Below are 120,534 nucleotides of genomic sequence, written 5' to 3' on the forward strand. Positions count from 1 at the left end.
AGGTTTTGTTGTTGTTGTTTTGTTTTGTTTTGTTTTTTCCCCCCACAAACCAATAAAACTGCATTTTACCCTGGAGGTATGTAATCAAGTTTGATTATTATTTTTTATATCATGTAGATAGGTATTAGTGATAAACAGAAGTAGAACTGAACAAAGAAAAAGATTCATTTTGGTACTCAGTGTACTTGATCTTAATCTAGCAGATTCAAACCCTGCAATCAAACTTTTGTCTTTGGTTAGATTTACATTTCATCCAAATTGTTGATGCTCTCTTTATGATAGGATGCTATTAGAGACAGAAGCTCTGTCTGTGATACTGCCCTACTTCTGCAGAGTGGCTATTTAAAATGCTCTCACAATGTGATTTTTTGGAAGGAAAAAAAAAAAAAAAAAAAAAAAAGTAAAGCTTATCAATTGAGAATTTGATTTATTTAAAGAAGACTTTGTTGTTGAATGTAAATATTGTATATATACTTGTTATAACTACTATAAATACTATTACTAGAGTAGTAGTACACTGTAGTAACTACTATAAATGCATTTCAGTTTGTGTACAACAATACATTTGTTGACCTTAATGCGCTGAAAAGGTGATCTAATTCAAAAGCTTTTTCTGTTTATGAAAGTCATATTTCCCTCTTCCATGTGTTTTAAAATCCAGCCTTAGCAGCACACAAAGGTTCAATATTGTGATTTTCCTATTCTTAGCTCTTTCAACAGAACTGCTACATGTGAGAACACTTACTGTAAAACAGAGGTTACTGTGTTGAGCATCATCATATTCAAGAATTAGACATAGCTATATAAGAAATGGCTTTTAGTGATCATTACTCTTGCAATGGAGGAAATTACTATATTCCTTACTCAAAACATTCCTACAAAGTCAAGCATGACTACCAACCATACATTTATTCATACAAAAGAAGTCTACAGAATGTAGGTGTTCCCCTTACATCAGCTTATATCCTGTTGACAACTCAAATGACACTAGGTCCATTTATTAGTTTCTGGTGGTTTAACTGACAACTTTTGGCCTCATAAAATGTACTATAAATACTATCTGTAGTACAGCTTTGCTGTTCAGTGGTATACCAAGTGTTCAGATGGCTGAAAATGCTGTTTTCCAATGGGAAATGTGGCATTTGGCAATCGTTTGTTCCAGTTTCCTTTGAGGACATGAAGGAAAGGTTTTACCAAAGTAATCCCTGAGTAAAAACAGGCAACATGATGATTAATACCAAAGCATTGGATTATCGAATGAATGCTAAAGTGCAAACTTTATTATACCTGAAAAGAAGATAGGGTGATTGCATACTTTTACCTCTACAGGGAAATACATGTTTGTTCTTTCCACACACCAGGATGCTGGGAAAATTACATGGGATTGATTTCATGAGTTTGGAAATGGGCCCTAATGTTGAGAATGACTTCACAGCCCGAACTCTGGACATATTTGGCAGTGTGGATTTAAGAACCTCTTGCTCCCAGAGAAGTCAGTTCTGCCAGTGGTTTCAACACAGAGGGGGTTTGGCTCAGAAAGGACAAGTTATGATATAATGAAGTCCCACCGTGGGGTGAAAAAAAGTGGATTTGTTTTCCTCTGGAACAGGATAGTTTGTAGGGAGAGAAGAAAAAACACCCTGTCCAATTATTCCTCTTGATTCCTCTACAGAGCTATTCAGAAAGCTTATAAAATGCAAGGGTTATAGAAAATACTCTCTTCAGCCCAAAAAAGAGGAGACAGAGGGGAGGCCTCATGGTGGCCTGCAGCTCCCTCAGGAGGGGAGCAGAGGGGCAGGCGCTGAGCTCTGCTCTCTGGGGACAGTGACAGGACCCAAGGGAACAGCAAGGAGCTGGGACAGGGGAGGGTCAGGCTGGGGGTTAGGGAAAGGTTCTGCACCCAGAGGGTGGTCAGGCACTGGGACAGGCAGTGGTCACAGCACCGAACCTGATGGAGTTCAGTAAGTGTTTGGACAATGCTCTCAGATGTTTGGTTTAATTTTGGTGTGTTCCTGTGTGGACCCAAGAGTTGGGTTGGATGAACCTTGTGGATCCCTTCCAACTCAGGATATTCCATGTTTCTAGGAGCCTATGATTCTAAGTTTAGCCAATGTAAGATTTTGCTGCACTTTAATATCACTTTTCCAATACCTACATTCACCATCTTCTCCTCATCTGTAGAGATTTTATAATTGGTCTTTTGTTCTTTTCACCCTTCTCAAGGACAGGAGGATTCTGGAGCTGTGCTCTTATAGGACCTTAGGCAGCATGTAGACCACTTGGTGACTATCAGCTAAACTTGACGTGATGTAGGAATCGCTATTATATTGAGTTCCTCCAGACCTTTCTAGAGAGTTCATGCCTGCATAGAGAAAAGTGCTCCAGATTAGAGACTGAACCAAAAGAGGAGAGAAGGAGGCCATCACCTAGCCTTGCAGCAGTGGGCAGATGACCACCTGGCATTGGTAGGCCACAGACACCAGTCGCCCAGAGGCAGCCACCACACATACCACCTCCCCTCAGAGTTTCTTTTTTACGTGACCTTTCCCTCCCTGCACATATTAACTAGGCCTGTGACAAAGTGGAGGTAGGTAGCAGCTTGGGTGGGCTGTACATTTTCCTTGGGAAGACTTTAACCATCATTTGAAAAAATAAGTCTAAACTCTCATGTGTAGATGCAATGAAGTGAAACAGTTAAATGCTGATCTCAGAATAAGACATGAGACCACAAAACTTTTTTTTTTTTAAGCGGCAGAGTAATAGCCTCACTGCTGAAGCAAACAGAAAATGTGTTGCCTGTGCAGATAAGAGAACCTCAGAGTACCTTTGAAACTGTGACTCAGCACACTGAAGTTACTACTGATTTACAAGAAGTTGCTGACTCATTTACTAATTGTATGTCAATGGCAATCGAAAAGTGTCACTGTTTTTCTCCAGACAGACTTAGACATTGCTATTGGTGGTGATCACTAGCAAAGAAAGGTCAGAAAAGTTTTTTAGGAAGGCAAATGATTCTGCACTCTCCAACACTGATTGGCCATGTTGGAAATTACAGCCAGCTTTCAGTAACAAAAGTAATCATTAACAAGATGGGTGCTGGAGAATATTTGTTTGATTCTGGATGCTTGGTTTCTTGCAGGGTGGTAAGGAAAGTCTTTAATTTGAGATTGATCAACTCTTGGATGTCATCCTGAGGCACCATTAGAGACAACGAAAGAAAAGAGTCAGAGACAGATTTGAGTTATTCCTGATACTTCATTTTTTTTGTTGTTGTTTTTTAAGGTACACTGATTCTTTAGATCAACAATCAGATTTTTTTCTTTTTCACAGCAGCAAGAAAGATAATGTATGTCCCTGAAGGGATCTACTGAATTCAGTAAATATCTATTCCGATGCATTTTTTAATTTTTTTATGTGAGGTTAATGCTTTTCCATCAAAAGTAACTTGCTAAATATGTGTTATTTTGTTCAGATTTACTAACAGTGCATGCACCAAAAAGCAGGGAAATGCAAATTAAGCAGCCATTAGTATCCAAACAGTCAGTCCCAGCTGATGTAATATTCAGCAATGTGCTCTGATTCTATTCAGGACAAGTGATGCTGCACTTCCAGACACCCATAGTACAAACCTCCAGTTACTTCCACACACCCAAACTAACTCCAGCTTCAGTAACATGAGATGGCATATGGCTGATGCTGTGTGAACACAGTGTTCCTGGAAGTTTTGAGTTCAGCATTCAAATTGGAAGGCAATTCTAGGGAATCCTCTGTCACCTATGCCCTGCTTCCTAATTTCACATTTCCTCACATATTAAATACCTGTTCAGTAATTTTGGAGTCTTTGTGTGTCATTGTCTTTAAGTAGAGAAGTTAGTAAAATGGATGCCAGAGAAGCGTTGCATAGAGATGGTAGCTAAACATTTTGGGCTTTGTAGGGCTGGTAAGGGCACTTAAGATCAACATTGTGTCTACATGAGACATCTGCTATTCACTTCATGTACAAGAATGTCACCTAACCAGCTCTAAAAATGCCTTGAAGAGAGAGAAGCTTGTTTCAGCCAAAGGGTTACCTCTAAAAGCACTCCAGGAATCTGGAGTGCAAAGACACAGGTTGAACCAGTATTGATACAACCTTCTCAGATCTCTCAAGAAGGGAACAGATGGTGCAGTTGTCTCAATGCTCCCTCACCAAGAGTCTCTAAAAGATATTTACATCAAAATCACTTCTATTTCTCATCAATTAAACCAAGGCAGGGCAGGTATGGAAACCATGAGCAATGAGCAATTTGCAAACATTGCATTCCTCTGGGCCAATGTATGTGCCTCACACACAGGGAAACTGTCTCCTCAGCAGTACTTGCTTTGCACCTCATGGAGTAGGGCCCAACCCTGAGTTTCCCATATCCTAGCTGACCATTTTATTTAATATGTGTAAAAGGATCTTACTACCTTATTTTTTTTCTTTTGTTTAGGCCTCGCTGTCCTAAGGGCTGTTGACTGAGAAGTGAAATAAATCCTTCCATGACTTGGCAGGAGTGAAGTGCTCAGCTGCTCAGAGGAACCAGGACCCTAGCAGTTGTATGGTATGCCTGGAGGACTGTTTTTTTTCTGGAAGAATCAGAAGTACCCATAGGCTTAGGCGGCTGCTGCGTGGATTGGATGCCACTGGCACCTAAATACAGGATTCACACACATCTCTTGTGAGTGTAGTCCAGAGCTTTTCCACATTGCCCTGCCAAAATGCCTCAAGTCTAACCAACTGAGAGATGAGAAGCTAGGTCACTTTTTACAATTTTTTCTTACTGTTCCCTGAAGGGTTAATTAGTATATAGCAATAATAACTGCTTGGTCTGTTTACAGTACTTTTTGACAATAGAGCCCAACATTAGTTTTACAAATAGGGAAACTAAGGAAAAAGGCAGATATTTGCCCAAATTCACACATTTAGTGAGGCTTAACACTAAAGGCAGCTCTGCTTTGCCTATTGAGTTTTCTTTCCACATGCACCCAAAGTCGTCCTTTGGAACCCAACAATTAAAATAAAATTGCCTGTACTGCACATTCCCAAAGACTTGTACTAGCTAAAAATGAGGAACATCACTGGAAGAAAAGAAAATCAAACAAACAAACAAAAAAAAAAAAAACATTTTCCATTGAAAGTTCCAGAAGGAACTTGGACAGCAAATGCATTGGAGCATCAATTTTATCCAAAATTAATGTAATTATTAAATAAAATAAATAAATTTATTTATCAGTTTAATCCAAAATAAAATAAATAAAAATGCACTTTCCCATGAGAACTATATAACTATATATGTGCTATATAACTATACTTGTATAACTGCACGGAATTACACAGCCACACAATACAAAACATAATCAACTAATCCACTATGAGAGATATATATAGCAGAGGACAGTCTCTCATTGAAAGTCTTTCATGCTCATGTATATGATAAGTCCCAGACGCTGTGATCTTCTCTGCATTTGGTTTTCATGGGATTTTTTAAGAGGCAAGAAAAAAGAGAATCATAGTCCAGCTCCAAGTCCTTAGAAGAGTCACAGATATACTAATAAATTTAGTATTAAAATTAATTCTGTGTTAAATTCATAGCATAACAATGTATTTTATTCTGAGGAGAGGGAAAAAAGAAGATCAGTTTAGGGGTGCACCAATGTCCTCTTTCCAGAAGTTATTCTGAGAAAACTTATTAAGCACTGATTTTTGGATCTGACCTGTAACATATTGCTTGGGTGCCTGGCAATAACAAAGCTTATGCTATCATGCTCCTGGCCGTCTCTTCCTATGGCAAATTTACACTTTTTTTTTTTTTTTAACTTTGTTGCCCATCATGCAGTGTTTCAATATTGTCTCTTTAAATATGTGAGTTCTGCTGTGGCTCTTGCAGTGCTTTTAATTCTGCTAGTTGTCAGGAACTGCTCTACACAGCAGCTAAAGCCTAAAACTTTCATATGTGCTTTGAAAGCAGTTAGTTACAGCCCTGTGGCTTCTGCACATTGTTTTTATCATATGAAGACCTAAAGGCACAGCGTATTTTCTCCTCTAATGGTCTGCTACTCAGCCTTTTCATTCTCTTCCTTTGAACAGCTTCTGCCTCTGCTTCCTCCTCAAGGTGCTTCCTCCCCACGTCCTTTGCCCATATTTTCCCGCTATGTCTTGCAGCATCAGATCCAGTGCAGGAGGCAGTAAAGCTGCTGTGGGAACAGGAGAAGCTGTCACCGGTGCCCCAGTCATGGAGGGGCCCTACGATGAGGGGGATTCTCTGGGGAGAATCCATTAGCACTCGTGGCTCCCTCGGGCTGTGCATGCAGTATCAGGGGCTGCAGATGGTTGAATCATCCAGCTAGACTTTGTCTTGTTGGAGGAATATCTGCTTGAGGAATAATGTGGTGACAATTCAGAGTTTACCTCACTCTACTGAACTTGTTTGGCTAATGCCTTGCTGCTGAATTTTGCTTTCCCTAGTGTTTCACATGGTCTTTATGTGACACTTACGCAGGCAAAAATGAGGTGTAGCTCGCAAAGAGTTTCCAGAGTAAGAGTAACAGGGGGGTGCATGAGGGGAGGTGTTTCCTGGAGATTAGTTTATAGCTGGTATGACTCAACCCTGATAAGATCAGCTTATAACAGGGTAGCTGATCATGATTTCTGAAAAAAAAAAAAAAAAAAAAAAAAAAAAAAAAGGTGCAATTTTATGTCTTGCATTTTTTCTTAGAGAAGCCATAACACTGTTGCAGTCAGCAGTTGGTGATTTTAAAGAATGAGTCTTCAGAATCCACGTATTGCCTTGCTTTTGTCACCCAGGTTACTGAGGTGACATGGTTAACACACTTACATAGCATATCTATGCTTCTGAGAACGTCTGCACCCTCGCTCTGGTCTGCAGGTCACCGGAAAGGCTTTTGCTTTCTACCTCAAGAAAATGACTTATGTTCAGAGACAAGGGTGCAACCTCAGACTGCGTCAGAGAAGGGCAGGGTCCTCTTAAGATCCAGGCTAGGCCTCCTTCTCCCTCAGCATCACTTCCCCTAGCACTGTGCATATGAAGTGTTAAAGCTCTCTGTTTAACACTGACGGAAGGAAGCTCAGACTGGGAAAGGATTTGGTGAAGTTGGTGGTAAAACTAACTTAATTTCAATAAGAGCACGTCTGGACCATGAGAGCAGTCACCACCACAGTTTGCTGGTATTGCTACATTAGTTAAAAGTAAGAAACTAACCACAGCACTGCCACAGATACAAGCCAGGGTGCTGCAGACAGCCACCACTATCCCTCTTCTGGTGACCTGTGTGGCATTTGAGGAAGGTGGTTTAGAATTGCTAGGACTTCGTCAGCAGAGGCCGTTTGTTGTACAGATGAAGTATCTACAAAGTGATCAAAGGAATTTTGGAGAAAGTGGCAGCTAAAAAGAAAAATGTGAATTTCTGTTTCTGAGAGAAACTACCTCTGCAAAATGTCCGTTTCTGGTAAATACCTGGGAGCACGGAGGAGGTGGGACAAAGATGGCTGAAAAAGGAAAAACAGAATATATGAAACCCTCCAAATTTTGCAATCTGTTATTAAAAGCCTTTTGGGTTGTGCATATGTGTGTCTTCTCACTAGTTCCTCAGGAGAAAAACAGTTCCCAATAAAGGTCTGTACTTGTGTGATACTGAGAGAATTAGTATTATGTGATATGTTTAGCAAATGCTGGTTAAGATACTCTCTAAACAACAACTTCAAATTTAGAGCAATGCGTGGCACACATAGGTACCTTTTCCCATTGGAGGCCATAAAACATTGACTTCATAATTAAAGGCCATATGGAGAAGCATAATGGTTACAGCTTAACGGTAGCTCAGCACAGAGGTGAACTCAGAAGTATTTACGGTAAGGCTGCCGGTGCTTCGGAAGGGCAGCTGTGTTCATGAGGCACATCTGAATGTGCTTCCCACCCAGCGGGGAGCAATGTTCTCAGCTCCCACTCACTGCCCACCCTGGCAATGCAAGAACCGCTTGGGTGCTTTGCTATATTTAGCCAAGGCTTGGTTCTCTCCTGCCCAGGTGAGTGGGAGGTGCTGAAACCAAGATGGGGGAGGAAATGAGGCGTGTGGGAGCGAGGTGGTGCATCCTGAAGCTGGGAGGCACTGGGAAGAGGTGGGTCAGCCTCCTGCAAACCTCGTGGTGGGAGTGGAAGGCAAGGAGGTGATGCAAAGAAAAAGCAGCTAGTGCTCGTGTGGAGGTGGAGTAGGGTGTTTGCTTTGGGTGGGAAGCTTGAGCTGTGCAAATGAAGCTGCAGGGGAAAGGTGGGACTGAAAGAGGTGGGTTAGAGGAAATTGTGAATATGTTGCAGCTCCGCTTTGTGAGCTGGCAGAGCACACGCTGGGACCAGCTCCATACGGGCCGTGTGGGAATGATGTAGAAAAGAGTCACAAATTCCACTACCTATACGTGATAGAAAAGTTCCCATGCCTGAAAGCTTTGTTACATGTATAGCTGGGCTAATCTTTCATTTGTAATAAGTGTTGTTATTGTCATCTTAAGAGTTGATCAGACAATATTCCTCAGCTCTAAGAAATTCCCTCCCTTCAAGCTGAAATCTGATAGTGGAGACGGACACAAATTTCAAGTGAATGTTTTTCTTTCTGAACAGGTTTTTTGTTTGGAGTTTTGCTTGTGGTTGGTTGGTTGTGGTTGTTGTTTTTTGTTTTGTTTTGTTTTTAACAAAATAAAAGTTTTAAATTGAAAGTTTTCTACCTGCATTGATGGTTGATTCTTATTTGAACTGGGTATCTCTTAGCTTGAAGGGATGAGTGCTTCACACACATAGGTACAGAGAAAGAATCCCTGCTCTGAAAATCTCACTGCCTTTGAGGATCAGACAAACCATACATCTATTCCACTGTAAAATCAGTGGTGTGTTAATACTTTTTAAATAAGGGGTTTGAATTAAAGATACATTGAACAGTGAAGCTGCAGGGGAAAGCTAGCACAAATTTGAATGGGAACTGCAATTTATTCTCACCGTTGATGAGAAGTTTAATGGCTAATCATGACCACTAAACAAGAATTAAAGCAAATTCTATGTAGCCTGGCATGTGGTATTCAGAAATAAATTCTTTTTCTCAGGTAGATGAGATTCCTTCTGTGGGGAAGGAATGTGTATCATCTTAATTTTACAATGGGAAAATGCTTGTGATCACAGAACAGCTAAGTGAGAAATGACAGGTTTTCTTAGCTGAAAAATGTTTCTTTGCTGATTTCTTTTAGCATTCAAGGAATGTTTGTGAGCTGATATTTCAACCAGGCTCCATGGGGTTGGATAGCACCCACTTTGAACTCAAGGAACCTTAAGTATCTTTAAGATAGAAAACAGGCAAAATGTGGGTATCATTTGTATTTCAGAAGAATATCTGTGTCTTAATTGCATGATTTTTTCTTTCATAACCAATGAATGGAAAAAAAAAAAAAAAAAGAAAGAGTTGGTATACTGGACAAAACATTATGTTTTGGAATTACAAGAGAAAAAGGGAAAAATAGGGTGGAAAAGAGGAACTGTTTTATTAGGTTGCAACTTGCATTCTTTATTTGGCATCTATTTCATTACCTCCTATTTCCTGCCTATAGCGTAATGTCCTCTCTTTTCCTGTTGCCCAAGCATTTTACAGAACATGTCTTGCATGTCTGTTGGCAATCAGGGACAATTTGACATTCTCTGCTATTTACATGACTTGATACCAGGTCTTTTTCAAAATAGCCCACCCTATGAGCAGAACACATCTCCCCCTTTCCTTCAACGCTTTATACATTTAAGAACAGCAGAATTTCTCTGCAACTAATTTTAGGGCCACAGATCCATGTGTGCACTCAGACCAAGCTACCATTCTTGGCCATTTTCCTTTGGGGAGTCAAAAGGTACACGTGACAGCCTGTGCCGTTCCCAGCACCACAAGGATATGACTTTGTGCCAACATCTTCCAAGCATGAGTTTTAATCACCAGATCTTCTACAAGATGTAAGGTCTCCTGCAATTGCTCTTCATATCTCAGTGTTTCAGGGGCAGTTGGAACAGGTTGCTTATATGAGACCAAGGGACGTGTCCTCTAGCTCATGCCTGACACATTTCCAGACGTAAAGATAAACTGTAGTCATTTTTCGACATCCACTTTCAAACCCGTGGGGGTGGCTCTGTCTCTCCTTGTAGACCCAGTGCCCTCTCAGGCACAGCTCTGTGCCCAGCAGACAGCAGGGCACACTTTCTGCCCTGCAGATGATTTGCCATCTCAGCTCTCCTCTCCCACCTGGCACTTGCTTGCTCTTTGCTGGCCCCTACATGAGACACAGACAGACACTGTTGCAAGGTAATACACCCACTCTCATTTTCCACAGCCCTCTGTTTCTTAACCTGGAAAGCGTGCCTGCTCAGTATCTGCCGTCACTACTGGCTTAGCTAGGCATGGCCTCAACTGTGTATCAGAGCACTTTTGTTTCAAACCCATGTATTGATACTGTTTGAGTCTATGCAGCAGGGACTTCTTCATGATCCTTTCTCACAGGCAATCATCTGGCAGACATCACTTCTGAGCTCAACAGTAGGATGACTGAAACTATTGCCCAAATCTATCCTTTCTCTATCTATTTTTCAGGTGTCACCAAGCAGGTGCTCAGTATCTCACCCTCTCATCTCAGCTTGATATCTTCTTTGGCATTACAGAGTAGATACAAGTATCTTATCATGGGTAACAATCAGTGACATCTTTTTGATAATCAAATTTTGGGTCAATGTAGTTCCATAACCAACATAGTATTTGCTGACTGACAGAAGTTTTCTGAGTTCAGTGACACATTTCTTGGCAGCTTTGGCAGTTTATTCTGCAGGAGCTCCAGTTAAGGCCATGAATTGAAAGATATTCTTTGTCATTTCCACTCCTGCCTTATGTTGACATTTTTCCTTCCATTTTTCACCATTTGTTCCACAGTATATACACACGACTATCATCACACACTCTTTAACATCTCTGTGTGGGGAGTGGTGTGAATGGTATCATCCTCAGGCACCTGACATAAGGATCTAGTCTGCTCTTTTTGCTTTGGTTTTCAGGTAAAAATAACAAAACCAAAATCCTGTGACTCAGATGTCTAATTCTGCCCGTGGTCACTGTAGTGGTCAAATGGAGCTACCAGGATTTCCTGCTTTTCAGGCACTAATCCTGGTAGTGCTCACTACAAAACTGCTGTGGTGATTATTTAAGTAACTGCCCATAGGTTCTGAGCTACTGAAGATTACACTTCCTGTAAAAATATTTTAAAGAATTAATATATGGCTATCAGATGCTACTACAGAGAACAAGAAGCTGTGGTACCCATAGCTAGAAAAAATGATATTTTTTTGTAATGTACAGAACATCTTTCAATTATGAAAGATTAATGAATTACTAGGAGGTGGAACTTAAACATCACTTAATATATAGTGGGTTCTACTAAAGCCCCCAAGTTCTCCCTCTTTTAAGCTACTTTCTGGGGAAGGAGAGATGCAGTATACACTCATATGGGTAAGTTCATACTTTTATTTTGCTTACATAGGTGTTAATAGATACTTTCTCACTTACTTTTCTTGTTAAATAAAGTGATTAGATGGGAGAAGTGCTTGTGTGAGGATGTGCAGAGTGACTTATGTTCATGACTGTTTTCCAGGCAAAAAAAAAAACGTTATATTCCATAGATCCATAGATTTTATCACTTTACATATCAGCTAGCTATCAAATGCCACTTTAAAGTGGCTTACCTGAGCAAGCTTTTTTTTTTTTTTTTTTTTTTTAACACCATCTTGGATAAAAATTTTCTAAAGAAACAGTTCTGCCACCTTATGAACATACAATTTTTAAGATTCCTTTCATAATCCTGCCATGCATGAAATGTGCAGAATTTGAATGCATGGACTTTGGCTAAGTGAGCTTTATGCCTAGACAGTAAGGGTGATGGAAATGGCCCTCTAAGCGTATGCCCAGGCCTTGCAGCCAGGCAACTTTCAGGGGTGAATCCTCCTGCCTTTGACCCCTGTTGGTGCTAGAAGGATCAGGTAGGTGCGAGTTCAAAATGACTGGGCCTAAGAACAGAGACTGAAGAACAAGAAATTCCCGTTCATCGTTCACGGGAGGATTCTGTCTCTTTGGCTCCTGTTCAACTGGAACATCAAGTACCTTGGAGGGGGAGAAATACCATGGCAATAAAGGGTGGAGGAGGCCTGTAGCTATATATGCTTTTTTATTTTTATTTATTTATTTTTTATTTTATTTTTTTAATTTTTATTCCATAAAAGTACACCAGCTGAGTGCAATGACAGGAATGCAAGGGTCCTGAATAAAACAACCTCTCTTGTCCCTTTTGAACTGTATAAGCATGGATCTTTGGCTAGAGCACCTATTGTATTGAACAGTGAGCAGCTGCTGCTGATATACAATTGAGAACTGAAAGCTATTTAGAGAAATAATTGCTTTAGTTTCCAAGATGCTCCTGGAAATGAGATATAAATTTCTCATTATAGTCTTACCTGGCAAAATACAGTATGTTCTAAACAATAATTAAAAATTCTTAAATTAAAAATTCTTAAAGAAGGTGAGTTTGTCTTCCAGGTTTGTAATGGAGAAAAAAAAAAAAAAAAAAAAAAAAAGTAGGAACAAACAATCTTCTTGTACAGGGGAGAATAGTAATCGTGTCCTGTTCTCTCACTGGAGTGCGAAATGGAACACCTGTGCTCGTCTTCTCTGGAATAATGCTTGGGAGCATATTCATCACCTGGGGTATTTTTCCTTGAAAAAAGGCAACTGAAAAAGGAAGAGCGAGAATCTGGATACCTTTATTTTTACAGTCCATCCCACAAAATATGATGTAGAGTGTCTTATTGCTTAAACTTCCTGATTAACTAGTGCATTTGAGTAATTCTGTTGTAAGTTTTCTCTTCTCAAATTGCTTTTAAGGGATAGTGCTTTTAAAATTCACCCAAAAGTATGAGTATCGTTCAAAAGTGTAGGCAGCTAGCATATTTCTTGCATCTTGCTATTAAAATCCCTTTTTTATTTCTAATGCTGATGATCTCCAGGTTACTTTTTCAGAATGCCAAAACTGACTTCAAACACTGTAGAGGAACACAGGTAAACACACAAAAAAATCATCATATAAATATTGACTTAAGAGTCACTTCCTAAATACTATCTAATACTGGGAATCAGGACATTGGTTAAGAGGTTACTAATTCTGAGAATTCATCTCCTGCATTTTATAGTTAAGAATTTCTTCCCTTTTTTGTACTTCACAACAAAGATTGTAACACTTGCAATCTCCCTTCTAAGTGTGGTTGCAGGACTAATAATCTTCTCTAAGGTAGTTCAGTTAAAAAACAGACTTTCCTTACATGCAACCACATTCTGAACTAACCTTATACATGCTACCATTTCTATATCAAATAAGCTTTGTAGGACGTCACCTTCTACCTTTTCTTTTTTTTATGTCCCTTTTTCCTACTACTCAAGATACGTAAAAATTGAGAACTGTGGGATTAAACCATGAGAACAAAAGACTTATTTCCAGAATTTTAACTTGCTCACACAGCTGTCCTTTTAAAAGTCCTTATTTTTAAATGAAAATCCCACAGTGACTTCCTAGCAATCCTGTCTTACACTGAGTGTTCACCCATTTTTTTTCCAGAAGTATGGCTCACTGACAGGCCTCATGGTTCTCAGCTGACATGAAAACTTGTAAGTGAAAAACATTGGTTTTGTCCAGTAAAACATTCAGCCTTTATCTCTTAACCTGCAGTCTGAAAGCCATGCAGAGCTGGGAACGTCCTTGTGCTGCATGGAGCACAACCATTGCCCCCGCTGTTTAGCATACAGGAGTTGTAAGAACTGCTGTGTTGTCTTCCTCCATACAGTGAGCCTTTTGCGTGGTAATGGCCAAATACTGGGGCTGGCAGAGGCCTTCAGAGGCTCCTCTAGGGGGAGGACTGGCTGGGGAGGAAGCCTTAATGTGTGCTGTCTGGATTCAGTTCTTTGAGATTCCTTTAAGTGCAAATCCTGCAATATTTTTCAAATGAACCAAACCTAAAGAGGCAGAAAATCTCCATGTAGTCTAGGTAAGGTGAATATATTCTTTAAAAATGTCATCAGAAAAGCCATCTCCCACTGCAATGTATCCTGTTTCTGTGATGCTGTTTTGGAGAAGAGCGGCAACTACTCCTGTTTAGGAGTACAGCATCGATATCAGTAGATCTTAAGAGCTGTTGCTTCCCTGTGTCATATACCAAAACATAAGCAAGTTCCTGGGAAGGGGAAAAAAAAAAAAAAAATAGAGAGACAATAGTAGTACATTTAGTACATTTCTATTGGTCGTTTGAGTTATGAAATCTCTTTTGATAGCTGAAATTAAACTCGTTTCCACCAATTCAGACAAATGAGATGGATGTCTCACTCATAGCTTGTCTCAAAAATTTATGGAGAAGTATTTCCTTTTGTGAGTAGTCAGTCTCCTCAGTGACTCCAAGTCTAGATAGGACAAACAAGGTAGAAAATGTTTTGGAGTCCTGGTAAGTCTCCTTTGCCACAGCTTGATGCAAGCTATGTAATGAAAGAAAGCTAAAAGAAATGTGCAGTTATGGAAGGTTGGTCCTGAACAGGGAAAATTGAAAGGAAACTTGTTCTTAATCTAGTGACAGGAAGTTAACCTAGCAGCTGTCAATCCTGTTCTATAATGCCTTTGTAATTTTTTATTTTTAATCTCTCATAGTGTTGGGACATATTGCAGGGGTGCCTGCAGGGGTGGTGAGTTGCATCAGCTAACAGTGAGAAGTGTGGATGACCAGCACCTAATAGTCTGGGGCTCTTCTACCAAGGCTTTAGTAACTGGAGACAGTGAGCAGGTGGAGGCTGTTTTCACTACAACCTGACTAGGAGTGCGGAGTGTTTTGAGTGATGTTGATAGGGGGCAGAAAGCCATAAATTCACCCCTGTGCCTTGCAACCCTAGTAGCAAAACAGCATCAATTTACTTGGACCTAAAGAAGGCTCAGGAGCAGTTAATGTATTAGCAAGCTGGTCTATAATTACCCTAAGAACTAGTTTGAGGTCATTATTACTGTTACAAAATGTAATAGAAGTATTACATAAGCATAATAACAATAGTACATCTCTGAATGGTTGCAGATTGCTTCTTTTGACAGCTGTGGTAGAAAATGGATCACTGGATGGTCATGAAATGAATATTTTCCCTAATCAGAATGGAGAGCTTTATTACCCTTATAATTACTTGTTTAGCAGTCACTTATTAATTTTTTTTATTTTTTTTTTAGGTTCATGAGTAATAAAATAGGCCTGTTTATTAAATAACATTTTAATTAGGAATCATTTTTAACATGTGCCAAGTTCTTAATGTTTTCTCCCATGCAATTACTTAGATGAATGCTTGTATTTCTGATAACTTCATTGACACCATCAGCCAAACTAAGTCTCCCTGGTAGGGAGTTCATATAAAATAACAGGCTCCATATGCCTTAGCTTCTCCAAAACAAGTAATTTTCAACATACATGATAGAATATTGCTTATTCTATTTAATAGCTTTTGCAGCCTCCCCCTAGGTACTGTGTATTTACAATTTGTTTGAATTCAAATGTACTGGGTTTGCTTAGGTAAATTTCTTATTGACTGCACTGGAGAGCTTGCATTTAAACTTTTTAAAATAGAATTTCACATTTTCATGAAAATGAACATCAGATAAAATGTTGACAGATTGTTTTGCAAATATATACATACTATTTGGCCATGCATAAAACCCGTTAAAACATTATGAATGTTAATGTAACATTGAGTAAATATTTTAAGTGTTGATCTAAGAATGAAATAGTAATGATCATTCTGATTAAAAGAAAATGTCTTTCTTTTGTGTCTTTCATAAGCCTTTTTTTTTTTTCCTCTATATGAACTTTGAATGAGAATCAGCATCTTCAGAGTGCCTGCTCATTCACAATTCAGATATTGGCATGGTTTCTTCTCTTGTCCTGAGACTGAAACTCACATTCAAGTCAAGAACAGACAGCTGTCTTTTCACTAACGTGGAACACGAACAAATGAAATCCTCTATTACATCAGCCACTATGACTAATTTTGGCATAGGAATTAGGCTAGAGAAGTATGAATTCTGGTGATAGCATGGGACCTAGAGATTCCTTGCCCAGTGCCAGCTGCTTTAGTGAGCCTTTGCTAATATATGCTCACCAGTAATTTTGTTCTGTAAATGCATACATCTTCCATGTGCTTATCTACTGCTTCCCTAGCTCTTCTGTACAGGTTAGAGGCTGTAACAAATGGCAACACGAATTGTCTTACGAGAATCTGTTTCAAACATGAGCTTGTATTTTAGTCCATTGTCATTTTTAGGAATTTCAGTTATATGGCCCTGAGATACCTGAAATTGTATCTGTTCAAGAGTCAATGTAATTTCACCAGGACAATTTAGCCACTGAGAGACATCCCTAAATAAGGGATGTCATGTGGTCCCAGCTTTTCCTTAAAACCTCTTGTATGGAATTATTCTAGTGTGTAACAGTTGACATTTCTCAGTAAACAGTGGTGTGCAATTCCTTGTTTATAAGTTTAAACTCAGTTTTGAAAGAAGTTTGAGGTGGGCTAAGTGTTCAAACTTGATTGTAAATGAGAAGTGCATTCTGTTCTGAAGTGAATGTTTTCATTCACACACAAGAATGAAGGAATTGAAGAAAAGAATAAATTGTTCTTCCCTCTGGAAAAATTCTAAAATATTTTTTCACTATATGACAATTTCAGGGATAAGATCTCCAGTTTGTGAAAAACCTACATTTATTTTATTTATTTTTTTTTTATGGATCTTACAGGGCTCAAAAGAGAGTGAACTTAGATCACATGTATACCTCATTCTATACTATGAGAACAGAAACAAACAAACAAAAAGTCCACGGGCACTTATCCAGGTAGTAGAATGTGGATAATTAAGCTTTTCAAAAAACATGGGAACTAGATCAATCTGGCTGGGGACTGGTCAGGCTTGTGGCTGCTAATTGGGTGACTTGTCTATACATCAGAGAAATGAAGCAATTTGCAGAATGGAGACATTTTCTTTGACTTTGTGCTACAGATTTTCCTTTTTCCTTAGGCTTGATTCCTTTCTCCTTTGACCTGGGATGCATTGTAGCTAGTCTTGGGTGGTCAGACTCACCAACCCATATAACTTTGCTCAAGTCTTCTCTGTTTCAATTGTATAACTTACCTGGGAGAATCTCTGGAGTCACAGCATTTTGTCTGGCCACAAATATGGTTTTCCTTTACCTTTTGCTTTGGTGCTTCTTTGACTTCCTAATCAATCTATTTCCTCAACTATGGACCCTGTTTCAAATTTATATGCCTGATTCTAGCCTTAAACCAAGTTATCAGGCCTATTCCTTCTCATCAAATTGGATCCTGCACACATATTTGAGAAGAGTACATCAAAGCATGTAACCTGCTTTGCTAAAGGAAGGAAAAATACTCCCTTGCTCATCAGTAATGACAACAGGAGATCAGGTCAGATGGAGTCAGGGAAGCAACAGTGGAAATAAGCTGATTCTCATTCCATATAAGGACCTGGCCCTCAGCAACACTTAGGACCAAATTCAGATAAGCAAAGCCACATTAGTATATAAAGTCTGCTATAGGAGTTACTCACTGGTATCAAAGCTCTTGTCTGCGTATTGATTCTATGATACTTTATTCTTTAACATCTACATGCACTGATAATGCCTGGGGTTACACTTATTCCATTGATTTACTTTGTTAGCACCTAAGTTTCACGACTTAAAATTTGATTTGCCCCATGGAACTCAATGAAAATTTCATTGCCTTTACAAGAATTAATTTGATGTTGTAATGAATTATTCCATGGTTAAACTAGCTTCCCTCCCTGTAATTAGGCAAATCATACAAACATTTGAATGCCTGTTTGTATTCATAAACTTTGATTGTCTGTGCTGCTTTTTCCCCCCAATTTGGTGAGCAGTGTAGCTCTAGCTTTGCAATTGGACCTGTTCTGAGAGCAGGTGGACTTGATGACTTCCTGAGACCTTCCAGCCTAAGCTGTTCTGTCGTTCGGTGGCTCTCTGTCACAAGTTTTGACCATCAGCAAACAGTTTTGAAGAAAATAGGGAACTTCAGGAGAGTAGTGCTTAGAAAGTAATTTTCAGTGAGAATTTGTTACTATATGGAATAGTGTGAGAATATGAAAGGAGAGGACCTGAGTGTACTTGCAGCTCAAGATGTGAGAGAATTTCCACTACTTGTTAATTTACATACATGTAAAACACATGTGCATTTAAACTTACATGTGCATGAAAGAATGGTTAAAAATAGCTAACAAGAGTTTGTGCTTTAGAGTTTGTGCTGTTTTTTCCTCCTGAGAGTCAACAGACAGGGTGCATTTAGTCTTCCAGTGCAGAAGTGCATGCCTTGCAGCTTCCTGGCAGACAGCAAGTACCTCCCAGCTGTGAGGTGACTGGGATGTGTGCACTTGCAGCATTTCCAGTGAAACTGTTTTTAGGGTGGTCAGCAGCAGAAAGGAACTGCCTCTTTGCCCTTTACTGGTACTCAAGGTTTGGCAGTTGAGATGATAAAAAGATGGAAGGATGGGGAGGTGAGATAACAGAAGGCAGGTAGTTGCTGAGATAATAAAATACAGTGTAATTTAATGATGAAAACTGAGCGTCTTCACTGGCCCAGCCTCTTATTTGACTTGTATCTTTGTAATGTAAACTCTTGGAGAGTGAATCCATTACTGTTTGTGTGCCCAATAGCATTTCTATGTACTAACTCAACTGAAACATGTAGTGGTAATAGAAGAATGTAGTAATAATTACTGGTTTGCAATAATGGCATGACACAGGAGAAATTCAAGGTCTTGTCTTTGCTCTCCATAGTGGAAGTTACAGGACTCGTACGGAATCACAGACTTTCTTTCCAACCCGCCCAATAAAATTACCTTTGGTTCTCACAAAAGGGTAATCCTTTGACTGGCATCACTTACAAGTGAAGATTTGATTATCTTGGTATTTCTGTGTAGTTTCTCCAGCTTATCTCATAGTAAAGGATAGTAGAATTGAGTGTGTGATTTTCATGTAGTCAGAATCTGGATTTGAGATCCACATCTGGTTCCTGGGCTTTCTGTGCCCTCACTGGAAATTCTCTCCTGGACAAAGATATTGCAGCATTGAGTTGAAATGAAAATCTTGGATTTCTTCAGACTGTTGCATGTAGAGAAATTATTGTTGTCCCTGGGCAATGCTTCCTTATTCCCAGGAGTAGGGAAAAGTCCACCATGTTCTGGTATCAACAGGGCTCTTTGAAGGCTGAACAAGGTGGAGAAGGTGGGGAACACAAGCTGGTTCTTGATAGTTGCAGCCCTTGAAATCTCCTTTGATAGTTTACTTTTACATTACGATGTCTGCTTTTTTTTTTTTTTTTTTTTTTTTTTTTTTTTTTTTTTCCTCTGACAAAACACAGCAGAAGTTCCTCCTCTCAGCCTGCTTCCTGCTCTCCCACACAACCTTTTATCTGACAGTCCTTGTTACAGCCAGCTATAGGAGACCTAGGCTCAAATTCCCCATCTGCCTGTAGGACGGAGCCCATACTTGCTATCAAAGGACCTTGCCAGTTGATTGAATGGCAGATATATTGACCATGCAGGGCAATGCTGTCTGTCTTGCCTATTAAAACAGCTTTATGCAAGTGGGAAAGAGGCTTGAAGCTGGATTCTGTAACTGAGTGCTTTTCACAAATTTTTCACAGTAGTGCCAGCAGGGTGCACAAGTAAATTTGAGTTTGCTCAGGCCGAGGAGGGATGTGGATGTGGATACATGGTCTGTGTGTGTGTGTTCTGACTCCTGGCTTCTAGGATAAAAGAAGGGTGCTGGCTTCTCTGGGGGAAGCACAAAATGAGGGGCTGCCACATTTAGGTGGCAGATGAGGTTCGGTTTGAGACTCCACGTTATCCTACTGAGAAACCTAAGCATGTAACTTCATACATGTCAGTTTAAGACCTTTTGTGCATCAGCTTCCTTGACAGTTGGATCTGAGGCTCTGAGGCTTGGACCCTACTTGTATCTGTGCTACTTCTTCCTCTCTGAAAAAACCTTCTGATGTGAAGATTGCCTTATCACGACAACCTCAACTCAACTGTTTGGAAATGTTCTTTAGGCGAGATAAGTTTCCTTTTTACAAGGAAAAAAAAAAAAAGAAAAAAAGAAAAAAGAAAAAGAAAGAAAAAAGAAAAAAGAAAAAAAAAAAAAAAAAGGAACATTGGTGCTCTAAGGATTAATAGAAGATTTTCTACCTAATCAAGTCTAAAGGGCTGCTACCATGTCTAGCCATTCTGGTTTCAAGGACAGAGGCAAACAATGCTTGTCAAACTTGACTCTCTGAAAAGACACTAGCTTTTTCTGTGGTGGTACCCCTCAGTTTCTATTGCACTGGCTTGTCCTATTTTAAATTTGTAATGAAAGAAAAAAAATTCTAAAGCTGGTAATCATGTGCCTTCCTTGTATAAAAACACATCTTGTTTTTATCATCAGTAACCTGTACTACACAAGAGCTCTGACACATACATTTCAGGATAGATTAGGAATTGCCTGCTGCATTTACATAACATTAAAATCACTGTCTAGATACACAAAATAAAATGAATACCTTCCTGATTCTCTAGTATGGGCTTGCATAAAAACGATTTTACCTTTTTTTTTTTTTTTTTTTTTTCATGAATGCAACAGCCCCTCTCTTTATTTAGTAGGTTGGAAGAGAAGGATTTGATAGCTGAATGAGGGGACACCTATGTAATTCATTTTTCTGGCAGACTTGGACAGCATGCTTACTGCATTTAAAAAAAATGGGGGGAAAAAGTGTTATGAAAAAGTGTATGGAGTGTGTGACATCTGGGCTCTATCTGACTCCCCATCATTCCTTGCAGCTGCCGGAAGCCAGCCGCTCGTCTTTCCAAACCACAGGCTCATGTGGGTAATGATATGATTTCCTCTCTCTTGTGTTTTGTGCATGTGCCTCAAGAAGAGTAACCCCCAAAACTCTCCACACCCAGTTAATCAGGACAGTAGTGGCTCCTCTCATCCTCCTGAAGTGATTCTTGCAGTGCTGGGACAAGTGGTTGGAGGCTACACCTTCTGGCCCAAGTAGAATGGTTGTCCTCATTAGCATTTTTCTTGCTTGCTTTGGGTTTTATCCTTCATCTCATTACTAAGTAGTGCCCTTACTAACTGAAAAAAGGAAGTGGAATCCATATAATCTGTTTTCAGGCTAGTATAAGATCTTTGCTATTTGACTTTTGGAGGCAAAGCATTCCCATGCCACAAGAAAAAAATCCCAAATTTAGAGATTTGTTTCATTTATCATCGGTGTTTTCTGCTGAGGACCTCTAAAATGCTACCTGTATGTCTATAAGTGTTGTAAATAATAGATTTTATATCAAGGGAATTAAGGTTACACTAATCACACGAAGTATCCATATACCTATTTCTTATGATCAGAAGTCCCATATAGTTTATTCTTCAGGTAACCGTCTTGTAGTCCACATGAAGCCTTTTCTATGGTAGCTATAAATTCCAGTGCTTTTGTGCCTATTACAAACAGGCTGTTGGTTTTAACTTTAAGAAACAATAATCTGAGTTTCACACAAAGCTGTAGATGAGAACCTGGAAACAGTGAAGGAAAGGGCAGAAAACCCATTGGATTCTTGGGGGCAAGGATTGTACTCCAGCCCTGATTTGGTTTTGCCTGCTTAAGGTATTTCAATGTAAACCTTCCAGTATTTGAAACTAGATGCTCAGGTAATAAGTGTTTGCAAACATGCTGTTATCTGGTTTTATACTGAAGAATGTATTTTGTGAGTATAAGTAGCTATATGAGTGGTAACTTGCTCATACTCATTCTGCCTTGACTCATGAGGTCTGTTTTAAAATGTGGCTCGTTGTTCCTAACCCTCTAATAAACAGCTTTATTAAATACTGTGCCCTAGCATTAAATGAGTTATGTTTGTTATATAAGATTGATATGGAATGTAGCAGAAGATACTGTTTTTAACCAAAGTTAACCAAAGTTTTAACCAAAACATTTTAATATTTAGAAGAACAACTCATCAAAGACATGTCTTTAACAAATATGTTTTTTTCTCATTTAGATTCTATCTGTTATAGACTCTAAGGGCTACCTCAAACTTAAATTTCTTAGAAAAGAAGGCCTTTTTCTCACAGGTTTTGTGATTTAAGTTTGGGCACTTGGGATTTTTGGTTTAGGTTTTTTTTTGAGAGTCCAACAGGTAAGGGAGCACTCAGAAGTGATAAAACAGTAACTGTTTAGTGCAGTATCACTCTCATCCTGCTCACAGCATATAACTATTGTCAAATCACCTGCCAAGGTGAGCACAAATCCCTATTGACAGAGTCACAAGGAACATGGAGGATTTTGAGAGCCATTCTCAGTGAGGAGAGAAGAAAGGTTCATGTTTGAAAAATGCAACTGCAGGCTGGTGAAGGCATAGTGCAAAGGTCCATTGAATGTCAGGGCTTATATTTTGATAGATTGAGAGTTTATAGGCTGAAAAAGAGTCAATAAAAATGCAAGTTTATTTATTTATTTATGATCAATTGATAGATAGAATGAATAGCTAGTGAATGAATCTAGGAAAATATTTAATTTGGTCAAAGGGGTGGGCAAGGATAATGAACTCTAAAGCCATATTCTCAAAGAATATAACAAAACATAGATGTCTTTTCTCATCCTTAGAAGAAAGAATATTACAATAATCAAGAAAAAAGGGAGGGGGTTTTAATTCGGCTGTTTTATATGTTGGAAGTATAGCAAAGGTCTTTTTTAGCAATGTTCTAAAATAGGAGTTTTCAAGGACTGCCAGTAGTCTAAATGTGAAAAACACAAGAGAGTTTTGAGTTGAGGGGGAAGTTTCATGGTGACAGCCTGAGTAAAGAGGTAGGATGCTGGTTTTGTCTACTATGATTCAGAGGAAGGAATTACACCTGTTTTGGCACTGTTGAACTTGGGTTAGAGAAATATCCACAAAAACATGTTAGACGAGGCTGAAATTTCATTTTGGACAGAAAATTACTAGCCTGACATAGTCTCTCAATGATCAACATGGAAATAATTGGTAGCTGAACTTGTAATTGCAAGAACACCTTCCATCTTCACATTTGGGAGGGAATAAAAAAAAAAAAAAAAAAAAAAAAGGCCTAGAACTGAGAAAGAGGGGCTTCCAAAAACTGTGACAAAGCTAGGAGGAGAACCAAGAATCAGCACTGATTCTGAAGTCATCAAGAAAAACTAGTTTATGTAAAAGGATGTGGACAGAACAAGAAGGATAAGTGAGTTCTGGCTCTGAAACTTGGCTGGGAAATGATCATTAGAGATTTTGACCAGAATAGTTGGGGGTGGTGGGAAGAATATCACTGTATCCTTGTCTATGCTGATAGCACTTCATCTGGTTTTGACCACTGTGGAAGACAGAATTTTGGGTTAGAGGATCCTTTGGTCTGACCAAGTTCATCTGTTCTTAATTTCAGTGGGAGTAAAAGGTGCAGAAACTAGATTAGATGTTCTGGGGTGCAAATGGAATACAGGAAATGTTATCGGTGCTTGCAGACAGTACACTCAGCGTGTTCAGATATGAAAGGGAAATGTAGGAGGTAGCTGGACAGGCAAGGGAAGCCAAGGGTGAGAGAGAACTGCAGAACTGGCATGGGAACCATGGGGGAGATGGTTTGTACAGAAAAGTAAAGAAGGGAGTGAAAATGGGGGTGAGGGAGATCAAGAGATGATAAGGTGGATGGAGCTACAGGGGAAACTGGAAGTATTAGAGGAAAATAATTGAAAAAATCCTGTGCCTGTAGGAGTGGTGAAGGGGAGTTGCACAACACAAAGGAAACAAAGTGGTGCTGTTGGGATTGTACAGGAGATGTTGGGCAAGTTGCAATTGTTGCATCTGTGTAAATTGTGAACTAGAAAAGCAGGGCAAAGTGCAATAAATGTCAACTGTTAGTCCTCACCCTTTTTGCTCATATAATAACAATGAAATTATATATGCAATATGAGGAATTTACACTGCGAGCACCTTGTAGTGCTTTGGCCAAACAGCCACACACAGAGGTGGCCAATTGCTTGCAGTCATCCAAATACATAAATAACATGTGATTCCCTCAGTGTTTTGCCCACTCACCCCTGGGGACTGCTGGGGGGGGTTGCCTTATCTTAAATCCTTCCTGCAACAGTAGCAGCAGCAGCAGCCAGCTTTCCCTCCACTCTGTCCCCACCTGCCTGGCCAGTTGGAGACTGGGTGCACAGTTTGCTTAGTCCTGCACAGCCTAAGAGCTCAAAAACCCAGGGTATAAAATGTTAGAGATGTCAAATCAAGAAAATTTTATGTGATCACAGAGAGATCATAGGAAGCAATGTGGTCTAAGGAGTAAGGCATCTGGCAAGGGCTGGAAGGTATGTGTTATATTTAGCTCTTCCATGGAGCAGCTTCACGTTGTTGGTAAAACAAAAACAAACAAAAAAAAATCATGAAATTTGTGAGGACTATTTTCCCCAAAATGACCTAAGGAATTTAGCAATTTTGTGCCACTGTACACTGCTATTGCTTTAGATGGTCTGAAAATTCCTTCCTGGCAAAAAGCTGCAGCTTAGTATTGCACTGGTCCTAACAAGAGTACCTTAATTTGCCACAAAGAAGTCTATCAAAACTATGCAAAATCCATCCAGTTCTGAACTCAGGGAATACAAATTGTGGCATAGCCACATGCATATACCATGTGTACCCGGCAACAGTGGAAGCTGAAAATCCAGCATTCCCCCCAAGAGACAGACTCAGCAGACAGCTTCTCACTTTGGTTGCATTTTGCTGAAATAGGAGTGAAATGAGAACTTTAATTTGGGTTCTTAAGAGGATAAAAATAGCTTTTGATTATTTTACTTAGTTATGCATTTACTTATAAGGTATATTACAAGGTGTGTATGTTCAAGAATCTTTTTAGTCTCCTTCCTTAATATAGTTAATAATCTCATATAACTTTGTCTGTAAAGCACTTCTGCTCTTTAATTTATAGAAATGGCAAAATGTGGCAATGCTTCTAATACATGTTTATCTTCCTGATTCTTCATGGAACAAGAAGAAGAAGCTGGCAGAATAAACATAAGAGGTTTTGTTAGTTAGTTTTTGTGTTAGTTAGATTTTGTATATTTAAACAGTATTCTTGACTCTGTTTCCCTATGTACTTTTCCGTGAAATATTACATTTTTTTCAGACTGAGATCTACTAGGCCAAATTCTCACTCGGGGTAGATCAGACTTGCACTTTTACAATTGGTTAGTTTGCCTCGACTGAACTGTGGATTTTATTTTATGTGATGGAGCTTGTGAGTGATGACTTTGGTGGTGATGGTCTTTACTAACTAGCTGTAGCAGCAACCACAAGAACAACAAAGTGACAGGAAAATATTTTATAGTAAATAAAATATGGAAGGTGTGATTTCTGCATACATTTGGAACGATATAAGACAAAAAATCCTGGGTTCTGAAAATGCTGAGGTTCTGAAATAATGGCCAAATTCAAATGCCTCTTATTTCAAAATCAGGCTATGAGTTACAAGCAAGCAATAGTTAGGATGCAGAGACCAAATGTGTATAATCAAAGAACCATGGGATCTGCTCTATGAATGTTCATGCCTATTATTTTAACATATGCACAAAAGAATACTCCAAGAAGTTAAAAGTAACCAAAAAGCAGAGAGGTGTAAGTGGAACATTGCCTGCTTTGGCTGAATTCAGAGAGCACCGTTGTCCTCTGATTAGAAACTTGGGTCATATTTGTGGATGTTTACTCTATTAGCTCAGCAATTATGAGTGATAGTATTTTCTGAACTTCAAACACAACATTCTACATGTTCAGTCTGATTTTTTTTTTAAACCCTGAGCCCCACAACTGTTGGAGGGAAGCAAGAAAAATGTTCTCATTTACTACATACCTACTTTTATTCAATTATGAGCCAAACTTTTACTCTATGTAACAATAAGTACTTATTGATTTAAGAACAAAAAGACATATCGATCCAAAGGGAAAATACACTGTACATGTTGATCAATACTTAACTTGTAGGACAAAACATCTTGATATTCACTTCAGGGCATCAATATATACATATTACTGCATGTTTCTGTCATTAAGTCAGGTAACTGGGCTAGATTTCCATCTAACGGTCTAAACTCTCTTAATGATTATTTTTCTAGTCAAATATTGGTCTCTAAAGGGAAGAAGGAGTTAGAGGACCAGAAAAAGAATTATTGTTCACCTCCCTTGAGATAAATAATACTTTTCATTAAGCTCAGCTAATGCCTATCAAGAGCCACCAGATTGATTATTTAATATAAACAGTTATAATTCTGCCAAGTAATTACCTTGGTATTTACCTGTACCAAGGTAAAATTTGAATGTAAGCATATCTGTGTGAAGATATTTAGGTGCCTAACTTATAATTAGTTTGATGTCAATATCAGCTTGTATGGAAAGGAACTGTTTCCTTTTAATTTTCAAAGATAAAGCGCATCTAGGTTCCCAGAATACCTTTAGACACTCTGAGCAATCCGGGCATCACTGCTTCATTTCTTTCAGCCTCGTCATAAACCAGGAGTTTCTTCTTGCTGGAATTCATTGGCATAGAACTAACCATAAATTATACAAAGATAAACTAATTATGGAGTAATGGGGCAGTTGCAGTACACATTTTTTTTCTCTGACATTTCTTTTCTGTCCTATAATAGCTCTAACACTGGGTTAATCATTTTTATTTAAATGTTTTCTTTATGGCTAATTTCACCCCGATATCACTCGTCTCCATCTTGAGTCTCCTGAGGCACTTGCTATGAAGGACACACCCAGGGAAGGGGCAGGCTTGGGACAAAGAGAAGCTGTGACAGCTACATAGTTAATATTTATTCTTGACATGATCAACTCCATAATAAAAATGTATAATACATGTTGCTTCAGACCAGAATAAATTACATGGCACTCTCTTTAAACCACCTTTACAGTCTCCTCCTGCAAATAAGTCTGAAAGCTCTGGGTTCTTTCTGCATGACTTTACCCATGTGGAGCCTTTCTTAAGCCTCCACATAGCTGAAATTCATGTGTAAATTCTCATCGTCTTGTGTCTCAGTCACCTCTGCCTCATCTCTTGCCCTTGACAGATCCAAGCCTATCTTGTCCTGCTTGTAACCATTCATAGTGCTGGAATCATCATTGCTTTAGCACATGGTTTGGGGGGTTGTATTTGTTCCTGGCTTTCCCTCCTCTGGTTAATTTAATACATGTATGTTCTTTACTTACCCATACTTTTCCTGGAAGCCCTTGTATCCCTGACTGCTCCCTGCAGCCTGCTTGTTCACTTTTCAAATCAGCACTTTCTCTTTCCTCACTGGTTACCTATGGGAGTGGGAAGGAGGTGTCTGTGTGTCCCACCCTGGCTACTTTATGTTATTCCTTGAACCTGTTCATAGCTGTTATTCCTAGAAAACTTGATAACAACTGCAGTGACATTGCACTTCAAGCCCTGGCCTATTGGTTTGCCTGATAATATCTCACGTTTTCCTCTAGTTCCCTGAGCTGTGCGCAGCTTTTGGTTCTCACTTGCCTGATCTATAGGTTGTGAGTTGTCTGCACACTCTCCCACATGATGAAGTCCTAATCCCTGGGTGATACCTGCCCATTTTCAGGTTGTGAAAAAAAATATAAATAATCCTAAGTATGGCTCTTTAAAAGCCCAAGTTGTAAAAGGTTGCTTGCCTGTCAAACAGACAAGTGTGAACCTAGATGAAGGGAATAGGTATGGCGTGAATCCACTGAGGTAAGGAGCTGCACAGCAGGACTCAGATAGCCACATTGGTGTCCTCAGGCTGGCATTCGTGTGGCTATGGGCTTCCAGCTCACACCTGGCTGGTCAGCAGAGAGCAAAATGTGACAGCAGAGAAGCTCAAGCCTGCCCTGTAAACATGCCTTTATAATGGACTCCTTTACCACGCTTCATGAACTTTTCAAAATGTTTGTGGTGTCCTGTGAACCCCCTTGTGAAATAAGAAAAGTGTTAACGTTGCCATTTTCTCCAGAGAGCTATGGTTCACCCAAAACTGCACAGCAAACACTGTCCAAGCCTCTTGCTTGCAAACCAGAGCCCCAATCTCTACAGCTCTCCTTATCGCTCTTGTTTGTTATAGAAGAAAGCTCCCCCTTGGATCCCTTAACAGAAAATTTTAACTGCTATTAAACAAAAAAAAGGTTTCCAACAAGTGATAGAGATCACAACGGCAGTCTGACCACAACGGCAGTCTGACCACATACCTGTCTTCATTAGCTACACAGATAACCAAGAGAGGAGATATATACTCTCAGCTATGTTGAAATACTTTGGAACAGAAAGGCCCAAAGGTGGGTCTGTTTCCCCAGACCCGGGATGTTTGGCACATCTATGCAGCAAGAATCCAAAGCTGTAATCCCCCACTAACTATATGCAGGGAGCATAATGGATGGTATTCTGAGCAAGCGGGGCCTGTAGAAGATGGCAGACCTCATGGAGACCAGTTTTGTTTTCTAGGGCCAAATGAGCATGCCTGTTGTAAACCTGAATTAAACTTTAGTAATATAAAGGTTTAGTGAAGGAAGATCTCTCACAGAATGAATACTATTTAATACTATAGATTCACTCATAGATATTCTTGACGCTTTCAGGCAGTTCAGAAATGGTGTTACATGATTCACATAATCAAAAAAAGCAACTTAATGTTGAACCACCATGCAGTGCAACTGTTCAGAGATACTCACTGAATAATTACCCATAATAAATTAATTTGAAACAATCAGGATTTGATATTGAGACTTTCTTCAGCAGTAAAGTTGGGTCAATCCTTCAAGTATTAGCAATGCCATTAGTTTACTTTTTCTGGAAATCAAACACAACATGGTTTTGGATCTTTCTAACCTGACTTCATTAGAGCTTTGTGATGTGAAGATATAGTCAAGAAACTCTAAAAGATGGATTTAAAAAATAATAATGAAAACACAAACCTCTATGTCCAATATACTTGTACATTAACACAACTTTCCATTGCTGTCTGCCTGCTCCTTAGTAGACAGCAATAAAATGACAGTAGGCTTGTTTCATTTCACAGTTGTCAGAAAATCCAACAGATATGTACTTTTAAGTTTTTAAATATGTCCATATTAATTTTTAGGTAGTAATCATAAAAGTCATTGAGGAAGAGGATGAACTTTCCATTTGCCAGTCAACCATCATTCTGAATTTCTAATATCTTCCTTATTAAACAATACTAAAGCCATAAAATAATAATAATAATAATAATAATAATAATAATAATAATAATAATAATAATAATAATAATAATAATAATAATAATAATAATAATAATAATAATAATAATAAAAGACTTTTATCTTTTTCCTATTTCCAGCTAATTTCTCGGGTAGGATTAAATTTTGTCAGTAGTCTCTCAAGAGAAACAGCTGCAAACTCTTTTACAACTCTATTACTGAAGAAATGCCTGATGAACAATGTGGATCTTCGAATTTTGAGTGTCTGACTAAGCTCATGCCTGAGTTCCTAACCACTGTGATCTTCCACTCTATATGGTTGTAAACAGACAACCATAACACCTCCATTTTCCATGATAGAATATCCATGGGAAAAAAATAACGAATTAGTTGAACATCAGATGCAGTGAGTAATGCAAAGGCAGTGTGATAATCCCTCTTAGCCCCTTTTGTATATGTTTTACCCCTCTTTTGTAAAAGGACAATGACTTAAGACATTTTAACTGAAGTTCAGCTATAGCTATACTTTAAGAATTCACAAGTTTCGAAGGGACCAGTAACAGCAGAACTAACATGATAAAACATTTATTTTCTTAAATTTATACATAGGCTTAGTGATATCTGGAAAGCAGGTGATTGCCCTTTTGTAACCACAGAATCATTGAAGCTCTTGAGATCATCTAGTCTGACCACCCCTGTTCAGCTAGAGCAGGTTGCCCTAGACCATATACAGCTAGGTTTTGAATATCTCTGCAGATGGAGACTCCACAACCTCTCTGGTAAACCTGTTCCAGTGTTTGACCACCTTAACTGACCACCAGTTAAAAAAATTATTGTCTTGTGTTCAGGCAAAATTTTCTGTGCCCGTTGCTTCTTGTCCTGTCAGTGAGCACCACTGAGTAGAGCCTGGCTCTGTCTCCGTTGCACCCTCCCTTCAGGTATTTGCATACACCAATAAGTTTCCCCCTGAGCTTTCTCTGCTCCAGGCTAAACAGTCCCATTGCTCCCGGCCTCTCATCATGTGAAAGATTCTCCAGTCTTTAATCATCTTTGTTGCTCTGTGCTGGACAGGGCATGTTTTCCTTCATGTAGGGTTAGAGAGTTCTGGAATCTGAGCTGATATGTATTAGTACAGAAATGATTGCAGTCCTGTTCTAAAGTATTTCTGTTCTCACTTTTAACCTTGGAAATCTCACTTTTAACCCTGGCAACTATCAGGTTCAGTAGCTGTCTCCAGGTGAAACTCTAAGTAGAATTGTTTATATATTCTATGTAATATGAACTACAGAAAAGAAGTATAAACTTGATCTATCATTTAAAATAGTTGAAGTGGGAAAACATTTTTTCTTCCATAGGCCATTGGGGGCATTTTAGAACAGAGAGTCAGAATTTTGGTTTCAGTTACGTTAGATTAAACCCTACATGCCATGGTAACATGCAGAGTAACTTTGAAGCTGGAAGAGTGGTTTGGCCAACTCTTCACGTGTATCCTAGCTGAGATTGCTGTTGGTAACAGTACTGCCAACTGCTCCTACTTCTGGAGCCAACACTTTCTTACTGTATAAATAAATCAAGTCCTCCTCTCTTGCCCCAGCACATGGGTGTTACAGCTGCAAGCAAGTCCCTGGTAGGACTGTAATCGATGGTGACTGTAAGTGAGGATGTCCCACTTTGCTAGATAGGCTAGGTAATTCACATTCCCTGAGAAGACAGCAAATTGGAACAGCACGTAGGAAAGTGACACCAGTTAACCAGTGCCTCTGGGTACTACCTGGACATAGCCAGCAGTAATTCCCGAGTGCCTGTGTAAGAAAATGGAGTGGTGGTGTGACTGGCTCCTATAGCCACCATTGACAGGCCCACTAGCCACTTGTTCCAGAGATGGGCTGTTCAACTTGTCAAGGCTGTTCTGTGTGGAAATGCCAGAGTTCAGCCTGTAAAATGAGGAGAAAACAGGATGGATGCTAGTGGGAGCTCGCAGAGAAGTACTGGGTCTGCATTGAGCTGTGGTCCAGATGTGACTACAAGCAGCAAGTTTTAGAGAGGATGCTTTTCAACTAGTTGTGTGATACAATGTGTGGGACTGATGATGTCCTGTGTATGTCCCTCTCAAGTGTTTTTCTTGTGTGTGCATGTGTTTTATAAAGTGTTTAATTCCACTATAGTCATAAATGTATGTAAACTTGAGACTCTGATGAATAGCAAACATCATTCAACTTCATGGTTCCACTTCATTCATTCACTCAGTAGTCATACAACATGTGGCTGTCCTTCATGCCAGAATATGTGTGCAGTCATATTCAGCCTGGTACATTCCCTTGCTGTAACATATTTTTCAACTTTTTTTTTTTTTTAATAGAAAAAACTCATTTATTAGCATATCGTATTCTTAAAATGGAAAGAATTTAACAAGGCCAGTGATGAAAAAGTGTTAATTTTTCTGTCTTTTCACCTTCTAATTCATGCAGATTAAAATCTCACCTATCTGATCAACTGTCATTCATATTTCCCTTGCATTATTACAACAATTATTTATTCTGTGTTTTTGGTAGTGTCCATATGGCACTAAGAGTTCCTCTGTCCTCTAGATGAGAAGCTCGAAGAGAACAAATTGAAAGAGAGGCCCAGGTACAGCAGTAGAGGGGCTTTCTAATTGTATGCAGGTGATTCCCCAAAAAAATGTTATGGTAGAAGTCAGTGGAAAATACAGAGACAGGGACTTGTAGCTGAGTTTGAGGAAGTCTGTGAAGAAAAGGTTTTGTGGAAAAAAGGCCTAGAGGCAATTGCTCAAAATGCCTATATGTACATAATAAAACCAGAATGATGTGAGAGATCAAGAAAAGGACAGGTGGAATCCAATATAAGGTGGCTTAAGAGAGAGGTCAGTAAGCAGTACAGTGAAGAATTGGCACAGCAATGCAAGGAGGAAAATGACAAAATCAAATTGATGCAAAAGGAAGAAAACTTTGGTTCTGACATTTCATATTTACGTGTCAGTAGCAGAGGTGGTATTTCCCATGGTGTGCAAGGAGAGGAAATTGTGGACCTTTGAGATGCTAGTGAGGTAAAAGCATTACAGCTTTGCTAAAAGGTGAAGGAGTACTTTGCTGAATTCAAAAATCTGAGACTGTGGTATAATGGATTAAAAATCTATAAACATAGGAAGATCTATGAAATGTTAGATATTATGCAGAATGGAAACAGTGATACCTATTAACTAGAGTCTCTGGGCACTATGTACGGTAAAGACTGTGGAACAAAGCTGGTCACACTTAGTATTATGGTAGAATTCATTGTTTGGGGGAGATTTATGACTGTAAAAAACATCATCCATTACCCATTTGTGCCTCTGGAAATTTAGCGCGTTTCAGGTGATAAACCTTCACCATGCTCATCTTGACTAGAACTTCTGTTTTCTGAACTTAATAAGAACTACTCACCCAACAAGTTTACAATCCTGCAAGCAAATCCTATGCACACTGTGCCCAGGCCATCCTCTGAAAAATTAGGACTGGAACATAAATCTTGCAGTGGAGCAGCAACAGGAGCAGGAGCACCTGTCTGCTGCATTCCAGTTGTTATAAAGAATGTGAATGATCTGTGCATAAAGCTTCTCTGCTGATTCTCCATTTATAACACTTTTCTGGTTTATTTTTCTGCTTCCTCCTCCTCATCACCAGCCTGACAATGAACTGAAGCAGCATGAATGCAACATGCTGTCCATTTTGAGGACTGTTTGGTAAGACTCCTTTAATAAAGCAATGAATGGAGAATGGTAATACACTTCAATAGAAACATTGTACCTCCTGCAATAACAATTACTATTTGTAATTAGGAAAGAATCTGAAGAAAAGCTTTGACTGTACAACCATGTTAGATATTTTCTACAATAGAACTGATAGCAATGGGAAAATATCTGTAGTAGGTTTGGTCTGAGAATTTTTAGCCGGTAACGCATTAGATGACCGTAAGGCCAGTTGTCCTTTTCCCTATGAATTGATTACCTTATATCCTTTGCAACCCATTTTGGCTCATACAAAATTCCCAGTGATGTCAGTGGAAATACTGCAGGAAAAATGACTGCAGCAAAGATGACTGGCTCCTAAGGCAAGGGTCTGAGTGTATATCTGCACCTATAATTTAGCAGACCTGCTTGAACTGGGACATTGTGGTTCTCCTCAGGCATTCACCACTGCTGTTCCAGCTAGGAGCCTGCCAGCAGCTAGTAACTCCCACGGGCTTCAGCCATAAAGGGATCCTCACAAGGTCTTCCAAGTCCCGAGGGCTCCTGTGAGCCGACAACAAACCTCAGCGCAGTGACATGCAGAAGATGCTAGACATCTCGCAAGATATAACTTCATCAGGCTCAGCTTGCCCATGTCCAGCAGCTTGATTCTGACCTTAAATATCAAATGCTTAACGAGAAATTGTGGCTTGTGTAGTGTGAAATCTGCCTTTAAGAGTGCGTGCCAAATTGGCTTCCCCCCTTCGTCTGGGGCAGGCTCAGAAACACTGACCTGCAGGCCCTGTGGGAACTGGAAGGCAGAAAAGCCTCAAACAGCTTCTGAAAGCACGGCTCTCCTGCGAGATGTCAATCCTTCCACTTCAGAATATCCGGGCAGGACGCATGCATCTGGGTAAAGCTGCTGCGTCCTCAAGTTAACCAGCTTCCACTTTCCAAGAGGGCGGTCAGCCAAGTTCTCCCTGCCCGTGTTCCCCGGTCTCACCAAGGCAGAGCCCCCTGGATTTCCTGGAGAAAGGTACTAACTGCTTAGGGCATGGTGGCACCTTTTCCTGGATTTTTATGTTTCTTTCTTTCTTTCTTCCTTTTAAATGGCTGGGTGTGATTTACAGATCAAAAGCTCTTGTTTCCCTATATACAAACCTGCTGAAACATGTGGTGGTCTTCTGGAATAAATAAGAGGAGAATTTGGCTCTGGGTTTCAACCTGATGAGACCTATAAGGTCTGCTCATGAGCAGTGACAAAAGGAGGGCTCTGCGTTTTTGCCAAGATGCAGTGAGGAAACCACTGCTTAAGAAACTGAGAAGCACCCGAGCATACCTGGCTCTCCTGGAGCTCACACAGGTATCACCTGCTCCATGCACACACAGCAGCGGTGCCTGCAGAGCTTCTCACGGGGAAGGAGTGCTTGCTGTAAACCCCCAGGTGCAGCCCTGCCGCTGCTGTCCTGAAAGTAGCCCGGCTTTGCGTTGGAGAAGTTACTTTGTCATACAGTATAAAATTTTAGTAAGGGAGCTGTTCAGAAAAGCTTACAGTACAGGGTCCTCACCTTTCGGATGCTTACACACTGCCTCACTTTGCGTCTCTGACCTGTCCCTTGCAAGTCACTGAGGTTACTCACACGCGTAAAGTTACCCACACGCCGATGGGTTCTGTACCATGAGAGCGCAGAGGTGGATAGGATATGAGAAAGGAAGTATTATTGTCCTCCTCTCGCAGATGAGGAACTGAGGCACGGCCAAAACGAGGGCCCGATCCTGCACGGCCGCTAGCTGCGCTCAGCCGCCGAGCATGTGAGCCGCTTCCCCCGGGCTCGCCGTGCCCCCCGAGCGCCCTGCAGGGTCTGCATCGCGGCGCCCGGCTCTCGCACCGCTTTTCGGTGAGTTACTTCGGATCCGGCGACGGAATCACTCCCCGCTGCCTCCCGCAGCCCCGACCCGGACCGGGGGAGCGGGGACCCCAAAGGTACCGGGGAGAAGTTGGTGGGAGGGTGAAGGCGGGGGAGTGGAGGCTGGGGGGGCAGCGGAGCCCGGTAGGCAGGTCCGTCCGTCCGTCTGTCTGTCCTCCTTTCCTCCCTCCCTCCGCTTTCCTTCCTTGCCTCCCCCATCCCGGCTTTTTTTTTTTTTTTTTTGGCTTAAAACGCCGTCGGGGAGCGGAGGCGCTGGCTCCGGGAGCACTGCCTTCACGGAGCCGAGCGGAGGTGCCCCTGTTCCCATCATCTCCAATCATCTCCCCATCTCCCATCATCTCCCATCTCAATTTCCCCATCTCCATCTCCCCATTTCCCATCTCCCATCATCTCCCCTCTCCCCGCCTTTCAGCCCCCGTGGCTCTGCTCCGGCAGCCTCATCCCGGGGACCTGCCAAATTAGCGGGGCGTTTCAGGGAAGCGCAGCTGCGGGCGGAGCGGCTGCCTGCCACAAGTTTTGTCCCTTGTCGCCCAGCCAGGGGGCTCCGCCGCGGGGTCCCCCCCCCCCGGCCCGGGCAGCGGCTGCGCTGCTGGAGAAGATGCGCGCAGGCACCCGGTGTGCGAGCCCTGCCCGCCGCGGCACTTGCTTCCGAGGAAACTTTTAATTTTGCGCCTCAAGAACCGGACTGCTTCTTGGATTACTTTCCTGCCGTGGTCCAGAAGGTAGGGTAGCGCTGCCAGACGCTCTGCGCCCACGGTTTTTACAAATTGGGATGGCGAGAGTACTGTGTCGGGAAACATTTGTGCCTTAGGTTCGCAAATGTTCTCAGGAAAGTGATGTTTTGTGGAATGCAACAGTTCCTAGACTAGCATGGCCACTAGCTTCAACTCTGTGAATGACTGTAAAGGACGGTACTGTTTCTTTTTTCTTTTCTTTTCTTTTCTTTTCTTTTCTTTTCTTTTCTTTTCTTTTCTTTTCTTTTCTTTTCTTTTCTTTTCTTTTCTTTTCTTTTCTTTTCTTTTCTTTTCTTTTCTTTTCTTTTCTTTTCTTTTCTTTTCCTTCCTTTTCTTTTCCTTTTCCTTCCTTTTCTTTTCCTTTCTTTTCCTTTCCTTACATTAGATCTGCATACACATAAAAGTGCAAATAGCATTTTCACAGGATTTTGTGCAGGGATTAGAAGTTAGAGGGAGAGACCTTCCTGACCAGGTAGTTTTCTTTCAAATAAGTAGACACCACAGAGGTTGCGTGCGTATGCATTTATTGTCCAGCAGTCTGAAACAAAAAGGTATCTAATCCTGATAATAACTCATGCCTTTACCTTTACAACCCATTTGCTAGACTTTAATAATCCAGTTTTAAAATTAAAGGCTGCAGTGCATTGTAAGGGTCAAATCCTTTAAAAGACGCACTCTGCTAGCTTTCAGTTGACTGCTCACATCAGTAGTTACTCGCATGCACAAGGGAGTACCAAATAGTATGGCTGTCTGTTAAACATTATAAATGATCATTGAAATGTAGTGAAAACTGTTAATATATTGCAGTGAGAATTCTTCCAAATACTTTGAAAGACTTTATCTGAATCAGCTCTACAGGCGGATGTTGTGACCAGCTTACTGCGCTGTTCTCACCTTGCTGGTGAATTGCATAGTTTATGGGGCTGGGAGTTTTACTGAAATGGAGAAATTTGAGGATGGAGTGGCTTGCTTATATGAAAGGGAAGTTGCTCCTGAATTTCACAAACCACAGTTTTACCCTTAACTAACTTTGTTAATTCTTACTATTCTTCTATCCTCTAATGAGGGAAATTTTAAGATAAAAAAAGTGAGAATAGTTTTAAGTTACCACACAAAGGCCCAATATTCCTCTTTGTGGGTTAATATAACAGCAGCATATAGTAGTTTGTGCTATGTGCCTTTTCCAAAAGGTGTCACCTCTCCCATGTAGGAGCTTCTGTTTAATGTTGACATGCTTTCCTTTGATTTTTAACTCATAAATGTTTGTTTTAAAACTGAATGAAACACACAGGACATACTGCCAAGACTGCAATATATCTCCACTTGCTCCTTCCTCCCTACCGCCCCCCCACCCCGAAGGGCACCCCAGTTCTGAACAAAGCTCTTCCAAGCTGCAGTTTGATGGGCTTTTTGCCTTATTGCTGTATTAAAGCCTCTGAAACTGCTGCATGTGGGCATGAGAAACCAAGCATAGACCATGTACAAGTACTCTTAAACTGATAGCTGTCCTTAGCAGAACTGCATGGGGAAGTGTCCAAAATACTGCAGAGCTCTGCACTTTCCTTAGTTCATGTTTCTATTATCCCAGACTCACTTCCAGCCCTAAAGATTTTCTCACAAATGTTGAAATTAGTGACTATCCATATGTTCTTGAAGGGGGGTGGGGTGGGGAGAAGTACGTTAACCTAAACCCAGAACACTCGATATACTGCAAGTCTGGAAAAAAAAAAAAGAAAAAAAAAAAAAAAAAAGGAATAGAGATGATATGCCTTAAGAGGAGGTGAATTTAAAACAAAAAGCCAGGAGAAAGCAGGCTTATCCGCTGAGAATATCCAAGCAATCCATAAAGAGGTCGGTGGCAGCCCAGTGCTGGTCATCCTCAGGAGCCAGGGTTTCAAAGCTAATGCTCTCTGTTTATCTGTGAGAGTCACCCACTTTCTGGGTATGACTTCCAGGGGAAGTAGCAGACAGGCAGAGGCATAATGTGGGATTTTGTTACTGTCCTAACTCAGGTCAGAAGGACCAGTGGACCCCAGTGAGGAACGAGTGATCATGGATCTCTCTGACCCAACACAGCGATGGGAAGACAAGGTGTGGGGCTGGCTTATCTCCTTGCCCTTTGTGTCCACGATAACTTGGAGGAGCTTAGGCATTTCTCCTATACACATCATTTGTCCCGGCCGAGTACATCTCAGGCTGTCCCCCTGAGCATCATGAACTGACGGGTTTTTGTAGGTCACACGCGGGGGTAGCAGCGGAGAGAAGCCGGTCGTATACCTGTGACTTCCCACTTGGGCTCCCAGCTGCCCGTGATCTCCCTGGGAATAGTCTGGTGGCATGTCCCATTATGCAAGCACGAATGATGTCTTTGTCATTTGTGTTACACGCAGCATGCAATAAAAATGCAATAGTCTCCATCCCCGCGTTACCGTAGCAGTTTTTCTTTCCCTTGTGGAGGTTAATACCGAAATCCTGGTTTGCTTGCCACTTCCACTGCATAGCTATGCAGAAATGTAAGTGCAGAATCAATCCACAGAGTTTTACAACAATGCAAAACTTGTTTCTCATTGTTAAAATTAGATAAGTGCAAAACAAAGCCAAAAATATTTCCAGACATTTTATTTGAGCTTAGGTACTTCTCACACTAACAGTGCAATCTTACAGAAAACAAGGAAATGGGTCCAGTTTGTATTTAAGCAACAGAAAATGAGGAAGGGCATAATGAATTGTATGCTAGATCTGGCAGATCATTTTTGGAAACTTTTTTTTTCTTAAAGTCCAGAGGATATCAAAAGTCATGGATCACAGCCTAATTGTGTGGCTTCTCATCAGGAAAAACTTCCACTGAGGACTTGTGGGATTTTATTTATATGTTTTATGTGTAAAAAGAGCTGGGTCCACAGTGAATTTTATTGTTTTACAGTCAAGATTCACATATGTATTTGATTACATTTTGACCAGTCATTATGTTCTACCATTATTAAAAGTAATAGAATTAGACCAAAGAAAACATAATAAAGTAGTAAAATGCAGTGCAGCAACAATGGGGTCTTTAGAAAAAGTTGTCATCTTTACGTGCATAGAGAGGGATATGTTGCCGACATTGTAATGGACTCCCGTGGAATTCCCCTTTCAAATCGACAAACCCCACTTTTCTAGGAAGTATAAGATCACCCAGATGAAAGGTTTGGGAACATTTTCTTCGCAGAATCAAAAAAGAAGGGGGAGTGGATGAGGTTGCACTGCTGGAAAAACATCAGATGGTTAAATGCGTTTTCTAGATACATTCGGTAGAATACCAGGAATCTATTGTATCAGCTGAAAAGTGGGAGGTGAGGACTCTTGTCAGTTTTTCTGGGAATATGATTCTTTGGGATTTATTTTTTTTTTCAGTGCCTGCCACACAACGCAGGAGTCAAAAGAGGAAAAACTTACTCCTCATTGGCATTTTTTCTTTAATCCAAAGATTTATATATATTTTTTAATCTATTTTCCTGTTGGAGAGCTATAGCATTTAGAGAAAAGTTTTAATTCAATTTGAAGCAAGACAGGCAGCCTTGGTCTTCTCGGTTTTATGTCAGTTTTTAAACAGGAGGATACTTTAAGTACCTTCCACTCATCCAAGGAGGCTGCACAAGTTTCACCTCCCTAGTGGCTATCCAGCAAAACTGACTTCAGCTGGGAAACTCCATGCTTCCAAGGTCAGCCGCGGTGCGTTGTCCCTAAGACTGTAATCTATACATAAACATAACATCAGCTCAGAGTCAGCAAGAGTTTTGTTTGCTTCCTGAACTTAAACAGCATTATGTTAGCCCCAGAGGCTTTGCTGTGATGAATCTTTATTAAAAACCCAACAACGTTTGCCTCACCCTTTTCCTTTAAGACTCACCTTCCTCGATGCTTTAAGCTCGTGGACAAGAAGAGGCTGCAGGTTTTTTGCACTGGGCAGGTCACTGCCAAGGCAGTGTGGTGACTGCAAAGGTAGGTCCTAGTTCTGGAGTTCTGGAAAGATATGTGCATGTTCTTAACTTTATTTGTACCACTGAAAATTCATGTGGATGGGACAATGCAGGTTTGGGACCTGCATGGCACACTCATGCTTCTGGTATAAATGTCTCAAAGCTCAAAGGGCCATTCAGCTCGCAGTTATGAAAAGCATTCACACTGGAATTGTCTTTTTTTTTTTTTTTTTTTTTTAATATGGGAAGTGTCTACTACTTCTTTAGCTTATTTTGAAATATATTACATCCGAATGATTTAAATTTCTTCTTCTGATCCCAGTTGCTCTAGCTTTCTCAGTAAAAGAAAAACTTGTTCTCTATGATAGGTTTGATTCCCTGCTGCATTGCTTCATTTTTCCACTTGTGTCAACTCACTGAGAACAGTGGAGTAATTGCAATATGAAGCTGGAATTGTCAGTAGTGGATTGGGTCCAAAATATTTGCAAAAGCAAAATGAGTTAACTGAAAAATGTAGTGTGGAGAAACTTGCTAATTCATTTCAATTATAGTAATTTTAGGAGTTATTTTTAGGTTTATTTGGGAAAAAAAAAATCACACAGATCTTTAATATGCTTATTCAGGCTGATAATGTCCTTTAATAATCCATAACAGCTTGAACAGTTTGGAGAGAAATTAGGAAGCAATTCTGAGATCGTGAAGCAGAGTTATTGAAACCTCCTATAATTTGGACAAATCGACTACTGATAAATTGTTGGGGATACTTGGCAATAACAATTCGAGACATAAAGAGATCCTTTTATTTTTTCTCAGTTGCATATTTAGATATGCATTGCTAAAGACATCCTCTGCATTTAAGCCGTATGTATATACATGGATACAAAAAGTTCAGGTTTGCATCTGCTACTTGTTTTCTCTCGAGTGAGAGCTCTGGAATAATATCCAAGAGCTCCGTTTGGTCACTGGAGAAAGTGCACTCTTCTTAGATTGAGTGCCTCAATTTACACATCTCACCTTTTTAGTCAGTTTATTTGTATGATGGAAATGTGTGCATTTTCCCTGTCATGGCAAATTTATTTCTCTTTTCTTCACTAAAAATCAAGCAAAAAGGTGACAGAGTTTAATGAGTTAATAAAACGTGGCCTTAATTAGGAAAATTACCTTCATATTTTTCTCATATTGTGCAACTAATTTTAATGATTGGTTACAGTTCAAAAACTAGAAGGAAGAGCCTTTTTCATATTTGCAAGGATATCGAGTCCAGCCATTTGCATACAGTCACTGAAAGACCTTTTAAAGATCCCCTCTAACTATAAATTGTACCAAAAATATGGGTCAGTACAGTAGAATGTTAGAAGGAGTACATATGGAAAACACATACATGCATACAAGATACACTCTTTATCATTTGTCAGCGCTTGTACAAAGAATTCCCAAAGAACTGAGAATTATGTAGGATCTCTGAGACAACTTTTTTTACACCCTCACAATTGTTCACTAACATGGAAATTAATTTTACATGTGCCAGACATACAAATGTTTCAAATCTGTACTGTTAGCAGAGTTCTTTTCTTAATCTCATGTGTTGAATTACAGAGCTTCCTTCATTCTGCAGACAGGAGCTCTCCATTGAAATTTGACTGTATGCTTATAATTGTATTGTCAGTTCATGTAGTTAACCAGAATTTACACTAGGCAGGAATAGAGAAGTGATTGAATAAACTAAACATCTCCCTAGACTTCATAGAAAACTCTGAATATAAAATTAATGGAGAGAGAGGAATAAAGGGAGAAAAAATGATCCACTTAGTTTTAACCTTTTTTATTTTTAATGCAATCTTTTAAAAGACCTGGGGGGTGTTTTTAAAACAGCATTGGAAGGACACTGAAATGCTAATTGTGACTCTCTGGTTTTAGTTTTCAGAAAAGGACCACCCCCCATCTTTGTAGTTATTATTTACATTGAGCAGTGTGATGAGGCGGAAATTAAAAATAGAATTAAAATGGTTCTAAAGTAGAGTCATTCACAGAGATTGTGAAGTCTAGCATATTAAATTACAATAATAAAGCTAATTATCAGCTGCTTGCTGAGATATTGAACACTTTTAATTAAAACTAGTTTGTAGGATTCTAGCAATTTTCTTCAAGTATTTCCACTGGTTGTACAATACGTACTACTTTTTACCCACATTTGACAGCCTTCCTGTTTTGTGCTCAGTCATTTGTAGTAGGTAAAAGTCATATGTGAAGGTAAAAGTCTATGGAAAAAAAAAAAGAAAAAAAAAAAGTTATGTCTTTAAAAAAATAATACATATATATTAATAATATATATTTAAAAAAAAAAAAAAAAAAGAAAGAAAGAAAAAAAAAGAAAGGAAGCTCAAGATTAAATACTTCTACAGGCCTGTCTTTATGCATCCTTTCTCTTGGTTATTGCTTTAAACTCATCAACTCCAGTGGATGAAAGGGGCTTGTTTCAAGGCCATCTGATCATGCAGTGAGAAATGCAGCTGTATTACAGGTATTCAGGTAGATGCAACTCTCAGCTTAAAAAGAAAAAGGCTGATGACGCAGTGTATATAGCCCTTATCACCTGTTGTTAATGTGCAAATTCTCCCATGGGGTACACTATCTGCTATAGGTGTTCAGCTGGTGCTGAGTTTTCCAGGCTGCAGCCTGGTTTTGCTTTATTTACTTATTTTTTCAACTTCTTCACCTGCCATAGGAGGTTGAATCTAGGACCCGTCTTGGGTGCTTTGCTTCAGTTTAGGTTGTAAAGTGGGTTGGGGTTTTACGTTTTTGCTTGCTGGTTTGGATTTTTGTTTGCCAAAGCCATGGCCTACATGACTAGGAGCCAATAAGATGCGTCAGAGACCACAAAGAGGAGACGCGCTCTCACACAAGCACTCGGCCAGGGCCAGCCACTCCAGCGACCTGTGCAAGCGGTCCCTTTTCCTGCCGCCAGGCTGCTTGCACAAGTTGGGGTTGCGAAATCGACCATTTCCCCACCAGGGCTGTGGAAGCAAGGCTTGGGTTGGCCAGGTTGCTCTTTTGTTTTATCACAGTTAACCCAGAGCTAGCGCGGCTGGAGAGTGTATGTTCCGCTCACATTCTGTGCTTTCAAAGGACCTGGAGAACACAGGTCCTCAGCACAAAGTTCTCACCCCCCCTCCAAACTTCTCAAAAGCTCCTGTTCTCTGCTCTAAGACTTTGTGGAAAATCGTACGTGCACCTGAAAGTTGTATTCAGGACAGAAGTGTTCCTTCAGGGACCTTTCTGTTTACTCGAAGGCTACACCTACAAGTGGGAAACATGCAGCAGGACATGGTGTGCATTTATGTACTTTTTGCAGCACCAGAAGTAGAGCTATATATAGATGGAAGGACAGCTCTGAGTTTAGGTGTGCTGTTGTAAGTCCAAACAAAGTCCACAAATGACTAAATTTGTGACTTCATGTCCATACCATAATGGCACTGGGCAGAGTGTCAATCACATCTTTTTGCAGAGAAGTCAGTAGCTTCTGCACAGCTGTTAAACAAAGAAGAAAACATAATACTTCATCTTTGGCATTGGATTAGGTCATCTCATTGAATTATTTTGTTGGCCTTAAGAGAGTAGTGTTTGTAGAAGGACTGATATGCTTACATATTTGTTTGAATTGATAATACACTGCATAAATGCTAAGCATTCATTTTCCCAGAAAAGTTTACTTTTGAATTTGCATCATAAAGCAGGAGATGAAATAATAAACTAAGACTTGCAAATTATTAATTTGCTGTATTCTGATAGATTGGAAAATCTTGACCTTGCAATGACTTTATCCTATTTACACACAGAATCCTAAAAAGTCCCAAATTCACTTCCAGCTGTAATTTACATTTGGAGTAAGCAAAGCAGTGCCTCAGTGTTTCATGGGACCTGCTCTGATGTATGCTTAAGACATAGCACAAGTTGTGTTGCAGAGAGTTGCAAGGAGAGAAAACAGTCAAGTATAAATTTTCCTTTGGGCTCAGGATGCTGCACAACCTGGACAAATGCCAGCTAATTTAAATCCAAAACTTTGGATTTAAATTAGCTGGCATTTGTGATCATGGTCAGTAAGGCACTTAATTTTTTGAAACAAAATCAGCACAGCCTTTCAGCTTTAGTGTGTGTTTATTATTAATTAGCTCAATACCTTAGGACTGCAACATTTGATTCTTTTTCCAAAACATTAGAGTAGCTTTATTTGTGATCTGGTATTTAAATTGTGAAGAGGAAAATATGCAGGTTTGAGTTCTGCATCTGAAAAGACTTGAAGAAATGGTTATATATTTTTGGTGGGAATGTGGGAGCCCTTTCAGTAAGGGAGCAAACTTTGAAGCTCCTTGGATTCCTAAACACAAAGATCTGGCATCACCTAGGTGCTGGTCCATTTACTGCTATAAATGAGAGCTACACGTATTCACTGTTTGAGAGTGAGATAGCTTTGGTGAGCTGCCCACCCATCTTTTGATTTCTAATGTAGACTCCTAAGTTATCTGCTAATGTAAGTAGATGAAAGTGCATTGAAGACAGTGAAGTCAAACATGCTTCCTATGCTAGTGATAAATTGGATTCTGTAGACACGACTTGCAATGAAAAGTTGTAAAACAGTTTTTGCTTGACAAAAAAAACAGGGTCCCATGTCATAAACACTTCTTATAAGAAAAAAAAAAGTCTGTAAAGGTCGTTGACAAATTGATATCAAATAGATACTTTGGTATAAATCCTGATATCCATACATAGGGCTCTCTTGTGCTTTCCTGGAACCTGGTGTCAATGTTTCTGCTAGAGCAGAGGAGAAAAGGGAGGCAAACATAGGTCATAGCTTCCTATTCATAGATTTACTATGCCAAAGCCAAAGAGATGAATTCCACTTTTAGCACTTAAAATTTAGCCCAGGCCACGTTATGCCCAAGTGCTGTTTGAAAAAAAAAAAGGTAACGATAACAGAGCCCAAACCAACACACTGTTGCCATTGCAGAATTGGGGGTGGAGGGATGCCCTGACATGTTTATTTTGATGATACGGAGCCTACACTGAAGTTAGCTGTGATTTCATTGGTATTTACCAGATACCATAACGTAATATAGTGTAGGAGTGTAATGTTCCCCTGTGAGTGGTTCAGAACATCTTTAGGATTTTTTTTAAGTTCTTTTTTCCTTGTTGCTGTTTTATCCATTCGCTTAGTGCTTGTGGATCTTCAGCTACATTTAGGAACCACGTTTATTTGTTCTAAGTAATCGTTAGAGGAAAAAAATCTTTCCTTCCTCAATTTTCCACTGTCTCTATTTTTCTTTCGGTGTTTCATCCCCAGGAAATGGAAGAGAATTCATCTCTGATAAGGGAGAGCATCAGTTTTAGGACAGACAGTAGTCTACTCTCACAGAAAGTAAGCCAGATGATAAGCCATTCCACAGATGATAATAAAAATAATAATAATTGTACTCTAGTTTACCTCCCCATTTGATAACTGGGGAGTGTTTTCAAATTAAATTCTGTCTGATGGCAGCCAAAGGCAGGAAGGAGTACAACAGAAGTGTGATGCCAAAATTGCACAAATGCAGAATTCAAAGCTTGTCATGTTAAGTGCAGGTAAATTCAGGAATACTGAAATGGAAGCATGGCTTTTAAATACTCTTGTCTGCAAAAACAAACAAAATAAAAGTGGCAAACACCATCAATTTCCCTAAAGAAGGTATTTTCTCCTTTGTCACTTCCTCTTCCCATTGTCATTCCCAATCCTGACGAAGCCCTAAGCAATTGTGAAAAAGCGGGTGCAGTAGGAATGAAGTACCCTTCATGAATGTGATCCTTTCTTGTGGACATTTTCTTAGGATGCTTTCTGTGGTTGGCTGAGGTTCACTGTGTTCTGTGGAAAAATGTGTAGTAATCAACTGATTAATAGCAGCCAGGTAACCCACGCAGGCAGTAATAAATGCATGGGTATGTCTTTTTTTTTTTTTTTTTTTTTTCTTTTCTTCCTTTGTGTTCAGTCATGCTTGCAGGAGAAATCAGGGACTGAGCAATGTTGCACTATACCACCTGCCATAACTGCACCTCATTTGCAGTCACTGAGCAGGCTACCATTATAGAAAGGTGTTGGGTTTTCCCTCTTGCAAGAGAAGCTGCATTTCCCACTGACTGCTTATTTAAAAATGGACCAATTGAATGCTCTTCAGTCCCATAGGAACAGATGCAAATTGTTGGGTGGTAGGTGACTTTCTGTGTTTTGCATAGCTGTAATCATTTCTGAGAATTACAGATAAAAGTTACACAAATTCTTTTGTCTGGAATTAAAAGTTTAAGACAGAATAATGCAAGACAAAACATTAGTGAACATAAAGTAGTATCATGGTAGGTGTGCAACAGGCAGAACCTTCTGTAAGAATTCAAATCTTATATTTTTTTGCAAGCTGCATAGGCAAAAACCTGTTCCCCAACCAATCTGTCTGCAGTTCTGCAGTCTCCACTCACTTTCTGCAAGTCTTGCACAGACCTGATGATGGAAGCCGGCTTTTGCAAGGTGGGGCAGCAGCGTATTGGATCTCAGATATACTGCTGGCATACAGAAGAAAGGAGGCCATCAAACATGAGATGAATATCTGTGGCCACTGCTATTATACTTCTCCACTGCAGTTTGCTGGGTAGCAGGCTGAAGACTTGGAAAAAAAAAAATTAAAAAAAAAATTATGCAAGTTGGGCTAACAAGGCAAGGCTATCATTGGTACCCTTTCTGTAAGAACCCAGGCCACATCCTCATCCACTTCTAACCCTCGAGAAAATGCATCTTCTTTAATCCCAGGAAGCAGGGTTGATGGGAGAAGTCTCTCAGTTTTAAGGAACAGCAAAGAGCTAGCTCCCTTTCTGGAGGGATGTGAAGTCAGTCACGTCCCACTGGAGACGTGACCTAGTGTGCCATAGCTGAACAGAGAGCTCACAGGCCTTTTCCCCTCCCCACCTGAGGCCACCTCAGCCTCCCACGCCAGACTTTGAGGCCAGAGCAGGTTGTGCTGGGACTACCTGCTCTGGCAACACGCATATCATCTACAGGGCTTACAGGGCTACCAGCTGTCTGCAGCTTGTACATGGGGCCCAAGCCTGCTGGCTCCTGTGCTGGCTGAGAACCTGAGCTTTATTTCTACCTCACTAACCTTCTGCCTGCTTCTCCCTGGTGTTTGTGGTCAGTGGTCGCTTGCTCTTCGGAACATGGTGTGTCGCAAGAGGAGGGCAGGAGCTTCCCAGTATGACTTACCAGGCGGCGGAGCCAGCCATCTGTCAGCAAAACAGGAAGGCCTGGGTTCCCTTTCTCTCCTGGGCTCGTTTCGCTATTTTAGGGAGCTGTACTTCTCCCCGCGTAGCGCGAGGCCGGTGTGGTCTGGAGGAAGGACTCCTGAACGAGTGAGGGGCCAAAGCCTGAGGCTGCTGTTCTGCCCATCTGCTGCTGCTTGAGGTGTATTCATTATTAATGGAGGTAGTGGCGGTGGCTGCTCAGATATGCAGCCCTGCCTGGGTAAATGAGACATTCTTCAGCAAATTGCTTCGTTTTTTGATTGCTGATTGTACGCGTGTCACCAAGCTGACTCAAGGTTCATCGATGCATGCTCAGTAAATTAGAAAGAACATAACTATGGATCAACCAAGAGAATGAATTCTGTGCCTACAATGACCCAGGGCCATTTAATTTTCTGCTTAATTTTGTTGCAGTCAGTTTGCATTTTGGGTTATTATGCAGTAGGAAATTAACAATAAATAACAAATTTGGTCCTCCTGTGCTTGTAATGATATTTTTATAAATCTTTGTAATGCTGTTTTTAAAAGGATCAAGGTCTGTGCCAGTCTGATACTCCAGCAAGTATGCAGGGAGGAAATAAAGAGAAAAATACATTATTCTTCCCAGATAATCTTATAGTTAAATAGCAAAGGGCTTTTATTCTTTCCCCTTCTTTCTCCTTCTATGTGCGTGTGTGTGTGGGGGGGTTCTTTTTCTGTGTGTATATGTGTGTTATTTTGCATTAACTTAAAGCTTTTCCTCTCTTCTCAGATAACTTGAGGAAAATGGAAACAGATGAGGCTCAAGATATGTCCCAGGTTTCAGGTGAGGTCCTTAACAAATACATCTATAAAGAAAATCCTAAATTCCTGCTCATCTTTCGAGCACAGTACAATGTTTTTCTTGTTGTCAATAAAATTGCTTTGGGTCTTTTTTAAAAATCAGAATGGGAATTGAGATATAATTAATGATACCACTTAATATCAAGCTCAACAGTGCATGGATTTTCTAAAAGGAACTGGGTAAATAAAGAAGTCAAGGGAATATAGCAGCATAGAAGTAATTTTGCATTAAACCTGTGGTAGCGTATCCCTGAAGAATGGTCAGGTGCACGTACACACTCTTTCTTTTGGGAGCAAAATTCTGATTGTTACAAAATAAATACAGAACAAAGTTCACCAGAGAGGAGGGGGGCAAATACTAATTAAAAGCAAACAAACTTTATTTACCACATAGGATTATTTGACTTTTTCCAAAGCTTTTGGTTTTACTTACAAACATTTAAAAAGAAAAAAAGAAAAAGAAAAGGACTGATTGACATGAGACTTTAAGCTTGTAACTGCTTTTGTCCAAGGTGATAATATTTTGAAAAGTGTTTGAACAATAGAGAAGGTAGGTTTCTAAAATGTGCCCTGTGGTGGCATGGATAGGATTTTGCAGTCTTATCACCTATTGATATTCCTATGGGGAGTTCAATTCTTAATTTCCGTGGAAATTGGTTCTTAAGCAAACTGGTGCTGGAACTTAGCAAAGCAACGCTTATTAATACTTCAGTGCTTCAGCAGTTGAAAAAGGACAAGTTAGCTCTTTCCTAGTTTCCCTGATGTGTTGACAGCTGCAACGGTTAATGGCTTTCAGTTTTCACTTTTAGTGTTCAGACTGGAGCATGCCAGCCCTGTTCACTGGGGCCTCCTTCCGGCATAGGTACTGGGCACATGGCTCATTTTCAAGAGAGAGCTCTTGGGCACTGCAGGTTCAAGACCTGGAGGCCAATTGTAAGCTCCTGGTATAGTGTGGCTGGCCAAGTTATGTGTTCCATGACATATATGAACACAATTTTCTCTCTCTATATATATTTTCAATCCTTTATAAAAATATTGAGGAGTTTCCACAAAAATTGCAACTGAGGACATTTAGTGTCATCTGAAAATTGAAAATCAGAGACACTTTCTAATTGAAAGAACACCAATATAACAATTCTTCATGCTAACCGAAGGTTCTCAGTCATGTTTGGTATAGGGAAGTCATTCCTAGTCAGCACTATGGTGGCATGTTGCACTCCCCTCCTCAGTTTACAATTTTAAAATTGCAAGTGGGTGTGCTTAACAGCAATGTTTTGCTGCATGCTGAAACAATTTGTAAATGAAATAAAACATGTCCTGTACCTGCTGTGTTTGGAGCATGTGTGGCTCCAACAGAAAAGGCAGTGGGCTTTTACTCCTGCAATTCTGTGCTGACAAAACACTTTGGATCTGCTCAGGGCACTGAGAAGGGCAATGATTTGAGCCCAGCTATTCTGCATGCTGCAGAAGCCCTTTCCTGATTGCATGAGCTCCAGGGGGCAGGATCTCTGACCTCCTCTTCCTGCATGGCGTCACATATTGCTCTGGATGCCCACACCTAGCCTTTGTGGTATTTTCACAGTGGCATTAACTCAAGTTCACACCTGTTGCTTCTTACAAGGGCACTGATATTTTTCTCTGGATGTAAGGAGGAGAAATGTGGAAGATGCTACCTTGAGTCAAGAAATGGATTAGAAGGTCACACACTTTGCCTTCTTTATGGTCTGCCTCTAAGAGGGGAGATTTGCAGGAAACTAATATTGTGAACATAACTGTGCATTTAAATATGAATACATGTAGCTAATTTGTAGCTCTCAAAGTTTTCAGGGTCTGCAGTACTTTCCAGTGACTTTTAGCATTTCTAGCAACTCATGCTGATGAGTATAGTAATCTTCTGTGATGAGGGAGGGTTTCCTAGTAAATATATCAGTGTAAGAGGAATTTTACCTCTGAAAAAGACATAGACCTACACAAACAGATTACATAAAAAAAAAAAAAAAAAAAAAAAAAAGAAAAGAAAAAAAAAAGAAAAGAAAAAAAAAAGGAAAACAAAAAAAAATGTTTTGCACTGAACTCTTCCTGTTCTTCCTGTCCCCAAGCTGCTGATAATTTCATCTGGTACTTTCTGTGAGCAGAGGGTATGGGTTGTACTGGATTGTTAACTGGATTTGTGAACAAGTGGTCAAAAAAAAGAACTTGCAAATGTACTTTCATTTATGATGTGAGTTGATTGTGAATGCAGCCTTCTGCACACAGATGTTTGTCAGATAACCTTCCATAGATATTGGCTCTTCATCAGCTCTTACTAGACCTTAGAAGTAGAGGACCTGAAGGTACAGGGATATTACTCCTTTCTCATGGGCTGGCAGATCCAGAAAGGCATTCTTCCTCTCTTGTCCTCTTCCTGGGATTCTACATTCTTCTTGGATGCATCCTTGCATGGTGAGGGAGCTCTGCTCTATATTGAGAACCAGTTAGACAGTTGCACAGTTTCAGGAATGTGGGATTGTCATGCCAGTTGAAAGTACTTCTATTTGTTTCTCCTGCTCTGTGACTAATGCTCATCAGATGTAGAATACTCTGAGTCTTTGGAATTAGATGACTTGGTTCACCAGCACACTGGGCTGTGCTTTCAAAAAATATAGTTGGGGGGGGATTGTTTTGTTTTGTTTTGTTTTTAACCACCAGAAATAAAATAGTTCTCCACAAACAGTCTTCCAGCTCAAAGGCAGTGTTTTATAACCATTTGCCCTATGCAGCTGTAGCTGACTCAGGTGTGGCAGGGGTGAGCCAGGCTACTAGAGTATGAAACTTGCAAAAGTGAGCCAGACCCCGTGTGTGTGCAGGCATTCCCATGTCTGGGAATCCAGGCATTGCTTGCTCCTGGAGGAACTGAAATACTGTGAGACCAGCTCAGAGTTCACGCTTTTTATTCTTCTCCTGAAAGTGGTATTTCATGAGGCAAGCAGTTGCAGTTCTGAAATGAGGAGAGAGCTGACATACATTTAACCAAACGGTATCCGGCACCCATACAAGAGAGTCAGAAAACACAGATAATATCTCACTTAACAAGCAGTATTTTTCCTGCCTTTTTTTCTCTCTCAGTTCTAGGGCCTAACAGTTAAGGAAGATGAAAAAACAGTGCAAATGTTTCCACATCTAACATAAAAAGATCCCCCCAGCACCTACAGGCCGTGCCAATGCTCTGCAAAAGCAGGAAGAAGAGTTTTGCATTTGAAATTCTTGCTAGATTCTGGGGAGGCGTAAATGAGTGTATCCTGGGCTGATTTCTACCACCTGAGAGCCTGCGTGCTGTCTCAGCGTGACTCTCTTCATTCACCTGGGACCAGAGGTTCTGCTAATGAAAATGGAACATGAACTGGGTTCTGACTGTCATCTAGAAAACCTGAATATTGCTGTTCTTGCTTAACTTTCATCAGTGGTTCCAATATTCCCATACAAAACAACCCTCAGGTATTAAATACATCCAACATTCCTTTGTGAAAGAGTAGTGAGCTAAATTTCTGTAAGAAATCCTGTTCTGGCTTTCTTTTCAACAGCCGTAGCTTTAGGAACACCGTTATGGCATGTGAATGGAAGAGCTTCCAGAACTGAGTGGAGATATTAAAGCACCACGAGGCACACAAACTTTGACAGGAATAAATTACAGGGTTGGGTACTTTATTCCCTTCCTCTCTTTCCTCATATCTTTATTAAACTGGTAGGGCACAGATGAGAATACTGAAGTACTGGAGATCTTACCAGACACCACTGATAGGTTAGGCCATTCTGTGAAAATTTTCATACAGAGATGGCAATGTTCAAAAATCTAAGGCCGTCTTTCAGAGCTTCAGTAGAAATCAGGGTTAATGTGTCACACAGCCTTCATTTGAAGTCACTTGTGTTTATGACTTAGCTAAGGGCACCATCAGTCAGTGTCAGTGCCAGAAATAGAAATTCAGCTCTACAGCTCAATTGTCTTCTTCATTTGGTATCTCACATGGCTCTATATAAAAGTAATAATATTAATCATAAGACAAAAACAACTCCAGAGATTAATTTATGCCTCTTTATTGTCTTTGAGAAAAATATAAAATAAGAATGGAATAACTCTATGATACTTCGCTCTGTTATATGACATTTTAATACTTTACGCCAGTATTTGCACTAGCTTATTTTTTATCTCTGTCCTTTTGATCAGTCATTATTCTAGACACACCTGTTAGAAAGTAAATGGGAAACTGTTCCTCCTTTGCCCCCTTTCCATTTCTAAATTCATTGGCAAAAGGATGTTAGTGAGATTGCATATCTGTAAGATTACCATGCAGTGGTGAACTTATCATGGTGTAACAATTTAGATGTAGTTAAGGCATGAAATACGAATATCATGCTCTGGAATCCAAAACACAGAACTCAACAAATGTATCTATTTAAATCAACTATTTTTACCCTGCCTTTTGCATGCAGGGATTTCTCTATCATATGTAACATGGAGAAATCAAATGATGTGAGATGAGTCAGTAAAGCCAAACTTACTTAGTAAAGTTTTCTTAGCTGCAGTCTCCTGTGAAGAGGAAAGCATACCAGACCTCCACCAAGTCCGTGAGGCTGGTCTGATTCATGCCACCTGGACAAATGGTTATTAATTTAAGATGTAGAAGGTCCATATCAGTTTAGTAAACTCAAACTGTTCAACATAAACTGTGAAAGTACTGACCTACTAAAAGGTTTCTTTTCCAAAAGAGTGCATTGACTTGTCTTCAAAACATCCTACTTTGCCTACTTATTTTAGGATGCCTAACTGCATGTTAAGAAAGTTTTAGTTTGCTGTTTGTTATCTCAGAGCTCTGATACTGTGTGTTTGTACGGGTTAGCCACATGGGTAGCCATAAAAGCCTTCAGCTTTTTTAGGTTAACTGTACTTCTGAATCTAGAGCAAGGCAATGCATCAACTTCCATTTGGGTAACTGGGAGCATACTTTGAACCTTGGAAGTTGCACGTGGCTTTCAGTTATTTTTAACAAATGCCCTTAAGCTATATGTAGTGTCAAGAGATCTGGTTCTGACCAGACTATCTCTTGCCCTCAGATTAACCTTCTGCTTTTTCATTTATTTTTTGATTGTTTTTGTTTTGGTTTCTGTTGTTGTTTTTCTTTTTTTTTTTATTTCTTTTTTTTTTTTTTTTTTTTTTTTTTTTTGGAGGGGTAGAAATTGTAAAAGCTGGAATATTTCAGCTGTCACTCTTCATCCATGCCTCCTATCTGTAAGATATATCTCAGCTCGGCATGCATGGAATTTGCATCAGAAAAGCTTCTGGAAGTTCTTTAAGTTCCTTAAATCCCATAAATAAATGTTTTTACTTTCCTCTGCTGTGAAATTCATAGTCCTTTTCCATTTACACAATCCACTCTCGCTGTTGCACTCGCATGTGGTGGGCGTGACTTTGTCCAATGAAGAACATAGCACAGAAGCTGAAGCCTTATGAAATCAACTAGTCCGTGCCACTGCCTGCGCAGCCCTGGCCTTTAGCTGTCCTCAGGTCCTCTGGCTGGACAGTTTTAGATGGTTCACCTAGTGCTGCTCCCACCATCTCTTTTCAGAGATTATTCCACAGTTTGATAGGTGCATCATTAAGAAATGTTCATTTCATTAATTTAAACTTAGATTTGTGCATGAATACAACCCACACCAGCAAATTTACCCCACTGTTACTCTATTTTCAAATAGTTTGAGCTGATCTTCACTAGAGGATTAGTCATTCAAGGCAGTTAAGGATCAAAGAGATCAAAGTGGTTTGTTGTCCTTCTTTCAAGGACATACAAATACATATTTTTAACAATATTTCTTGTGGGAATTTGAGGCACCTATACTCTTCTCCTGCAAATGAGAAAACGCAGATTATCCCAGTGTGAGAGGGCTTCAGTTGCATGACCCTCAGTGCACAGGAGGATATTGCACAGCAGGGCAGCCTTTCCCTTGGCCTGAGGAGGAAGCCATGACTGGGACTGTCATAGATAGGAGCAGCCCAAAGTTTGCCAGGCTCCTGGAAGAGAGCAAAATGTTGTGTAAGACGACTTAAACCTACCTGGCTTTCCTGCTGTGATCAGTAAACAGCTCAGAAAGCATGATGCTTTGCTCTGACCTGCAGGTTGGAGATTGAAAAGCATTTTCTTTTTTTCCCAAGTCCCATCTAGAGCAAATCCATAAAGACTGTTATCACTTAAGTAAGCAAAGTCTGTTTTATTTTTTCCTTTTCTGAGAACTAATTTCAGAATTAATAAATGTTTGTTTGTTAATGCAGGAATGCTCATTAGAAAAACACTAATTGGCTAGGCCTCTGTGCCATGAAATTGCTGCCCCTGATGCTGTGCTGATAGCCATAGGATGTCTAATAGATTGCATTACTGTAAATTGGTAACATCTCCATTTTGGAGACAAAGGTCTTATGTCAATATTACTGAGTTCAGATACTTATCTGGGCTATTACTCTTTGCTATTAATCCAAAGACTAGTCTCTTTGTAATAATCAAGGAAATTAATTGCATAATAATTCTTTTGGTAGTTGCTTCCATGGCATGTTTTGCTAGCAGATATGTGAAATAATTTTAAAAGAAATTCTTCAAGACAGGGATTACTGTGAGCAGTACATGTATGCTATGACTGAGATCTAACCAAGAAACTATTCCTGGAAGCGCACTGCTTAGCAGGAGTTATTTTCCTTACTGTATTGCATTTGGCACTAAAATAGTTCCATTATATTTAAAATAGGCTAAAGCACTAGACTGGTTTGTTCTGCAAAACCTTGTGTATGAAGGATACTGGGGTTTGTTTCCTATCTACAAATAAGTGAACCCTTGAAGTCATGCTTTGACTGACCCCTCCTAATTGTACATGTTTTTAGGAGGTCCCAGGAGCTGCAGGCACTTAGTTACTTGTGGGTACAAGGACCAGCCAAAGCTTGATCTGTGGGTATTAGTGAACCTTGCTGAAGATTTAGTTGAATTTTTAGCTGAAGATAAAATTTTATTCTTTGGGTAGTTCTGTTAGAGCCTCAGAATACTTGTGGGTTAGACTTCATTATGTTTTTGAAGAAAAAAAAATGACATGCTCTCAAGAAGCTTTTGCAGAAGAAAGAAGAGTATTTAAAACAAAGACTATTTTATACCCTTTATGCTCTGTCAGTCTATGTTGGCTGAACTGGATCTTCTGAGCACAGCAGCTGAAAAGCATCTGTGTGCTATGAACACACAAAAGGTTAAGATTTGTAACCATGTATCCAGACTTCGGTAAATTTGGAAGAAACAATGGCCACACATTCATCTCACAGATACAATTCCTCTGTATTCTAATGAAGCTTTCTCTGCAAGACAGCAGGTTTTGGTCCTGAAGAATGTCATACTTTTAGTAGCGTTATTAATTGACAACTTCTTTTTTGTTAAGTTTTATTTGGTTTGTGGTTCCTCTTATGGTATTATTTGAAAATGAGGCTATTCTGATGACTCACTGATGCTGCTTTCTTCACTACTAGGAAAGGAAAGTCCTCCAATTAGTGATGTCCCAGATGATGCAGATGAACCTATGCCTGTACCAGAGGACCTTTCAACTAGTACTGGAGGACAACAGAGTGCTAAGAATGAAAGAGTCTTGGGTAAGATGACTAGTCCACTCTGATGGGAAGTATTACGCAGTATAATGTTAAAGTCCTTTGTAGCATGCTGGTATACAAGTAGGTCCTGTGCTTTTTCATCTCGTTCAGCAAAGGATTACTCAGGTGCTTAGTGTGTTTTGTGCAATCGTCTCTTGGGGAAAGGCATTTTGAAGGACACCAAGCCTTTTCATCTGCAGAGAAGTTAAAAAGATCCAACTATTTATCTTATTTCTAAAGCATGACTGATTGCATGAAATTCCCCCCAGGAAAGACTGTTTTCATTCTGTGTAGGAAATGGAAAGAAATATGTGGTACCGGGTCAAAACTACCTGAACTCAGATTTGATACAAATTCAGGAGACTCTCAGATATTTTTATTATTATTTGAATGCTATTTTGAATGTTAACTGCTATTAAGATTTTTCCTGAAATGTCATAGTAGAAAACATACATTATTTGTGTTTCAGATTCTGCCATCTGATCTTCATTTTTCCTTGCATTTTTAACCTGGAAGAACTTTAAAATACATTCAAATTTTGTTCTTCTAGGTAAAAGTCCACCATCAATAGCCTATTGGATTAAGATTATTTTCAAGAGATGATTTTGCAAAATTTTGATTCTTTTTAGGAATCCCAAGGTCTGCAAGAAGGACTAGTGATGCTGCTGAGTGCTGGATGCATCAGCTCACATGTAGGCTGCTAAAAAAATAATTTACAGTATTACTTGAGCGTGATGCTTATTTGCCAGAAGGGGAAAATAAATAAATAAATAAATCACAATGACTCCCAGCATACCAGAATGCTTTGATCAGTGCCCTATACGATAAAAAATATTTAAGGACAGGAGTGTCTATCAAAATATGTTTATCTGCAAATAAAAAATACCACTCTTCATTTTTATTTTTACATTCCCATTGTAAGAATGAGGATCAGGGTGGGAGACTGTTGCCTTTTAATGTTTATAGTCTAAGGAAGTCCAGTAAAGGATGGTAGGTATAATGGGAGATTGAGAAGTCAAAATAACCAAGCCAAGATAATACAGCAGGATGGTGTCAGCATTAGGAATACAGTCTACTTCCAAACGCCAGCACTAGCTAGTAGGTAATAGAGCATCTTTTGCAGCTTCACTTGACCATTTGATCCCCTCTTCCCAAAAATGTGCATGTAAAATTCAGCTCCTACATTCACCTAACAAACATAGTTAATTTTCAAGAAAGCATTTTAATAAACTGATTGCTTAACTAGTGCTTTTTTTTTTTTTTTTTTTTTTCCTCAATCTGTAGCTCTTTAGACAAAATCCTGCCTTTACTGCTTGTCTGTTAACTCAGTAAAACAAGTTAAGCCTCCTTTCTCCCACGGTAACAAAATCCTACAAAATATTCCAGACTCAATAAAGAAGAATAATACTTTTAAAAGTCCCTTGTCTAAAACTGAATAATCACACAGGATTTTGTATGTATTGAATATACTTCACCTCACAAATATCACACAGAATCAGCAATGATGAAATTTATGTTTGCTGATGATGTAATGATTTTCCCAGTAGTTCAATTATTTATCAATATAAGCACATATTAAAAGTTACTGTAATAAATGAAGGAGAAAATGTTATTTTTGATGTCTGAAATACAAATTCCATCTGTTGTTCTCATTAGTTTAACTTTGTGCACTCAGCAATAAAACAGATTTTACTTGTCCTGACTTCAACATTTTTTTTCTACAGCCACTTTCTCTAGCTGTAGTGCTTTGGTTTAGAAGAATAGAATACATTTTATAGAGAGGTGTTTACCATAGCCAACAGACAGAAAGACAATTCATAGCATTCTGTTTTACAGATAATCTTAACTGTAGGTTTCAACTCCAACTTCTGCCATGTTTGTCTTTTCTGTAAAAGTGCTCATACTTTCGCCTTGTCTGCTTCCTTTTCTAGCCCTAACCTGACTTTTTGAAAGAGTATACTTTTTAAAAATATATACATATTCCCCTTATTCAAAAAAAAAAAAAAAAAAAGAGATCTGAACACATGCACCAAATGTGTCATGATCTGAATGATTGTTCTGCACATTCTGGATCATTTTCAGATCAGTCTGTTAGTGATAAAGCAATGCCTTAAGAGGGATGTTTGGCTTATATGATCCCATAGATCTACTAGGGATGAAGGGGACCATTTTCTTATGTTGGTCTGGCAGCATAGGCAGGCTTAGCGTTCAGTTCATTGCTGTCATCTCTAAGTTCTAGGATCTGTTTCTCACCTCTATTTATGACAAAACTTAGGTAGAAAAGGATGCTCTGAAAATGTAGTTTGGTAGATAAGCAGGTTGTAAAGAACCAGTGATGTTATATATATCTTACATCTGGGAGATAGACTGTGGTCTATGATAACTGACAGGCAATGCACATGAGCAGATACAACCAGGCAACACTTTTTCTCTATATGACTTTCCTAATGTTCCATCTGCTTCTGTCATGACGAGGGAATCCCCTGTGCACTTTACTGCATGTGCATTCTACTTGATCCGTGGCACCCTGAAAGATCAGCTGCCCTCACTGCATGCACTGAGGAATGTTTGAGTCAGGCATTTATCAAAGAGAGCCACTGGGCTCTGGAGAACTTTTTGTACATGTAGTGTTATAGATGTGACAATGGAAATTGCAATTTTCTTAAATTAAGAGAGCAACTATTTACCGCATCTTACTAAAATAAGGTGAGAAATCTGTTGTTAATTTTAATCAGCCTGTGAGATAGAAATGTTCAAATGACCGTTTGCTTACTCAGATTTGTAGTAACACTTCATGAAACCTTTAACCCCGGTGTCAAAAGTTTAATTACCTTCTTCATCAATTTAGCATTTTAAAGGTCAAAGATTAGGGGAAATAAGTTATTTTTAGAAGAGAAAGATAGGCTCTAGCTCCTTTGTGTATTTTTAAAAGTCTCCTTTCTTTCTTCTTCAAACTCTAGGCTGAGATTTGAACTTGGTGCTATAGACCTGTTAGAAAGAACCATTTGAAACATCTTTCCCCCTCTGAGTGAAGGTGAAGTAGACTTCATAAATTAAAGTATTAAATTCACCTGCCAGATTTTCATTGGTGCCCTCAGTTTCTGAGTGTCTCAATTAAAATGACTAGAGAGGGTACACATTTCAAAGGGAGATGTTCAGATGTTTGTGAAATGTATGCTCTGAGTTGTATTCTCAGACAGAGGAACTCAAGCAATGGGTTGCTTCTGACCGATGCAAAAATAAATGGGTGTGAAAAGATCATTTGTGGAAGTCGTCAACAGCTTGACGTAAAAGCTGAAGCATGTTAAAAAAAAAAAAAAAAAAAAAAAAAAAACGTGTCCTGGTTACTGCAACATCTCTTCATTTCCTTCATGAGCTTGCTATCTTTTTAATGTTACAAATCCCAGAATGCCGTCACGTGTTGAGCAAATTTTATTTCTGCTGCTCTGACCACTAAGTCTTCACCCTTCTTTGTCTTCTTCTCCACCCCAGATTTCCTTCTCAGGCTGATCTGGTCCATATGGCTTTTTATTTATTTATTTATTTTAATCTGCTCACCCACCTGCTCTACATTGCAGGACTTAGTTGTTCTAGAAAACACTGCGAACACTTTCAGGCAAGCAAAGAGATGGAAATTTAAGGCACAAGAGACTCTCTTTCACCATCCATATTGGTCCATGAAGTTCCTAAATACTTTTGGAACTTCTAATCTAAGTTATTTGGAAGTACATATGCCACTGAAATTCCATTTCATTAAAAATTAGTGCTTTGTAGCCTATTTTAGAAGGGCTGCCATATTTCCCATGCTAACCTGTAACACAGAAGCTGATTTGAAGTATCTTCTGATGATTTTTACTGCCTCCGTTCAAGTTTCAAGTTAAATGTTGCGTGCACCTTTTGTGGATAATCAGTACTGAACATCCTGTGTGTGGTAGACGGTTGCAATTTAGGACTGTTTCTGCATGGGGACTGCATCCTAATTCAAGCCATGTGTAGGAAGCTAATGATTCAGTGAGCTGTAGGTCAGGCCCTGCCTCTCACAGAAAAAAGCCACTTGTAGCAGTGGTAGTGCCTAAAAAGGCAACTAGAGCATTTCTTTATCATTAACTGCCCATACTATAGCTGGCCATGGGTGAAAAACACAAAGTCATCTCACAGTTTCAATGGCTTTAGGAAGAGACTGTGGGCTCAGGGGCTCAGCGTTTCTGTACTGGCAGCTGCCTGATGCTGAAGATGACCATTTAGACTTCCAACACCTAATTCATGGGTTTTTCTCTGAAAAAAAGTGATCATACCTTAGTCGTGGATTACTTTATGGGCCTGAAATATACAACGCATACAGATATTCTTCTTTATGAGAAGGGGTAGTGGGGAGACCTCATCTCACAAAGCTGTGTTAAAACATGGGACAACGGACAGAAGTGCTTTATTTCCTTAAAAGGAGCTCAGGCGCTCGAGAGCCAGGACACGAGGAGAGCTGAGGGGCCGCCAGGCCAACCACAGCAGCGTGCCATTACATCAAACTGCTGCAACCCATGCAGAGCTGGGTGGAGGCAGAGCAAAAGTGTGGAAAGGCTGCAGGCGGAGGGGAGAAGGGAGAAAAGCCAAAAGGGGAAGTGCCCCACCCCGGCTTGCAAAATCAGTCCCGCTGCTTGAGACAGGTCTGGCTCGCTGCTGCCCTGGCACTCTTGTAGGGCAGGGAAAGGGGTTGAGGAAAAAGACTGCCAGAGCCAAAACGCTCCTCCTGTAGGAGTTCAATTGCTCTGATGGTAGTATGTTGTGTGTGAGTAATAAAATGCATGTGACATGTATGCACGTGGATACGTTGTTATTCAGAGAGCTAACATAACTGGGAGGGCCATGTAACATGTTTTGCCTGCTCAGATTTCAGATGTATATCTCTGTTGTTCAAAGGTATGAACCTTTTCATATCTTTTCAACAGAAGCCAATTAGCCTTTGTAAGTAATTGGTGATGAAACCTTATTTAATGTGGTTCTACCAGCCCTGAGAGCAGAGAGAAAATTTGTTTCCAGATGTTTCAGGGAGCTTTAAGAATTGTCTTTAGAGTACTCACATAACCCTCCACAATGAAACAGGGCTTGAAAGTCCAACTGAGGAGACTTCTTAAGGAATTGAAAAACTTGTAAGTGAAATATTTTAGGAACTTTTCGAAATAGGGAAGTTGGGAATCTCCCCTCTCGCTTGGTCTGAAGCCCCTAATTCTAGCCCCAAACAAGTCCCCCACTTGCGAGCTCTGAGATTCTGTTGGGGTCTGTGTTCCCAGAAGGGGAACACAGGAGATACTTTTGTCAGGATTATTTTCAAGTTGTATGCAAAATTCCTCTGGGAATTTGCATAGAGGAGGATGGAGTGGTCTAGTGGGAGAAGGCACATGACAGGTTTCAGGAATGTCCTTATATATGCTGTATGTGGTGTACAGTGTATGTCAGTCTTCAAAGATATGTTATGCTTGTGCAAAGTGTGAAACAATCTGTTAGAGTGAGGTGCAGAATATGCAGGTAGATGGGGCCATAGGAAAGCTGAGGTATTCACCACGCTACCAGAGCCAAGCTCTGCCCAACGTCATGACTTAAAGCTTAGCAAAATCGCATGGATTTTCAAAAGGCCAGTGAAAAAACAGACCTCTTATTGAAAGCAAATTCCTTTGTCAAATTTAAAAATGCTTGCTGCAATGGTGGAGGCTGAACATTTTGAAAACCAACTTGCAGGTAGTTTTTTGAAGGGCCCATGAGGAGAACTTCCATAGTCCTAGTGTGTGTGCACTCTAGTAGCTCAATTAACTCAATCCATGCAAAGCACAGCCAGACCGCTGTGTAACCTGTCACATAAAACTTTGTAAAACCTTGTAAAACCAGAGCACATGATAAAATCAAATCCTTCAGAACAGAACTGATCCTAGGAAAAAAAAAAAAATGGTTGCACTTTCCAACAATTTTCAATTCATTTTGCAAGGAGTTTTTCCGCTCCTCGCCCCTTTGGTAGAAGCGTGGCTTCTGTTGCCACTGTGTGGCAACATAATGTCGCAGCAGGTGATGGAGCTACCTATTTTTCCCTATTTCTCCACAGCTGAGTAGTTTGTGGAGCTGCAGCCAATTCCATGAGTGCCTTCTGGGTTTCAGAGGGGCAGATCAGTGCAAAAGGCAGGGAGAGCCTCAAAGCCATGAAAGTTGTATTTCTTCACTGTTGAGAAAGCAGCGAGCATCGTTTGAACTGGAGACATGCAGTATGTTTAGCAGTGTGGCTTTTAAGTACGGATACTGAGCCTGCTGATCTAATCTGCAGTTAGAGGAAGTTGTCTTTATCTCAGCAAAAGAGATGTGCCTCAGAGATAAGCCCCTTTCTAGCTCGGGAGTTAAAATTATCTGGCAGGATCTCAGCCGTGGCTGCAGCACGACTCAGAAGCACAGGGCTTTGGCTGGAAGTGGGGCATATTTTAAGCTGAGGAGGACCTCTTTAACTGCAGTTTGCTAAGCCTCAGGTTATTTTAGGGGAATGACTGCACCATGAATCTGGATGGACCTCCCAGCACCACCCATCCCTCTATTTCGTACTATTTCTTGTTTACTCTTTTTTGTAGGTTTGCTTGCTTTTCGTCTTGAGCAACTTCTCGTTCAACCCGAGTGCTCCTCAGGAGCCTACCCCAAGTGGAAAGGTTAACTGCTGGGCTGAGGCACAGCATAAGAGCCACCTGCCTCCACAGAGGCACTGTTTTGGAACAAGCTTCTGTTTTGATTTAGTTCAAACTCTCCTCACATTTCTGTAATTTCAGCTCTTGCTGTGGTGCCTCGCAGGGAGGAGGCTGTTTCTGGCTGCAGCTGACCTGCAGAGGCATGCCTTCCCCAAAGTGCAAGCCTCCCAAGCACTGTCCCACAGCAAAACGTGCAAATGAAGTGTCCCCGTGGCTGCATCCCTGCATTAGAGATTTGCAGCATTCCTGTCCTACCACAGTTCTGCAGTGTAGAACAAACCCTTTCATGGAGGGATCTCCCTTCTGGAGCTGTAGTCCTAAAGCCAGGAACCAACACCCCTTATTGCAGCAGGGCAGAGGTTTGTCCCTGAACCATTCTCACTGAGCTCACTAGGTGAGACTGCTTGAAGCCTCAAAAGATGGTGTCTCCAGAAAAAAAAAAAAAAAAAAAAAAACAAAAACAAAAACACATTGCCACATCTGCAGTAGGGTAGGAATGCCATAGCAGCATAGCAGCCAGCACAGGCTCTCTCTCAATGTGTCATTTATGGGGAAGAAGTGTGACCACAGCAAGCTGAACTGCAAATGTGAAGCAGCTGGGACCCCAGGCTTTTTGTCCCCAGAGACGACTTGTTGGAAATTATCTTGCGTCATCCAGCTGCCTTCCTGAATAAGCAAGCCAGCAGAGCAGCAGCCCAAGAGCAGGTTAGACCTACAACATGCAATTTGAGACACTTTCTGCTGTTCCCACCCTCCTAAATAGGTGAATTCAGCATTGTAAAAGTGTGTATCCTAGAAAAGTAATCAATTTGGTGTGTGTTTCTTTTTCCCTGTTTTTTACACATTTTTAAGTTGGAGGTAGTGCCTAGTTCTTCTATTCACTGGGGACATGTTTCTCAAAAAACACTCTTAGGTGTCTAAGTTATAGGCATAAGATCCCAAGAAGGTGTCTAATCTATCCTTCCACCATCAGCCATAGGAGCACCACAGGCACCAAATGGGATTTTTGGAAGTAACACCTGCTCCTTTGATGTCAATTAAATTTCAACTGTAACATGCCAAAATTCATATCTAAAAGTGGAATTAAGAATCCCATTGAAGATTTGTAGAGGATTAGTAAATGCAGAGATAACACAGAATTACTGCCAGTTTAAAACCAGAAGAAGGCTGCTCCAGAAATGAAAGTAAAACTCCATGTTTTGCTCTTTGGTTTTCACCTTCCATTTCCCCTGTTTCCCCTCCCCTGAAGATAGTCTGAAAGTATCTAATTTGGGAATTTTAATAAATATAACAAAGGTGGAGAAACAGCTGAATGAGTTGACTTCCACTGTTCCAAGCTACAAATTAGTTTGATGTTGAAAAGAAAAATAAAATAAAAATTAACAAAAAAAAAAAAAGAAAAGAAAAAAATAAAGTACCAAGTACCCCCTGTACTAAAGAGTAAGGAGAACTTTCACATAAGCCTGTTTTTGTTTTGGTTTGTTTTTTTACCCTGGAAATGTAACTTCTGAGGAAGAAGTAACTCTCACCAGAGTTTTCAGTAACTTCTAGATTATTTTATAGAACAACGTAAGAACTTGCTTGCTTTCTGATCCCTCCTATAAAAAAAAATAAAAATAAAAATGAGAGGTCTAAAAGGGATTGTTTAGTCCTTCATATAACACAGCATCTGCACATGATTTTAACCCTCCTTGCTGATTAAGTAATGTAACAGAAATGTTTAGTGCAAAGGAAAGGTGGGTTTTAACTAGTGGGTTGGTGACACTTCCAGCTTGTTTTGCAATTAATAGAAGAGGAAATATTCATTCTCCATATTTCATCACTTAAAAGCATCCTGTGCTTTTAAGAAACTGTGATCAGCCAACATCCCCACTATGGATTTGAACTTCCTGAATCTTTGGTGGTTTTTTTTTTTTTTTTTTTTTTTTTTGTCTGAGCTGAGAGCTTTGTGTTGTGATTTTTAATGACGGCTTAGGGTATTTTGGGGAGGAGATCAGTCCCTTCTCATTCACAGTACTGTGCACCTCAGCATTACATGGACTGAGTTCTGAGCCTATTTTTTCCTGCTCTGAATATGTGTTGCAACATTCGGAAGTGGTGGCAGTGGTTGGTGTTGAAGTGGGATGGTTTCACTAGCACTGAAATGGCTCCTGCCAGCTAGGGAACCCTGCCATTTCTGCCTCCCTCATGCTGCATCTGTGTTTTGGAGATATCTTCCCAGGTCTTTCCATATGAGAATTTCTTTTCAGGGGAGACCAACACATGCACACATGCACATAAAGAACTTGCCACAAAAAAAATTGATTAGCCATACTGTGGGGTCAGTGGGACAGACTGAGACCTGCTGCACGCCTTTTGTGCCAAGATTCACAAATGGAAAGAAACACCTAGGTGGCCAAGGAAAGTGTCAAATTGTCCGTGATCCCTCCCAACCCACCAGCAGGCTGGATTTACAGTTTGGGCTGTGAATTTCACTGTTTCTTCTGAGCAAACCACCCAGTTGTTCCCCCTGCTTCCCTGCTCATTGTCTTGCCAGTATGGAAGTGCTCAGCACTGGTTTCCCCTGGCTGAAGCCATGAGCAAAGAGCTGAAAATATCCCCTCAACATCAAAATGACTTTGCTACAGAGGCACCATCCTTTTTGAATTACGACTACTCAGTTTTCCTTCCTGAGCCCAAATAATTCTGTAACTGCCACCTCACATTGCTAAAAGCTGGAGGGGAGGTAGGGAAGTCCTGTGGGCCAGCGTGCTTGCTGGGACTTTGTCCTACTGCAGGTGTGAATCTACAACAATTTATCTAGAAGTCATTTAGGAACTAGACTTTTCTGGCAAGAGGTTGAGCTTCCTTCCCATTTGTCCACATAACGGCAAGTAGAAATAAAAATGAGAAATGATAATGTGCTAGCGGAAAACTTCAGTGGCTTTGGAGCCTAACACGTGCAAAAGACAAGGAATGAGTAATGGTAATGAGGCATTACCTCTGGTAGCAACACATTTGTTTAATCTTACCCTTTGTTGCTAGTAGATCCTAGTAGAATTGGTATGCTATCATGGGCTTATTGCAGTGTTAAGTGGATTTTTTTTCTCCCTGCAAAACAGTCTTGAGAAGTCTCATATTGTTTGTTCTGTAATTACACATTAATGAGTCTGTACATTTGCTATACACTGTAACCATTGCTAATAAGCTCTTTTCCTCTGTGCTGAGAGAGACTGATTTATACAATACACGATTTAGCCCTTTGTGTTAAAGAGACAGTGCAAAAATATTTTTCATTCCTACAATTTTTTGTAATTCATTGCTTCTTTCATAATCCCTTTGTAGTTTGAAATTACTGTGTATTTTCCAGCCAAAGGGAGGCATTTATTCCACTTTCTCTCTTTTACATGTGAAAGGGCATGCACACATGTATGTACAAAGATTTGTCTGTCTGCACTCATAATTTTGTGCCCGCAAAGCCAAATTCTCCTGTGTGTATGTATGTGTGTAAAAAACTGAGAGAGCACACGTACACAAAAGAGCATTTCTCCTGAAAGCTGAGCTTTTCATTCTTTTTACAGGGAAAATGAAAAAAAAATATCAAACATACACTCTGAAAAAAAAAATAAATGCATGTAACAAAAAAAGAGGAATATGTTAGTTCCTACTAACTTGTCTGTATCCCTGTAAGAAACCCAAGTGTAAATTCCACTCGGGAAGTGGGCAGCAGCTGAGGAAGATACTTTTGTACCCATTGTGGCTTTTGCAGTCTCTATAGAGCCTAGGAGCCTCTCTACTGTGGAGGTGAATGTTTTGGGCCACCAAGAAGTTAATGAAGAAAGGAGGAGCTGGGAAGAGGAGAGGGAGAGTCGTGCTCCATCTTCATCTTTTCTCTCCGCTCCTCGCCTTGCAGGTGGTGCCCTGCAGAGCATGTGCACAACACGGCTGAGCCCAGTGAGGTTAAGATGAAGGAGGTGGCTTTTCGTCTTTCCATACTGTGCTCCTGGCTCAGCAGGTGAAGGCATACATAGGCTTTTGGGGTTGTCTCCTTGCAGCACAGGAGGTCATGACAGGAGGCTGGCAGCTGCCCTGTCATGCTGATGCTCACAAGGGGACACGCAGTGGGAAGTAACCAAAGGCTCCACAGTCCTGGGAGAGAGTTTCCTGCAGGTAACGTTGCTCCAAGAGACAGAGGGCTCCTCATCTCTCCTGAGAAGAGGCCAAGGAGTTTTCCTGGGCTTCCTCTCTGAGGAAAAGGCAAAGTACAGAGCCCTGTCCCCATAAACCCCCTCAAGCCCTGCAAGCTCTCCTGATGTGAATAGTCATTCACCAGTTCAGTCACCTCTGGTTGGCATCAGTTTAAGTGCTGTTCATTCACTTGTTAAGATATTTTATTCACTTAATTTCCACCAGTGTCCATCAGACAGAGTCTGTAATGGAGAGTGAGGACTAAGCTGATGAAGTGGTTTCCTCAGAAGATTCTTTTACAGTCCTAAATTTAGCTTTGCACAGTGAAGCTTTGGGAGACATCTGGTCCTCACAACAGAAGGATAGACTGACATGTTGAAACAATTACATGGAAAAAGCTGATATAGTATCTTTTATCTCTTGTTTGAGATACAGCTTTCCACTAAAAGCTGATGCATGCCTAACTCAATAACTTTCTTAGAGATGTTTCAGTAGCTAATTGAGCAAATGAGTATGAAAGCACGATTAAAAGAACAACTGTAACAGATGTAGTGATGGACCCTTCCACTCTCCCATCCCAGAAAGCAAATGATGTTCAGGGAATCTCCTTATGCACGTTTTGGGGAGAACATGACCCCTCCTCACAAGGGCTAGGCTGGTTGAGCAAAATGCAGCCTCAAGCCTTCCTCAGTGAGGACTGCTGTTTGCCATACAATGTTTGTTGTTTTTTCACCCCTCTCTTTTACCCTCAGTGAGACAGAGCACAGATAGTTATGTTACTTGCATACTTCCTGAGAACACAGTGATCCACACGTTCTGGGCTGTGGGTTGCGTTTTTCATGTTCGGGCCTGGGATGGGAGTTCATCAGATAGCAATGTGGAGCTCTAGCAAGTAGCACATTTGCATCAGCAGAAACAAATTTCACAAGACTTGCTGGGAAGGTTTGCCGCAGCATGCCACAGTCCTGTGCTGCTAACAGCCACTGTGCATTCATTCGATAAAAAGATGACAACAGAAAATGAAACTTTTAACGTTCTCTTCTACAAGCACTCAAGAAGCATGTCACCCTGGAGGCATGAGCCCATGGCTCACATCAGCTCTTCTGGGACTCAATGGAACCTTTCAGTAAAGGGAACATGCAGCTGTGGATGAGGCCAGCTGCATGTGTCCTGGTGGCCAGGAAAGTTCTCAGTACTGCTGAGACAAGGGGCAACCAAATGAACTGGTCGGTCCAATATTTTGTTTCTGCTTGCTGACCAGTTTACCAGTTAATGACTTATTTTCTAAAGGCCAAGCCTGCACACTTGCCTGGCAGTGACCTGGTTTAGCCTGTATGACCCAGTAAGCCATCTTATAGTTTCAGATGTATGTGTTCACAGGCGGTGGAGTTTGCAGGATTAAGTTTCCTTTCTGGACCTCACACTGTACTCCACAGTGCAGCGCAGACAGAACACAGCTATCAAAGTATGCTTTAGCTAATAAGAAATAACAGCTTCTCTAGAGGTGCTTTGCACCTTAGAGGTGAACAGGTTTTTCACCTTTTCCATTTGCCTCACTCTTAGTCTGGCCACACAGTCTGGGTGTTAGCATGAAATTTAGGTACATTGTGAAACCTGGACTGAGTAGTATTGGAGCAGTCTCACCAGCTTGGCAGCAACAAGTAGTTGCAATATGGTAGTCTATGGGAAAGAAGGAGGTTTCCTAGTGTGTAGTAGCACATTAGGTGATTTTTCACATGCCTAAACAGCCTAGGATTTCTATTTTATTGACACTAAACATGGGAATGAACTTAGAGACACAGCTTTAGAGAGAAACTAGTCACTGTGTGAGTAGTGCTATCAGAATGATCAAATTCTGTGTAAATTATATTCAGCAAGAATATAATTTTGAGTCTTACCAGTTCTTAGGTTTTGAGTTCAGTGTTGTTCCCTTAAACACACAGACACACACATACACACACATACATTTAGATGCTTGCAGAGTCAGAACTGCAGAGTTTTGCCTGTCTAAAAACCATCCCTATTTGGCACTTTAATAGGCTCCGTCACCAGCAGATAAATGTGGCTGCATGAAATATACAGGTGCACAGCAGAAAACTTGTAACAGATACTCTTAGAAGCTTTTGTGTTTGGTAAAAAATGCAGAACAATGTGTGTTCTTTTGAAATATTTGGAAAGACTTTTAAGCATAAACTGAGCAGGTGCTTTCAAAAGAGGCAGAGTCCTCCAAGTAAAGGGCACTTATACTGTCTAGGACATGCAACCAAAAGCAGAGAGTAAGTTTGACAAAACTCTGCCTGCTAGATACTTTCAAATAACTCTAAATGCTGAGAGGGCAAGAAATGCCAAGGCTGATAGTCTGAGAAGATCACAAACACTTACAGGAGGCAAAATTTTGAACACTTGCTGAATGCCTGGCACCAATTTTCACAGCACAGATCTTGTTCTAATTGTGTATAATTGCTTGTCCTGTGTTCATATTAGCTGGAAAAAATCACTCTTATTTTTTATCCAAGAAAAGGGAACAGGGGATGAATTAATCTTTGAGTGTTTCTACTGGTATTCTCTGACTGTTTTGCTTTTATCTATGAATTTGCGTTGTAGCATAGGGTTTCTAGAAAAGGAATCAGTGCTATGCTTCTCTAGACACCGCACAAACACAAACAGCATGCCCCAAAGAGCTTGCAACAATCTAGTTAAGGCTATCATCAGTGACTAATTAAGTCTCCTATTTCCTAGGAGCAGGACACAATAAAATATAATAAACTGTGCTGTAGAATATATAACATAAAGAGTATTCTGGAGACCACAGAGCAAATTTGTTTGTTTTTGTTAGTTGCAGAAAAATAGTTTAGTGTCTTCTTCCAGTGTGCAGTGGAATTGGTTTGGCATAAAGTGTTCAAAGTACTCAGATTCATTTTAACAATGTCTCCTTAACTTGGAAAGTGAGATCAAAAAGTATAAAACAGGTAAATATAAATAAATTAAGGATTTTGTGATGTTACACGAGGGCAAAAATATATATTGGCAGCAAATGATTAGATTGTTTTGGAAATCATGAAATCATTAATTTCCTGACTCCTGACTGATCTAGAATTTAGTGCAGAAGAACAACATACAACATCACTTGAACTTCTGGAAAAAAAGGGGGGGTGATTTCCAGCTCTGTGTCTGATCTGTATGGGCAAGAGTCTATGGCAGGGCAGTGAATGGAATTGCAGTCTAATGCTGATGTGAGAGGAGAGTGAATGAGGCCAATTCTGTAGGATGAGCAGGTGAAGGTAAATCTTGGATATATGCCCAAACTTAACTTTCAGGGGTTCAAATCCATACTCTTATCCAGGCTTTTCTTTTTGCTGAGATACTTCTGAAGATCTTTTGCATTACAGAAAAGTACTCCAGCAGTTTGTTTTTGGAGTGAGATTTCACACTTCGTAACTGAAGATGTATGAGAAGCACTACAAATCTGAACTGGAGATGACACAGTTTTCAGTATTTAGTCATTTCCTACAATAAAGGCCCAGGCTGAGCCCCTCTCATGTCTTTTCTCAAGCCACTTGTATCTTCTGCCATGCTGGTTGCAGGGTAGTGGGAAATTTTAAACTGTTCTGGATATTTTGAACAGCTTGCACCATTTTTTTCCTGAAGTAGACTTTGGGACTTTCACATCTCTCTCTGAACAGAGAGATAGCATAGGAACAGGCCAGCTGAGGAAAGTTACAGTTCCTTACCTGCTCCTGTATCAATAGTCTAGGGAAGAAAAACCCTGCTTTTTGACCTGGAGCAATCCCAGGTAAGAGGATCTCCAGTTTTTTATAGATATAACCAAGGTTTATTAGGCTGGACAATAATAAGCTTCCTACTGAAGTGTAATTCTGTGGGACATGTCACAGATTATCAGTGCATTTTCGCAATACCTAAGTGGTACAGCCTGTCTAGCTACCCCTGCTGTCTGTCCTGTGGTCCCTAGTTGCCTCCCGCGGGACACATGTCAGGAGGGTGACTGGTGCGTGGACAGATTTCAGCCTCACGTGTTAGGACACTTGTAAGGCATGTACCCAGATATAGGAATCACTCCAGACTGTAATATAACTTTTGTGTTTCACCATTGTTAAAAAAAAAAAAAAGTCGCATCGCCATTAAAAAAGAGTTGAAAAATGTCCAGATAGGGAAGTAAGGGCACATGATGGATTAAGTGCCTTTCCTATGGCCACACAGGAAGTCTGTGGCTGAGCTAGGAATTAAACCTAGATTTCCTGAGTCTCAATCCAGTGCCCCGTCCATCTTTGGGGACATACTATTTTGTTTCTTATCACATTTTCTGTAGGCTGAAGCAGAAACTTGTTGCTTGTGAGGAAGGTAATTATTAAAGGTACTATTTATATTCAATGAGAAACTGAGAATAGTTCTGGACCAAGTATTGCCCATTTCTGTTGCTACTTAATGTTCTCTTTTTTTCCAAGTTTACATCAGCATAAAAATCCCCTTGTGGTATTGCTCCTTAACCAAGCAAACTGCTCATGCCTTTCCTTATGGCTAGAACTGCAGTAGAAGCTAATGCTTAGCTGTTTCCCACTGTCCTGATTTAACAGTTAGTAGCATTATGACTGTTCTGACAGGAAAATAATCATGCTTCTCCCTCTTTCACTTGCCGCTTCTCATCCAAAATCAAACAGAAAAATGGCATCCATTTGTTGTGGAGAACATCCATAGCTACGTTCTCTCTCACAGTACTCTTTTGACTTGGCAGGGTCTTGATTCTTGCACAGCTGCATGACTGATTTTTGTCTTTGGAAATGCCGAACTAAATCAAGAGTAAAGATCTCCACTGAAGTTAAAACCAGACTAAAGCCAGGAGCAGTCAGGTCATGGCCCTCACACCCAAAATACGCATCAGCCCTTCCCTGTAACAGATAAGACAAGGCAGGCAAAACCTTCACAATGCTCGTACTTCTCTCCCATAACATCTCAGGAAATGCTGCCATTCTTCAGAAGCTAACTCCTTCATACACGGTTAAATTCCTCTCTTCTCTTTCCTGCACATCCCAAAATATATTAACGTTAGCTGAGGAACTCAATACTGATTGAGTGGCCCAGAATGTATTTCCTAATTCACAGATAAACAGTAGGGAAAATATCAGAGCCTGCTGGTGCTCTCTGTGCAAGAGTGTTTCAAAGAAAGTGAAGCCTCACTAATACCCATTTCTTATCACCTCCTGACAGCCTCCTTTGTGGGGGAATAGCCACAAATGGTTTTGAACGAGCTCTTCCAACAGGGTAGCTTTCACGCAGCGATGAACAAATAATTATACCGCAGTACACCTTTGTGTAACACTCCTGTCTTCATTTACATACAGGATTTCACCACTATCTTCCTGAGAAACTACAAAATTCAGTTAGCCACCGGATAACATAAAGAGTGGAGCTTGACTCAAAAGGGATGCGTAACTATAAGGGCTGTGATATTTATAGAGGGTCATTTCTCAAATGTTACTTTTTACTCAGCCCTTTATCAGACTAATTCTCACTGAAAAAGCACTGAGAGTGAGGGAGTGTATAAAACTTGGTCCTGCTCTTTTCTTAAAGAGGTTCACATTCTGCTTTGTGTCTCTTTTGCCTGCGAATGGAGAAGAGAAAATTCTTCATGTGAATTTTAAACGCATTCTGCTCCAGACGAGTTTCATTCTGAATCAGCAGGACAGAACGGTACATGCTCTCAGTGGAAGGACTTCCTAAGCTGGAAGCTCCATCCACTGGCAATCGTGCAGGATTGCCCGGTTAGGCAATTCATACTCTTCTTTAGCTAATTTCCTTCTGTACTCTTCCATCACTCTGTCCTGCGTGGCTACCTTCAGCAAATAAGACCATTGCCTAATCAAGCACGCTCACCCTGAAGCATCCTGAGATGCTCATGTTTGATTTACCTCTTTTCTTCCTTAGAAGGATTTGAGTCCATCCGCCTGCTTTATATGAAGGCAAGGAGGGGTTTCTAGGTTAAGGGTTGGAGCAGCCTTGCTGCACAGAGAGTAGCGCACTTCAGTAACAGTCTTAAAGTAGGTGGAAAGGGGAATACAGGTCAAGTGAGTGAAAGTCAGAGGGGAGTAGTAATCTAGAAGATTGCTGGAGAGGCAGAAAAAGCTAAGCCTATGTATTTTATTATTTATTTATTTTCTGCTAAGCCACCAAGTATAATTCCTGGTCTGTGCTTCCCTTTCTGTCACTTCTCCATAATTCTTAGCATTTCAGTTGGGCTGCTGTCTCTCGGCTGCTTCCTCTTTTCCTGCTTTCCTATATTTCATTATTTGCACTTCTTCCTCTTCAAGCTCTTTTACAACAGAGCAAGGAGGATGTGGAAACCCAGTTACAATATGACACACAAACTGCAGTGTCACAATTGCAGCTATTTGGTTTCACCTCTGGGAGTGTGCAGAAGCAGGTCAGGGTGGAGAGGGAGGAGTGGGGGCCGAGGGAAAGAAGGGAAAGATCTATAAATAGGCAAGAGAAATGACAGAAAGTCATGAGGCTGCTGGCTCAGGAACTTGGGATAATGGCTTTCCATATAGTTTAAGATAATCCCAAACTGAATAATCACCGTTTCCTTGAATGAAAGAAAAGATGGCTGTCTGTCCCAGTTTAAGGGTCTCCCATGATACTGCTGCAATAGAAAAGTTAAAGCCCTGATGTGTTTCTGAACTTTGGTGTGGAGTAAGAAACAAAAGCTTAGCAGACCTCTAGGCCTCTTGTGTACAGAACTCATAGCCTTGCCCTTTCAACAACAACAAAAATAACAGAACCCCACAGGAAAAAATCATATTAGTACCTGTGCATGTATGTGTGAAATAAGGCTTTGGAAGATGCCATGGGTGAGAATGAGGAGGTGCTGTAGCTCTCTTGAGACATCACGCAACTGGGAAAATATTCCCTCAGTCTTTGCTCCAGCTACTTCCTAGGGCAGCCATCAATCAGAAGTATGTATTTCTTCTTTGTTTTTATTTATTTGTTTATTTATTCTGGAATTTTCTAGAAGCCTTTCAGCTTGGTTGTTATAATTTTGCATCATAGCAACTGGTGTAGGACTTGCTCTAAACTTCTAGGCCATGACAGATGCTAGGGAGATAAACAACTGTGGGTTGGGAGGAAATGGGTAATATGTCCAGACTGCTCAGTGTGTTTGTGGAAGGAGTTAGAGGAACAGCAGATAGAGGTTTCCTGTTAAGCCGGACAAGGGGGAAGCTGTGATGTTTCTCATCTATGGCTACGATTGGACTCAAGTTCAACAGCATTCTTAGTGTGGGTTTCTTATTTCTCCACGCCCCATGAAAAGCTCAGGTTGTCTTAAAACTCTAAATACTACTATAAGTCAAGGAGACTTGAACTCCCAAATAATTTAGATACTTCCAAATTGCTCCCCACTGCTGCACAGTTGCTTGCACTCTGTAGGGTGCTGTGGTAGAATAGGGGTTTGATGGCCTCCTTCTGCTGCAGATTAGGAAGCAAGGCCTAAGCCAGCTCTGGAGCTCTGAAACCAGGATATGTCAATACATGTCCCTTTTGTTAACTACTTCTTCATTGATCAACTTAGAGGTCATGGCAAAGAGTTTGTGAGAGGCTAACACATGCCTGCCTGCACATGCATGCTAAACAGAGTGTGGTCTGGTTTTCAGAGGTGACTAGGTGCCCAGAATTTAGATATGGAACTTGAGATAGTGGTCTTACTTCTCAGTGAACAGTGTTTTCCAGGCTGATCTGTGTCTTCTGATAATCTCATTTTGTTAATGCCTCAATTCAGAGAGCCTCAAAGCATTAGTTGCTCTTGTAAAAATCTTTTGTTGATGGGCAAATGTTTATTTTTGTTTGTTTGTTTTATTTTGTTAAAAAAAAAAAAAAAAAAAAAAAAGTAGGTGTATTGAAATGAGTGGAAGAGTTTGGAGAAATCCAAGCAACATTTAAATCATAATAGGTTACTCTGTATTACAGCCAGAAGTGAAGGCCTTGAAAGAATTCTGTGGTCTGTTATGTAGGTTTCACCTGACCATAGTAGGCTGTTTGGAGCTATTTATGAAAATGTAGTGTTAAGAGTGGTTCTCCTTAAGACCATTTAATTCAACAACTATTATTTTGTAAGCCTTTTCCCTTGAAGCTCTGCCAGCAACATGTTGGCTTAGATGCTTTGCTGATCTATCCATGTGAAGAAAACGGCTGCATTTTGATGTAAGATACTGACACTCAGTATGGTGATTGTTTCTGACTGTTTGAAGATTGTGATCTTGACTGTATTTCCAGTGAGTTTCAAATGTCAGATTACTCGTTCAAGAGAACAGAAAATATTTTTAAAACATTTTTTCTACATTCATCAGCCTTAAGCATTGCTAAAGATTTGTTCAGGGTTTGAGGAAGCTGGACCACATGGCCTTTCTCATCTGGAGGTACGATAATACCTGCACCCTACCTCAGCTTGGAGCACCCTTCTGTAGCATGATTTCCTTCTGATTTTGGAAATACCCATCAGGACAGGAATAGGGACTCCTCTAAGTTCAGTATTTTCAAATGGCAGCTGAGGTGCACTTGGAGATGAGAGCTAGAAAGTTGCCACAAGCTTGGCCCACTTTGAGTCTGATTTCCTTCCTGAACCATTTTTAGGGCAGAGCAGCCTCACTAAACTCCTCATGGCTTACTTATGGCCTCAGTGAAATTAGAAGAGTTTCACAGGACTTTTTGCCATCTGAGAGCATTAATTACGTATCTCCAGCACTATTGACTTCAGTGGAATTATAGGCACTTACCATAAATGAAGTTATGCCCCCCTGTATCTAAATGCTGTAGTTGTGAGAATTCCTTCTGATCTCATTTGCATGTGTATTTTTTTTTCTTTTTTTCTTTTTTTTTCCCAAGAAACTGGGATTTTTGGAAAAATCTGTCCTTCTTTTTGAGTCAGTTGTTACAGAAAGCTAATGAAATTTAGGTTTTCCTCTTAGCACTGTGTTCAGAGACCCCAGGAAACAGTATACAACATTGCAATTGTTGGATGTCTCACAAAAGGGAAAATTATGTCAAGGATAACTTATCACAGTGCTAATGTGGTTAAGGTTGGATTCTGTTCAGAGAAGGAAGGCAAGGAGGCTGTTTTTGCTGAGGTAAAAGCAACTAAACAGCAGACATGAAAAATGGCCGAGGAAATGAGGAAAGACAAGAAATCTTTCAAAGAAAATTGGACTGAACAGAGTCTGCAGACTTCCAGAATGATCCAGATATGTCAACTCTTCAGAGTCTCCCCACATCATTGGGAGTTCCTTACCAGTCAGCATGGAGGACTGATTGCCTGGAGGGGACTCACCACAGATCCAGTGACAAAGCATTCACTGTAATATGTGATGAGAAAGAGTCAATTTCGTCCTGACATTTTTCTCCTCAATATCTATCTGGTGTGATTCACCATTACATATTCAGATAACTTCTTTCATTAGATATTCAGATAAGTTCTTTAGGATTTCTACAGAACAGTTCATGCTTCTTCCCCAGACGTAGACTAGGATTTTATTTTAGTGGATTGATGAGCACACAGTGATCAGGTAAACAGCAGTCTACATTGTAAAACCTTCTGGCAATATTTCTACAACAAGAAAAGAAAAAACAGCATCAAATAAATACTTCTAGAAAAGTAACTGAGCTCTCAGGATCAGCAGGTCTAAAGTAGGCCACCTCAGTATTACCTTCTTTTTAGAGTCATGATCATCTGCTTTACTACTGGATTGTGATAACTACATTTAATTATCTTTAATCTAGAATAAAATACTAGTATCCCTGCTTTTTTCACTGTCTGGTGAGGGAGATACAGAGGAACCTGTTCTGGAATTTATTTTGACAGTTGATCATTCAATAAAATTGTCATAAAATGTGTCTCAAGTGCTGAAATGGCAAGATTCTTCTCCATTTCAACCTCGGACCTCTTCTCGAAAGAGGAGACTGACAATGCACAGCATTGGCAGAGCACCCATAGGCACCTCCCCAAACCTAAACACAGCTGCTTGGTCTAATTTTAGATCTACTAACCCTTTGACAGCTGAGGAACTATCAACACTTGGTAAAATAGTGCTCAGGGCATCATCATGGTACCTAAATAGTCCCTGGTAAAAGTCCCTGTGTCTGTCTCTCTGGCCGAGAAGGCATAGCATAAATGTTCAAATGGATGGACTTACATGGCCAGATCCCGAGCCAGTGTGGATCTGCGCCACTCCAGGGACAGCATGAAAGATTGTAGATTCAGTTCACTGAGCTGGAGCATGAAAAGGGGAAGGTTTGCAAGGGCCAGTTTTGCATGTAGGGCAAGGCAAATGTAGGTGCTCTGAAGCAATATACAAAACAGTTCTCCTTCCCCATCCCTGTGCACCCGCACACCACACCAGCTGTACAGCAAGCCCATGAGCTGTGTCCTTCCATTGCTACCACAGATCCAAGGACACCTCTTTGCTTCTAAGCAGTAGCTTTCTTCTGCAGGGTAGCAACTGCCATCTTCATCTGGCATAGGTCTGACCAATACCCTCTGTACACGTTCAGGTTTCAAAAAGTTTTCTCTTGCTTGGACAGGCTTAAAATTCCCCCTCTGACTGGTGTTCACATCACTTGTACATAACTGACCCCATAAGTGTGTACCCACACTTTGATCACTGTATTTCTGCATTTAAGCCCTGTGCTTTGGCTAGGGATCCACACAGTAACACCCAGCTTTGTAGCACAGTAAGGATAAATTCCAGTGATGACCGTATGGCTTCATGTAAGACTCTAACCATCTGAAAGTAGTTTCTTCAGTCTCCTTGTTGAATCTTGTCTTAGCCACTCCTCCAAAATGCTGTTATTTGCAGGTGCACACTCTGCATGAGCTATAAGGGGCCTGTGATTGCAAAACTCTTGTTTTCACCTTCTCCCACTCTACCACGTGCAACTTCCATCAGCTAGAGTTTTGTTGCATCAGTTGAGGGCAGGTTAACACTCATGAATTTTACAAAAACATGCCTTGTGGAAGGATTAGAGAAGGGGGATACCTTGCAAATACTAAATTATCAAATGTCTTTGGCTTTGCTTCCCCTGGACGGCTGCTGCTGTGTTGGGAAGAGCGCAAGCTGCAATGTTTATAGGGTTTCTGGTGAATGCAGCCTTTGACAGTGCCAGACTCAGCACATAAGCATGAGTTTCCGCACAAATATACCCATGTGAGCCAGGAATATTTTCATATAAGGCAGTGTTTTTACCTCACTGTTGTGTATAGTTACTTGAGGTTACTTGGCTTTTTAAAAATTTCTTGCTAAATGCCCTTTTGCTACTTCCTCATCCTTTAATGCCCACATAAAAAAGTCTGATGGAAGCAGAAGACACAAAGTTCTTGAGGATGAGAAGCTCTGTTCTTGCTGTAATTTGTCGGCAAACCTTTCTCTCCAGTTTGAAAATCTTCCCAGCTTACTTCTCAAAACAGAAAAGTGTCAAGAAATTCTGTTACCAGCAAGCCTCTAGCAGTTCCCTTAGCTTCTCTATCACGCGGCCAGCAAAAGACAAGGAGCAGTCCCTGTAGAGGAAGCATGGGTTACGCTATGTGTGGAACTTGAGAAATAGGTTTAGCATGTCTTTTCTTGATAATGCTCTTTCTCTCTTAACTTCATTTCACTGGTAATTCAGACAAACACCAAGCAGCCAGGTAGTTAGGTAGTTGTAACCAGTTCTTTGAAAAAACAGCTTGAAGCCAGTACAAAATGTACCAGCAAGTAGCATGATAAAGACCATGAATATGGACTAGATCAGAGCCTTGGACTGGTTACAGATCGTTTCCTGCTGAAACACCAGTTCACTTTCAAAAGCAGCTAGCTTCAAGTGTGTGAGTAGATTTCAGGATCACTACTTGAATCTGCCTTCAATCTCTCCATCTTTGCTGGTACGTTAGAGGATTCCCATAGGTAACCAACTGGTGATTACTGTGAGTCTGCACCGCGGAGCAAGAGTTGCTTCTTTGTGAACCTAGAGAGGAAATATTTGTCGGTTATTTTGTTTGCTTGCTTGCATTCCTTTCAGCTCCAGAGTACTGGATCGATCTGCTTGCTGTGCTGCTGCAGCCAAGCCACACAGACAGACGGGCATGTGCGTGGGTGCTGGCACGGGCAGGCTGGGAGCCTCCCACCATGCAGCCCTGAGAGGAAAATGGCCGCAGCAGGCATGAGGTGGGTGGAGCGCCTCACGCTGGTTGTCCTGAAGGAGATAGCTTATCTGAGGGCGCCTGTCTTTCTGGAATAATATATGTTTGATTGAAAGCCAAAATTAGAGTAGGGGAGAAATAGGCTGCCAGCAGCAGATTGGCACTTGGTGTCAAAGGAGGGGCAGCTCTGACCCCGCCAGGGCAAGCTTCTTATCCGCTGTGCCCAGTCTGCCATGCCTACAGGTGTGCCCCAGCAGTTCATGCTGTTACACTTCTTTCTGTTATTTTTCTTTCTCTTTAAAAATCCAGCTGAGAGCTTCTCATTAAAAAAGCCATCATTTTTATCTGTCTCCCCCTCGCAGCCTGTGGTAAAGAACGCGGCGCTCTCAAGCAAAGCGATAAGGTTCCTGCAATACCGTATTGCTGGGCTTCCTCACCGGCCTTGGGCGTTCGCCTCCCTGTCTTAGTGGTCTCATGTCTCATGACACCACAAATGCTCGATCCTTTTTTAATGGACACCCTGCAACATGAGACATGCAACATGGGCTGCATGCAGCCTGTTTTATTTACTGATTAGTTTCTTCTTGTACATAGCAATTACGTCGCATCGTAGGCTCTAACCTTTTAGGCTTTTCTGAGCTGGTTTCTCATGTGCAGGTACCACAAATGCCTGATAAAACTGGGCGGTGCAGTGCCCTATGTACAAAGGATTGGGCAAAACAGTCATTTCTAACAGCACCTGGATATATCCCCTTTTCCTGAAGTTGAATATCTAGTTACTTATGATCAGTCCCAGCTATGCTGTGTCTTCTGAATTTCACTGAAGAAGGGCTGAGACCATTACATAGCTCATTGTGATTGCTCTGCTCAGGCCTTTCGTTGTCATTTTATACAGCTACATGATTCTTCGTGTCACTTCAGAGGCTCATCAGGGAAAGATACTATTAATGGAAACACAATTTAAGTTAAAGAATCTGTCTTTTTGGTTGTCAAGCCTAGCTAGTAAGAACGGAATCCTTAAATATTCTGAGGACAAACAACCTGCTTGTGTGTCTTGTATTTCTGAGAATGGCATCCTCCACCTGCAGAGCCTTTTGGTTGTGAGAACGGAACTGATGCCACAGAAAATGACCATGATGTGAAAAGAAAAGGGGAAGGTTTGGATTTCAGGTCATAGCTACATACTAGCGTTTGGTGCTCCGAAACAAAGCAGAGTAGCTGTTATGCTTTATAGTAGAAATAACAGGTGGAATTGCTTGCAATATTCTTTTATATCTATATTTTGCATTTATGTAAACAGGAAGAGATCCTGGTTGCTTTGCTGACACATTGGTGTGTTGGGGTGGTTTATTTCGGTTTAATAGGCTTTTTTAAACTTGTTATACCTTTTTAGCAACATTTTTTATAATTTGCTAGCAAGGATGGTGTTAAAAGGTTTTCTCCTTCTCACCATAACATTGCTAATCCACTGTTCAAATTAACCGAATATTGTTGCAGCTTCACCTTTCTACTGCTTGAATAGCTGTGGTGCCTTCATGCAAAACTCTTGCTGGACTTTAAAGCTACCGTGAAGCATCAACTAACATCAACAAAATACTTCTGACTTGTCTTGGAATAAAAAATGAGCCATCCAAACAAAAAATTACATGCACCTAAATTATTTGAAACAACTTGAAGAGGCATTTTCTCTGCTATTGGCTGCAAAGTATGTGAAGGACGTTGTATGGACTAATGTCATAACCAAAAATTAGATTATCATGGTTATTTTTAAAGAAAGGCTAAAGGACGACTTCTTCAAGGCATTTATATGCCACAGGATGCAGTTAAGTACTTAGCTGGGATAAAAGTACTAAAGATACTTAAATCCCATTAAAATAAAAGGGAGTTCAGTACCTTTATTTTTCAGATGCCCCAGAAACTTCAGTATGATCTATTTTATTTTTATTTTTTTGTTACTCCCTGAATTCCTTTGATAGCCAGGTATTATGATTTTTTTTTCTTTAAAAATCCCAGCTGAGAAGAATATAAACTGGGATGTAAATGACCCCTTTAAAGGGGGATTTTGGCCCAGGTGCTTAAAACTCGTCTCACAAAACTTTGCAAGTCTTTTACATCTGGGAGGGAGTCTTGTAACTACAAGAGAAGGTAAAATGTCAGTCAGCTGGAAACAAATCTTTAGTCCTTCACATGCCTTATTACAGTATAGTATAACTATAGTTGCCTGCTACTCTGTCCTTTAAAAGCTGCCCTCCAAACCTTCCTGTTTCTTGGGAAGTCAATTTGGTTTCTCCTTTCTCCTTGATACCAGACTCTTTCACACATTGCAAAATGCCCCCCTTCCCTCTTGACATTGCTCAGCTCTTTCCAGGGAAGCGCGACTCAGGCTCCTTGCCCTCTTCCATGCCCACCCGAGTGTCTCAGCCTGAGTCCTCTGCAGAGCCCATTAAACTGCCCTTCCCCAGAAAAAGGTGCCTGGAACTGGAAAGGGAGATTAATCATATTGTCACTCCTCTTCCCCTTGATATGTCTTTTTTTTTTTTAGTTCCATTTCCAAGGACTTCTGCATAAACCACCTTTAATCACACAATGCAGGACATTCTTTGTAACATAAAGTTCAAATGTTCTTCAGAAAGTCCCACATGAAGCTCCCAAGAGACACCAGAGAGTGCAAGAGACCCACCCAATGCCCAGCTTTTGGGTTACTTTTCCACAATATGGATGGGTAAAAAGGCAGGTGAGGGCAGACCTGTCAGTTCAGTGACACTGCAGTGATACTCTACGTTCGTTGCACAAAAACAGTGTTCATATTAAACTCTCCTGAATTGCACCAAGTGTATACCAAGAGAATAAAACACAGAGCCTTCTAAGGTAATCTCCAACAAAATTAATGTAGATTAATTGATAAGTAATACCTTAATGGTGTTAGCAGAGCCAATGAGAAATTATATTACCATGATTTATTGTAGAGCTAATTAATGTCTGCATGTATGTGTAGATAGTCATGAATGTGCCAGAAATGATTTCTGCAAAGACTATATTGAGTAACTGTTTGAGAAACCTGTACAAATGCTGAACGTGCATCTGAAAATATCTGATTCCCAGTTATTTGTCACATTATCAGTGCCCCGGAAATGATTCTGCCCATGATAACAAGGGAGAGACAGAACCTCTCTCACAAAAGAAATAATTTTTGTTTTGGTTTGGTTTGGTTTGGTTTGTTCTCAGTCTAAGTCTCCAGACAAAGCTGTGCAGCCTGTTTTCCCATTTCTCAGTCAGGCTTGACAAAAATCCTGAGTGTTTCTGCTGGAGTGCTTTCTCTCTCCCATTCCATCTCCTGCATTGGTGGAGCTTTTGTCAATAATTCTCCTTTGAAGAAACAAGTTTGTAAAATGTGCTGCCAAAACAAGTGCAACTGTAGGGACATCCTGCATGCCAGGTCTAGTCTACACAGATTACTGTGCTGCACAGTGTAGCTGTGCTGCTCCTGGGGCACTGCTGCAAGAGAGCTTCAGCAAGGTTTTATTGGATCAATATCTCTCTGTCACTGTCAAGTAATGACCTGTATCAGTGTGCTCTGGGGCATGTTAATTTGCACTTGGCACTCATAATATGCACTGTATAGTGTATATGTGCAGCTACTTTTCTGTAGATACAATGAGAGGAAAAGCCTCAGAAATACAAACAAACAAATATACCACTACCTAATAATACATATATAATCCAACTCCCTCTTCTTCCATTACATAAGAACATCAGGCAAACAAAAACAAAAACAATACAATTTAACTTTTTACAACTGTGGTAACTAGAAAGAAGCACGTATAAGAAAGAGATCTCTGGCATACAAAGAGGGTGTGATGGGAAAAAAAAAAATCCTGAGAGGAAGCTCACATTGTAGGGGCCTGTGGTTCCTTTGGGGACCAGGAGAAGACTGGGTTAGTTGCTCTGCTCCTGTGTTGACCCTTTCCAGACACTTCAGCCAAAATTCCTCTTAACGTAAGCAGAAGTTAACCTGTGAGCAAGGGGAATGCCCAGGAAAAGTTATGCTTTTAGAAAACATGATAAAACTTGTTGGATACTTTGGAAAATGTGGCATTTTTACAAACCAGAGTTGTTGTAGGCAGGTCAGAATTCCCCTGCTTGCTGCCCTAATGCTGCTCCTGCTTTGTCCTGAACTACCTGTGTTACTTCTGTGCTGATAGCTCTGTCTTTCTCCTAGGTATTTCTCGTATAGCAATAATGCCATCTTCTTTTACATTTACTGCTAGCAGTACCACAAACCAGCATCCTGTTTGCCTTCTTTGTTGCAGCTGCATATGGGGCAGAAGGCTTTAGGGACTTTCATGCAATAATTCCCAAATCTTTTTCCCGTAAGTATACTGCAAATTCAGCTTACTACAGAGAGCATTTCCATCAAGTTCCTACTTTTATGATATTTTGTGTGTCATTTCACTTCTCAGTAATGTACATTTGTCTGCATATGCTATCAAAGGGCTTAAGGAGTATGATTTTTTTGATTTGTTCATATATGTTCTGTTTTAACTTAACATAAAGCCTACTTCAAAAGTCACCTTCTCCAAATTCCTGGCAGGCAAGGCATCTGTAATTATATTTACACACAAATTATTATGTACATGTTTGCATACTAATTATGAATCTTAAAAGAATTGGTGTATGATTTATGGAAAATCTGTCATATCCTTAAGGTGAATAGTTCTATTGCTTCTGCTCACTACAGTGAAAACATCATTATGGGGTAGTATTCTATTAATTTGGTGGAATACTACAGACCGCTTCTGATTAGCCACTTATGCTGTCATTGTACAACATTGTTTTGTCAATGATTTTTTATTTTATTATGTACCTCTAAATTATTGCCCTTTTTAGAACATAAGTTTTAAAGGACATCCTTCTATTTAGGATATGCACATTCTATCTGGCATATGATTTCTACTCAAAATGCAGTATTTGAAAAAAAAAATAAAAAATAAAAAATAAATTCAAATGCCTACAATGGCAGACATTATAAAAGGTGTCCAGTCAAGCAGTGCTCAGAAATGTGCACACTTTTATTCCCAGCATGTTTCCTGGTAAGACTTTGATTCAGGTACTATTGTCAGTCACTTCCATGCAATCCAACTGGAAGACCTGGGCGGCTGCAGGGTGTAACAGAGGACAGTTTGGCAAACATTACATTTTCCAATAAATCTCAAGATCTTTCAACCTTTGATGTAATTAGTGCCCATATCTTAGTTATGTCATTGCTACAGCAACACTTATGAATAAAGCTACCATGTAACTACTGCTGTACAAAAGACAAAGACCTGGTTCTTTATGGGGTGAAATAGACCCCTTATGTACTCAGCTAGCCACTACAGCAAATGCTTTCCTTTTTGGAGGTTCAGTGAAGGATGTTTTTTTTTTCACTAAAAGGAAAGTAAGATTTGGGGCAATGAACTGCTCTTTTGGAGCTTAACGAAGAACTGTTTTTCCACTGAAATCATCAGATCAAAAAACAAGGAATTAACTGTAAAGATGGTTTATTTTACACAAGAGATAACACAGTCCTGCAGCAAGAAGAGGAACAAATAACACCATTAACTGATCTAAATCTTGGCCCTTTTCTGTAAGATTTAGGTTTGAGTCTTGACTATGTTTATATCAGATAAAGTTTACCAACCTATGTGCTATCACATGTAGTCAGGCTATGCCAAATTTACACTTGCCTTTTTCTTCTAGTTGTAACCAATTGTCATTTATGGAATTCTAATACAAAGGAGTTGTCCAATAAAGTCAAAACAGTTCTCCCACCCATCTTTGTTGATTTGGCTGGTTTTTCAGAGCAACTGATGGCTGTAGCTGATTCTCTCCTTTTACTTTGTGACACTAATCTTGCTATCCTAAAACACAATTATTACTCCTATAATTTCCTGTAATGCCAATCCTTGCCATTAAAGTCCTTTCATAGTTTTTGCACTCTAATTTCTTTATCAGTATTTGTACTCTTTCCTCAGTGTGAACATTGTCCTTGCTTACCCTATAAAAACATACAAACCAAGTATTTGAATTTAGCACAGCCCTCAGGACCTTCCTGCCAAATGGATTATGTTGCATTTTCAATTCATTTTCATCCATTGTCTTTGATATGTTACATATTTTCACAATTGTTTGGGACAATTCCATGAGATGTGGATTCGTTATAAATTTAATTCCAATTAGCCTGAATTGTCAAAATGAATATTACAAATGCAGAAATCTCAAAGTGACCTAGGAACAGACTTGTAATGTTATTTGGGTTCCCAGCTCCCCGGATGTCTTGTATTTGTCTTACTGATGATACTCATTGTTCATTGCTCCATGTGTTGCAAATTCATCGCATGGCACATAGAAATGTAGTCATGTTTGTAGCTGTTGTTATTCAGGTATATTGTACATTCTGTGTAGAAGTTATCTCCTTTGATGTGACTGTTTCTTGGCCACTATATTTGTTCTGTAACAAAACTGAGTGGCATCCTCTATTGTTTTTTTCAGCCGGTAATATTAAAATAGAGACTCAGAGTGATGAAGAGAATGGGCGTGCCTGTGAAATGAATGGGGAAGAATGTGCGGAGGATTTACGAATGCTTGATACCTCGGGAGAGAAAATGAATGGCTCACACAATGGCCCAGGCAGCAAGGCTATGTCAGGAGTTGGAGGCATTCGACTTCCTAACGGAAAGCTAAAATGTGATATCTGTGGGATAATTTGCATCGGTCCCAATGTGCTCATGGTTCACAAACGAAGCCACACTGGTAAGGCCTGGCATAGTTTTTCCTTTAGTTGTCAAGAATTGGCCACATATTAGGAACTAAGACTTTTTCTTTGAGTATCATGCACATGTTTCCTCTTGTAAGATAATGCAGCATCGGTGGGCATTTGGAAATTGGTTATTTTGTTATTGTATTCTGGACAGCACAGAGACCGAGATTTCTTCTTGATGGAAGTCCATCTATTGGGTTAGAATTGGAAAACAATAACAACAAAACAAACAAACAAACAAACAAACAAAACCACTAACCAAGATTTGTCAGCAGAACAGAAAATGGGCATAATTTCATTTATTCAATTTTACAGTTGTACAGTATGCTGATACCAAAATTGATGTCTTAAGGACAGTTTCTTTGGTTTGAAGCTACATGAAAAAAAATCAAGATTTTTTTTTTTTTAATGAAATAATTCTTGTTTAATTTCTAAGAATTGCTGACAAATATTGTGAACAACTCTGAAATTGACACAGTTCTGATGTTTCCAATAATGCAACAAAGTTCATTACGGATAGGTGATTATGAAAGTGATTGGCAAAATGAATAAGTAGAATAAAGTTTTAAGTGAACTACACTGGCAGTCTTAGGGAAAAAGGAGTTAATTTTCTGTCAAACTTTTCATGAAGTAAAAGCAAGTATTGTCACTGGTCAGATCTGGACTAAAAGGTCTCCATTGGGACACTAAAATAGACATGTAAAGAGGTTGTGCTCTGCAGTGATAGCTTTCCATTATCAAAGTGCTGTGAATCTTGCTTAAATTTTCCAATTCTAAATAGTCTCAAAGAGTGCAAAAAATGAAGAGGCTGAAACAAATGAAGACGAAAAGACCAGGGTGAGTCTCAGCTTACCTGATATAAGCTATATAAAAACAAGGCTTCCAATTTAAACTGTAAGGTCTTCTGTAGACAAAGGAGAAGAGCTGAACTGTACTTTTGTGCTGCTCAAGTTACTTTGAAAACAAATAATTATTTATTCAGCAGTTTTGCATGCTTAGATTCCACTGAAATAGTTGAGCAAACAGCTATTTTCTTCCTCCATATCTCCCCTAAACATGCTTAAATGATTTCGCCAGAATTGCTAAGGAATGAGATTAGCAAAGAGCCTTCAGAGGTTGGTGGAGAGGATTCTTGAGGAACCCTGAAGCCCCCCAGTGATGATGTCTGCAATTTTACCTATGACTGCTCAAGATGTCAAAGTGTGCCGTCCCTGGGTTAACATGGATTAGCCATGTTCAGAAGCAATTCACAGGTAGCAGTGCTGTGTTTGCCTGCTTCACAGTACTCTGCAGTTCAGTGTGATGAATCCTTCAGCCAGGGAAGAGCAGATACATATCTTTATTGGAAAAGCCACAATTTGTTCCTAGAAGGGAGGCTGCAATGCACTTCCTAGATATAACAGAATGCTATCATAGCATTGAATTTTAGCAGGATCCTTCAAAAGCTGATAAATTGTGTATGGAAAACGACTTGGACCTGAGGCCTTTACAAGAGGCCCATGGGTTTAAGGAAGTTTAGTAGCACTTGAAATAAAATGCTGTAACTTAAAATGCATTCAGAGGCAGGCTTTGTGCTTGATTAAGGAGGCTGCTGCTTTATTAACTGTAAGTTGAGGAGGAACAGAAGGAGCTACTGTTCGATTCAGTGCAGTTAAAATACTAAGTCAATTAATAACTTGATAAAAAGATGACAAAATGAGAAAGAGAAACAGAGAAATAGTAGACATGTTTATGTGCAGACACGTGCACGTGGAAATGGGAGTGAGAACAAAGCAACCAAACTACAGCTGTGCCTGTTCCAGTATTTAAAAAAAAAAAAAAAAAAAAAAAAGAGAGAGAGAGAGAGAGAGAAGAAAGTGGCTTAACCATGTGAATTTGTCCATAATTCATCTTGTAGAGATGAATTGTTTGCATGGCCCAGTCCTTCACGGTGGGTTATGGCCATGGTGAGCACCTCTGAAAATCGCAGGGTGGTGGCAGCAGAGCAGCCACAGCCGTGGCTAACACATCGCCTGCTGCAGCTGAGAAGGAGCTATTTTGGGTTCCCAAAGATCAGAAACGGTGTTTACACCAAGGCTGAATGGCTTCCGTGGGGACACGCCTGGCTTTTGTGGGGCTGTGGGCAGAGTAGCGTTCATTTCCAGCACGCCAGTTAGCATCCGGGCAGCCATGCCACACCAGCCGTGCCTTGGCGGGGGGAACTCTGCCACGACTCCCCCTCTGCCAGCCTCTCCAAAGGCTCCATCCTTGCATCCTAGGGAAGACTTCAGCTTCCACAGAACTGTGCCAGGCAGAGCAGTCGGTTCCAAACACCCCCAGGCACTGCTTCGCAAGCCCTGTCAGCCTGTAGGTGCAGGGCCTACATGATTTCTTGGCCCCTTGTGGTGCCCATCCCATGACAACAGAGTCCTCTATTTAGTCAGGGAACACAGCTAAAGCCTCATGAGCTGTATGTGGCTCAACAGAACCTCCTCCTGTTATCAGTAATAAAACTGAAGGCTATCAAGTCAAATCCCTGTATCTTTCCATGGAAATAAAGCCTTCGCTTTCTCTCCTGTCTCGCCCCCAAGCCCAATTGCAAGCAGACCTTGTAGGGGAGCTGTGCACTTTCAGGGACTGGAGGTACCAGGGGCTCAGAGCTGGTAGTCAAAAGGGATGTCACGGGGAGATAGCAGTGACTGCTTTTCCTCTCAGTTGTGCTGTGAAAATTAAAGTAGAAATGGGGTATACAATTACAGACATTTAACTGACTATGCTGACGCCCGTTTCAATACATGCCTGATGAGGGAATAAGCCTCGCAAATGAATTACTTTGCTGCTAATTCATGTAAAACCTGCATATGCAGTGAGGTTTCCTTAAATAAATATTTGATAGGTGAACAAAACTCTAGCACACTGAACTGCCAAAATAAAATGACTGCCTGACCTGATAAAAGCCATAATTACTTTTAATGAATACACCTGCCAAGTGCAGATATGCAGAGGAGCACCTGATATGTCTAGCCCCTTCTGCCTGCAAGCAGCTGTAAAACCCTGACTGCTTCCCAGGACTTCACCTGTTGCTTCCAGCTGTGGAGTGAATCCAGCTCACAGGTGTCCAACTCCAGTCACTCCCTTTCCCTGAGGTTTTTAGTGAGTTTATTTTCTCCAGCCTGCCACTGCTTTCTTGCTCGGGGTTTATGAAAAGGGAGAGAGAAACCTCCTCCTGCCCCCTGAAAACAAGAGCTCAGGGAATCACATCAGGCTTCCCTTTCTTAGTGTGCACATATGGGTGTGCATGTGTGCAGATATGTACATATATGTGTGTGCATATATCTGTATGTATTCCCTCTTTATGCACACACTCCTTTAGCTTAAGTCTAAGTTAGTTCAGTTACATCTCGATTGGATCTGAATGTCTCAAATTTGTTTAGAAAGTGAGTGCTTGCTGAAGAAACAGTGTTTCTGAGCATGTGAAGGAGAAGAGCTATGAGCAGCTGAGTGTTAGGTTACTTTGTCATTACATTGCTTAATAACTGAGAAATATTTCAATTAAGATGATAAATATTCTTCCCAGAATAAGTAATCCAGGGCCTGGGTCCCACTAAGACTTGCAGTGCACCATGGTGTTGGTTGATTCAATTCAGGGCCCCACTCCAGTTTTGTTCTGGGGCCCCTGTTCCTCCATAGCTGCATGTTGTGAAGTGAAATCCACACAAGGCAGACAAGTGCTGTTCAGTAGGGACAAGAAAATAACACACAAAGCAGGCAGAAGATGCATTATGCGTTTTTACCTTTCATTCTCTCTCTTCCCCATTGCCAGGGGATGCTGCCACAGCCAGCGACCTTCTGTCAGGGACCAGCTCCCTCCTAACATGGCTGGGAGCTGTGCTGGGTGTATGGGATGACAGAAACCACACAAAATGCAGGAGATCCCCACTCCAGTAACTGTAGCACGAACAACCAAGGGCTGGCAAACCTACATGTTGTACCAGGTTCTTTAATGCTGATGTAGTTTGACGTGTACAGCCGTGCAAGCCTGGGATCCCTTGCGTGTCATCCCATTGTAGGTTTTGTAGAAATACTTGCTATGCATCAGCCACGCTGGAAATGCTCCATCCATCTGTCCTTTCCACCAATGCAAGGTTTCACCCTGTAATTATGAGAGTTGTAGGCTGGAGCTACATTTCGTTCTTACTTTACACATATCTCCCAGAGTACTTTTACAATCTTCATTTTCCCCTCTAAGTAAAAATAACAGAGATGAATGCTAGGAAAAACTGTCTAGTAAAAATTAGCCATTCCTTCTGAATCTGTGTTCCTCATTGCAAACTGGCTTCATTACTGTTTCAGTCCATTTCTGAAAAATACTTGCCACACTGAGTACTGTCACGGAGACGAGGAGGTAGAGCCAGTACACTCGTACCCATTTTCTTTTTCCCCTAAGAACTGCTGTGCATGGCTTATTAAGTATATTGCAAAATCCTGCAAGCTTAATGCTTGCATTTCTGTAGGCCCCCAGTTGTACCAGCTGCAGATGTAGATGAGATGAATACAGTTACTAGACGGTCAGAAAAAGTGGGTTCATTTGGCTGGTCAGGGAGTAGGCTGACCTGCTTGGAGTTATTTGACCAGTGAAAATATCTTGCCATAATGTAGGTTTATTTCACTGTTAACTAAATGCTACAGTTTCTAGTCTTGATTGCAGAGCTTGCAGATTTTTGTGTTGGGACTGTGCTGCTATCTAATTGCTTTGAAGCTTTTCTACAGTGTTACCCAAAAGTAAAAAATGATCATGCTGCACATAAATGCACATGTGTGGACATACAAGTTGCTCCTAGATGTCCAAAGTAGTAAATGATGATTAAGTGACAGAGAAGAAATAAATTATTTAACTTGTATTTATTTTTTACATGTTTTAACATCAGCGCTGGAACTATATATTCAGTTTTATTGCTATATAAAGAAAATCAAAGCTAAGAGCAGGTCATCTCTGAGCTGCTTCTAATATTGTGAATGCATTACAATTACTAAAGCAGATTACATCGGTGCCTAAGAAAAACAGAATTCAGCAAATGAGTTTCAAAGGCTGGTTTGACTTAGTCAAGGGCTACGTCTTATAAGTGGGTATGCAGGAGCAGTTCATGTTTATGAAGTGCTCTCATATAGATTTTCCTCTATTCCTATCTGGTACAACTGGAAACATAAGAGATTTTATTTTCTGCTGACTTTGGCCTCATGCAACTTAAATTAAAAAATAAATAGCTAAGTGAATAAATGACCATTTGTAAACAGCATTAACGAGTAAACAACAGCCATACTAATTTTTGCAAAGGCTGCCTGATTTGCTTGCTTGATAGCAGGTACCCATTTAGAATAAGCAAGGCTGTGTCACTTCAGGTTTTGCCCTGTGTCTTTCCAAAGCATGAACCAGGAGAACCCATTTATACAACTCCTCTGCTAATACCTTGCTGAGAGAAGAGTTGGGACTCCTGTATGGAAGTACAGGGCTCTCTTTGCACTGTCTTAACTTATGTGATTTTACTCTCTCTTTCTCTCTCTTTCTCTGTCTCTTTCCTGATTTGGCTGCTTAGGGACAGACAGGTAATGGAGAAGAAATTGAAAGGGAAAATACAGGGAAAATGTAAATGAAAAGAAGTTATTATAACTGTTATAATGAAGTGCCTTTCATTTAAATATAAGAATGTAACGCTGAAATGAACTTGTGATCCTGAAATGCATTTTTAATGAGTTTCCTTTTTATTTTGCTGCTTCAGTGGCATATTTTAAAGACCCTTTGAAAAAAGCCACATTAAAAACCCCACCAAATGCCACAACATGCAAAATTGGATATTGGTTTATTCCAAAACTGCTGATCAGGAAGAGTGGCTCTTCAACACAAAATGTTGCAGTCACTTTATTTAAATGAGTTTGAATTTGCATTGTGATGTGCCATTCTGATTTAGAAAAAAAAAATTAGATTTTCAGATCAAATTGACCCAGCCAGTGAAGCATTAAGAAACTGGCAGGTTTAGTCTGAAAGCCTCATGTTATATCAAACCTGCAGCCGGTGGAAGTCACAGAGCAGCAGTGAGAAAACAACTTTTTTCGCTGAAATCTTTCTCTTGTTACTGCGTAAGATTTTTTGTTCTCACATATTTTCTCCTTCTCCCCTTAGGAGAACGCCCTTTCCAGTGCAATCAGTGTGGGGCCTCTTTTACCCAGAAAGGCAACCTTCTGCGCCACATAAAGTTGCACTCAGGTGAAAAGCCCTTCAAATGTCACTTGTGTAACTATGCCTGCCGACGCAGGGATGCCCTCACAGGCCACCTGAGGACTCACTCAGGTAAGTGAAGGTGCGGGACCACTCAGGGGCACCGAAGAGGTGGGGGCTTTGATGGCCACCAAGCCTGAGAGGTCTTCTCACCCTGGGAAGGCGAGTAGTCTCATGGCAGTGTTAACCAAGCTGTGAACTGGCTACAGTGTTTTAGCAGCAAAGAAATGACTAATCTCTGCTTGCACTCATGATCCTTCAGCTGAGCTGATCTTTTTCCCATACTTCTTGGCCAATTAGAAGTTTCTGTATTAGGGTTTCATCTTACAAGCCTTGTGTGAGTAATTCATTTCATGGAACTACCAACATGAATGAAAGCTGTTGAATGCTTTAAGGCTTAGATGTCATTTATCTGCATACAGAGATAACACAGAGTCTAAGCACAGTAGGTTTTAAGTCATGAAGTCTCAAAAACCTTCAGTCTGGTAGTCATTCTCAGTGTAAGGCGTGAATACCACCTACAGCATTTAGCAGCAGTAATTTGTTGCATCTGGTTATTACAAGTACATTGAAAGAGAATAGTGGGGACAAGTGAGAGGGAGGGAGAGAGAAAGATAAGAATATTCCAAAAATGAGGATTCTGCTAGAGGTTTTCTGCATTTTCCCTCAATAGTAATATAGAGATATGAATGAATATTTTTGAATAGTTGCATTTTTCCAATGCCATTGATCTCATTGATTTACAAAAGCCCTAGTCACATTCCTTCTGTGAAGAAAAAACAATTTAGCAACTTTATAAAGTACCTTAAAAAGCAGAGTGTAGTCTCACCAAGTTTCACAAGCTAAGCTGGAAATACAGATTGAATACGACACCTCCGAGACAAATTGCTGGAACTGACACTGGTAACTTTACTTGTGAAAGGTGACTTTGGGACAGTTGCTTTGACTAGTAGAAGGAGGCTCTCAAAGGGACATTTTTGTGTTGTACAGAACTAAGGAAATTCTTCTAACACACATTAAATGATAAGAACCCTAGGGTTGGTCCCACGTATCCAAAATAAATTCATGTTTAAAATTCTATTTTTCCTCTCTCCCCCTTACTGATTTTAGTGGCTGTGGAATTTAAACCATGATTTTTCATACATACGTGAAACTACACCTCAACACTTTCAGCAAATGCTTAGGATTCCATAGCTAAAAGAAAATGCATAAAATATAGATTTGGATTGGTTCCTTTTAATTAGAAAATTGACACCAAGACATTATAAAATGAGTTAGATGCCTGAGTCTGATATTCACCTGAGAATTTGTAAATAAAATTCAAAAGTTCAGCTGTATAACCACCTAAAATTGTTAAATCACTTATGAGGTGACAGTCTTTTCACACTAAGACAGGAAATTCAGGTCCAGAAGTCCATGAAACCCAACTATCATTGTGAAATTCCTGGAACTTCCTAGATCTGCATTGGTGTAAAACAACACTTTTTGTCATGTCCTTTCTCTTGAATTTCCAGAAGCAGAGAGCAAGGAAACACGTGAAATCTAACAATCTACCAATCATTGTCCTAAAAGAGTTGAGCTGATTCTTGTTACAGCAGAATTAATATACAGTCATGGGCAGGTACAAAAACAGACCTATGAACAGGTCTTCCTTGTTCACAGTCTTCGTGGGAGCTAGGCTTTAGGATAACTTTACTCAGATCTTTGAAGGTGTCTCAGTTTCTAGCTTGCATAGATGTCATTTTGGAAGATTTAGTGTTACAGTCCTTATCTGATGTGAATCATCTGAAATAAGTTTGCAGCACCCACAGAATTGGCTTGTTGATGCAAAGATATACAATTAGTTTTCCATTATTTTCTAAAAATTGACAAAATCTTTCTTCAATTCACCTCGTGGGTTTCTTTTGGGGTGTTTTTTTTTTGTTTGTTTTTGTTCTTACCAGTATTAACATGCTGTTGAATACCTCATCTGAACTTTTCAATTAATTTTATTTTCTCCAGTTGGCAAACCCCATAAGTGTGGATACTGTGGTCGCAGCTATAAGCAGCGCAGCTCTTTGGAAGAACATAAAGAACGCTGTCATAACTACCTTCAAACCATGAGTATCTCAAGCAACCTTTATTCAGGTAATAAAAGCATCCATTTGAGGGTTAGCAGTGTACTGTCGCATACTCAGAAAAAGGAGTTTAAAAGGAACAGTAGTACCATTTGTGGCATCTTTTCTTTGTCGGAGAGGCAGAATGTTACACATACACCCAAGCACTACCATATTTATAATATTGCATTCGAATTTATTCTATATTTGATAAATATTTGGCTTTTGTCTTATTTTGTTTAGCTCAAAAAAAAAAAAAAAGCCAAAGTGAAAGTCAGATACATATTAAGACATTTGCAAGACCTAGAACATTCCAATTCACTATCTCAAGACCAAAATGTAACTACATCATCTCAACACTTCTTCCTTTTGCTTGGAGACCTATATCACAGTACATCTGTGGGTGTGTTCTTAATAATGAGTTAGTTAATATCAATGGTTTAGGTAGGACTGGAGGACCTCCTGCAGCATTTCTTATCTCCTGCCATTCCCAGGATCTTAATGGGCTCTCTTGATGACTGGGACCAATGCATATGGCAAGAATGAGCTATCTGTCTTTCATTTCAGTCTTCCAAACAAGAGGACAACTAGCCAGAGGGATTTAACTTAGCCAATCTTACTAAGTCCAGAAAGGGTAAGAATGTGTTGACAGCCTACATCAACGCCTTCCCATGTCCCACCAGTTTTAATAGGAACTGTTGCTCTTCTTTGAGAAACTGGTCTTATGTGGAATGTAAAGGCCATCTCTTGAAGAATATAGAATCTAAAACTATGCCCAGAAATACAGCAAGCAAGCATATGTTGGGGCTTATATTTTTTTTTTTTTTTTTTTTTTTTTTAACAAAGATCATTAGGATCTGTATGGGATTGTTTGCAGAAAGTACCCACACATAATTTTAGCTAATTCTAAGATCTAGCATCTGAGCTTCAGGTTATAGCTCATTGAGTAAGTTTCTTGCACACCTTTTGATCCTGTCAGTATATATTATTCAGTTTGTCAAATGACAAAGTGGAAGGTTCTCTCTGGCCCATTTTCAATGGTGCCTCATATTACATCTGGACAGAACCTGAATATGTTTTTACATGCCATCAAATAATGTAAAGTATATGCACATAATGGTAACTGGCATAATGTGACTGGCAACTGTCTGGCAGACAGTGTGTGAGAGCAGTGCCTCTTCTAATTTTATTGAGGGGATGGAGAAAGTATAAATAAAGAAAAGCTCAAAGTAATATGATCCTTATGGGTCCCTTCCAACTCAGGATATTCTATGTTTCTTTGTAATATACATACAGTAGGCAGCAATACTTATTCCTCAAAAAGGTGATCGGATTTAGAAGCAAATATTCTGTCTTGGAATTCAACTTTTCAAGTGTCTGGCACTGGATTTGAAATGCCTGCATGCAACACATGAAAATCAGCATGAATTAGTAGCTGAACTACTTCTAAAGACTTACTTAGTAAGCAGAAATGTCCATATGAAATTAATGTCAGTAATCAGAAACTATAATTAGAAATATTATAGTTTTAGAGATAGAACTTTGTTTATAGCAAATCATGACAGAAAAGAGTTTACAGTAATTTAGGATTGAATGTCTAGTATCTGATAGGGGTGAAAACCTGGGATATTGATGAATGCTTTGGAAGAATTACCTTCCTAGCATATACTGAAAACATCACATAAATCCACATTGGATATAATAGGAGTGATTTTGCAATTTAGGAAAAAAAAATACAGGATTAACTTCTGGGTTTAGCCCTTGTATTCTGCCCAAGATTTCACTCTTAAAAATAAAATTTTAAATATTACTACGCAGTTAATAAATCAATCCTTTATTTTTCTAAAAATAAATCTTGCCCACTTTTATTTTTTTCCAGTATATTGCATTGTAACAATCTTTTTTTTTTTCACTGCAAACAGGGTAGTTCTGGGTATACATACCAACATACCATTTTGCAATGTTTACATTATTTCCCATATAAACTCAAAGATGAAAATGTGCAATGAAACAGTTCAGAATGAGTGAGCGTCCTTCTGGATTTTTTCTTATATTTCTTCTTATATCTAGAAAATGAAGTAATTATACTGCCACTATTCTTACGATATGTCAGGGTGTGATACAGAGCTATGAAGGCCTTTCTTTTTCCAGACTCAGAAAAGTTGGTACAAATATTTTCTAGGGCATCTGATTTGACATTCTGCTACAGCAGGTTGACTTTTTACAGTATTTTTAAAATACCTCATGCAGAATAAATTAAAAAAATAAATTGGTTGAAAGGAACTAAACTGGTAAAAGGTTTCCATCAGCTTGTAAATCTAACAAATGTAGTTGGGAAAGTACTTATAGAAGGGAAAGATCCAGCAGATAAGAGTAAGAAGGGAAACAAGAGATTGTATTCATATTTTATTTTTTGATTGCTTTCTTTAAGAGAAGGAGATTCAGCATGAAATTAGGAACCTGTTGAAATTAATGGAAAAAATCTTTAGAGATCAGTGTCCATGTGAAGCTCTTCTCTTGGAGGTATTCATTGGAGTTTTGCATTTTACTTGAGTGGAAGTGTGCTGAAGTCCTATCAGGCCTATGTAAAATCATGGAATCACAGAATTGTTTGGGTTAAAAAACATCTAGTTCCAACCCCCCTGCCATGGGCAGGGACACCTCCCACCAGACCAGGTTGCCCAAAGCCCCATCCAGCCTGGCCTTGAGCACTTCTGGAGATGGGGCATCCACAGCTTCTCTGGGCAATCTGTGCCAGTGCCCCACTAACCTCTGAGTAAAGAATTTCTTCTGAATATTCAATCTAAATCTCCCCTCTTTTAGTTTAAAGACATTTTCCCTTGTCCTGTCCATCCACTCCCTGACAAAGACTCCTTCCCCAGCCTTCCTGTAGGCCTCCTTTAGAGAGTGCTTCCAATACCTAAGGTTTCCCCTCTGCGCCTTTTCATCTCCAGGCTTAACAACCCCAAGTTCCTCAGCCTGTCTCCATAGGAGAGGTGCTCCAGCCCTCTGATCATCTTTGCGGCCCTCCTCTGTATGCACTCCGACAGGTCCATGTCCTTCTTGAGATGGGACCCCCAGAGCTGAAAGCAGTGCTCCAGGTGGGGTCTTAGGAGAGTGGAGTAGAGGGGGAGAATCATGTCCCTCGACCTGCTGGCCATACTTCTTTTGATGCAGCCTGGGATACAGCTGGAAAACCATATATAACAGAGAAAAAATAGTTTATGAAGCTTAAAAAGGGTCAATTACAGCTCTTGAATCATCTGTGGATTTTGACTTGGAAACACAATTTTTGTTTTTTGTGTTGTTTTTTTTTTTTCTTTTTTCAGTTCATAAACAAAGAATTACAGAAAGTTAACAGGTTGGTTGCAAATGTCAGAAGGGTCAGTTGCAAAGGCTGCAAATTAGTATTTGATTTAACTTGTCCAAGTTTATATATATTAACAATTTTAAAAGTTGTAATATTGAAAGTTTGAATGAAGTTGAAGATATAATTTACCCTCTTTTGAACTATGAGAAATGAACCATTGTAACGTCCTAAACAGATATTTCTCAATCCTTTCACTTTTATAACTAGAAATCCAATCTCCTGTTTCACTGCTAAACTATCTGCTTTAAACATTCTTGGTAAGTCTCTTCCTAAGTAGTAACTGGAAGCCTTAGCCAGTGCAAGATGCTAGCACATGGTTATTCAGTGTTGATGAGATAGCTTCAATGTCCTTTACTATCCTGCACCCTCATGACCAAATGCTGTTAATTCACATCTTGTGTCAGTCACAGGCTTTTGCATCTTCATGAGCTGGGGCATCATTACATCTGACTCCCTGTCATGGCAGCAGTGAATCAAGAGCCAGCCGTGTGCTCTTCTGCTTGGTAATGTGAGCCATTGCTGTCTGGGGCACTTCTCCTGCTCTTTCCAGTTATCCACCAGGGCCTGATGTTTAAATCTTTCAGGAGCAATGAAACTTCTGCAGTTTTTGCTTTTATGGCAGTTCTATATCATCGAAATAATATTGCACAGGACCTGCATTTTCCCAACTACTAGGAAACAGACAAGTACCAGACTAATGGTTCTGGGAACCTTTCTCACAGCTAAATGGAATAAATCCATAATAAATTCTCAGCAAGCACAGAAGGCAAAATGTAGCAAAGTGCCTCACCTAGTTGAAATAGTGTGTGGAATCTAAGTCTAAAAACCACGTTTTGCTTCTCCCTTTTATAGTAACTCACAAGTTCAGGAACAATATAAATATCCTAGTAGCACGTAAAAATAAAATTAACTGCTTTCCCACCTTTCTCTGAAAAAAAAAAAAAAAAAAAAAGTGCTGTGAAAAAAAAGTGCTGCAGGACAAAAAAGTGCTGCAGGACAAAAAAGTTTCTGCAGGAAAATACTGAAGTGAAATGTAGTGAAACAGTCTCCCTGCTCTAGAGCCTCACAGCCAAGTTCCTTTCTAATTCTACAGTGTCTTAGCAGCTGCAGAAAGTTATAAAACAGGTTTGAGTATCAGAAATCAGCGCTCCACTACAGATGTGACTTTAGCAATTTAGCTGAAATTGTGATTTAAAGTCGAAAATTGCATTGAGGAAATATGGCAATATTTACTAGTGGGAAAAAAAAAAAAAAAAAAAAAAAAAAAAAAAAAAAGTAGGGGAAAAGATAGGGGGCGTGGTGATGTAACTTGCAACTACATTTTCCACTACTGGAGCTGAGAAGTTTGTCCATTGTTCCTGCTAAAGAAGTGGTAATCACGTAGGCTGTTCGACTGTGAGAGGTGGGGGTGACAGCGGGAGGGCGAAAAGACGAGCTGCTTCACGTCCAGTATAACGTCAGAGCCTCACAGAGCAGTGCAGAGTGGCTGTATATCAAGGGCAGAGTGATTGTGCTACATACAGACAGATGCCTTGCAGTTGCAGTCTCGTTTCTGTATCCTGAACAAGGGAAACATGAACATGTATATAGAGGTTAATCAGCGCAAGGGACTTTGTTACAGTCAGAACTGACCTGTGTCTGCAGTGGTGAGCTCCGTGTTCGAACTGGTTGAGAGCTGGAAGACATTAGCTAAGAAACTTTAACCTGAAGACGATGGTTCCATTAACATGGAACAAGCGTGCCTAACCCTTCTGATGTCATTTGATTTCAGTCATAAAAGAGGAAACTAACCAGAGTGAAATGGCTGAAGACCTGTGCAAGATAGGGTCAGAAAGATCCCTCGTGCTGGATAGACTAGCAAGTAACGTCGCCAAACGTAAGAGCTCTATGCCTCAGAAATTTGTTGGTAAGAGTTAAACGTTTGCTGTCTCCTAAAAAATGAAACAAAACAAAAACCCCAACAAAACTCACAGGATTTTTATTTTTGCTTTATGATTTTAATTGTTTAACTAAATTAGCAATATTTACTTCTATAGAAGCAGATACAGCAATGTGTTGGGGAAGAAAAAGCCAGCCAAGCTGGCTATACACTATACATTTCTGCAAGTTTAAATTCCCATATCTGGAGATCTATTTTAAGTCTTTCTTTTTTTAATGATTATGAGCCAGATCTTTACAAGATCTACCCAGGTTCCTGAGGTTGCCTTAAGAACCTGAAAACAGCTTTATGAATGTCTTCTGTTGGGGAAGTATTTGACCACAATTTCAGGATTATTTTATTATCTTATTAGATGAGATCCAGATCTGGGCATGCTGGTATATGTGAATTCATTTATGAATAGTTGAGCATAGCCTGGATAACGCTCTTCACCCCTTCACAAAGTCTGTATATTTCTACAGCCCAAAATGATTGTGGAAATAAATGTACATAGTTTTGAGAATAATATCTAAATGAAAATAACGTTGGGTAAATTCTAAGTATAGTGCAAAAAAATCATGGCTGTTTGCACCTAGTAGACATATTTTTTGTCTTAACAATGAAAAAACAGAGGCTACACCTATTTTATTCTGCTTGTTAAGCCTTCTGCTAAATGATGGTTAGATCAGTTCTGTAGCAGTCAGACACAGACAATATTTTATCAGCTATATTGAATTAGTCTTAAATGAGTAATAACGTGAAATTTGATGATAGCATATACTCATATCTACTCAGATTCTTTTATAATTCTCTGTACATTCATTTATAATTATTCTATAAGAGACAGAGAAAATTGAAGTCTTTATAAAAACACACATTATAAAGGTCTTCAGTCAAAAGTCAAGGCAAAACTAGACCAGTTTATGTGACAGAAATTGCAAATAAACATTCTTCAGTGAGGACACAAGAATGAACAGAAAATTAGTATTTTTGAGACAAGGGAAGGAGAATCTCAGCTACAGCTGGAACAAAAAGTTTGCAGTCAAAGTCCAAGATTGTGTTCAAGTCCCAAAGCAAAAATTGCAGGAGGTCGTCAAGGATAAAAAATGCTTACGCTCAGAAAATGAAGGACAAAATTTGTAGTAGAGTTAGTTACTAAAAAATATAGCCACCATGTGAGGCAAACCAGATTCCTTTAGACTCCCCGGTAACTGACTGTATTAGGCAAATATATTAATTCTATGAAAGCTCCAGGAAGACCATAAGGGTTAAAATCTAAAAGGTATTAGCAAGCATCTTACATGCAATTTAACTGTGGGTGTGGACAAGCTTTTTCATTCTCTTTTTTTCTCTTCACCCTGAGAAATGGTAAAGGCAGCCAGTTTAACTATGAGTATTAAGAGAGCAGAGTTTTCTGTCAGTTAGTTATTCAGGGTGCAATGTAGGAAGACAGTGTACTGACAGGAGATATTTATGGAAAATTGATAACCTTCAAAAGTATAAACTTTTCTGGCTGGGAAATGCCCTCAAATCCTTTCCTTTCCCATTCTTACCTGCTGCCTCATGTAATAGGTAAATTCCTGATTAACACGAGGTCAGGGCTGGTCAGGAGACCTTTGTGTAATAAAACATATTTATTGTTCCTGTAGATTACTGTGTCATCCCAATCCCCATGCCGAATTACAGGAGAAGGAGCAAATGGCATCCTTTGCATAAGAGAATGATTGTCTGCCGCTTCCCTTGTTGTTCTCACAGCTAAATCCATTATCTATCCAAAGTGAGATTGTTCACCAAATTAAGCCAGTTATCTGTAAAATTCTTTGACAGCAAAAGTGTTCACGATGCCCTCTATGTATTCCAAACTGGAATAGTTCCCAGACCTGAAAACAGAACTGGGCCTTCCAAACTAGAGAGTGGGAACGACAGGTGAGATTGACACATGTTTATCACATTAAAACAATAGGCGGCAAAGAAAACTGAGTGGTAAAAAAATAAAATAAAATGTCCACATGCACTGAGTGCATTTGTGTTACTGTTTAAGTACTTGCTGCAGAACTCTGAACAGTGCAAAGCTTGAAGTGCATCAAACCATTAGTAGTTTAATTTACTTATGCTCTAATAACCACAGAAATGAGCTATTATTTTTAATGAATGCAAGTATTATCGGCTTTGCCCAGATGTAGAAATGATACCTGCCTACCTCAAGTTTGTGTATTTTCAGACAGTTCTGTGTGGAAGCAAATTTTTCTTTTGAGTATTTGATCCTTTCAGTCCAAGTACCAGCTAGTTATGCTACATAAAGCAAATACTACCCAAGAAATGGCTATTAAAATTATGGTTTCCAGATGCCCAAAATTTTGTGTATAATGAAAACCAGTCCAAATTTTCAGTGATATACAGTGTCCATTGAATACAAATGATCTTGACCTCATTTTTTCCCCTGTGAGTCAAGGGTATATGTTCTTATTAGGAGAGTTTTTCTGTATATCAATCAAGAGTCTTTCACAACTCCTATTTTGAATCTTGAGCCTCAAACTCTGCCTGAAAACTATACCACTAGAATGAGTAAATCTGAAAAAAACATATATGCACCACAGTAGTGGGGAAACGAGGAAGCAGAAGCTTGTGCAGTACAGTTAGAAAGTGCCCATACTCTGCATCCCTTATTGAAACTTATGCAGTGCCAGGAGTGTTTCTTTCTCTGCTTGCAGAGCATGGACAAACTGGTATGGAACTGCACCTCATGGGAAAGGCAGACAGTAGGACTTTCTATACTTGAGGCCTGTCATTGCAATAGGTCATGCCAGAAGTTTTCTAGTCTGTGGTTTTGCTCTTCACTGGCTTTGAATGTTCAATTTGAGTAGAAACTGGGTGGGAAATCATTGAGGAATTAATTTGGGGAACTTCTGGTAATTTTTCCATGCTCCTATTAGCATTTATTAGGCAAATGAAGATACATTTTATCGTGTCATTTATATATTGGGGTCTTCAAGGAAAAGGACAGGGGAATCTTCTAAGGTCTGCAATTAAATGTCAGGTTGACTAGGAAATGGTGACAGCACTACAGACTTCATAGAGATGTTTGTGGCTCTCATTGCATTTCCAAAGATTTCCTGCAGAGCTAGGAAAGCTATCCAGATGGTACATGATGTGGTACTGGTAGTCCCTAGGAATATATTGGGATTTTTCATCCTTTTTTATCTGTGCAGATTTGTTAGGGGCCTAATAACGTTGATGGTTTACAAACACCATTTGAGAATACTGTTCAGGTTCATAAAATCAGTGTCTGTGCCTTTAAATAGTTTCTCCCACTTATTAACTTTTACCTTCTATGTTTTTCTTAATCCTTTCTGTCCGGAAATTTTCAATCATAGAATCATAGTATATCATAGAATATCCCAAGTTGGAAGGGACCCACCAGGATCACCAAGTCCAACTCCCAGCACCACACAGGTCTACCCAAAAATTCAGACCATATTTTGAGAAATTATAGTGACGTTCAACATTCAATATGCGGGGATCCAGCCAGAGATATATTAGTGCAATCTGATTTTAAGAAATAAAGAGTACCCCTTAGCTTTGGCATTGCAAATCAGAGTCAAGGTTAGAAGCAGTAAGAATCTTGCTCTGTGCATGCCTTTCTACCTGATAGGAAAAATATATGGTTCTTCCCTGCTCTTGTAGGTTATAATGTTTTTGACACAAAATTTCTAAGAGCATGTGAACCTTCTCAGAAAGTGTCTAATGTATGGCTTGTTTAAAAAACAATGCGTGGGAGGAAGGTTGCAATATGGAAAGTTAAGTTTTTGTTGGTTTCTTTCAGAAATTACATATGACCACGTTAGTGATATGGGTTAGTTGTAAGAAACCGAAAGTTTAAAACTAAAACATTGTAATTACAATTAAAAAAGTGTAATGTTTTAGGGAAAAATTGGTAATGTGTTTCATTCTCTGAAGTATAAAGCCCAGGCTCCCTGTAACTGTGCTGGTACACTAGCCACAAAGGTATGCCCCAGTTCACTGCAGCAGTCAGATGAGGGAGTTCAGTTAGACAGGATAAGGCAAGGATGAAGCACTCAATCTGTAGCTTCCACAGGTCCCCACAGAATTATTTTAAAAAATCTGTTTTCTTCCATTTTGGTTTTCCAAAGAGCTCAGATTATTTTTCAGGTTAAAAGAGCACCAAGCTACCAGTTTTCTGACCAGCTATATTAGAGATCTGTGAATACCACAGGTGAATTTCACATGTGGATTTGATCAGTTCTTTTCTGTTGTTTGATTAGTCCATGGTAATCATCTCCTTAATTATGTAGGAATGAATGGTCTAACTCCTGACTGTTTTCCACCGCAGGTGAGAAATGCCTGTCTGATCTTCCATATGATGCCACCACCAACTATGAGAAGGAGAATGAGATAATGCAGACGCACGTCATAGACCAGGCCATTAACAATGCCATCAGCTACCTGGGGGCAGAGTCCTTGCGCCCCCTCGTCCAGACACCGCCAGGTGGCTCTGAAGTGGTGCCCGTCATCAGCCCCATGTATCAGCTCCACAAACCTCTCGGGGACAATCAGGCTCGCTCCAACCACACAGCTCAGGACAGCGCAGTGGAAAACTTGTTGCTGCTTTCCAAAGCCAAATCTGTCTCCTCTGAACGGGATGCCTCTCCCAGCAACAGCTGCCAAGACTCAACAGATACCGAGAGCAATAACGAGGAACGCAGTGGTTTAATTTACCTGACAAATCACATAGGTCCCCATGCAAGAAATGGCATATCCATAAAAGAAGAAAGCAGGCAATATGACGTCTTGAGGGCAGGTACTGACAATTCCCAGGATGCTTTCAAAGTGATCAGCAGCAATGGGGAGCAAGTGAAAGTTTACAAGTGTGAACACTGTCGAGTCCTTTTCTTGGATCATGTGATGTACACAATCCATATGGGCTGCCACGGGTTCCGCGATCCTTTCGAGTGCAACATGTGTGGCTACCACAGCCAGGACAGGTATGAATTCTCTTCCCACATAACTCGAGGGGAGCACCGTTTCCACATGAGTTAAAACTCCTCCGGCACGGATCCAGCCTCAACAGCTGCATTACTGGAGCTGCACGAGCAACAACAGCAGCAAAGCACAAGTCTACTGGACAGCAAAAGGAACAAGAAAATCCAAAATCCAGAGATCTTCTCCCACAAGAAAAGAGTTTTCTTTTGGTAGCATGCATTGCAACTCAGTTTTCTAAAGTGAATATTAAAGTTTTTACTGAAAGTATTTGATCACCAAAAACCTTTAGTAATGTAAGTAGGAGCTTTTGTAGTCAGATAGCTGAAAGCCCTTCCCTTAAGTGATGCTTCTTGCAAACCTCCCTTGCCAAAACTGTTAACCATGCGCAGAATGCACAACAGTGATGAGAACATGATAGACAGGAATGGCCTAGCTTGCTCTCTTAACACCCTGAGCATAGGGCTCTTCCACCAGATGCATATTTTTTGACTTTCTGGTATTATTTGACTCATTTGGGAAGAATTTAAACTCAACTAAAGATTGTAGGGGCCCATCGCAGATGACTTCACAGACAGCTGGGGTGGGACTGGAACCCAGCCAGAGGGTCCAGGGTTACTTTGGCAGTAATATGTAGAGTATTTCCACGTGCAAGGGTGCTTCTGGGATTGACATCATGGCATGCCTTGTTTGTGTCTCTAGGCAAGTGAGCAGGTGTGTGACAGATACGAGGCACACCCCTGTAATATACTCTGTGAAGTACGGATTGCATTTAATGTATAGAAAAGAGTATCGATGGCTCTTCTTTAAATAAATGTTTTCTCTCCCTATCCAATAAAACCCCACTTTTCATTAAGAAACCCCTCCTCTTGCTGCATAAACAAGTTACAGTGTATTTAATTTTTCTTTCTCTTTTAAGTTTTAGTTAGTTAGAGAAGTATGATGTACAGTTGAGAAAAGCACTAGCTAGAAATATGTGTGGCAAAAGTCTCCTTATGCACATTTCTCATCTTTTTACACTGCCTGGAAAATACCCAAATATCCCTATATTTTGTCTGTGAGAAATTCTCACTCTGCTTCCACAGAAGATGTCCTCTTGTAGATTTTGTGGCTCTACTTGTGTTGCACTTAATTACTTGTAAAACACCGAGCTGAATTAAACCACCCAGTCAAAATCTGTAGCCCTCTCCCTCTTTCCTTACACTTGCTATTTAATGAGGGACCAGTCCCTCAAAGGTGGGTTCCTTGGCAAAGGTGCTGAGCACCCTGGCTTCCTATTCAACAAAACACTTACTATGTACTTTAAGTTAATTTTACTTTAGCAGAGCTAATTTTAAGGTTAAAAAAAAAATGGTGTATTGCTGAACAGAGACCAGAGAATGCAGTGCTTTGCAGAGCACAGTAAAATCTGTCAAGAGCTTTCTCCATGGCAGCTTCTGCTGCAGATATTGTAACTTCGGTTAGAATAAAAACTTCTATAACACATACTTTTTATCCCCAAACACATCTGATATAAAAAAGTATTTTTTAAAAACTTCTTCTTGACTTCCTCTTCCAAATAGATCATTCCTTTCCCTGAACACCCCCATAGTGTAAGATGGGTCTAAAAAGAAATCTTGCAGCTACACAAAAAAAACTCTCATTGGTGCTGCAGCATTTCCTGGTCAGCATTCATAAAAACAAGCCACCCAATTAACTTAATGAGTAAATACTTTCACTCAGAATAACAAATGGATGTTCTCCAATAAACAAGATCATGTAACCAACAAGGGGAGCAGTTTTGTAATACAGTTACATGTTCTCCATCCCCTAGTGCATGCAAGGACAGATATGTGTTATAAGAGATTTGAGGGAACCGCGAACACTTGTACCTAGGGCAATTCTGCTTGGTAGGCGTAGTTATATTTAATGCACAGTTCTAGTACAGACACCCAGTTCCTTCTTCTGCTTTCACTTTTGCAGGTGTAAGCCAGGAGCAACAACACGGAAGTCAGAGGAAAGATACTGATGAAATAGTGAATTATAAAACTGTGCAGAATAGAAGCTTTTACAGTCTTACCTTTCTTAGCTTTTTATGCCACTGGCAGGACACTTACTTGATAAACGTGTGCACAGCAGTGCTGTTACCCTGCAAGTGCACGTGGGCGTGCACGGTGAGCAGCTTTGTCACCAGATGCCTTGCATACTTCTCTGCAGACTGCTTCATGTACCTACTACATTAGTGAAAACAGATCGGTAACACACACCAGGTAGGGCAGAGCACACGGAGTGGCCAGAGACCCCCAGACATTGGTACAACACACCACAGACCCAGAGCTGAGCTCCTCCTGCTCCCCCATTTTAGCTCTGTTGCCTCACAGGCCTGCAATTATGGTTTGGTCAGCGATGTTTGTTACATATTCAGCTTCCGGACAGCCTGTATGTGACAATGAGGCAGTACTGCTCTGTAGAGGGATGACCTGGAAGAGATCTTCAAGGGAGGAGCTTAAAATTTTGTTTGGGTGTTCTAAGTAAAGTTTAAGTGAGTTCATTTTTTCATAGTTGGTAGGAATACGTTCACCTGTCCTTACCCCTCTCAATTTCCAATTGATTCAGACCAAGAAGGGACAAAGTAGTTTCTTAGCCCCTTTTCAATGTCATTTGTGTAGTCACTCTGCTTTTATTACTCTTCCACCACTTTTCCACTGTTCTTAGACTTAGGTCTCTATACACCCCATGCTATAATCTTTTTTTTTTTTTTTTTAATGCTCCATTTTAAGACACACAAATCTATAAAATAGGGGAAGGGGGTGGCAAAAGTTTACTCAGGTGATTTTGTTTATTTGTTTTTATGAAAATACAATACAAATAAAGCCACATTCCTCTACCTTGTAAGCAAGCATAGTTCCAATCGAGTTCAAAACTGCCTCAGACTCCACTTTTAAATACAATTTCTGATTTCTGGCAAGGTTCATTGCCTTTGCAACATTTGTGTGCTCACATGCATGTGTATGACTTTCCATGTCGCTTTTCTCTTCAACATGCACATGCCCTAACAAAAGTTTTGTGTAACATAAATATTTTATATACATATATAAGTGTGTGTATATATATATATACATCTAAAATGGTTTGTATCACATGACGATGCACTGTCAGTCACAGTGGGTTTGTTTCCTGGGTCTGGAGCTTTCTTATTTATAGTATCACAGAATATGTTGATGTTGTATATTAAGAAGTACAGTGGTATAAGTAAGTAATATTAAGATACAGTGTATCAGAGGGCATAGTCAAAATGCAGGAGCAAACAGCATTCCCTTTCATGAAGGGGCTTTTTGGGGTTGTTTTTTGTTTGGATTTTGCACAAAATCACCTTCCATTTGTTTAGAACCAAGTGTTTCAATAATTTTATTGATGAACATGCAGGGAAGACATGAAAGTAGGATGTTGTGTGTGTACATCTAAACAAACTGTGCCCTCAGAAAACTAGTTTAGCATAATCTCCCTTTTCTCTCCTTTGCTTTTGGTGCAATAGCCTAAGATGGTTTAGCTGAACCCTAAAAAAATAAACATGGTGAATGGCTTTAAGTTTAGACCTGTTTGAAAAAAGTGAAAAAGAACCACTTCCCAGCCCTCCCCAGGCACTGCCTTTTCCAACAGAAACGTTGTATTTACACACTTCTTTTCTGTGTTTTTCTATTGTAACTTTGTTTTATCTTTGAGAACATTGTATTTAAAAAAAAAAAAAAAAAAAGCAAATTTCATAAAAATTTGAAATGTTATTAAGTTATGTCTGCAAAGTGAGATGTATCTTGTAAGAGAAGAGAAAGTAGTTTAAAAAAAAAAAAAAAAAAAAGGAAAGAAAAAAAAAAAAAAAGAAAAAAAACACCAAAACCCAGGACATTTCTGTTGCTGTCCTGGTAGGAGACAAAGTAGTTGTGCTCATCTGCATGCGTGGGCAACGTGTGGTCCCATGTGATGCTGAAAGGGGAAAGCATCAGGCACAGCCTCAGCCTCTGCTGCTGCACCCACAGCTCACCTCACAGCGAGGCTGACCTTGCTGCCCTCCCAACCCATCCTCTGTGGCCAAAAAAGTGGCGCTGTTTCAACCACCCTGCACCTCCTCCAAGCCACCTATCAGGCCACTTCCAGCTGAAGATCAAACCCATAGACTTGCTACATCCTACCTGCAGTGCCCCCGGCCACAAAAACTTGGGCAGCTGCTTCGAGCGCCTGACTTCAAGGAGGTTTCTTCCCTTCCAGCTGTCCCTCACCCTTTCCTCCCATCAGCAAGGCTAAGCCATTACCGAACACAATTACTTCTGCATGTAGAGCCATGGTAATTCAAAATAAAACACTGAGGAATTATTTCTACTATTTACCATAACAAAGGTGATTTCTCTGTGGGTGTCTCTGGTTCCCTCGGATTCCAGCACAGTAAATTTCACATCACATATTTAATGCAAACAAGAATCATTGGCTGGTTTAGGAAAAGTGTAGTTTATAAAGTTTTAGAAATATTTCCACTTGTAAAACTGTATTATTATAAACAAAATGAGATTTAAAAAAAAAAAAAAACTAATGATATTGTACTCTTTTACAGGTTCCCAAAATCTAGACTTTTCAAATTACTGTGATAGGTTTTCATCAAAAACTGCTACTACTTTTCTACAAGAAGGAAGCTTCTGATGCTCTGATTCTTTTGTTCACCACCACAGCCAGTTCTCAGTAAATGAGCTGAACTACAAATTTCTGTTTCAGCAGGTAACTCTCTGGCAAATTAAACAGGGGCTGTTAATAATAAATCACAGAAATAAACCAAATGTAATATTTCCCATCAAAGTGACTAAATCTTTGAACTTAAGTAGAGACATCCACAGATAAATGAAAGTTTGTGTAACTAAAGATCCGTACTATCTATTATGTTGCAAAGACTCTCTTTCCAATCATCTTATATTTTTCTTACTCCTGTAGCTTGATTAGATTACATCAGTAACTGCTGTAGGTGCAAAGAGATGAAGTATTACACAGATCCAAACACAGAACAACCAGGGGTGAACATTTTCAGCTGTGAGCCCCCAGCTAGGCTTCCCAATCCATCTAAACATCAAAAACATCTAAACATCAAAACAGTGTTCAAATGCGCTCGCTCACCAATGCTTTCTAGTCAGTCTTTAAAATCATGAAATAAACAAAAACATTCAAAGTTTTTCCCATAGATGTCAAAATGAGAACTCAGAGCCAGACCTGGAGCACATAGATGTGATAATGAAACAATTTCCTAATTATTTGGGGGGTAGGGAGGAAAAAAAAAAAAAAAAAAAACTTTATTTGAGGAAAAGTGCTTAGAAATGCTCCTGACTTTCCCAACAGACAGAAAGTATTGCACCATTTTTGCCAGCTTGTGAACAGAGCTGATCAAAAATGAAGGAGAGAAGGTTTCCCACTGAAAGCTTCAAACTTTCAGCAGCAGCAATTTGAAAGCTGGAAGTGTTGTGACTGGAAAACCAAAGTGTTTGATTTCTGAAAAATCTGTTCCCCTGTGCCTTGTGGGTCAAAGCTCAAGGGCATCCTCCCCTGCTCGAGCTAACAGGGTTGCATCCGCAATCACGAAACACAATCTGCTGCCTGGAAGGAAAATGGTGTGCGTGAGATCGCCTTGTGGTCCTAATCACAGAATCACAGAATTTTCTAGGTTGGAAGAGACCTCAAGGTCATCGAGTCCAACCTCTGACCTAACGCTAACAGTCCCCACTAAACCATTTCCCTCAGCTCTACATCTAAACCTCTTTTGAAGACTTCCAGGGATGGTGACTCCACCACTTCCCTGGGCAGCCTGTTCCAGTGCCTCACAACCCTTTCAGTGAAGAAGTTCTTCCTAACATCTAACCTAAAACTCCCCTGGCTCAACTTAAGCCCATTCCCCCTCGTCCTGTCACCAGGCACGTGGGAGAACAGGCCAACCCCCACCTCGCTACAGCCTCCCTTGAGGTACCTATAAAGAGCGATAAGGTCACCCCTGAGCCTCCTCTTCTCCAGGCTGAACAAGCCCAGCTCCCTCAGCCGCTCCTCGTAGGACTTGTTCTCATGTATCAAGAAAGACCCAAATCCATGAGACCTGGCCTGTAAAAGCCAATAGGAGTCTTCATTTTTGAATGAGGTCCATGATCACAGTTTCCCAGATTTAATTTTCGGCCCATCTTTTTTTTTTTTTTTTTTTCCAATTTTTCTCCAAAATTTCAGGGCTGCTGAATGCACAATTCTCAACTAAATCACTGAAGGCTGTGCACATGCGCGTTCCTAAAATCCTGCCACTGCTGCCAGAAGATGGGTATAAAAAAAAAAAAATTAGCAGTTTCCCCAAAAATGAGGTGGATGGCAGTAAGAATTACAAAGCCAGGCCTCAGAGAGGAGGAGTTAATCACATCTCAACAGAAAGATGGACTGCAGCGAGTGTGGCTGGAATTGCACTCACACCAAAACAGAGAGATTCCTATTAATTGCAGTGAGAATTTGGCTGAATTCAGCCGTTAGCATTACAGGTTGTTAATTTATTTAAAGTAAGGCCTCACTGCTTTAAAGAAGGTCCCAGGTCACAGAACAATTCCCATTTTATCTGTCCCGACCACACGTATGAAGCATGTGAGTGATAGAGGGCAGCTGCCGCTGTTTCTGCCGCGGGTGGTGGCTGCAAATCACACAAACCAACGCCTTCCTGTCCCTTGGGAGAGAAGTGAAGGTTCTGGTTTATAAGCAGTTAGTGAAAAAAAAAATAAAAAAAATCTACACCTTGCAGCAGACAGTGAGCCCAGGGCTGGCAGGGTGAGGAAGTTAATCAGCACCGAGCAGGCTGTTCGGGATGAGGCCAAACAGATGGCTCGTCTCTGAAACGGCAAAACGGGAAGCAGATGTGGCCACCGCTTCTCCCCATGCATAACTGGGAACCAGCCGGTTGGTGAGGAAATTTGCATAACAAGGATAATTTGGTATCAAAACTGTCCCTAGAAGTGATCTGAATGGATCTGGGCACAGTTGACAGTTTTCACTTCTTGTTTCCCACTCAGTGTTCAACCAGATTAAATTTTAATTTTGAACCTAGTGTCTGCCCGAGGTTGCTTTTAGCTATTTTCTAGGGAAACTATGATGCGGGCAGGGGGGACTCATCAAGTCTGTACTGAAGCTTTCAGGGCCAAAACACTCATCTCTCTTAAGTCAGTGAAAATTTTAGTGACTAATTTCAGCGGGCTCCCGTTTTCACTTTAAAGCCTGTAAACTTCACGCCACCCCACGAACAAAGAGTAAAACCTCCCAAGCTGGCATCCCCTCTTTGCACACACTGAACTTCATCGTGACCAGAGGCGAGCATGGTGCAAGCCCAAGGTGCAGCCCCTGCTTTGCAAGCTCCTTACTGTGAAGAATGGAGCCCAGAGCCCCAGATGTGTGAGCTCCTCTCCTCTCCTTGCCTCCTGGCAGCCAAAACAACTCAGAACACAACATAAATATTTGGGCGGCAGCTTAACATGTATCTATGATATACTATAATTGAAGGAGGGTTTTCTTTTTTATGTTTTTCCCCTCTTCCTCTCTTTGAAAGGCTGCAGTAATGTCTATTTGACCACAGCTTTTACTTTAGTGTTCCTGTTGCATAGATAAAGACTAAATACTGCAGTCTTTGTACACCATCAAAATTAGAGATCCAAAGAGCTCTTAAAATTCAAGGATGTTCAAATATGGATTCAAACATTACAGATTTGTTTCAGTGATAGCAGCAGAATGAAAAGTACCTTCATCATCTTACAGAGATTCCTGTGCTTAGCCAAAGGAAAGACTACAGGATCCTTCTCCTTTGTGCTGGAGAAAAAGACAAAGTAAATACTTGCTGAAAAACATGCTTGCAGGTGCTAACAGATGCACTGTTACACGAATTTCACATTTTTTTTAGGGCAGCACATTAAAGATTCACCTTTCCATCTCAGAAGTCCTACTCTGAACCACCAACAAGCTCTATTTTTGCACTGCATCCAGTCACGAGGCTGACACAGAGCCTAATAATCTGTATGGTATTTTATTTGCATAGTCTGTAGCAAAAGCACTTGACACGCTTCCACATGTATGTGGGGTTTTTTTTTTTTTGGACTCATCAAATATTAGTACAAATTAGAATGATTACTTCTGCTTTGGAAACATCTGTCTCACCATGCCTTTTGTGAGCTCTCTGAGATACAAAACAGTTTTAAACCGCCTAATATTATGCTAGTACCTGTCAGAGAATTCTGTTGAAGTAGCCGGAGTAGTAAACTTGAATAAGGGAAAATAATCAAGCTGATGCAGAGTACACCCTACTAAAACACCCTGCAGTTCATGCATCTGAGCTTTCTGCTTCTCCCTAAGCCACAACTACACTGCACTGACCTTTAAAAAAAGACTGGATCCTGATCAGCATAGAGTACAGATCAGCAGACAAGAAAAGCTAATGTGGTTTTAGGAAGAAAATGAAATACACTTATCAATAGACTGAGAAATGTAAAATTGAGGATTTTCAACAAAATCCCAAAGCCCAGGACAGAAGAAAAGAGACTGTTGGCATCTGTTTGAGTTTTGTATAACAGTTCTCGATGGCTGAATCACAATTTGGTCATTGAAGATAGGGACAAATGTACCAGAAGTGATAGGAAGACCAGAAGGGAAATGAAGGGTGGTAGAAGATCAGGTGGAAAAATTAACACATCTAGTTCAGCAGTGATGAAGAAAGAAATTACTCTCTACCATAAGGGTTATTACCAGAGAATTAAGAAAGGCCCAAACCAGTGCATTTCAGGAAATTCTACCATACTTAATAGTTGCACGTCTTTTATACTATGGAACAGTTGGCCTCTTGCCTTCATCACTCTTAAACGTGAAATCAGTTTGTGAAGTAAAATTACATTTTGTTTGGATATTAGCAACTTCTCAACCTCCCTTTGTAAAAATAAAAAAAAATAAAAAAATAAAAAATAAAAAAAATAAAATCCACTCAGCCAATGCAGGTGTTCTCATAATACATTCATACTTCCTTTTTTTCTGCAATACCTGACAAAGCAGAGAGTCAGATAGTGTAAATCCTTTTTAACAATCCTTTTCAGTTTGTCATTAACCTTAAAATATTTGCTATTGATATTTCTTAATATCCTGGTCTCTGGAGACACGCAGTTGCGGAGAATATCAATTTTTGCTTCAAATAAAGGAGGTATTTAGCCCAATTTACTGGAAGGGGGAATTAAAATAAGTGGAGTTTTCTTTAATGACTCAGAAGCAAAAAGGAATACCATTTCATCCTATTATCTTTAAGCTTATGCTCTAGCTTCCAGAATCCAAGATAAAATTTATGAAAAGTTGGTAAAAGGAAGCTTTACTCTAAAACTATTAAATCCTTCCCCCTTTTCTGAAAGGGAAATTGTGGCAAAGAAAGCCTAGATTCCTTACGCAAGATCATGCAATGAATTAGTGACAAAATCAGGATTGGCAGCCAGGTCTTCTATCACTTGCTTATTCTCCAGCCACAAAGTAGGCTTCCTTTCCGTGGGTAGAAAATTCAGGAATCTGTATTTGCAAGCCCTTGCACTAAACTCTTAAGAGCTGTAAAAAGGACCTAAATTTAAGAATCCAAATCAGGCGTTAATTATGTCAAAATGTGTGTGTATATCTGTACTGTATGTGCATCTAATTCAAAATAGTTAATTTTTAACCAACAGTGGTCAGTTTTCTTTCCACTTCTCTGTTACTGACAGTTCTTACACTACCTACATTTACAGAATATTTTGCCCAGATATACAAAGATATATAATCCTTTCCGTGATCAACTGCTGAAGTCAGACAACATCAGCTTTGCAAATGTCTTTAAATGATGCATACATAGATGAAGAGGAAAACAACAGTGGAAAAGAGGTTCTCTGCCTGACATATGGAACTTCAGACCTCTTCTCAGCATTCCTATAGACACGTAATGAACTTTACTAAAGAGTTATAATGAGCTGCTCAAAAAAGAGATTTGTAGCAATTAACCAGTTTAACAGTTGGGATGCTTTTCTAAGCTAAGGAAATAAATAAATAAATAAATAAATAAATAAATAAATAAGGGGAAAAACAAAGCCAAACCACTCTATTTAGCCTCCCAATGATCTCAGGCCAAATAAAGCAACAAACAGCCAACAGGGGAATAGTCAAGTGAAGAAAAATATCATGCTCCAAACAAAAGGAAGCAAATGATGGATTTAGTTTAGCAGGCTAGTTTTACAGCAGAAAACAGAAGTCTTGCTGGAAACTTTGCACAAATACCAACGTGCAAAATAGAAACTTCAGATAAGATGTGGAAAGAGGGTGGGATTTCCAGAAAATAGGGAAGGACTTGTTACACCCTCCTTGTCAAATTTTGCAGGATCACCACAGCTTCTCTGGAGAAACAGTACTACACATGGGGAAAGCTGAGAGCTTTCCTTTTGCTTCTGCTTCTCCTAAATAAACTGCTTGCCTAATTTCCTTTGTAATTAGAGAAATATTTGAGTCAAAAAGTCATCCTTTCTATATGCTACTGGCCATATGTATTTGCTACTAAGCCTCTGGCCACTTAGACAATTTGGAACATTATATCCTTAACCTACTTTTTCTCTGAAGTCAATATGTAGGTTGTACTGATCTTTAGAAAGCTAAAGCTGCTGGCAGGATCATGTCATTTAGCAGCTCTGAGAAGAGCCTCTCCAAAAGGCACACAGGAATGGAGGGCCAAGTCTCTGCTGCTCGGTACCACACCATCCATCTGCTGCCAGTCTCAACCGCGTGCCTCAGGACACCCCATTTCCTCATGTATGGGGCACGTGCTTTCACAGCACTCCTTGGCAAGTTCACTAGCATGTGGCTACAAAACATATACCTAGGAGAAACACATACACAGAGGGTTGGTGGCAGTGGAGAGAGGATGGTAGATTTACACAATATAAAGATAAATTAGGGACAGTAAAATACTAAAACTAATGTCTTCAGATATGTACTTTGCTCATTCTTGTTTTCTTCAGACTAAGCCTGCCTGTGCATCTGGAAAACACTGTAAGGAATGAAGGTAAATGGTAATTGCAAGAGAGTGGCTTTTGCAGTTAGCTTTTTAGAAAGTGTTTTTTCAGTGATAAGGAAAAACCTTTGTTTTGCCCAGAGAAGCTGTGGTTGTCCCCTCCCCTGGAGGTGTTCAAGGCCAGGTGGGATGGGGCTTTGGGCAACCTGGTCTGGGGGAAGGTGTCCCTGCCCACGGCAGGGGGTTGGAATTGGAACTGGGTGATTTTAAGGTCCCTTCCAACTCAAACCATTCCATGATTCTATGGAAAAAAACAAACAAAAAAACATGGAACAAGTGCAATGTATAATCAGCATACAAAAGGTAGGCTTGGAAATGAGTCCTGTGAAGATGCACATTACGGAGAAGGGATCCTTTTCCTTTTCTTTTGTACAGCTGGCCCCATATTAATTTCATTTTTAACTATGTATCATGAAAAAAAGTTTACCTATGGAAGTCTGCTTACCTCCAGGTGCTAACCTCCAGTGGTCACCCCTAGCAAGAGTTCAGTCACTGCACATTCAGACCCATAGGACATATCATGAGAGAGGTGTTGTTACCATTTCCTCTCTTCCCTCGGATGACTGGTCTTTAAAGTGAATGCTGCCTTCAAAAAAGGAGCATTGCAATGGCGTGCTGCCTTCCGCCTGACCACCCACACCTCTGCTGTTGCCTTTCCAGGGATTTGTCAAGCAGCACTACACCTCAGATTGAATGCGCCGTCCAGTAACTTGTTGGTTCAACAAAAGGCATCGCTGAAACAAGCTGTCTGACTCAAAGAGCATGCACTTCCTGTTGTTGGCAGAAAGTGAGACTTCTCACTGTTCCCCCTTGCTTCCTTTAAAAACAGTGCCAGGAATTGATGTAAATTGGCTGCAAAGCATCTGACCCACAAAGCAGGGAAGTGAGAAACTGCAGGACTCTGGAAGACAGAGCAATATTAGCCACCTATTTTTAAATATATGCTTTATATATTTTTTTGATTAATGATCTTGGATTGCATCAGCGTGGATAGCTTAAAATATGCTCAAGGGGCTGATACTTTCAGCAGCTCCTGAGAACCCTGCCCAATTCCAACACTCACAAATCATACAAGTGGTTTTTTTAGTCAGGAAAACGGTCTACAATGCCGACCACAAACAGACACGTCTTACCCTGCCAAGACAACTCAATCATACATTAATTGGAGGGATCATCCAGCAAGCTAATTAATTACCCAACACGAAGGGGCTGGCCCTTCTGGGATTTCTGTCAAGTGGGTCAAGAGAAGGTCCCTGCGCTGCTGGTGCAGTGGTGTTGCCAGAAGTGTCAGCCTATTACGATAGCACTAATGATTTTCACTTGCGAGACATGAAGAGAGCAACAAATGCCACTTGCTATCAACCAAAACTCAAATGAATTGAGACTGTTGAATTAATTGGATTCAGCTCCTGCTATGTACCTGTTATGTATCTAAACTTCAATGCATTCACTTCAGGATCTCCAGCCTGGGAGGCTGCTCATTTCTGTTCATTTGTTCTACTATTAAAGTCCTAAGATCAAGCATGAGTTTCAACACAAACGCAAAAATGTATCAGGATTCTCGCCTCTTTCCCAAACCCCTCAGGCTATAATTAATTAACACAAGCTGAAATTAATTTTTAAAAATCCTGCCTTTGTTGTCAGGTAGTTCTAAAGGTGTCAGGCTGGTTTTCACAGCTCCCAGTTAAAAAGAAATAAATAAAAACACTGTAAAAATCAAAGTCCACCAAATGAATCAACAGTTTTCCTTAATAAAATGCCAGTACCAAGTCATTAATATTAGATGATTTTAAGTGACAAAGGAAGGAAACCACTTTGACTACCCTTGGGCTTTCCTTAAGAAACTGGGTGGACTTGTTTGGGAAAATATCTCCATCTGGTGGCAGGCTATAAAAAGATCAAGTCAACACTACAGGTGCATTACTTTCCCTTGAAAAGACTGAAGTTACTAGAAATGGAGTGGATTTATTGTGGATATATTTTTCTCCATGAAGTTCTAAACCTCACATGGGATACACTGAGCAAGGCTCCTTTTAGTCTTGTCAAGCCTGTCCTAGTTGTGTGTCTTACTATTAAATATTCATCCTCTCCCGTACAAGGCACTCTGCTAAGCACTGTTAAATTCTTCCTCTCTCTCCACACATTTAACACAACCAACCAGCCAGAGCAGGTGGGTAAGGGAATGAGGAAAACAGACAAGAATTTGTGGTAAAACCTGTGAATACCATTAGTGCTTGGAATTATTTGGGACAATCTGTATAGTTTCTGGGCCAGGTGAAACAAATCTAATATAACCTGTCTCCCTCCAGGCTTTTTACCTTAATTTTTTTAGAACACAGGTGTACCTTGAGAGTGGCTGTCCCACCTGGGGACACCCATAAGGCTCTGCTAGCACTTTCACCACTCTCCAGGAGGAAGGACTTCAGATAGCTCATAACCAGTTTTAGGCATTGAGCTGCTTTACTTCGAATAAATAGCAAAAGCATTTGAGCTGACCTGGTTAACGTTTCTGACAGCAGAACTCTCCCTGCTGGCAGTGCTGTGGGAAAGACATCCCCCCGTTTGTGGATCATGCAAAGCAGAGAAGATTGGTATGTAAGACTCCTAACAGATATTTCTCCCCACAATGTGGAGGGATAATATTCTACAGATAAAATGTTACCTTCACTGGTACAACTTATCCCTACCTCAGGGTCACTAAAGAGCTGATTTGTGCTATCCTACCTATTTAGGGAGTTGTACTATCACTACTTTTAAAGGCACGTGAGAAATACTTTCAATAGAATTAAGTTATGATAGAGCAGGCCCCAGAATTTGCAAGCTCTGTGACATTTACAGATAGAGTATTAGCATGTACTTTTTGCAGGTAACAGTACAACTTTCTGAAAACTTGATCTTGAGTTTGCTTCCATTGTTTTCATGCAAAACATCTCATTTTAGAGCACCTTCCGGTATCACAGTGTAAATTATATTTACTTTTTTTTAGTCCACTATAAGACTGTCATTTGATAGTAGAGCACCAGATTAAACAACGTGGAGCCTTTTAAATTTATAATTGTTGAAAAAAAACACTAGAGGATGTTCTGAAAATAACGGACTAATCACAGAACGTGAGAACAAATTACCTGTTACCTTCCTTATCACTACAGGCATATTTTCTACCTCCTCCTTCACTGTAGGTGTAGATATACCAGCCCAAAGTTTCTGTGGCCTTCTTGAAAGTAAGTTCTTCTTTTTCCTAATCTTATGCCATCAATGCTAAACGCATGCTTTTGTATGATGCTAAGCAGATAATGAAAAGATATCATCATTGCTCTTCAACTTATATGTGTTTATTTGAATATTTATATATATATGATTAGTTCCCCCACTACACTTTACAATTTTCCTTGTTGATTTGAGTTTTCTCCCTTTTTTTTTTTTTTTTTTCTAGTTAGATGCCAAGTTATGGCATCTTTGGAGTACCTGGCATCAGAATAGCTTGCAGAAACCAGCTTCTAGAGTTCACACCCTCTCTGGGGGGAACTTAATCTACTTACATGGCTATATTCTTCACTACAACCGATTTATATCCATCCTGCTGTGGGCAAGACACACCAGTACCTCCAATTGCCATCCTTCCCTGTTGGGTTTACTGGGATGGCTGAGAGCAGTAACTTCACTAGGGCTAGCCACACACTGGATGTCTCCATCTAACTAACCACAAATGGGAGCTGTCAGCCTCCACAGTTCAAAACCCAAGGCGCTAAAGACTGTGACTGCTTGTTACAATCTGACTGTGTGCTGCAAACCCCTCCAGATGAAGGCTGGGAGGGCTCTTGTGGGCAATAATTTCTTCTGGCATTAATCGCTATATCTTGTAAATAACTGGTATGTAATAAATGCGATATATTGAGAGCATTCAAACTCCCTGTGGCAATCTCACATCTCTTATTTATTTTATTTGGGAAAAAACACAGATGAAATAAATAAGGTCAAAAGTTCTTCTTCAGAATATTGAATCAAATACATGAGCACAAGCTGTTTCATGAAAGTTCTTGTAAGCAATTTCATTGGCTATATCACATTTGCAAGGATAAGCAGTTACTAGCTGAAAGAGGTACCAAATAACACTTACTTGGAATAGGAGAAAATAGACTTGTAGGTCTTAGTCTCTACTGAGTAATATTTCTAACTGGTGACATTTATTAATCAAAATGATTCTGGGTAACAGGCTTAAGTGGAGGATCACCCCCAAATGAAAGAGACATCCTTTCCTCTGAAAAGTTATCAGAAGAAATTTTTACTAGTATCAGTAAATAGAGAAATAACAAAACATATTCAAAGTTGAAAAGCAGAAGCCTAGAAAATTTCATCTTTCATTACATTTTAGCCCACAGCATGGAACTCAATCTATAAGAATATGGTAGGAATTTTCACAAGCCACTGGCGGGATTTTTTTTGATCAACTTCTTTTAAAAAAGGAGTTCTACACTTTAGGACAGCCTCAGCTCCTGGATTTTTTTCTCAAATGGCTTTCCTGAAAAGCCTCAGAAGAGCCTAGCTGTATTTCTTGCTTGGATGTTTGGTTATGCCTGCATACAATGATAGCCAAAGGCATGCATTATATTTACAGAAGTACTACACAGTGCAGGATGCCACGCTAACCTTGAAGTCCACAAACTAGTTCACCTCAGATAAAAGGCCCACTCTTGTCTGTGCATAGGTTTCTGGTGCTGTTAGAGAATATGAGACCATCTAAACCACACGCATCTCTTACTCTGAGTCAGGATGAACTATTTGGTTTTGATGTTACAACCAAAATCCAAAATAGCAGCAGCCTTACCCTGCTTAAGCCTGCAGAGCTGACGGTTCCCCTTTTCTGGTGCCCTCCTCTCTGCCCTGCTAATGACTCCAGTCATGCCCAGATGGAGAAATGGCAATCGTTCCCCCTTTCCCCACTAACCTACAGTGAGGAAGTGCTGCAACGTCTCTCTACCAGACAAAAAGCAAATTCAATTTCTTTTCAACATCCCTGCATCTGTCACTCACTTTCCTCAACGCTTGGCTCCTGAAAGAAGACAATATTGCTTTTTGCTTGCTGTTGCACCTTCCTCCACCACAGCAGAACAATCTAATATCCTTCTAGGACAGGTAATGTGCCTTGGCAATATCAGAATACAGGATATATCTTACCTTAAAACTCTTACAAATAAATTATTAAAATGTTGCAGTACCAGTGCACAGTTAATTGTAAAACCATTTTTAAAGTGCAGCTATAGCCAAACTGCAAGACTAACTACATCAAAGATGATGTCAGAGAGGTCTTTCCTGCCTCACTGTCAATATTTTCATTAGTGACTTCAGTGATGGAGGAGAGAGGCTCCACTGCATAACTTTGCTGTTGACAGCAAGCC

The 120,534-nt window shown here is 40.1% G+C and overlaps 1 protein-coding gene across 1 annotated transcript; it reads left to right on the top strand.

The window, feature by feature from the left end:
- Positions 1–35,050: 35,050 nt before the first annotated feature.
- IKZF1 (IKAROS family zinc finger 1) lies at positions 35,051–104,436 on the top strand. Its single transcript, XM_032182038.1, has 8 exons — positions 35,051–35,065; positions 47,854–47,907; positions 55,453–55,572; positions 85,156–85,416; positions 91,581–91,748; positions 93,678–93,803; positions 98,914–99,048; positions 103,412–104,436. The coding sequence occupies exons 2-8, from the start codon at positions 47,868–47,870 to the stop codon at positions 104,116–104,118; spliced, it is 1,557 nt and encodes a 518-aa protein (XP_032037929.1). The 5' UTR covers positions 35,051–35,065; positions 47,854–47,867; the 3' UTR covers positions 104,119–104,436.
- The last annotated feature ends 16,098 nt before the right edge of the window (positions 104,437–120,534 follow it).

This window comes from Aythya fuligula, chromosome 2, assembly GCF_009819795.1.
Source record: "Aythya fuligula isolate bAytFul2 chromosome 2, bAytFul2.pri, whole genome shotgun sequence".
Lineage (NCBI taxonomy): Eukaryota > Metazoa > Chordata > Aves > Anseriformes > Anatidae > Aythya > Aythya fuligula.

Coding starts and splice junctions, on each gene's coding strand:
- IKZF1 (XM_032182038.1), top strand. CDS start 47,868: ATGGAAACAGATGAGGCTCAAGATATGTCCCAGGTTTCAG. Junction 85,417..91,580: donor TCACAAACGAAGCCACACTG/GTAAGGCCTGGC, acceptor TTCTCCCCTTAG/GAGAACGCCCTTTCCAGTGC. Junction 93,804..98,913: donor CTCAAGCAACCTTTATTCAG/GTAATAAAAGCA, acceptor ATTTGATTTCAG/TCATAAAAGAGGAAACTAAC.